Source organism: Oncorhynchus masou, chromosome 13 (genome assembly GCF_036934945.1).
Source record: "Oncorhynchus masou masou isolate Uvic2021 chromosome 13, UVic_Omas_1.1, whole genome shotgun sequence".
In the NCBI taxonomy this organism is placed as follows: Eukaryota; Metazoa; Chordata; class Actinopteri; order Salmoniformes; family Salmonidae; genus Oncorhynchus; species Oncorhynchus masou.
The window spans coordinates 25,297,410-25,441,588 of record NC_088224.1 but is presented as its reverse complement, the minus strand read 5'-3'; the positions used below and the strand labels follow the sequence as shown (position 1 = coordinate 25,441,588).

The following is a 144,179-nucleotide window of genomic DNA, read 5'->3' as shown; positions in this document are numbered from 1 at the left end:
TCTATTAAGACTGAAATGCAGTGTGACGTCTGTATGGATTCAACTCTGTGTGCATCCCAATGGTCTACACAAGCTTCCTCCCCTCATGTCCTTTGTCTGATCTAAAAGAAATTGGAACAGGTAAAAGCCAATCCTTTGGTAGATCGGAGAGATGTGGAGGAGAGGAAGCCTCTTTTTAGACCATTGAGAACAAGAAACACATGTACACGTAGATGCCATGTAATGCACTCCATTGCATCACAATGAGGGATTTTAAACTTTACGGCCGCCATTTTGTGAAAGGTGGCGGCTCTTCTGTCATGGCCAACTAATCTGAAGAGGAACTCCTAAAATGGTCGCCAAACTAGCGGCGGTCACGGAGTGACAGCCTGGCTTTTGTTTTGAACTTCTTTTTTTATGTACCAGTATATTTTTTTCTATTTTATTTTTTATTAAACATCATAAAACTGCCAGTTATCGTAGTGGTCTTGTTTTTGATTGTGCTTAAGTCCCTTCTCATTAAGATACAGAAAAGCGTGATTATAAAATGAGGTCAAATGTGATCCTGTACTAATGCTCATCTACACTAGGTGGCACACTAGGTGCACACCCATAGCAAAGATTTTTATAACTAACCCAAGATAGTCCAGAGCCTGTCATTTCATAGTAGGCAGAACAAGCAAGGAGGTGGGCAGAGCCAAGCATGAGCTGGTGAGATCCTAGTGGCGACTTCTAGTATTTATTTGCATATTTCCATTAGGCACTGCCTACTCTGAACTGCGCGTGTGCAATAACTAAACGTTTTGAAACTTTGGCAAAGGGTAAACTCTACAAAATGCAGTCCACTCTTTGTTCCCGTTTTTAGTTTTAGAACCATAACTGTATGGAGATCAAATGTTTCATCGATGAGAAAATTAGCAGAATGGCGGCAAAAATCTATCCTGCTCCACCTTCTTCCACTGCTGCCCACTGGGCTTCTTCTCAACACCATATTTGGTAGTGCGTGGAAACGACAAACGAATGCTTCACATTTATACATCCGGGGAAATATATGTCCCATTGTTCTATCTGTGCCCATAGCCTTGAATCCAGTTTGCAACATGGCAAATTGCTGTTCCTCCAAACTATTCTTCAGAGTTTCCTAGGCTCTATTCGATGTTGTGGTATATGATCAGGAGTCCCGACACTCACCAACAGGCCAAGAAAATAGTCGCTAGTGTAAGTCTACCCACCCCTTGCAGTCTTCACATTTTTCTGCCTTTTTCAAATTGAATCTCAAAAGGGAATAAATAATATGTATTTTTTTTGTACTGATCTACACAACCTACTGAGGTGGGTTTTCTGGTAATATAGTCAGGTGCTGTAAAGAAAGACCAGGCAAAGCTGCAGCCGACTCAAAACAAAGCAGCACGTCTTTAACCGCACAGACACTACTAACATTAACAACATGCATCATAGTCTTTCATGGTTGAGGACAAATTGTCTACTTCTCTTCTAAAGAAACATTTGTGTGTTGAAAATGCCTAACCACTTGTATAATCTATTTGCATATACTTCAAACAGACAAACACACCCCACCAGACACCATACCCAAACCAAAAACAGATTTAATGCTTCGCTCAGTTATGTACAGAACCATGTCATCATACTCCAGCAAAAAGCAAGTTTAATTTTTTTTTTTAAACCGATAAATATCTTTATCACAGTGCCTCTCTCTAAAAATATATTTTAACTACTGTATACACAACCATTCAAAAGTTTGGGGTCACTTAGAAATGTCATTGTTTTTGAAAGAAAAGCACATTTTTTGTCCATTAAAATAACATCAAATTGATCCGAAATACTGTGTAGACATTGATAATGTTGTAAATGACTATTGTAGCTGGAAACGGCAGATTTTTTTAATGGTATATCTACATAGGCATCCAGAGGCCCACTATCAGCAACCATCACTCCTGTGTTCCAGTGGCACGTTGTGTTAGCTAATCCAAGTTTATCATTTTAAAGGCTAATTGATCATTAGGAAACCCGTTTGCATTTATGTTAGCACAACTGAAAACTGTTGTGTTGATTAAAGAAGCAATAAAACTGGCCTTCTTTAGATTAGTTGAGTATCTGGAGCATCAGCGTTTGTGGGTTCAATTATAGGCTCAAAATGGCCAGAAACAAAACACTTTCTTCTGAAACTCGTCAGAGAGTAGTGGGAGGCCCCGGTGTACAACTGAGCAAGAGGACAAGTACATTAGAGTGTCTAGTTTGAGAAACAGACGCCTCACAAGTCTGCAACTGGCAGCTTCATTAAATAGTACCTGCATTACACCAGTCTCAACGTCAACAGTGAAGAGGCGACTCCTGGATGCTGGCCTTCTAGGCAGAGTTGCAAAGAAAAAGCCATTTCTCAGACTGGCCAATAAAAAGAGAAGATTAAGATGGGCAAAAGAACACAGACACTGTACAGAGGAATCTGCCTAGAAGGCAGGCATCCCAGAGTCGCCTCTTCACTGTTGACGTTGAGACTGGTGTTTTGCAGGTACTATTTAATGAAGCTGCCAGTTGAGGACTTGAGGCGTCTGTTTCTCAAATGTGCTTGTCGGTGACAAGCATATACATAACATGATGCTGCCACCAAATGCTTTTAAAAAAACAGAGGGGTTCATTCTGTTTTGTGTTGTATTGGACGTGACCGAAGCATGTAGTTTTTAATTTCGGCCAATTTCAGCCTGGTGGGGAGGAGTTTTAGCCTCGCTCTACCTCAACAGGTGGTAAATTAGACCAATAAGAAAGACACTTCCAAACCTCTCAGACCACTCCCAGACAGCTGGCAAAATTCTTGCTTGAGAAATTGCTCTTTGAAAAGAAGCATTTTTTTGTTGTTGTTGACCATTTTAATTGAAAAATGTCATTAAACAATGTGTAGACACTCTTGTCCAAAACAGCTAGGGTTAACTGTCTTGCTCAAGGGCACATCAACAGATTTTTCACCGAGTTGGCTCCTCAATATGAACCAGCGACCTATTGGTTATTGGCCCAACGCTCTTAACCACTAGGCTCCCTGCTACCCAGGTTCATCAATCACACAATAAGCTACTTAATTTGATATTGAGATAAAAATGGCTACATTGGACCTTTTTAAAGTAATTGTCCATAGAAAGTCTTAATAGGTCATATTCTGTTAACCCATAACCAATGTTATTGACTCATCCTATACTCTTATTTGTGGCCAAAGCATAAATTGAAGAAAATAAAACACTTAATCTCCACTTCAAACTTGTACCTTTAAACAGAAGTTTAAAAAATGCTTCCTCATAGAGGATGATGTCATTATCCCGTGCACGATGAGCTGGCCAATCAGCGGCCTACTTACCACTATGTTTCATGACTGTATGCGCCCACCATTTTGTTATTGGGGGTATGCCCACACCATTTCAACACAGAAAAGCAGATTTTTAACATACTTAATCATTTTGTATTAACCTCATATTGTAATTAATTATAGGTCATAATTCATAGAAATCTGGAAACACCGGACAATTACTTTAACAGCCTTGTTGCAAACGGAGTGGATTTAAAAAACAAACAAAAAACAGGCTTCATTCTTTTACATATTTTATACAGGCCAGTAGTGGAGTGAATGCATAGTTGTTGGTCCTCTGTATTTTCAAGTATTGTGGAGGCAACATCAGCAAGGACAGGGGAGTTTGTCAGGGTCAAAAGAAATATGAAAGCAGCAAAGTCCAGATAAAAATGTTGAGGAAACCCTGCCTCAAGCTTCTTAATACTTAACCTTGGCATACAGTTTTATCTTTCAGTAGGACAGTTTCCAATAGGTGGATGTACCTGGATGGTTCTGTCTCAGTCCTGACATCAATGACTCCCAACCAAAAATACTAAGCTTGAGCAATGTTTTTGTGTGTTGCCCTAAGAGTTGTCCAAAGTTGGTCGATTCTTATTCAAAATGTTTCACAGCTGTAATGGCTGCCAAAGGTGCTTCCACCAAGTATTAACTCTGGGGTGTGATGACATACGCAATCAAGACATCTTCATTTTTGTTTTAAATGAATTTGGAAAATTGGACATTCTTTCATTTTTGAAAGGTTGTACATCGATAGGAAGAAAATCCAATGTAATACTTTTTAAAAATATATTTTTAAGGCAGCAAAATGTGAAGACTCTGCCACCCCACTGGGCACACACTAGTTGAACGAACGTTGTTTCCACATCATTTCAATGAAATGACGTTGAACCAAAGTGGAATAGACGTTGAATTGACATCTTTGCCCAGTGGGAGGGGTGTGTAGAATTTCACTCTGCATTGACTGTAGGTGTGTGTTGAGCCTCAACTGAAAGCCATGCTCTGTGTTTAATGTTTGACTGATGGCCCATTCATGTTTATATTAGTACTGTAAGTGTTTTATGTTTTTCTCCTCTGTTTCCACAGGAATGTTGAGATACCTGCCTGACAATAGGTAAGTGTCCATGTTGCTTGTGTCTGTCTGTTTCTGTATTATATTGATCTCTCTCTCTCTCTCTCCCTCTCTGATGCTCTCTTACCCTCCTTACCCCATTACAAAGGCTTTTAAATAAAAAGAAATAGTGTGTTCTCTTATTACGTTTCTGAGCTAAATACTTTTCCAGAGGGAGAGCAAAGGAAGTAGAGGCTGAGCGGGAGAGAGAGAGAGATGGAGAATGAGAGATGCCTCTGTGTTGTAAAGCAGCCAGCCTAATAGGGTTTCTCATCTGGATTAGTGTTCAGAGAGAGGGATGAGGGAGGGAGGGATGGGGAGAGAGATGAGAAGAGAATCAAAGGTTCTCAGATAAGACTGAGCACCTCTAGGTAATGACATCGGAGAGAGAGAGAGAGGGAGAGAAAGACAGATAAATAATAACAATAAGAGGGAGGTAGACACATGCAATTTGTCGTGTTTCTCCTTTCCCCAACAAGTGTTGTCATATTTCCATCACAAATACAAACACAGTATCTGTCAACTATCCATGCCAAATACACACAGTTAATAGATCCTTGGGAAAGCTACGTTTTGTCACCGATCCAAGACGGGGATAAATATTGGAAATGGTATGACAGTGCTGTGCCAGCCTGCCTTCTGTTCACATACAGAGCCTTCAGAAAGTATTCCTACCCCTTGACTTATTCCACATTTTGTGGTGTTACAGCATGAATTCAAAATGGATTAATAGATGTTTCTACCATGATGACAGTGAAAACATGTTTTTAGACATTTTAGCAAATTTATTGAGAATGAAATACAGTATTCACACACCGGAGTCGATACATGTTACAATCACCTGGCAGCTATTACAGCTGTGAGTTCTGTTGCATTGTTTATTATTTTAAAGATTCTTCACGCTCTGTCAAATTGGTTGTTGATCATTGCTAGACAACCATTTTTCAGGTTTTGCCATAGATTTTCAAGCAGATTTAAGTCAAACCTAACTCTGTCATGGTCTTCTTGGTAAGTAACTCCAGTATATGTTTGGCCTTGTGTTTTAGGTTATTGTCCTGCTGAAATGTGAATTCATCTCCCAGTGTCTGGTGGAAAGCACACTGAACCAGGTTTTTGTCTAAGATTTGCTTAACTCCATTACGTTTATTTTCTATCCTGAACAACTTAGTCCTTAACAATTACAAGCATACCCATAACATGATGCAGCCATCACTATGCTTGAAAATAGAGAGGGTGGTACTCAGTAATCTGTTGCATTGTGTTCAGGACACAAAGGGAATTGCTTTGCCACATTTTCTGCAGTATTATTTCAGTGCCTTGTTGCAAACAAGACACGTGTTTTGGAATATTTTTTTATTCTGTAGAGGCTTCCTTCATTTCACTCTGTCAGTTAGGTTAGTATTGTGGAGTAACCTCTGTCAGTTAGGTTAGTATTGTGGAGTAACCTCTGTCAATTAGGTTAGTATTGTGGAGTAACTACAATGTTGATCCATCCTCAGCTTTCTCCTATCACAGCCATTAAACTCTGTAACTGTTTTAAAGTCACCATTGGCCTCATGGTGAAATCCCTGAGCGGTTTCCTTCCTACCTGGCAACTGCGTTAGGAAGGACGCCTGTTTATTTCTAGTGACTGGGTGTATTGATACACCATCCAAAGTGTAATAACTTCATCATGCTCAAAGGGATATTCAATGTCTGCTTTTTTAAAAATTAAAAGCATACCCATAACATGATGCAGCCACCACAATGCTTGAAAATATGTAGAGTGGTACTCAGTAATGTGTTGTATTGGATTTTCCTCCAATATAACACTTTGTATTTAGAACAAAAAGTTAATTGCTTTGCCACATTCTTTGCAATATTACTTTAGGGCCTTGTTGCAAACAGGATGCATGTTTTGGAATGTTATTAATGTTTTTATAATAAATTCAGCCAATTTTCCCCATATTCCCAGGTATTCCAGAAATGCTGTTTGGAGGATTCCAGATTTCCTGCTTATTCCTTACTGAATCCAGAAATATTCTAACCAGGATTTCTGGGATTTTTGAGAAAGTTAACAGCATTTTGAAACCCTAAGCAGCACTGTGTCCAAGACAATAATGTTGATCTTATACTGCACTCACAAAGACAGCCCCAGATGGACAGCAGATGGGATAAGGAAGCATGGCCGGCTGCCCAAAGAAACCTGGCAAAGGACTAGGGAGAAGGATATGAAAACTGGGCCTGTCATGGAAAGCAATCCCAAAAGATTGGCAGCAGTGGCACTCACTCGTGAAAAGCCTTATGTTTCACATAGGAACGAAGCAGGTTCAGTGTGTAAGAACGAATTAACTAACAAATGAACAAACAAATGAATGAACAGACTTCATTGATGTGAATTGAAGTGTCTGTGAGTATCTGAGAGCCCAGCAACATGTTCTTACTGAGCTGCTTCAGACAAAGACGGAAAGCTCTCTGTATGACATCACATCATTAAAAGCCTGATTAGTCGACTGGCTTAACAATCCCTGATTAACACTGCAGCACTCATCTCGAGCCTGTCGTTACACACACACACACACACACACACACACACACACACACACACACACATACACACACACGCGTATTGTATAGTCTCTCTGGCTCTCTCTCTCTGTCACTGTCTCCATTCTTTAATTTTTATAACAATAAAACCATGTTAAAACTAGACTTTTGTCCCTTCACCCTCTGTTTCTCTCCTCCTCCCTCTTTCTCAACTCCTCGCTCCCAATCCTCTCCTCTGTCCAGAATAACCCAGTTTCAACCTCACCTCCATATTCTCTTCTTTCACTCCTCCTCATCCCTCCATATCCCCTCCCCCCTTTCCTCTATCAAACACTTTAAATTACACTTGAAAGATTAGTTCCACCAGACCCACCGGCGTGTGTGTGTGTGTGTGTGTGTGTGTGTGTGTGTGTGTGTGTGTGTGTGTGTGTGTGTGTGTGTGACAGGTTGGGGGAGTAGATCTGTCAGAGAAGGGCACTAGCCTGTCCAGCGCTTCGCTGCATTTACAATTAAATCAGAGTGAGCGAGAGGGATACGGAGGGGCGGGAGGAGTGAGGTTTGGAAGAAAGGACAGTGATGAGAGAGTAGAACCCCAGGTTTGCTCTTTCAAGAATTGAAACCCAGGTTTTTGCTGATTTTTGCAAAGAGCAATGTAATAGAATTTCATTACTTAATTCCTTCTTTTGAAAGAGAGAAAGTGTGGGCGAGGGAGATAGAGAGAGAGAGAGAAAAGAAGGAAAGAGAGAGAGACAAAATAAGTAAACATTAGTAAGTATGCCACCTACTTTTGGAGCAGCTATGTGACAGTGGGTAAGCACATTCATATTTTACCATGTTCATTTTAATTGACTATTCTCTTTACTTATATCACTCTCTATGCAAAACACCTGCTCCCCTGTTGTACACACTGCTGCTGTGGTGACAGAATGAGAGCGCCGTGAAAAACACTGACCTTACTTCCTAAACAGAACACACGTTGTTACGGGGTGCTAATTTTGTCACAGCACCCTCCAGCATGGACATGTTGATGCATGATGGTTGGAGTGTGTGTAACTAGTGTAACTAGCAGTAGACAGAAAGGGATATTCGTACAACGCACACACTCGTGTGTGTGTGTGTGTGTGTAGGTGCGCGCGCAGAGGAGATGAGGATAGATCAACAAAGTTTAAACACATCCTCCTGTATAATGACACCTTTCAAATGTGGGGGGATGAATCATCTCTCTCTCTCTCTCTCTCTCTCAATTCAGTTTAAGTGGCTGTATTGGCATGGGAAACATATGTTTACATTGCCAAAGCAAGTAAAATAAATAATAAACAAAAGTGAAATAAACTATAAAAAGTGAACAGTAAACATTACATTCACAAAATTTCCAAACTAATAAAGACATTTCAAATGTCATATTTTGTTGAAATATACAGTATTGTAACAATGTCCAAATGTCCAAATGGTACAAAAGGGAAAACAAATAAGCATAAATATAGGTTGTATTTACAATGGTGTTTGTTCTTCACTGGTTGCCCTTTTCTTGTGGCAACAGGTTACAAATCTTGCTGCTGTAATGGCACACCGTGGTATTTCACCCAATATATATGGGAGTTTATCAAAATTGAATTTGTTTTCAAATTCTTTGCGGATCTGTGTAATCTGAGGGATATATAAGTGTCTCTATGGCTCTCCAGTGTGCACACAAAATGAGGGCATTTTTCAATAGCAATGCTATGCTCACTGAGTTTGTACATAGTCAACGATTTCCTTAATTTTGGGTCAGTCACAGGGGTCAGATATTCTGCCACTGTGTACTCTCTTTTTAGGACCACATAGCATTCTAGTTTGCACAGTTTTTTTGTAAATTATTTCCAATGTGTCAGGTAATCATGATTTGGTTGGGTCAAGTTGTATTGCTGTCCTGGGGCTCTGTGGGGTCTGTTTGTGTTTGTTAACAGAGAGCCAGGACCAGCTTGCTTATGGGGCTCTTCCCCAAGTTAATTTCTTTGTAGGTGATGACTTTGTTATGGAAGGTTTGGGAATCACTTCCTTTTAGGTAGTTGTAGAATTTAACAGCTCTATTCTGGATTTTGATCATTAGCGGGAATATGAAAATTCTGCTCTGCATGCATCATTTGATGTTTTACGTTGTACACGGAGGAGTTTTTGGCAGAATTCTGCATGCAGAGTCTCGAATTGGATGTTGGTCCCATTTTGTGAATTCTTGGTTGGTGAGCGGACCCCAGACCTCACAACCATGAAGGGCAATGGGTTCTATAACTGATTCAAGTATTTTTAGCCAGATCCTGATTGGTATGTCAAATGTTATGTTCCTTTTGATGGCATAGAAAGCCCTTATTGCCTTGTCTTTCAGATCGTTCACAGCTTTGTGGAAGTTACCTGTTGCACTGATTTTTATGCCGAGGTGTGTATAGTTTTTTGTGTGCTCTAGGACAACAGTGTCTAGATGGGCTTTGTATTTGTGGTCCTGGCAACTGGACCTTTATTGGAACACCATTATTTTGGTCTTACTGAGATTTACTGTCAGGGCCCTGGTCTGACAGAATCTGTGCTGAAGATCTAGGTGCTGCTGTAGACTTTCCTTGGTTGGGGACAGAAGCACCAGATCATCAGCAAACAGTAGACAATTGACTTCAGATTTTAGTAAAGTGAGGTTGGGTGCTGCAGACTGTTCTAGTTCCTTCGCCAATTTGTTGATATATACACTACCGTTCAAATGTTTGAGGTCACTAAGAAATGTCCTTGTTTTTGAATGAAAGAATATGCTTTTGTCCGTTAAAATCACATCAAATTTACGAGAAATACAGTGTAGACATTGTTAATGTTGTAAATGGCTATTGTAGCTGGAAACGGCAGATTTGTATGGAATATCTAGGCGTCCAGAGGCCATTATCAGCAACCATCACTCCTGTGTTCCAATGGCACGTTGTGTTAGCTAATCCAAGTTTATCAATTTAAAATACTAATTGATCATTAGAAAACCATTTTTCAATGATGTTAGCACAGCTAAAAACGGTTGTTCTGATTAAAGAAGCAATAAAACTGGCCATCGTTAGACTAGTTGAGAATCTGGAGCATCAGCATTTGTGAGTTCAACTACAGGCTCAAAGTGGGCAGAAACAAAGACCTTTCTTCTGAAACTCATCAGTCTATTCTTGTTCTGAGAAATGAAGGCTATTCCATGCAAGAAATTGCCAAGAAACTGAAGATCTCGTACAACGCTGTGTACTACTCCCTTCACAGAACAGCGCAAACTGTCTCTAACCAGAATAGAAAGAGGAGTGGGAGGCCACAATGCACAACTGAGCAAGAGGACAAGTAAATTAGAGTGTCTAGTTTGAGAAACAGACGCCTCAGAAGTCCGCAACTGGCAGCTTCATTCAACGGTGAAGAGGTAACTCCGGGATGCTGTTGAAGAGGGTGGGGCTTAAGCTGCATCCCTGTCTCACTCCCTGGCCTTGTGGAGAGAAATGTACGTGTTTTTGCCAATATTAACCGCACACTTGTTTTTTCGTGTACATGGATTTTATAATGTTCTATGTTTCCCCACACAAATCAAATCAAATACAACAGGTGTAGACAATACATGGGGTGGCAGGTAGCCTAGTGGTTAGAGCGTTGGACTAATAACCGAAAGGTTGCAAGTTCAAATCCCAGAGCTGACAAGGTACAAATCTGTCATTCTACCCCTGAACAGGCAGTTAACCCACTGTTCCTAGACCGTCATTGAAAATAAGAATTTGTTCATAACTGACTTGCCTAGTTAAATAAAAGGTTTAAAAAAATTTACAGTGAAATGTTTACTTACAAGCCCTTAACCAACAATGCACTTTTAAGAAAATCCCTAAAAGAGAGAAAGAGATAAGAAAAACAAATAATTAAAGAGCAGCAGTAAATAACAATAGCAGGGCTATATACAGGGTGTACCGGTACAGATTCAATGTGTTGGGGCACTTGTGTCGAGGTAATTATGTGCATATAGGTAGAGTTATTAAAGTGGCTATGCATCGATAATAACAGAGAGCAGCAGCAGTGTGTGGGGGGGGCAATGCAAATAGTCTGGGTAGCCATTTAAGGTTTTGTTGTGCCTGCTTCACGACTCTCTTGGTGTGCTTGGACCATGTTAATTTGTTGGTGATGTGAACGCCAAGGAACTTGAAGCTCTCAGCCTGCTCCACTACAGCCCCGTCAATGAGAATGGGGGTGTGCTCGGTCCTCCTATTCCTGTAGTCCACAATTATCTCCTTTGTCTTGATCCCGTTATGGGAGAGGTTGTTGTCCTTGCACCACAGGGTCACGTCTCTGGCCTCCTCCCTATAGGCTGTCTCATCGTTGTCAGTGATCAGGCCTACCGCTGGTGTGTCATCAGTCAACTTAATGATGGTGTTGGAGTCATGCCTGGCCATGCAGTCATGAGTGAACAGAGAGTACAGGAGGGGACTGAGCATGCACCCCTGAGGGGCCCCCGTTTTGAGGATCAGCGTGGCAGATGTGTTGTTACCTACCCTTACCACCTGGGGGCGGCCCGTAGGGAAGTCCAGGATCCAGTTGCAGAGGGAGGTGTTTAGCTTAGTGATGAGCTTTGAGGGCACTATGGTGTTGAACGCTGTGCTGGTGTTCCTTTTGTCAAAGTGTGAAAGGGCAGTGTGGCGTGCAATAGAGATTACATCATCTGTGGATCTGTTGGTGCGGCATGCAAATAGGAGTGGGTCTAGGATTTCTGGGATAATGGTATTGATGTGAGCCAAGGCCAGCCTTTCAAGGCATTTCATGGCTACAGACGTGAGTGCTACAGGTTTGTAGTTATTTAGGCTCTTCGCCACAGGGACTATGATGGTCTGCTTGAAACATTTTGGTATTACAGACTCAGACAGGGAGAGTTTGAAAATGTCAGTGAAGACACTTGCCAGTTGGTCAGTGCATGCTCGGAGGACACATCCTGTTAGTCCGTCTGGCCCAGTGGCTGCGGAGAGCGTGATCACACAGTTGTCCGGAACAGCAGATGCTCTCATGCATGTTTCAGTGTTAGCCCTGTATTGATGGTTTGCCTGTTTGATGGTTCGTCGGAGGGCATAGTGGGATTTCTTATAAGCTTCCGGGTTAGAGTCCTGCTCCTTGAAAGCGAAAGTTCTACCCTTTAGCTCAGTGTGAATGTTGCCAGTAATCCATGGCTTCTGGTTGGGGTGTGTGCGTACAGTCACTGTGGGGACGACATCCTCAATGCACTTATTGATAAAGCCAGTGACTGATGTGGTGTACTTCTCAGTGCCATCGGAAGAATCCTGGAACATATTCCATTCTGTGCTAGCAAAACAGTCCTGTAGTTTAGCACCTGCTTCATCTGACTATTTTTTTATAGTCCGAGTCACTGGTGCTTCCTGATTTAATTTTTGCTTGTAAGCAGGAATCAGGAGGATAGAGTTATGGTCAGATTTACCAAATGGAGGGCAATGGAGAGCTTTGTAAGTGTCTCGGTGTAATGGTTTTCTTGTGGGGAAAGAGAGGCGGACCAAAATGCAGCGTGGTTAGTTTTGTGCATCTTTAATAAAGATGAAAGTACGACAATCTACAAAACAAGAAACGTGCAAAAACCAAAACAGTCCTATCTGGTGCCACAAAACACAAAGACAGGAACAATCACCCACAAAACCCAACACAAAACAGGCTACCTAAATATGATTCCCAATCAGAGACAATGACTAACACCTGCCTCTGATTGAGAACCATATCAGGCCTAACATAGAAATGGACACACTAGACACACACCATAGAATGCCCACCCAGCTCACGTCCTGACCAACACTAAAACAAGGAAAACACACACGAACGATGGTCAGAATGTGACACTCGGTGTGTGGAGTAAAGGTGGTCTAGAATTTTTCCCCCCTCTGGTTGCACATTTAACATGCTGATAGAAATTCGGTAAAACTGATTTAAGTTTCACTGCATTAAAGTCCCCGGCCACTAGGAGCGCCGCCTCTGGATGCTATTTTTCCTGTTTGCTTAATGGGGAATATAGCTCATTAAGTGCAGTTTTAATGCCAGCCTCGGTCTGTGGTGGTATGTAGACAGCTATGAAAAATACAGATGAAAACTCTCTAGGTAGATAGTGTGGTCCTCAGCTTATCATGAGATACTCTACCTCAGGCGAGTAAAAACCTTTAGACTTCCTTAGATATCGTACATCAGCTATTGTTTACAAATATGCGTAGGCCCCCACCATGTCTTACCAGAGGCTGCTGCTCTGTCCTGCCGATACAGTGTATAACCCGCCAACTGTATGTTCTTAATGTCATTGTTCAGCCACAACTCGGTGAAACATAAGACATTACAGTTTTTAATGTCCCGTTGATAGGAAAAGCATGCTTTCAGTTTGTCCCATTTATTTTCCAGCGATTGAACGCTAGCTAGCAGAATGGAAGGATTAGCCACTCGTCGCCTTTCCTCACAAGACATCCTGATCTCTTTCTGCGAAACCTACATTTTCTTTTGCAGCAATTGACGGGGATCTGGGCCTGGTCGGGTGTCTGTATATCCCTCGCGTCCGACTCATTGAAGAACTCCTCATCAAATTTGAAATGAGTAATCCCAGTTCTGATGTCCAGAAGCTCTTTTCGGTCTTAAGAGACGGTAGCAGCAACATTATGTTGAAAACAAGTTACGAACAACGTGAAAAAACAAACAAAATAGCATGGTTGTTAAGAGCCTATAAGACGGCAGCCCTCCCCTCCAACACCACTTTCCATCAATTTGTACAGCAGGCCCTCATGCCAGATTCAAAAGCAGAGTCAAAAGCTTTTTTGAAATCATCAAAACTTGAGAAGACTTTGCTTTTGTTTTGCTTTGTTTGTTTGTCAATTCGGGTGTTCAGGGCGAATACGTGATCTGTCATACAGTATTTTGGGGGGATTTTTTGTTGTTGTTGGCATTTGCTGTCAATGATAATGCAGAGGATTTTCACAAGGGTGCTGTTGACGCATATCCCATTGTAGTTATTGGGGTTAAATTTGTCTCCACTTTTGTGGATTGGGTTGATCAGTCCTTGGTTCCAAATATTTGGGAATATGCCAGAGCTGAGGATGATGTTAGAGTTTAAGTATTGCCAATTGGAATTTGTGGTCTGTATATTTTGTCATTTCATGTAAGATTCCATCAACACCACAGGCCTTTTTGGGTTGGAGGGTTTGTATTTTGTCCTGTAGTTCATTTAATGTATTTGGAGAATCCAGTGGGATATTGTAGTCTTTAATAGTTGATTCTGAGATGTGTATCTGATCATGTATATGTTTTTGCTGTTTGTTCTTTGTTATAGAGCAAAACATATTGGATAAGTGGTTTATCCATAAACCTCCGTTTTGGATAGATACCTCTTTGTGTTGTTGTTTGTTTAGAATTTACCAATTTTCCCAGAAGTGGTTAGAATCTATGGATTTTTCAATGACATTGAGCTGATTTCTGACGTGCTGATCCTTCTTTTTCCGTTGTTTATTTCTTTATTGTTTTAGTGATTCACCATGGTGAAGGCGTAGGCTCAGGTTTTCTGGGTCTTTATGTTTTTTGGTTGGATAGGTTTCTCAATTTCTTTCTTAAGTTATTGCATTCTTCATCAAACCATTTGTCATTGTTGTTAATTTTCTTAAGTTGTCTGCTTGAAATGTTTAGATTTGAAAGGGAAGCTGAGAGGTCAAACTGTTATCCTGTTTAGGTTTTCTACTGCCAATTTTACACTTTCACTATTAAAGTGAAGCATTTTGTCCAGTAACTTGTCTAGAAGGGGTTGAATTTGTGGTTGCCCAATTGTTTCTTTCCCACACTACTTTCCTTCCATCTATAGCTTCTTAATAGTATTCAGTTCCGTTGGCTTTGATGCCTCATGATTGAGCATAGCACTGTTCAAGTAGAGTGTGATTTTGCTGTGATCTGATGAGGTGCAGTACTACTGCCAAGAAATGAGGTATAGGTGTACCTACCAAAGGAGTCACACCTGGTAGTTTGGTGGATGGGTCTACCAGCTCTCTGTAACCTAGAGGGCAACCAGTGGGTCCATCTCCTTTATACCATGTTTCTTGTAGGGTGACAATATCTGTATTTCCAATGTCTTTGATGAAGTCTTGGTTCCTGCTCTTTAGACCAAAGGCAGATGACCTCAGACCTTGAATATTCCAGGATAAGATAGTAAAACCTTTATGTTCCATAGTGTCTAGTGTTGTTTTTGTGTGGTTTAGGCCTGGACCATTACAGTAGGTGTGAGCAGAGCATGTTGAGCATCTGATACATACCTCTTAGGTCGCATGATGGGGCTTGGGCGGGTGTAATAGTGGGGGTTGGGCCTGTTGCTCCTCTCACAGCCTGGGCATATGTCCTGCTGTCATGTTTAGGTCCTTGCTGCGGGGGGGCATAGGGTGGGCAGAAGGGGCATAGGTCTGATATGAGGGGGCCTATATAGGGTGTGGCCAGTGTTAGCTTGGGATGGTCTTAGCTGGTTGGGGTGTGGGTGGTGATGCTGTGGTCTGGGTGTAGGTCCTCTTGGCGTGGCTTCTCTGGGGGCAGGTCCTTCAGGAGGGCTCTTGCAGGTCTGGGAGAGTGTCTCGCTGGTCTGGGCGAGCTGTCCGTTTTTCTGTTGCTCCTGTGTGAGGTGCTGGGGCTACGGTTGAAGGTGACGCCTGTCCTCTGAAATTAGCTCCAGGGCATGCCTAGTGTTTGGGCACCAGAGTTTAGACACTGTGTTTGGGAATAAGTTCATCCTCTGGCTTTTGTGTGTCCTCAGTGGATGTGTAGGGGTTGTCAAGAGAGCTGACAGTGGGCTGTTCTGCTGGTTCTTTGGGGGAGTGTCCTGCTCTCTGTCACACCTCAGCTTTGTCACCTCCTCCTTCAGTGCCATGTGTGCCACTTTAAGTTATCTCACCTCAGACTGTAGAGCAGCCAGCTCTCTAAGACAGCCGTCCATCTCCACCTTCTGCCCCCGGAGTCTTGTTGTGGGGGTTGTTGTTGTGCTGGTCTGTTTTATTTGTCTGTTCTGTCTGGATTGTGTGGACTAGCTCTCTGAGCTCCACCATGTCTCTCTCCAGCTCTGTGAATATATCCCTCTCAGTGATGGAGGAGCAGTTGTGGACCTGGGTGTGATCAGTGCTGGAGGGGGGACTATCCTCGTCTGCAGGACAGTTTGAAGAGGTGTGATCAGACTGACTCAGGATGGGGGACTCGTCGCAGAGAGAGAGATTTTCCTGCTGTGCTCTCTCTTTGATCCCATAAAAGTCCTTCTTGAGGATGCCCTGCACCATTACTGTCCCAGACATGTACAAGTTGACGTGTACAAGTTGTTTCAATTTCCTCAATGTCTAGTATTCTGAGTGTCTAGCCTGGGCCAATACCCTCTCTCTTGACATAGGGGTAGAGTGCGCTTATAGCACTGTGCCATGCCAGGGGATGTCTGTGTTAATATAGCACCATGCCAGGGGATGGTCTGGATAATATAGCACCACGCCAGGGGATGTCTGTGTTAATATAGCACCATGCAAGGGGATGGTCTGGATAATATAGCACCATGCCAGGGGATGTCTGTGTTAATATAGCACCATACCAGGGGATGGTCTGGATAATATAGCACCATGCCAGGGGATGGTCTGGTTAATATAGCACCATGCCAGGGGATGCTCTGGTTAATATAGCACCATGCCAGGGGATGTCTGTGTTACACTGTACCAGGGGACGGTCTGGTTAATATAACACTGTACCAGGGGACGGTACCAGGGGACGGTCTGGTTAATATAACACTGTACCAGGTGACGGTCTGGTTAATATAACACTGTACCAGGGGACGGTCTGGTTAATATAACACTGTACCAGGGGACGGTCTGGTTAATATAACACTGTACCAGGTGACGGTCTGGTTAATATAACACTGTACCAGGGGACGGTCTGGTTAATATAACACTGTACCAGGGGATGGTCTGGTTAATATAACACTGTACCAGGGGACGGTCTGGTTAATATAACACTGTACCAGGGGACGGTCTGGTTAATATAACACTGTACCAGGGGACGGTCTGGTTAATATAACACTGTACCAGGGGACGGTCTGGTTAATATAACACTGTACCAGGTGACGGTCTGGTTAATATAACACTGTACCAGGTGACGGTCTGGTTAATATAACACTGTACCAGGGGACGGTCTGGTTAATATAACACTGTACCAGGGGACGGTCTGGTTAATATAACACTGTACCAGGGGACGGTCTGGTTAATATAACACTGTACCAGGGGACGGTCTGGTTAATATAACACTGTACCAGGGGACGGTCTGGTTAATATAACACTACCAGGGGACGGTCTGGTTAATATAACACTGTACCAGGGGACGGTCTGGTTAATATAACACTGTACCAGGGGACGGTCTGGTTAATATAACACTGTACCAGGGGACGGTCTGGTTAATATAACACTGTACCAGGGGATTGTCTGGTTAATATAACACTGTACCAGGGGATGGTCTGGTTAATATAACACTGTACCAGGGGATGGTCTGGTTAATATAACACTGTACCAGGGGATGGTCTGGTTAATATAACACTGTACCAGGGGATGGTCTGGTTAATATAACACTGTACCAGGGGATGGTCTGGTTAATATAACACTGTACCAGGGGATGTTCTGGTTAATATAACACTGTACCAGGGGACGGTCTGGTTAATATAACACTGTACCAGGGGACGGTCTGGTTAATATAACACTGTACCAGGGGACAGTCTGGTTAATATAACACTGTACCAGGGGACGGTCTGGTTAATATAACACTGTACCAGGGGATGGTCTGGTTAATATAACACTGTACCAGGGGATGGTCTGGTTAATATAGCACTGTACCAGGGGATGGTCTGGTTAATATAGCACTGTACCAGGGGATGGTCTGGTTAATATAACACCGTACCAGGGGATGGTCTGGTTAATATAACACTGTACCAGGGGACGGTCTGGTTAATATAACACTGTACCAGGGGATGGTCTGGTTAATATAACACCGTACCAGGGGATGGTCTGGTTAATATAACACCGTACTAGGGGATGGTCTGGTTAATATAACACTGTACCAGGGGATGGTCTGGTTAATATAACACTGTACCAGGAGATGGTCTGGTTAATATAACACTGTACCAGGGGATGGTCTGGTTAATATAACACTGTACCAGGAGATGGTCTGGTTAATATAACACTGTACCAGGGGATGGTCTGGTTAATATAACACTGTACCAGGAGATGGTCTGGTTAATATAACACTGTGGAAAATGAAGTTGCTTACGTTACCCTCTTTGTAGCAGTCAGCAAATAGTTTCTCTGGATCGTCCTTGAGGAGCTTTTTTTGTATTTATTCCATGCATTGTTATTTTTTTATATCCATGGGGTACTGTATTGTCATGACCTCTCCACAGGGATAAGCCATTGGGGCTCTGTATTTTCAAGAGTTCTCACACCTCACTTCAAACTTCAGTGCTAATTGAAGTTGCAGCCAGGTCAGTTCTGTCCCAGCAGCTTGGTAGCTTAGTAGCCTTATTTATTCATCTTTATATAACAAAATGACCTAGAGATTATTGTCTTTTACTTTTTGACTTCAAAAGTAGGTTCAGACTGAATATTACTCACTTAGTTTTGTGTTGGTTGTTAGATGTTTTTTCTTGAAAGTCCTTGATAGTAATAGTTCATTCATGTAATTTTGACCAAAATCAAGGTTTTAGGTGAGTCATTTTGATTTGGATTGAAGGTTTTGAAGTACTTTGCGAAAAAAAATCCATCCAACTTTAAATCTATATTTTAGAACTAAGAACTCAGGAGCCCATGAGCTCACTTACCTCTCTCTTTCAATTCAATTCAAGGGCTTTCTCTCTCTCCCACCTCTCTTTCTCTAGGTATCTCTCTCTTTAGGTATATCTCCACAACAGTGTAATTGATTCCCAACCCATCAATTTACCACACTGTCCAAAGGATGGTTTAATCACAGGTGAGCTGACACCAATGGTCTAGGGAAGACACACACACACACACACACACACACACACACACACACACACACACACACACACACACACACACACACACACACACACACACACACACACACACACACACACACACACACACACACACACACACACACACCAGTAGTTTTCTAGGTCACTCTCCACACCATGATATATAATATTTATAAATGATGGGGACACATACAGCCTGGGTTAGATACTACCTTACATGATGTTTATTATACTGTATATACTTACATTTAGGTTGTATCCCAATTGGTACCCTGTTTCCTTCAAGTGTGTCTTTTATAAATTGACTCTAGCTCAAATTATATCAAATGCATATGCTTGAAGGTGGATTTGAGCTTATCATATAATGTAAAGGATTATGGATTAAACCAACAGATTTACATCAATTAAATGCAATGGATGCAACTAACATAGCCTACAGTTACATCCGCTGATAGATAGAGATGTGTTGCTAATTAAATTCACTTAACAGAGAACCCTGTCACTCATACTCCCATATGTGACACATCATGAAATTACAGTATAGAGAGAACCAGTGTGAACTGAGTGAGTCCAATTAGACACACACACACACACACACACACACACACACACACACACACACACACACACACACACACACACACACACACACACACACACACACACACACACACACACACACACACACACACACATTCTCTCTCTCGAACACACACTCTCTCCCTTTCTCTCTAACTCACTCTCTCTCTAACTCACACACCACACACACACACACACACACACACACACACACACACACACACACACACACACACACACACATTCTCTCTCTCGAACACACACTCTCTCACTTTCTCTCTAACTCACTCTCTCTCTAACTCACACACACCACACACACACACACACACACACACACACACACACACGTCATGTTCTTCTATCCTCGTATGGACCTAAAATTAATTTCCATTCAAAATCCTATTTTTCCTAACCCCTAACCCTAAACCTAACCCCTATGTTTAAAATAGCCTTTGTTCTCGTGGGGACATTTCCCACATACCCATAAGGCATAATTTCCCTTATTTTATTATCCTTGTGGGAACCTTTGGGGATTTAAGATCCCCTCAAGGATAGAATAACCAACCCACACACACTCTGTACCTATCAGACAGTGAACCCATTGAAGAAATGAACTACAGAACTGTATGAGTCAACAGGAGAGAACTGGTGTCTTGGACAGAAAAATTACTTTTTATTTTATTTAACCAGGTAAGTCAGTTATTTACAATGACGGCCAAACCCGGACGATGCTGGGCCAATTGAGCGACGCCCTATGAGACTCCCAATTACGGACGGATGTGATGCAGCCTCGAACGAACCAGGTACTGCAGTGACACCTCTTGCACTGAGATGCAGTGTCTTAGGCCACTGCGCCACTCGGGAGCCCTTCCACACATTTACCAGCACCACTGGGACAGGTCCACTGTTTTAGAACATTGCCAATTTCACCAAAATAGCCTCTCAATCACAATGTGTACTACAGTGTACTACCATTGGAATTACCTTAGTTCAAATACGTTTCAAACACACTTAGAGCCACAGTCTGTAACATTCCCAGTAAACTCAGCTCATGAAATATCGCCATTGATTTGGAAGAATTTGACTTCTTAAATCTAGCTTCAAATCATGTATAAAAAAGGAATATTGCTAAAATGGAATGCCATTCCTTGAGCACAATGCATGACATCGTAGAAATCAGGTGTATCTGTGAAAATGGAATGGAATGCATACTTCAGCTGGTTCACATTTGGTGCAGTGTGGGTTTGAAATAAAGTGTGAGCAATGACATCATACAGGTTAGCTCATCAATTGTGAAAACGTCAGACGCGAGAGAGAGCGAATTAGAGAATAGATGAATGAATAATCTTACTTGAGAAAAATTATTGGGAAGGGAGAAGAGTTTAGACTGCGAAGAGTGAGTTCTCGGCGATCAATTCGGATGACAGTTTTCACACCTCAGATATTGTCATGTGGTGTAGACATGAAAGGAAAATGAGTGAGGAAGAGAGAAAGAGATACAGAAAAAATGGAGGGAGCGTAAAAGAAGCAAAGAGTGGAGAGGGAGGGAGGGAGGGTAAAAGAAGCAAAGAGTGGGGAGGGAGGGAGGGAGGGAGGGTAAAAGAAGCAAAGAGTGGAGAGTGAGGGAGGGAGGGAGCGTAAAAGAAGCAAAGAGTGGAGAGGGAGGGAGGGAGGGAGCGTAAAAGAAGCAAAGAGTGGAGAGGGAGGGAGGGAGGGAGCGTAAAAGAAGCAAAGAGTGGAGAGGGAGGGAGGGAGGGAGCGTAAAAGAAGCGAAGAGTGGGGAGGGAGGGAGGGAGCGTAAAAGAAGCAAAGAGTGGAGAGGGAGGGAGGGAGGGAGCGTAAAAGAAGCGAAGAGTGGAGAGGGAGGGAGGGAGGGAGCGTAAAAGAAGCAAAGAGTGGAGAGGGAGGGAGCGTAAAAGAAGCAAAGAGTGGAGAGGGAGGGAGGGAGGGAAGGAGCGTAAAAGAAGCAAAGAGTGGAGAGGGAGGGAGGGAGCGTAAAAGAAACAAAGAGTGGAGAGCGAGGGAGGGAGGGAGGGAGGGAGCGTAAAAGAAGCAAAGAGTGGAGAGGGAGGGAGGGAGCGTAAAAGAAACAAAGAGTGGAGAGGGAGGGAGGGAGGGAGGGAGGGAGGGAGGGAGGGAGGGAAGGAGCGTAAAAGAAGCAAAGAGTGGAGAGGGAGGGAGGGAGCGTAAAAGAAACAAAGAGTGGAGAGCGAGGGAGGGAGGGAGGGAGGGAGCGTAAAAGAAGCAAAGAGTGGAGAGGGAGGGAGGGAGCGTAAAAGAAACAAAGAGTGGAGAGGGAGGGAGGGAGGGTAAAAGAAGCAAAGAGTGGAGAGGGAGGGGGGGAGGGTGCGTAAAAGAAGCAAAGAGTAGGGAGGGAGGGAGGGAGGGAGCGTAAAAGAAGCAAAGTGTGGAGATGGAGGGAGGGAGGGAGGGAGCGTAAAAGAAGCAAAGAGTGTAGAGGGAGGGACGGAGCGTAAAAGATGCGAAGAGTGGAGAGGGAGGGAGGGAGGGTAAAAGAAGCGAAGAGTGGAGAGGGAGGGAGGGAGGGTAAAAGAAGCAAAGAGTGGGGAGGGAGGGAGGGTAAAAGAAGCGAAGAGTGGGGAGGGAGGGAGGGAGGGAGGGAGCGTAAAAGAAGCGAAGAGTGGAGAGGGAGGGAGGGAGGGAGCGTAAAAAGAAGCGAAGAGTGGAGAGGGAGGGAGGGGGAGGGAGAGAGCATAAAAGAAGCAAAGAGTTGAGAGGGAGGGAGGGAGCGTAAAAGAAGCAAAGAGTGGAGAGGGAGGGAGGGAGGGGGGGAGGGAGGGAGAGAGCATAAAAGAAGCAAAGAGTGGAGAGGGAGGGAGCGTAAAAGAAGCGAAGAGTGGAGAGGGAGGGAGGGAGGGAGGGTAAAAGAAGCGAAGAGTGGGTAGGGAGGGAGGGAGGGAGGGAGGGAGCGTAAAAGAAGCGAAGAGTGGAGAGGGAGGGAGGGAGCGTAAAAGAAGCGAAGAGTGGAGAAGGAGGGAGGGAGGGAGCGTAAAGGTTGGAGAGGGAGGGAGGGAGCGTAAAAGAAGCGAAGAGTGGAGAGGGAGGGAGGGAGCGTAAAAGAAGCAAAGAGTGGAGAGGGAGGGAGGGAGGGAGCGTAAAAGAAGCAAAGAGTGGAGAGGGAGGGAGGGAGCGTAAAAGAAGCAAAGAGTGGAGAGGGAGGGAGGGAGGGAGGGAGCGTAAAAGAAGCGAAGAGTGGAGAGGAAGGGAGGGAGGGAGGGAGCGTAAAAGAAGCAAAGGGTGGAGAGGGAGGGAGGGAGGGGGAGCGTAAAAGAAGCAAAGAGTGGAGAGGGAGGGAGGGAGGGTAAAAGAAGCAGAGTGGAGAGGGAGGGAGGGAGGGAGCGTAAAAGAAGCAAAGAGTGGGGAGGGAGGGAGGGAGCGTAAAAGAAGCAAAGAGTGGAGAGGGAGGGAGGGAGGGGGAGGGAGGGAGGGAGCGTAAAAGAATCAAAGAGTGGAGAGGGAGGGAGGGAGGGGGAGGGAGGGAGGGAGCGTAAAAGAAGCAAAGAGTGGAGAGGGAGGGAGGGAGGGAGGGGGAGGGAGGGAGCGTAAAAGAAGCAAAGAGTGGAGAGAGAGGGAGGGAGGGAGGGTAAAAGAAGCAGAGTGGAGAGGGAGGGAGGGAGGGAGCGTAAAAGAAGCAAAGAGTGGAGAGGGAGGGAGGGAGGGAGCGTAAAAGAAGCGAAGAGTGGAGAGGGAGGGAGGGAGGGAGCGTAAAAGAAGCGAAGAGTGGAGAGGGAGGGAGGGAGGGAGCGTAAAAGAAGCGAAGAGTGGGGAGGGAGGGAGGGAGGGAGCGTAAAAGAAGTGAAGAGTGGAGAGGGAGGGAGGGAGGGAGGGTAAAAGAAGCGAAGAGTGGAGAGGGAGGGAGGGAGGGAGCGTAAAAGAAGCGAAGAGTGGGGAGGGAGGGAGGGAGGGAGGGAGGGAGAAAGGGAGGGAGCGTAAAAGAAGCGAAGAGTGGAGAGAGAGGGAGGGAGGGAGGGTAAAAGAAGCAGAGTGGAGAGGGAGGGAGGGAGGGAGGGAGCGTAAAAGAAGCAAAGAGTGGAGAGGGAGGGAGGGAGGGAGCGTAAAAGAAGCAAAGAGTGGAGAGGGAGGGGGGGAGGGAGGGAGCGTAAAAGAAGCGAAGAGTGGGGAGGGAGGGAGGGAGGGAGAAAGGGAGGGAGCGTAAAAGAAGCGAAGAGTGGAGAGGGAGGGAGGGAGGGAGGGTAAAAGAAGCGAAGAGTGGAGAGGGAGGGAGGGAGCGTAAAAGAAGCAAAGAGTGGAGAGAGAGGGAGGGAGGGAGGGTGCGTAAAAGAAGCAAAGAGTGGAGAGGGAGGGAGGGAGGGAGGGTAAAAGAAGCGAAGAGTGGAGAGGGAGGGAGGGAGGGAGGGAGCGTAAAAGAAGCAAAGAGTGGAGAGGGAGGGAGGGAGGGAGGGAGGGAGCGTAAAAGAAGCAAAGAGTGGAGTGGAGTGGAGAGGGAGGGACGGAGGGACGGAGGGATGGGACATATTGTAAAATGAGTCACGACAACCTGGGATCCCTGTCTCTTTCATTCTACACTCAATCTATTATTCTATCGGGCTGAATTCATCCATAATGTCGAAGTTCAGCACTATAGCACAATTTCAATTTAAAGGCAATGTTCCCGCGTTCACAGAAACTGCATTCACGGTAAACTATGCATATGTCATCTCAATTGAAAATTACCTTTAAATTTCAACTTCTCTCTCAATTCAATTCAATTCAAGGGCTTTATTGGCATGGGAAACGTGTTAACATTGCCACAGCAAGTAAGTAGATAATATATAAAGTGAAATTAACAGTAGACATCACACATACAGAAGTTTCAAAACAATAAAGACATTACAAAGGTCATATTATATATATATATACAGTGTTTTTACAATGTACAAATGGTAAAGGACACGAGATAAAATAAATAAGCATAGATATGGGTTGTATTTACAATGGTGCGTGTTCTTCACTGGTTGCCCTTTTCTCATGGCAACAGGTCACAAATCTTGCTGCTCTGATGGCACACTGTGGAATTTCACCCAGTAGATATGGGAGTTTTTCAAAATTGGATTTGTTTTCGAATTCTTTGTGGATCTGTGTAATCTGAGGGAAATATGTCTCTCTAATATGGTCATACATTGGGCAGGAGGTTAGGAAGTGCAGCTCAGTTTCCACCTCATTTTGTGGGCAGTGAGCACATAGCCTGTCTTCTCTTGAGAGCCATGTCTGCCTACGGCGGCCTTTCTCAATAGCAAGGCTATGCTCGCTGAGTCTGTACATAGTCAAAGCTTTCCTTAATTTTGGGTCAGTCACAGTGGTCAGGTATTCCGCCGCTGTGTACTCCCTGTGTAGGGCCAAGTAGCATTCTAGTTAGCTCTGTTTTTTTGTTAATTCTTTCCAATGTGTCAAGTAATTATCTTTTTGTTTTCTCATGATTTGGTTGGGTCTAATTGTGCTGCTGTCCTGGGGCTCTGTAGGGTGTGTTTGTGAACAGAGCCCCAGGACCAGCTTGCTTAGGGGACTCTTCTCCACGTTCATCTCTCTGTAGGTGATGGCTTTGTTGTGGAAGGTTTGGGAATCGCTTCCTTTTAGGTGGTTATAGAATTTAACAGCTCTTTTCTGAATTTTGATAATTAGTGGGTATCGGCCTAATTCTGCTCTGCATGCATTATTTGGTGTTCTACGTTGTACACGGAGGATATTTTTGCAGAATTCTGCATGCAGAGTCTCAATTTGGTGTTTGTCCCATTTTGTGAAGTCTTGGTTGGTGAGCGGACCCCAGACCTCACAACCATAAAGGGCAATAGGCTCTATGACTGATTCAAGTATTTTTAGCCAAATCCTAATTGGTATGTTGAAATTTATGTTCCTTTTGATGGCATAGAATGCCCTTCTTGCCTTGTCTCTCAGATCGTTCACAGCTTTGTGGAAGTTACCTGTGGCGCTGATGTTTAGGCCAAGGTATGTATAGTTTTTTGTGTGCTCTAGGGCAACAGTGTCTAGATGGAATTTGTATTTGTGGTCTTGGTGACTGGACCTTTTTTGGAACACCATTATTTTGGTCTTCCTGAGATTTACTGTCAGGGCCCAGGTCTGACAGAATCTGTGCATAAGATCTAGGTGCTGCTGTCGGCCCTCCTTGGTTGGTGACAGAAGCACCAGATCATCAGCAAACAGCAGACATTTGACTTCGGATTCTAGTAGGGTGAGGCCGGGTGCTGCAGACTTTTCTAGTGCCCGCGCCAGTTTGTTGATATATATGTTGAAGAGGGTGGGGCTTAAGCTGCATCCCTGTCTAACCCCACGACCCTGTGTGAAGAGATTTGTGTGTTTTTTGCCAATTTTAACAGCACACTTGTTGTTTGTGTACATGGATTTTATGATGTCGTATGTTTTACCCCCAACACCACTTTCCATCAGTTTGTATAGCAGACCCTCATGCCAAATTGAGTCGAAGGCTTTTTTGAAATCAACAAAGCATGAGAAGACTTTGCCTTTGTTTTGGTTTTTTTGGTTGTCAATTAGGGTGTGCAGGGTGAATACATGGTCTGTTGTATGGTAATTTGGTAAAAAGCCAATTTGACATTTGCTCAGTACATTGTTTTCATTGAGGAAGTGTACGAGTCTGCTGTTAATGATAATGCAGAGGATTACTGTTGACGCATATTCCACGGTAGTTATTGGGGTCAAATTTGTCTCCATTTTTGTGGATTGGGGTGATCAGTCCTTGGTTCCAAATATTGGGGAAGATGCCAGAGCTAAGGATGATGTTAAAGAGTTTTAGTATAGCCAATTGGAATTTGTTGTCTGTATATTTGATCATTTCATTGAGGATACCATCAACACCACATGCCTTTTTGGGTTGGAGGGTTTTTTTTTGTCCTGTAACTCATTCAATGTAATTGGAGAATCCAGTGGGTTCTGGTAGTCTTTAATAGTTGATTGATTCTAAGATCAGTATTTGATCATGTATATGTTTTTGCTCTTTATTCTTTGTTATAGAGCCAAAAAGATTGGAGAAGTGGTTTACCCATACATCTCCATTTTGGATAGATAATTCTTCGTGTTGTTGTTTGTTTAGTGTTTTCCAATTTTCTCAGAAGTGGTTAGAGTCTATGGATTCTTCAATTACATTGATCTTATTTCTGACATGCTGTTCCTTCTTTTTCCGTATTGTATTTCTGTATTGTTTTAGTGATTCACCATAGTGAAGGCGTAGACTCAGGTTTTCCGGGTCTCTATGTTTTTGGTTGGACAGGTTTCTCAATTTCTTTCTTAGATTTTTGCATTCTTCATCAAACCATTTGTCATTGTTGTTAATTTTCTTCGGTTTTCTATTTGAGATTTTTAGATTTGATAGGGAAGCTGAGAGGTCAAATATACTGTTGAGATTTTCTACTGCCAAGTTCACACCTTCACTATTACAGTGGAACGTTTTACCCAGGAAATTGTCTAAAGGGGATTGAAATTGTTTTTTGGTAGGTTTCCAAACTGCATTTCTTCCATCTATAGCATTTCTTAATGTTACTCAGTTCCTTTGGCTTTGATGCCTCATGATTGAGTATTGCTCTGTTTAAGTAGACTGTGATTTTGCTGTGGTCTGATAGGGGTGTCCGTGGGCTGACTGTGAACGCTCTGAGAGACTCTGGGTTGAGGTCAGTGATAAAGTAGTCTACAGTACTACTGCCAAGAGATGAGCTATAGGTGTACCTACCATTGGAGTCCCCTCGAAGCCTACCATTGACTATGTACATACCCAGCGTGCGACAGAGCTGCAGGAGTTGTGACCCGTTTTTGTTGGTTATGTTGTCATAGTTGTGCCTAGGGGGGCATATGTGGGAGGGAATGCTGTCACCTCTCTCTCTCTCTCTCTCTCTCTCTCTCTCTCTCTCTCTCTCTCTCTCTCTCTCTCTCTCTCTCTCTCTCTCTCTCTCTCTTTCACTCCCGCTTTTCCCTTTCAGATCTTGCACATCTTCCCCTTTTCCTTCGTCTCTCTGTCTCTCTCTGTCTCTCTCTGTCTCTCTCTGTCTCTCTCTGTCTCTCTCTGTCTCTCTCTCTCTCTCTCTCTCTCTCTCTCCCTCTCTCTCCCTCTCTCTGTCTCTGTCTCTTCCATTCATTCTCCAGCTGTTACATACTGTATGTAGCATCTCATCCTCTGTTCAGTCTTTCTTTTCCAAATCTCCCTTACTCCCTCACTCCTCTCACGTTAGCACAGCTTACATCCCTCCCTACCCCTCTCTCTTTCTCCCACCCCCCTCTATACCAACCCCTACTCCTCTCTCTTTCTCCCACCCCCCTCTATACCAACCCCTACCCCTCTCTCTTTCTCTCACCCCCCTCTATACCAACCCCTACCCCTCTCTCTTTCTCCCACCCCCCTCTATACCAACCCCTACTCCTCTCTCTTTCTCCCACCCCCCTCTATGCCAACCCCTACTCCTCTTTCTTTCTCCCAACCCCCTCTATACCAACCCCTACTCCTCTCTCTTTCTCCCACCCCCCTCTATACCAACCCCTACTCCTCTTTCTTTCTCCCAACCCCCTCTATACCAACCCCTACTCCTCTCTCTTTCTCCCACCCCCCTCTATGCCAACCCCTACCCCTCTCTCTTTCTCTCACCCCCTTCTATACCAACCCCTACTCCTCTCTCTTTCTCCCAACCCCCTCTATACCAACCCCTACCCCTCTCTCTTTCTCTCACCCCCTCTATACCAACCCCTACCCCCTCTCTCTTCTCCCACCCCCTCTATACCAACCCCTACCCCTCTCTCTTTCTCCCAACCTCCTCTATACAAACCCCTCTCTCTCTCTCTACCTCCCTGTTTGACTCTCTAGTGCTACATTCTCCTTCTGTCTGGCTCTTAGTCTCTTTCACACTTTTGTTCTCTCTTGCCCCCTTTTTCTGACTCTCACTCTCTCTCCTTTCGCTCCATCTCTCTGAGCCACTTTGACACTTTTCCTCCTTCTCTTTCTCTCTCTCTCTTCCGCAATCACACACACACACACACACACACACACACACACACACACACACACACACACACACACACACACACACACACACACACACACACACACACACACACACACACACACACACACACACACACTAGACACAGACACACACATACTCTCTCTCTCTTTCTCTCTCTCTCTCTCTCTCTCCCTCCCACAAATACACACACGCACACGCTTTCTCTCTCTCTCTCAGTCTCTCTCTCCTCTCTGACGAGGGAACATGTTGCCTAGGAGCAGCAGCAGCAGCAGTGTGCTACACGTGGAGACAACCTCCCTCTGTAATAAACCAGGGACAGGAGGAAGAAAGAAGGAACTGTCTTTTTTTTCCTTGTCTGACCAGACTCTTTGAGGAAGAGGAAGAGAAGGAAGAGGAAGGAAGAGGAAAAGGCTCAGTACACACTGAGGGATTCAGGATTTGATTGTGACTAGGTGGACTAGCGAGAGGAGGAAAGAAGAGAAGAGGAGGAGGAAAAGGAGGAGGAAAGGAGTCTTGATTTGTTTGTTTATCTAACAAAACTCCACAAAGAGGAAGAGGAGGAGGAAAAAGAGAAAGAGCTAGTGGGTTTGGACTGGGATAGTGGGTTTTGCACACCCCAAAGTCGCTACCATGTGGCAGGAGGCCTTACGGACGCGGGGGCGCTACCTTTTGGAGCGTGGGGGAGAGGGGGGAGATGGGGGAGAGGGAGGAGATGCCCTGGGGGATGTGTTTGTAGGTTTTGGGGAGACCCCGACACAGGGACAGGTGTGTGTGGGTGTGCCGGGACAGAAGACCCAGGACTGGCTGTATGAGTCCTACTACCGTATGAGCCAACAACACCCTCTCATCGTGTTCCTACTGCTCATAGTGATGGGAGCATGCCTCGCTCTACTGGCTGTGTTCTTTGCCTCCGGACTGGTGAGTGAGTGTGTGTGTGTGTGTGTGTGTGTGTGTGTGTGTGTGTGTGTGTGTGTGTGTGTGTGTGTGTGTGTGTGTGTGTGTGTGGAAGCGGGTTGCGGAGGGACTGTGTGTGTGTGTGTTGGGATGGAGGGACTGTGTGTGTGTTGGGATGGAGGGGCTGTGTGTGTGTTGGGATGGAAGGACTGTGTGTGTTGGGATGGAGGGACTGTGTGTGTGTTGGGATGGAGGGACTGTGTGTGTGTTGGGATGGAGGGACTGTGTGTGTGTCATGTTGATATAAAATGCAGAGCTGTATTGACTGATTGGAGTGGTGCAGAATATGACAACAGGGCTTATTTCAAGTGTTGTTTCTGCTGTGGGACACACACACACACACACACACACACACTTGAAGAGCACTACCTATTACTGAAGTGTGTTCACTATTGTTTGTGTCTCAGCATGTATGTGACAATGAGAGATGAACAGGGCGAGAGAGGGCGGAGAGAGAGAGAAAGGAAGAGTGATGAAAAGAGAGAGAGAGACACGGTCAGACTGTGTGATTTATCATTCAGTCCATTGATGTGTTTTTCCTCTGCAGAGTGTTATAACACGTCTCGCCTCCCACAGTTAACACACACACACACACACACACACACACACACACACACACACACACACACACACACACACACACACACACACACACACACACACACACACACACACACACACACACACACCTCGCCACCGCAGCAGAAAAGTTAGAGTAGTGCAGCATCAGCAACAGAGCCAGGAGGGTCCTAAGCTGTTTTCAATGTAACAGCAGAATATGAATTCATAACTCATGATAGTTCTGGATGGATGTGAAAAAATAACATATAGTGGGATTCAATGTGGGATTCAACCGTAGGTCTCTCTGCCACTAGAGGGTTGACTATGGGAGATTTATCAAGGACTGAGACAATATAGCATGTATAAGTGGGTCAAAGTGGAGCATGTACTGTATGTAACTGTTCAACAACAATTCCTTCTTTACAGCCTCTGAAGGAAATAAAGTTGTAATATAGGCTTAGTAATCATATAAACCTAAATCAATAAATCAGATGCTTTTATCGAAAGTGGCTTACAGTATAATGAATGCATACATCTTATGTATGATTCCAGTGGGAACAGAAATCCAAAACCTTGGCATGGCTAGGTGCCATGCTCTTACCAAATGAGCAACACAGGATGGAATACATTACACTGAGTTGAACTCTGCCATGCACCTGTGTTAAATAAAAACTCCAGCCATCTCATATTATCAGGTTGCCAGAATGCTATTATATAATCAAAGCTAGCTGTTAGTTTCTAGATGTATCTTCATGCCATTTCTTCAGTCTTCTCTCTCTGATCTATTCCAGGAACACTCCAGCAACAGAACCACAGTGGGTTGTCCTTAGAATGTTTCCTTTCACCTAGTCAAAAACATTACTGGAATAACACTCTTGGCTAAACCCTGAATGATTGATTATGATGTCACCTCACAGGTTGTTATCAATGACGTCGTATCCCGTTCCAATTCAAACATTCCATTCTCAGCTGGGAGGGCAAAAGCCCGTAACCTGCTCGCGTGCATTACAGCGCAAAACACCGATTGAGCACACCTCTATCTCTCAATATAAGCCACCATTTCATTTGATTGAAAACATTTGATATAAATACAAGTATACTGGCTATACCTGACAAGTATGTATAGTTTATATACATTTTCCATCCATTGTGGGCTCTGCCTATCAAGCAGCAGAAGGGTGCATTTTCCCATATAATGTAGCTAGGTACCTAGAGAAATGTTTGCAAGCTAGCTAGAAACTTTTCTCCTACCAATGTACCTAGTATAGCTAACATATTTATCCCCATCCCCTTATTTACATTGTTTTAAGATCTTTTAAAATCACTGTTGCTGCTGTGCAATGAGACAGACATGACATTGATTGATGGACCAAGTCAAATTGAATAACTAGCTAATGACAGATCATGTCAATTTGGCCAGCTAGGTAATAAGCTAACTTTCAGTGTATACAACTAGGTTAGCTAGCTAGCTAGTTATCTAAATATTGTTTGATTTGCTTCCCAGCTGACAGTAATCAGACAGACCACTAGGACAGGCTTGGACTTACTTACTACATGTCCATCTCTTTACAAAAGCCTTAGCTATCTCTGACGAACCAAGCTGAATGACAGAAGTTGCTTGCTTAGCTAGCTAGCTAGCTAGACCTACATGTCAAAAAGATGGGCTACCCTCCGAAATGACATAAATACTAATTACGAAAGGCATGCAGCTATATGCTGTAGAGCTAAATAGAGCTAAATGTGCACAATTGCATCGTATGTAAAATAAATATTAAATTAGTAGTTCTGCTTTTAAATAGGTGATCATATTACAACCAAATAATTGTAACATTTCTTTAACAATCCCTTGAATACCGCAAGCAGTTGTCAATAGTTTTAGTGGAACTGGGGTTCTCCCTGCACCCCAGCAGGCAAAACAAATGTAATGCACCTTATTGGGACGTTTATTGATAACAACCTGTGTATTATTGTCATTACTGCGTAAATATTTCTATGGTTCATGTATTGTTCCGGTAGGAATGTTATAGTAACGTTACCCATCAGCCAACAAGAATGGCACAATCAATTACTGTCCATCTCTCCTTGCTGGCTCTAGTCTTTTGGGGGCCCCAAGAGAGATTTGGGTGGGGGGCAGTTCCACATTATATCTGAGTAGGAATGATGAGCCAAATCAATGGGGACCCCTGGGCACGTGCCCTGAATGCCCGGTCGGTTTTCGGCCATGATTACCACAAGTTTAGATAGCTGGCTAGGCTAACTACCAATCTAAACATTTTAGAAATTGCACCTTGTGTATTCTACTATTCTTACTCTCAACAGTAAGTTGAGACACTGACCGAGTTCCTAAAAAAAAATGGGGTTCAGGGGCCCCCTAGCAGCCGGGGGCCCTAAGCAACCACTTTTATTGCTTATGCCTGGAACTGGCCCTGAGTCTCTATCTCTGCTCTCTCTCTACCTCACCTCTGTCTCCCTGATTCCCTCTTTCCTTTCTCGCTCTTTTCCTCTGTTTCTGTCACATATCTTACATACTAGCAAACAAACAATAGACAGAAAGCACTCCAGTAAGAGTTGTGTTTAATGCAGTCTGTGTACCTGTGGAAACATGAAGAGGATGTTGATGTTTATGTGGTCAGTACAAACACAGAAGCCTAACCAAAGCACCACTAGTACTGCTGAAATGTCAGACACAAAAACAACTGATCTGAGATTTTCTGTGTGTGTGTGTGTGGGTGTGTGCATGCTCGCATGTTCATACGTTTGTGTGTGTGTACGTTTGTGCCTTTGCGCGTGTGTGTGTCGTGAAGTTTTACCCTGAAACCCTGCCTGTGCTGTATCTCAGGAAGTCTCTCATTTCCTATCCAAGCCTATCTTGTGTTTTCAGAGAAAATATCCCTGAAGATTGCTCTCTCATATAGTCCTGAGGTTGCATTACTTTAGAAGTGTGTGTGTGTGTGTGTGTGTGTGTGTGTGTGTGTGTGTGTGTGTGTGTGTGTGTGTGTGTGTGTGTGTGTGTGTGTGTGTGTGTGTGTGTGTGTGTGTGTGTGTGTGTGTGTGTGTGTGTGTGTGTGTAACCAAGTGATAACATGGAAAGAAGGGATCATGCCGTAATTGTACCAGACTGTGTGTGTGCATTATACATTTCAGGGGGTAACGCATTGTGACAGAATACTAGCCACCCATTGTAGGTTGCTATTTATTTCCCGGTTTAGTCCATTTGTTTATGTTTCCACACACTGGCAATCTCTGATTGTGAAAAGGACTGCTATTGGAACAGATAGTTAGAATGTTGAACTACTGTATGCCTTCCTGTATATTGAACTACTTATTAATGTCAGTGTGGGTTACTACTGTAATGGTGAAACCCTTGTCTGGACTCGTGTTGTGAGGGTTGAGTCATAACCCACAGTCCCTGCAGTTACACTACATGACCAAAAGTATGTGGACAAAAACATTGTTTATATACTATACACAAAAGTATGTGGACACCCCATCAAATTAGTGGATTCTGCTATTTTAGCCACACTCATTGTATAAAATCGAGCACACAGCCATGCAATCTCCATAGACAAACATTGGCAGTAGAACGGCCTGACTGAAGAGCTCAGTAATTTTCAACGTCGCAGCGTCATAGGATGTCACCTCAGTTTGTCAAATGTCTAATGGGCACTAACTCCATGTTAATGCCCATGATTTTGGAATGAGATGTTTGACGAGCAGGTGTCCACGTACTTTTGGTCTTGTAATGTATATTAGCGGGTTAGGGTCAGTTGCGGGCCTCAGATTTTCACTTTGTCACATATAGTCGCTGATTGTCTGGTGCTTGCGGATGGGTTATTAGCAATTGCGGGTGGATGCGGGTGAACAAACAGCTGACCCCCGCAACATTAGTCTGGACACTTCTGTTGTTGTTGATGTTGCTGCACCCTCTGTCTCTATTCCAAGATATCCCAGGAAGAGACAGTGATCTGTGATAGTCTTCTTCACACACTTGTCTTCACACTTCACACACCGTCAAACACATGCGCACGCACGCACGCACACACACACACACACACAGACACACACACACACAGACACGCACGCACGCACGCACGCACGCACGCACACACACACACACACACACACAGACACACACACACACACACACACACACACACACACACACACACACACACACACACACACACACACACACACACACACACACACACACACACACACACACACACACACACACACACACACACACACACACACACACACACACACACACACACAGACTGTGGCACTCTTAACACTCTGACACTTTCACACTTCACACTGTCATGTTGTAACACTTCTAGAATAGAAAGCTCTAGGCTCTACAATGGTGGCTGTCCATTAAACATGACAAGGAGGGAGAGGCGATATAAGCCTAATAATCTGCATCATGTGTCGGATACATTTTCAAGACATTCAGAAAACATGGAAGTTGCATATTTTTTTTAATAAATCATGCTACCTATGCTATTCATATACACACGCACACACACATATGGCGGTACGCAAACACACATGCACGAACCCTTCCCTCTTGCTGATAATGTTCCCTCCCTCTTCCCCCTTTTATAAAGGTGGATTCAGTCGGTCTGAGGTAAAAGGGGGGTAATTGTTCTTGTAGAGAACGGCAGCTGGTAACCTCCCCCCTCTCTCTTTATCCTGCCTGCGTAATAGGCTTAAATAGCTGTAAATGGTTTTAAATAGTTAACAGTATGGAATGTGCAAATGGCAGGAGTTTTCACCACAGATAGACTTAATGAGAGCAGTAAAGTGGGGAAAGAGCAGGACTATTCAGTTATTTAGTTACAGACCGGGAAGAGATGAGCTGTTCGGTTTGTGTGTTCGTGTGCGTGTGTGTTTGTGCGTGTGTGTGTGTGTGTGTGTGTGTGTGTGTGTGTGTGTGTGTGTGTGTGTCAATAGCAGTGCGTGGGTAAAATGACTGGGAAAGCCAGAAAAAAGCCATTTTACAACCTATGTGTTGTGATAATTGGGTTGTTTGCTCTATAACCTGTTAGTTCATATGCCTTGACACCGTGATATATAGGCCTCAGACTGAGACAATAAGAAGAGACAGTGGCAGAATAAACTCAAGCACACCTTTGTTTTTTTACAAAACTGGATAGCAACCTCTATCCAGTGAAGTCCACAAAGCGTATTGAATGCAACAGACAGTTACATGACCTACAGCATGGTAAACAAGTTAATGTTTTCTGACATTTTCGGACCACTAAACAACTATTGATTTAGAACCATGGAGAGTTACCGCAAGTCAAAACAGGAGCTGCCTCCACTATTCCGGCACCATGTCAACTTCAACATCATCAAATCACCTCTGCTTAGTCTAATACAGTAACAACTAAAAGATACCAAAAATAATTTAGTCCAATCAACGTAAACAAAATATAATGTCCATGGTTCTGATTTCTGTGTGCATGCGTGTGCGTGCTCGTGCAAGAAGAAAAATAAGTTGACTATCCCTACTAGAGAAACACCAATGTCATCATCCTCTCTTTCATGTTGTCGAAGTGGTCTGTGACTCTGTCATACAGTACACGCTATTATTTTGTGTTGTCCTAGGCTACCTGGCTATTTTCTGTTGTCCTAGGCTACCTGGCTATTTTCTGTTGTCCTAGGCTACCTGGCTATTTTCTGTTGTCCTAGGCTACCTGGCAATATTTTTGTTGTCCGAGGCTACCTAGCTATTTTTTTGTTGTCCTAGGCTACCTGGCTATTTTGTTGTTGTCCTAGGCTACCTGGCTATTTTGTTGTTGTCCTAGGCTACCTGGCTATTTTTTTGTTGTCCTAGGCTACCTGACTATTTTTTTGTTGTCCTAAACTACCTGGCTATGTTTTGTTATCCTAGGCTACCTGGCTATTTTGTTGTTGTCCTAGGCTACCTGGCTATTTTGTTGTTGTCCTAGGCTACCTGGCTATTTTTTTGTTGTCCTAGGCTACCTGACTATTTTTTTGTTGTCCTAAACTACCTGGCTATGTTTTGTTATCCTAGGCTACCTGGCTATTTTGTTGTTGTCCTAGGCTACCTGGCTATTTTGTTGTTGTCCTAGGCTACCTGGCTATTTTGTTGTTGTCCTAGGCTACCTGGCTATTTTTTTGTTGTCCTAGGCTACCTGACTATTTTTTTGTTGTCCTAAACTACCTGGCTATGTTTTGTTATCCTGGGCTACCTGGCTAAAATGCTTCCAAACTTACATTCATGGGTAACGTTAGCTAGTTAACATTAGCCTTCTACATCTAACTACAGTGCCTTGCGAAAGTATTCGGCCCCCTTGAACTTTGCGAACTTTTGCCACATTTCAGGTTTCAAACATAAAGATATAAAACTGTATTTTTTGTGAAGAATCAACAACAAGTGGGACACAATCATGAAGTGGAATGACATTTATTGGATATTTCAAACTTTTTTAACAAATCAAAAACTGAAAAATTGGGCGTGCAAGATTATTCAGCCCCCTTAAGTTAATACTTTGTAGCGCCACCTTTTGCTGCGATTACAGCTGTAAGTCGCTTAGGGTATGTCTCTATCAGTTTTGCACATCGAGAGACTGAAATTTTTTCCCATTCCTCCTTGCAAAACAGCTCGAGCTCAGTGAGGTTGGATGGAGAGCATTTGTGAACAGCAGTTTTCAGTTCTTTCCACAGATTCTCGATTGGATTCAGGTCTGGACTTTGACTTGGCCATTCTAACACCTGGATATGTTTATTTTTTAACCATTCCATTGTAGATTTTGCTTTATGTTTTGGATCATTGTCTTGTTGGAAGACAAATCTCTGTCCCAGTCTCAGGTCTTTTGCAGACTCCATCAGAATGGTCCTGTATTTGGCTCCATCCATCTTCCCATCAATTTTAACCATCTTCCCTGTCCCTGCTGAAGAAAAGCAGGCCCAAACCATGATGCTGCCACCACCATGTTTGACAGTGGGGATGGTGTGGTCAGGGTGATGAGCTGTGTTGCTTTTACGCAAAACATAACATTTTGCATTGTTGCCAAAAAGTTCAATTTTGGTTTCATCTGACCAGAGCACCTTCTTCCACATGTTTGGTGTGTCTCCCAGGTGGCTTGTGGCAAACTTTAAACAACACTTTTTATGGATATCTTTAAGAAATGGCTTTCTTCTTGCCACTCTTCCATAAAGGCCAGATTTGTGCAATATACGACTGATTGTTGTCCTATGGACAGAGTCTCTCACCTCAGCTGTAGATCTCTGCAGTTCATCCAGAGTGATCATGGTATGAGCTGAAAGTTTAGAGGGACGGCCAGGTCTTGGTAGATTTGCAGTGGTCTGATACTCCTTCCATTTCAATATTATCGCTTGCACAGTGCTCCTTGGGATGTTTAAAGCTTGGGAAATCTTTTTGTATCCAAATCTGGCTTTAAACTTCTTCACAACAGTATCTCAGACCTGCCTGGTGTGTTCCTTGTTCTTCATGATGCTCTCTGCGCTTTTAACGGACCTCTGAGACTATCACAATGCAGATGCATTTATACGGAGACTTGATTACACACAGGTGGATTGTATTTATCATCATTAGTCATTTAGGTCAACATTGGATCATTCAGAGATCCTCACTGAACTTCTGGAGAGAGTTTGCTGCACTGAAAGTAAAGGGGCTGAATAATTTGCACGCCCAATTTTTCAGTTTTTGATTTGTTAAAAAAGTTGAAATATCCAATAAATGTCGTTCCACTTCATGATTGTGTCCCACTTGTTGTTGATTCTTCACAAAAAAATACAGTTTTATATCTTTATGTTTGAAGCCTGAAATGTGGCAAAAGGTCGCAAAGTTCAAGGGGGCCGAATACTTTCGCAAGGCACTGTACATATTGAACTTTCATCCTCTCAGGCCAGGGGCACAATGTATGAATTAATGGTTGGATCAGAATCGCCTTTATAATCATCGGCCAGTACGGAGCAATTAAGTCAAACCAAAAGTCCAAATCCCTATATCTATCCATGGCAAATTTAGGAACACAACTCGATGCAACAATCCAAGCTGGCTTCCATTGACACTTTTTTTTGGTGTGCCAGGATTGTTCACAGTTAAGCTCGCTAATTATGTATACTTTTTTATCAAGGGAGGCCAAATGCTCGCTGGCTTCCCTTGCATTTCATTCAAAGCTACGAGCGGCAACAATGTCATACTCTTTATGACCAGACAGCATCAGAAAGATGGCCTGCACATACAGAAGGGCACTGTTTCGCTTGCTCGGATGCTTTCTCCGGTGCGATACATTCAGCCTCTTGTGAATTGAAGGAGAATTATGAAACACAGAGAGACGAAAGATAAGATAAGTATTTTTTTTTGGGGGGGGCTGACTTCCCTTGACATCCTTGAATACACACCACTGGTGTGTGCATATGTATGTGTGTGTGTCTGCAAGTGTGTTCCTGCGAGCATGTGTGTGTGTGACAAAGGTAAACTAAGGCATTGTGTTGCTAATCACACAGTTAGTGAGTCACTGCATTAATTGGTCTTTTATACACAGGATCAAATATTCATGAGCGTGGTTTAGGGATGAAATGAGCATTGGTATTAATGGCTGTGACCGTAGTGGTGTGTTTGTTGTGTGTGTTGTGCATGCGTACGTAGATACGTATGTACATGTGTGTCTGCGCTCTGTGTATGCATTGTGAGTGTATATATATTTAAAGCTCATTATAATTCTCTCTGGGTGCTTGTTCTCTGTGATGCTTTGGACGTCAGTAGCTAGCTAGTAGTCCCCTGAGTAAATTTACTGCAGTTAATGCATTTCTCTACCCCCCTAACAATATGTCCCCTTCACCTCAGCCTGGCTCCAAATACCCCAACTCATACTTATACTAGCATTGAAACGTAGAGCGCCATCCTATGCTAGCATATAAATATAAAGCACCCATGTGTTCTAGCATAGAAATATAAAGCACCCATGTGTTCTAGCATAGAAATATAGAGCACCGATGTGTTCTAGCATAGAAATATAGAGCACCCATGTGTTCTAGCATAGAAATATAGAGCACCCATGTGTTCTGGCATAGAAATATAGAGCACCCATGTGTTCTAGTATAGAAATATAGAGCACCCATGTGTTCTACCATAGAAATATAAAGCACCTATGTGTTCTACCATAGAAATATAGAGCACACATGTGTTCTAGCATAGAAATATAAAGCACCCATGTGTTCTAGCATAGCAATATAAAGCACCCATGTGTTCTACCATAGAAATATAGAGCACCCATGTGTTCTAGCATATAAATATAAAGCACCCATGTGTTCTAGCATAGAAATATAAAGCACCCATGTGTTCTAGTATAGAAATATAAAGCACCCATGTGTTCTACCATAGAAATATAGCACACCCATGTGTTCTACCATAGAAATATAAAGCACCCATGTGTTCTACCATAGAAATATAGAGCACACGTGTTCTAGCATAGAAATATAAAGCACCCATGTGTTCTAGCATAGCAATATAAAGCACCCATGTGTTCTACCATAGAAATATAGAGCACCCATGTGTTCTAGCATAGAAATATAAAGCACCCATGTGTTCTAGCATAGAAATATAGAGCACCGATGTGTTCTAGCATAGAAATATAGAGCACCCATGTGTTCTAGCATAGAAATATAAAGCACCCATGTGTTCTAGCATAGAAATATAGAGCACCCATGTGTTCTAGCATAGAAATATAGAGCACCCATGTGTTCTAGCATAGACATATAAAGCACCCATGTGTTCTAGCATAGAAATATAAAATACCCATGTGTTCTAGCATAGAACTATAGAGCACCATGTGTTCTAGCATAGAAATATAAAGCACCCATGTGTTCTAGCATAGAAATATAAAATACCCATGTGTTCTAGCATAGAAATATAAAGCACCCATGTGTTCTAGCATAGAAGCGTAGAGCAACAATCTATTCAACCATAGAGGGGCGGTAGGTAGGCTAGCATTAGAAGATAAGAGCATTGGGCCTGTAACCAAAAGGTTGCTGGTTCGAATCCCAGAGCCAACGAGGTGAAAAATCTGTCTGTGCCCTTGAACAAGGCACTTAACCCTAATTGCTCCTGTAAGTTGCTCTGGATAAGAGTGTCTACTAAATGACCAAATAAATAAATAAAATAGAACTCTATTGAAGCATATTAGAACATTACTGCATTCTACCAAATAATCATCACAGAACAGCACTTGTCTACCATAGAACCAGAGAGCACCAGTGTATTCTACCATAGAACCAGGGAGCACCAGTGTATTCTACCATAGAATCATCACAGAACAGCACGTGTCTACCATAGAACCAGAGAGCACCAGTGTATTCTACCATAGAACCAGGGAGCACCAGTGTATTCTACCATAGAATCATCACAGAGTAGCACTATTCTACCATAGAACCAGCGAGCACCAGTGTATTCTACCTTAGAATCATCACAGAACAACACTATTCTACCATAGAACCTTATAACAACAGTGTTTTCTACCATAGAATCATCACAGAACAACACTATTCTACCATAGAATTATAAAATACATATCATAAAGCTGCAGAATGATAGACTGTATTCTACTGTTCACAGGATCACCATATGCAGGGACTTCTGATAATATTCTAGGCTCTCAATGTGCTTATGCAAAATGTTCCTCACTTGGAAAATGATGGACTTTTCTGTATTGTTCTATAATTGATAAACTCTTAGAGGGTCAGAAGGGAAGGATAAATATTTGATTCAGACCCTGTACTCTGGATGTCAGAGAATTAGGCCTTGACCTCCATCCGGCCTCTACCTCTCAGGCAACAGGCTCTCACAGTCTCACTGCAAAATTAGACATTTGTGCACATTTCTCCAAATTTCAAATAGTTTATTTACACCTCAGTGCCAGTAACTGTGATTGAACATAAGACCCTCAAATAACACCGCCATCCATGTCCACAATGCCCTCGCAAAACCCAAGCCTACTAGATTGTACTGATGCACACTGTTGCCCCTAGTGGCCAGTTTTGACTTGCCTTGATTTTGGCATTAATTACGACTTGGTTAAGTAAAACAGAAAATCATTCATTCCGATTCGTTTAGGGTTGGGATAGGGTTAAATTTAGGCATTAATTCTGATTGGTTAGGGTTTGCAATTGGCTTAATTAAATTCATGCATTAATTCTAATTGGTTGAGTTTAGAAAAACAACTCCAGGGTTTAGTTTAGCAATTGATTGGCTTTGTTAATTCATTGTGGAGGGTGCAGTGGTCTAAATTACAGTCTCTCATTATATAGATCTGGGTTAAATCCAAGCTCTTTTTTTGCTCCAGTGGACATCCTGGAGACCTACAAAAACATAAAATGTCACCTTGATTCTAGAGGGATCTTCTTGCTAATGGACCTCTGACTACAATACCACACCATCAGGCTACCTGTCACTTTAACCTGGGGAGACACACACAGTAGCCAGGTGGGGTCATGTCAATGTAGCCTGATAGTGTTTTATTTAACTAGGCAAGTCAGTTAAGAACACATTCTTACTGCCTTGTTCAGGGGTAGAACAACAGATTTTTACCTTGTCAGCTTGGGGATTTGATCTTGCAACCTTCCGGTTATGTGCATGCGTGCGTGTGTGTGTGTGAGAGAGTGTGTTGGCATACTATTGTAAAGTGGCTGTTCCACTGGATGTCAGAAGGTGAATTCACCAATTTGTAAGTCGCTCTGGATAAGAGCGTCTGCTAAATGACTTAAATGTAATGTAATGTGTGTTGACAGGTTTTAAATGATGACAGTGACAGTGGGAGGATAGAAGTGACATAGTAGCACATTCTCTGTCTCTGTCTGTCTGTCTGTCTGTCTGTCTGTCTGTCTGTCTGTCTGTCTGTCTGTCTGTCTGTCTGTCTGTCTGTCTGTCTGTCTGTCTGTCTGTCTGTCTGTCTGTCTGTCTGTCTAATGAGTGTAAACATTTTTAATTGGCTAGGTGTATGTGATTTCTGCAGGAATTGAACACAAAACCAAAACCAATTTTTACACACACACACACACACACACACACACACACACACACACACACACACACACACACACACACACACACACACACACACACACACATTTGGTTCTATAGGCTTGAAGGAGCTATTTACAGTTCTGAGGGGGGAGCAGAGAGAGAGGCGGTGTGAAGCTGTCTCCTTCAGGAATTGAGGACACAAAAAGTCTCGTTTTTCTCTCCTAATCTTCCCTCCACTCCCCCCACCCTCCCTTCTCTCCCCCCCACCCTCCCTCCACTCCCCCACCCTCCCTTCTCTCCCCCCATCCGCTCCCTCTGTCTCTCTCTCCCTCCCTCTCTCCTTCTCTTTACTTCCCTTCCTCTCTCCTTCCCTCTCTCTCTCCAGAACATGGAGGACCACCTAGCGTTCCTGATCACCGTGCCCACCACCCTCTTCCTCTTCCTCTCCATCTTCATCCTGGTCTGCATAGAGTCCGTCTTCAACCGCATGCTCCGCCTCTTCTCCCTCCTTATATGGGCCTGCCTGGTTGCCATGGGTTACCTCTTCATGTTCTCCGGGGGGATCCTCTGTCCTTGGGACCAGGTGAGATGGTGGGGTGGGGTGTGTGTGTGTGTGTGTGTGTGCGCGCATGCGTCAGGCGTGCGTGTTGGTCAGAGTTGTGTGTACATGTTTGTGTAGAAGAAGAAAACTGTCCATTAATACTTTATTGTCCATTTGTCCATTAAAGAGAACGTAGCTTTTTTGCTTTTCAACACAATCCCTGGAGATACACATTCAAGTGTTTGGAGCCACAGGGCCAGCCACGGTGCAGCACTCCTAGAACCATTCTTTTAGTGGTTGAGTGCCTTGCTCAAGACCACTGTGGCTGGAGATGGTATTTAGAATCATTTACCACTAGATTTTCCTGTCAGATCTGGGATTTAACCCGGCGATCCCCCTCCTTAACCTCTACGCTACCAGCTTGTTGTGTGTGCGTATGTGCTTGTGTGTGTCTTGAATGTATTTGAGAGATAATAAGGTGTGTGCTAATTGTTCCTCATGTGTGATTTAAGTGTTAGGTCACAGGAGGGGAACGATCAGGAGACTGATACATGACCTTTCTAAATATAGGCCTATTCATGTTACTCTCCTTACCCTCCCTCCTTCCCTTTCTCATTCCAATTTCCTTTCCATTTTATCTCGCTCTCTCCCAGTCCCTCCCACGTCTCTCTGTCTCAACTTATTTAGCAAATTCTATTTATATCCCTCTGCCCCTCTACCTCACCTTACCAGGTCTCCTTCCATTTCACCCTCTCTCCCCCTCACTCCCCCTCTCCTTCTCCTACCTTCTCTCCATCCCTCTCTCCCCCGCTGTTCCTCTCTTCCTTCCCTCTCTCTCTCCCCCTCACTCCCCCTCTCCTTCTCCTACCTTCTATCATCCCTCTCTCCCCCTCTGTTCCTCTCCTCCTTCCCTCTCTCTCAACCTTGCTCCCCTTTCCTTCTACCTTCTCTCCATCCTTCTCTCCCCCTCTGTTCCTCTCCTCCTTCCCTCTCTCTCTCAACCTTGCTCCCCTTTCCTTCTCCTACCTTCTCTCCATCTCTCTCTCCCCCTTTGTTCCTCTCCTTCACTCCCCCTCTCCGTCTCTACCTCTCACCCCTTCGCTCCCCCTTGTACCTGTCCTCTTCCTCACCTCCCTCTCCTTCTCCTACCATCTCTCCTTCCCTCCCTCCCCCTCTGTTTCTCTTCTTCCATCCCCCTCTCCCTCTCTGCATCCCACTCTCCAGAGCCGCCTTTTCCTATACGCAGATCATGCGCTGAGTGCAGGGCCCTGCGGGTCGCTTGGTGGCACCCGACCAAAAAGGAACTCAGTCGGGTAGTGCACCAGCAGTTTCCACTTGCTATGTCAGTCACTCAATTAGCCCATCTCAGCAAAAACAAATGTAGGTTGCTAGGTGAGGTCGTCTAGCCAGCTATCTAAACCTTGTAATAGGCATAATCATCACCAAATTACCGACCGGGCACGCAGGTCATGTGTTCTGGGCCCTGACCTCCAGGGGGCCCCTGTTGATTTTGTTAGTCACTCACACAGACATCATATGACCATGGCATAAGTCATGGCAAAATGTGTAGAATTGCAGGAAATGTACTTTAATCCTGCAAAAAACATATCCACTGTCAAAACTGTTTTGCCCACGAGGTGGGAGGGACCCCCAACTAAATCTCGCTTAGGGCCCTCAAAAGGCTAGAGGCGGCACTGACTCTCTCTCTCCCTCCCTCCCTCATACCTCCTCTCCCTTCCTCCCTCATCCCCTCTCTCCTCCTAGCTTCTCTCATCGTGGTGGAGCTATTTTTATCCATCTCTCCATCTGTGAGAGCATAATCATACTGCATTATTAAACAACCTTTCTCTCTCTCTCTCTCTCGCTCTCTCTCTCTCCCTCACTCTCTCTCTCTCCCTCGCTCTCTCTCTCTCCCTCGCTCTCTCTCTCTCCCTCGCTCTCTCTCTCTCCCTCGCTCTCTCTCTCTCTCGCTCTCTCGCTCTCTCTCTCTTTCTCTCTCCCTCTCTCTCTCTCTCTCCCGCTCGCTCTCTCTCTCCCTCGCTCTCTCTCGCTCTCTCTCTCGCTCTCTCTTTCTCTCTCACTCTTTCTCTCTCCCTCTTTCACTTTCTCTCTATCTCTCTCAACCCCTCTCTATCTCTCTCTCTCTTCCTGTTTCTTCCTTAAACAGACAGTAATCTCGTATCATTACTCCAGTGGTTATTCCACATTCTTAGCAGGCAGCTTGAGGAGGTAACTATACATTGCCTTCAGAAAGCATTCATACCACATTTTGTTGTGCTACAGCCTGAATTTAAAATGGATTCAATTTATCTTTTTTCTTCTCACCCATCTACACACAATACCCCATAATGACAAAGTGAAAACATGTTTTTATACATTTTAGCAAATTTATTGAAAATGAAATACAGAAATATCAAATTTACATAAGTATACATAAGTGTATTTATATCAGCTTTGGCAGAAATTAGAGCTGTGAGTCTTTCTGGATAAGTCTCTAAGAGCGTGACACACCTGGATTGTACAATATTTGCAAGGTATTATTTTCTAAATTCTCCAAGCTCTGTCAAACTGGTTGTTGATCATTGCCAGACAATCATGTTTAAGTCTTGCCATAGATTTTGAAGCAGATTTAAGTCAAAAATTTAACTCAGCCATTCAGGAATATTCACTGTCATTTGGGAAGCAACTCCAGTGTATATTTGACCTTGTGTTTTAGGTTATTGTCCTGTCGAAAGGTGAATTCATCTCCCAGTGGCTGGTGGAAAGCAGACTGAACCAGGTTTTCCTCTAGGATTTTGCCTGTGTTTAGCTCCATTCTGTTTCTTGTTCATACTGAAAAACTTCCCAGTCCTTAATGATGACAAGCATACCCATAACACGATGCAACCACCACTATGCTTGAAAATATGGAGAGCGGTACTCAGTAATGTGTTGTATTGGATTTGCCCCAAACATAACACAAAAAGTGAATTCCTTGCCACATCTTTTGAAGTATTACTTTAGTGCCTTGTTGCAAACAAGATGCATGTTTTGGAATATTTTTTATTCTGTAAAGGCTTCCTTCTTTTCACTCTGTCACAATGTTGTTGATCCATCCTCAGTTTTCTTCTAACATTGCCATTAAACTCTGTAACTGTTTTAAAGTCACCATTGGCCTCATGGTGAAATCCCTGAGCGGTTTCCTTTCTACCTGGCAACTGATTTAGGAAGGACGCCAGTTTCTTTGTAGTGACTGGGTGTATTGATACACCATCCAAAGTGTAATTAATAACTTCACCATGTTCAAAGGAATATTCAATGTCTGTAACACAACAAAATGTGGAAATACTATCTGAAGGCACTGTATGACAGGTAGGTCAGTTATAGAACACCACTCAGGTGTCCTGTGATGATGGTAAATGGCTCAGACTATAAGAAGGAGATAAATGGCTCTTTGCTGTGAGTCAACCAGCCTGTAGCCAGGAGGAAGAACACTCTCAACCATATTGATGGAACCCAATGAGCTAAATAACACTGTCTGTAACTACTGCTGAGACTACAGTCTGTCCTCATACAGAGAGAGAGAGTGTGGGTAGGGATAAACAGAAAAATAGGGGTGGGGACTCCCTATAGACAGAGAGAGACCACACGCCAGAGAGAAATAAATAATCTGAAAGTTTATAACAGGTTATGTTATGCTTAGTAACAGAGGCTCTCACAATCTATCACACACACACACCCATACATGCACACACCCATACATGCACACACACACACACACACACACACCACACCACACCACACCACACCACACCACACCACACCACACCACACCACACCACACCACACCACACCACACCACACCACACCACAAACACACACAGAGCAGCCCTTTTAGCTGAGGAGTTGGTTGTGTCTGGGCCTGATTGAATCTCTCATGAGAGAGCAGGTATTAGTGGAAGGCAGATTGTACTAGAGCTCCACACACCTGGTACCATCAAAACAATACAACCCTCCCTCACACTAACCTGGCTGGATGGCTGGCTCTGGAGCCTACCACACAGAGGAGAAGAGATGGAGAAGGGGAAGGAGAGAGAAGGGGTGGGGAGAGAGGAGATGGAGAAAGAATGGGTGGGAGGAGAGGAGATAGAAGGGGTGGGGAGAGAGGAGATGGAGAGAGAGAAGGGATGGGGAGAGAGAGGAGATGGAGAGAGGGAGAAGGGATGGAGAAGGAGAGAGAAGGAAGGGAAAGTAGGAGAAAGCCAGAGATATGAAGAGAGAGAGAGAGATGAGATGGGCGAAAAGACAGAGTGCTACAGAAAGAAAGAAAACGAAAGAGAAAGTCAGAGGCATTGAGTGTGAGAGTGAGAGGGAGAGAGAAAGAATGAGAAAAAAGGAGAACGGTATGATTCAGTGAATGGGACAGGGGTCATTAGAATGCAGGGTTGAGAAGAAACAGGGAGACGGGATGCAAGGCTGGGAGGGTTGTTGAGAGGAGACGGGGAGATAATGAAGGTAGAAGGACTAGAGAAATGATAGGGTATTAGAATGCAGGGTTGAGAAGAAACAGGGAGAAAGCGAGATAAGGAAGGTAGAAGGAGTAAAGAAATGATAGGGTATATCAATTCCCCCTGTTCCAACTTAACTCTTTCCAGACCTCACGCACACAAATTGGCTCCTGGAAAACTCAGGAGAGAAGTGTCTCTATTTTAAAGGTCAACAGTCATAATCATGTTTTTCATGAAATTGGATGATATTTGGATGAAACCAAATCAATGTATGATGACCAACGTATGAAAAATGACTGTTGCTTCTACATTGATAAAGTTCCTGGTCCCCTCTCTAATGTCAAACACTTGGAAGGCAGGAGGTGGGATTATTAAGGGATAGGGTGACATCACCCTAACTCTCATTTTATTAATATACCAATGGTAACATGATATTATCTTAGCTAATTTAAATAAGTGCTGCCTTGTAACCAACATTGGGGAAGGCATGTTTCCGGAGGGGCGTGGTTTATATAGCTAGATAGCTACTCTACTGGTGCCAACATTTGAATGTAGGGTGTCAGCAATTAGTTTATACTCATTTATGGCAAAGATACTGTACTTATGTCTCCACTTTTATCTGTTTCTGGTGTTAACAAGTTACTGGCTAGCTAGGTCTTCAGGCAGCATGGAACAAAAGGCTGGGAAGGGTCAGTCAAAACTCTGATGCAGTTGTCATGTCAACACATCCATCAGTGCTGCTCAGAACCGCATCACAAGAGACACGAAAAACGTGAGATGGATTTAAAAAAAATGCAATTTCAACGTTGTTTGAGTTGCTTTGTGTTTCACCAAATTTGCTTGAGATGATTTTACTGGAACACTGCTCATTGCATTCAGGTTTCTTGGCCATAAGATCTCCACACCGCTGTCTGTCAATGTGAGCTCATGAATATATGCACCCAGCCCAGTCAGCATGTCTCTTCAAACCTTTTGGAAGTCAGCAATGAGAAAACATTTTTTATTTTATTAGCATTTCTACCCCCCAAGTCTCACACTATATACGCTGTTGGAAAAGTAGTGGATATAACATTTGACTATAGAAAATAAAGTGTATGAAAAAAATAGCAGAAATGATGTGCTAGCAGCAACTAAGCTTTTTGTTTTTCTATTATGATTGGGTTGGAGGTCAGAGTTGGTGGGTTGGTGGTAGGAATTGCATCTGTGTTGGAAAATAGCTGGGCAAGATAGTGTCACTGTCACTGTCAACCCCTCTCTCTACTCAATATCTCTCTATATCTCTCTTTCAACAACCTCTCTCTCCCTCTAGTAGTCAGTCTCTGTCATCTCTCTGTCTTTCCTTTTGTCCTCCTGAACCCTAATCCTGACCTTTTGTTGACTTCCTGTTCCACTTCCTACTTCCGGTCCCTGTCAGACACCACAGTTGGTTGTTGTCCATGGTGCTGCGGGGAGTCAGGGTCACAGGTTGTGATGGGATACGCTCTGAGCCATGAGCCCCCTATCTGTTTTGTTTACTTCCTGCGTCCAGCTCCTCCTTTCCTGTTCTGATCCTGGTATATCAGTATTGCTATAACTATAACATGTGATATGATTTGTGCTGTATTTAACAGATCTGTACTGCTAAAGGTTCACAATACCACTGTTGTATGATGAGTAGACTTGCTATCGCACGCATGTTAATTTTGTCCATCCACACCAGATACGATCATCACACACAGGTAAAAATATAAAAACCAACTGTGAAACAACTATATTCATTTGGGGGCATGTCAAACACACATGAAACATTCATGGACATTTAGCTAGCTTGCTATTGCTAGCTAATTTGTCCTGGGAGATGAACATTGGGTTGTTATTTTAGAAGTGGCGTGTATTCATGGATGCCAAGGGAAGTCAGGCTTCCCCAAATATAAAAAAATATATATAAACTACCGGTCAAAACTTTTAGAACACCTACTCATTCAACGGTTTTTCTTTATTTTTTACTATTTTCTACATTGCAGATGAATTAGTGAAGACATCAAAACTATGAAATAACACATATGGAATCATGTAGTAACCAAAAAAGTGTTAAAGAAATAAAGAAAAACCTTTGAATGAGTAGGTGTTCTAAAACCTTTGACCTTTGACCGGTGTATATATATAATAATAATTTGTCTATGGTCTCTGTGTTTTCATAATTTTCCATCAATTTGCAAGTGGCTGAATCTCACCAGAAAAATCATCTGAGCGAGGGAAACAGCACCCCTCTGTCTCAGTATGTGTAGCCCATGTATCTGATGCTACCTGGACCAAAATAGTATGACATGTTGCTACCGTAGCATTTGATTGATTGATGCCAACAAACATTTGAGCAGTTAAATTCCCCTCAAGGGGGGCCAATTTGGATTTGGCTCCACACCAATCAAATGACATCCTAAGCGAAATGTCATTTTCAGAAAAACGTGTGTTTCTGGTCTGCTTGTGTTGATGTCCTGCAGTAGCTAGCTTGCTACATCGGCCCTTTCCAAAGCCATGGAAGGAGATGGGGATTTGGACCTGTGGTTTTGACTTAATTCTCTGTACAGGCCAATGATTATGATGGCGATTCTGATCTAACAGTAAAATGTACTGAAACATCTCCTCCATCAAATCAAAATCAAATCAAATTTATTTATATAGCCCTTCGTACATCAGCTGATATCTCAATGTGCTGTACAGAAACCCAGCCTAAAACCCCAAACAGCAAGCAATGCAGGTGTAGAAGCACGGTGGTTAGGAAAAACTCCCTAGAAAGGCCAAAACCTCGGAAGAAACCTCGAGAGGAACCAGGCTATGTGGGGTGGCCAGTCCTCTTCTGGCTGTGCCGGGTAGAGATTATAACAGAACATGGCCAAGATGTTCAAATGTTCATAAATGAACAGCATGGTCGAATAATAATAAGGCAGAACAGTTGAAACTGGAGCAGCAGCACGGCCAGGTGGACTGGGGACAGCAAGGAGTCATCATGTCAGGTAGTCCTGGGGCATGGTCCTAGGGCTCAGGTCCTCTGAGAGAAAGAAAGAAAGAAAGAGAATTAGAGAGAGCATATGTGGGGTGGCCAGTCCTCTTCCGGCTGTGCCGGGTGGAGATTATAACAGAACATGGCCAAGATGTTCAAATGTTCATAAATGAACAGCATGGTCGAATAATAATAAGGCAGAACAGTTGAAACTGGAGCAGCAGCACGGCCAGGTGGACTGGGGACAGCAAGGAGTCATCATGTCAGGTAGTCCTGGGGCATGGTCTTAGGGCTCAGGTCCTCCGAGAGAGTGAAGGAGAGAATTAGAGAACGCACACTTAGATTCACACAGGACACCGAATTGGACAGGAGAAGTACTCCAGATATAACAAACTGACCCCAGCCCCCCGACACATAAACTACTGCAGCATAAATACTGGAGGCTGAGACAGGAGGGGTCAGGAGACACTATGGCCCCATCCGAGGACACCCCCGGACAGGGCCAAATAGGAAGGATATAACCCCACCCACTTTGCCAAAGCACAGCCCCACACCACTAGAGGGATATCTTCAACCACCAACTTACCATCCATCTATTGAAAAGTACAGAGGGATAATGTAAAACAATATCACAACCAGCCAATGGCCTTTTTGCTGAATCAGATGCACTTCTAAGCACACTGGCAAATGTTGACCGATGGCAACAAAGTAAAATGCCTGAAAAAAAGTTGCCACCGTCGTTCTCAACCGGTGTGTGACACTATCCCCAAAACATGAACAATTAGTCTGAGGTAGGCTGAAAGGAGAAGGGCCCTTTTCCATTGGCAGTCCTGTTATTGTAGAGCCCGCAACGTACCATGGAGAACAGAGGAGTTTGTTAGTGGGTCGTACTGTATGCCCACTCTGGGGTGACAAATGGATCCCCATTAATCTCCAAGATTGCCCAGTTACACTGAAGTACAATGCAAAACTGTCAGATGTACAGTCTACTCCTGTATAGCTTTAGAAGACCTGGAGTTAAACAGCAGCTGCTGTGGACAATGTTATGATAAACAAGATGCCTCACAGAAAATCATTGGAACCACAACTGAACAGAACGCACATATGCTGATGGGTTGAAAGAAATGTGTCTGACTGATGTTGACATTGCCTCCTGTGAAGTATCAGATGAATGGAAAAACAAGATGGCAGACCTGGTTATGAAATATCACAGCATATTTTCCGGAGGGAAACTAGAATGTAGCGAAGCAAGAGACTTTGTGCATAGAATAAGACTGAACGATGAGAGGCATTTCAGACTTCCTTACCACAGAGTGGCACCATGTGACTTCCAAAAACTGAAACAAACCTTGAAGGAAATGGAAGAATGTGACTTCCTCGGGAAATCGAATAGTGAGTGGGCATACCCTCTTGTTCTTGTCTGGAAACCAAATGGTGAAGTCAGAATCTGTACAGATTTCTGATGGCTCAATGCGAGACCTGAGAAGGATGCTTATCCTCTAACAAATCAAGACGATCCACTGCCGTCATTGGGGTAAACTGCCTTTTCAGCACAATGGATCTGACATCTGGATTTTACAATATTCCCATACAGGAAGAGGATCGTAAATACACAGTCATTACCACACCAGTTGGCCTTTTAGAATATAACAGAATGGCGCAGGGCCAACAGCCCAGTTAGGTTTGCAGGATGATGATGTCAATCTTTGGAGACCAGAACTATCTCTCCCTCTTGTGCTATCTAGATGATGGAACAGTTGGAGCTGGTTTTCAGTACACTCTCAAACAACTATTTGAAGCTTGCCCCAAATAAGTGGCACTTCCTTCTGCGTTTTATGAAATTCTTGGGCCATGTGACATCTCAAAAAGGGATTCAGACTGACGAGGGGAAAGGGATGGCCATCAGTGAGATGACATCCTCATGGAGATGGATGGGAAAACCTCTGGACTGAAGAGGGTCCAGTCAACTATTACTCCCACTTTATCAAAGGGTTTTCAGAAATCGCTAAGCCACTGTACTGTTTAACAGCGGGACAGAAAACCATCCCACAGGCTGACACCTGAAGTTAAAAGCAGCTGTGATAAACACCGTAGTTTAAAGTGCCCGCCTTAGTAATGTGTCTTTAAGGTCTGTATGGGTTGATGGAATTCTACAGGGGTGAGTGTGACAAAGTGAAAATGTAGAGTTTCCATCAACCTCGCTCGCGCTGCGTGCAATGTAGATAACAAAGAACGCTGCAGTTCCCGGGTAGAGTAGTGGGTGAAACCATTCACTTCATGAAAAGGGGTGATGGTAATAAAGTTGAGAGATATTCTGAGAGCTGTGAAAGTGTGGCTGTGACGTCCTGTCAATGCCTGTCATCACTGTTTGATGTCTTTTACTGCAAATAAAAACCAAGCCAACCTGAAGTGAAGGTGTCCGTGTGCCTTTCTTCTGCGTGGCTATATGAAGTTGGTTACATGTACTGTATATATATTATATATACTGTGTAGATTTTTTTACTGGACTGATGGCCTGCATCTGATAGTCAGCCTTCCCTCTTCTGAGAAAAGACTGTTCCAGCTAATGGCGAAACTTAAGTCGCACTGAATTATTTCTTCCTCATGCAACAAATTAATAATGACCAGAGAAAGTGGAATATTCCTCGATATTTAAAAAAATACACAAGCCGCTAACAATAACAACGCAAGTTTATCGGAACACTTTGCAATACTCATTCATTGCAGCTGCAGTGCTGGTGGCTTATAAAGTTTATATGATCTATAAAGGTGCTGAATAACAACTTAAACATGAACTTACACATAAAAACAGAAGCCTTTTATTGTATTCGTAATCGCACAGTATCAATTTTTCTGAGCATTTGAGGCTTCTTTTTACAATCTATGGATTGAGGAAACTGCAGACACGGTGATCTGAGCTATCTGATTGGCCAGAGGTAGGCTTATAGGTGCACTTGATTTGCTCTCTGGGCCTGCCAGGTAGCCGGTGTTCTACCTTCAGACACATAAAATTATTCAAAATGAGAACAATATGCCTTCCCGGTGCTATGGCTGCTGAATCAAGTGCACCTACTTCAAACAGAATGAAACAAATAAAAAAATAGGAATGCAAGGCTTTATCATAGTTTTTTTCCAGAAATGTTTGGTGATCGACTAGGAATACCTTGGAGATCGACTAGGAATACCTTGGAGATCGACTAGGAATACCTTGGAGATCGACTAGGAATACCTTGGAGATCGACTAGGAATACCTTGGAGATCGACTAGGAATACCTTGGAGATCGACTAGGAATACCTCGGTGATTGACTAGGAATACCTCGGTGATCGACTAGGAATACCTCGGTGATCGACTAGGAATACCTTGGAGATCGACTAGGAATACCTTGGAGATCGACTAGGAATACCTTGGAGATCGACTAGGAATACCTTGGAGATCGACTAGGAATACCTCGGTGATCGACTAGGAATACCTCGGTGATCGACTAGGAATACCTCGGTGATCGACTAGGAATACCTTGGTGATCGACTAGGAATACCTTGGTGATCGACTAGGAATACCTTGGAGATCGACTAGGAATACCTTGGTCATCGACTAGGAATACCTTGGTCATCGACTAGGAATACCTTGAAGATCGACTAGGAATACCTTGGAGATCGACTAGGAATACCTTGAAGATCGACCAGCCGATCGCGATCGAAAGGTTGGTGACCACTGCTGGAGGCGAATACCCTCATAATATTTTAGGACTACATTTAGGCTGCATACACAAAATAGTGATGTGACTGACAGAACGTTCAGTGTATTAAGGCCAGGCACTACATCCTAATACAGTCCAGTGACTGACAGAACGTTCAGTGTATTAAGGCCAGGCATTACATCCTAATACAGTCCAGTGACTGACAGAACGTTCAGTGTATTAAGGCCAGGCACTACATTCTAATACAGTCCAGTGACTGACAGAACGTTCAGTGTATTAAGGCCAGGCACTACATTCTAATACAGTCCAGTGACTGACAGAACGTTCAGTGTATTAAGGCCAGGCACTACATCCTAATACGGTCCAGTGGTGGCCTGCACAGCAACCGGGAGCCAGGGAGACATGCAGTTAACCAAATCCCCTACTTTCATCTTGAAATAGAACTGTGACTTTATTCGTAAAATGTTTACTTTATTCTCTCAATTGAATTTGGAGTTTATTGCTGCTTTATTCTTAAAATGTTTCCACTTTATTCTCAAATTATTTTTTATTTTTTAAAGTACCATTGTGCAAAAATATCAAATAAATCCAAGTACCACCACCCTTTGCAATTGATTTCCCTCTTGACTTGGCCCTAATACTACCCCATCGGTTTGTGTAGATTGTTGACAAAAAAAAGACAATTACTGATTGAAACAATGATTGAGTAACAGTTTTGGACGAGATGGGTCCCGTTATGTCTGATGGTTTTGATTGAAGATCTGATAACATTCCATGTCAAAAATATTTAAAAAATCAGAAAATCAGAAAGGGGGAATATACTTTTTCACTGCACTGTGTGTGTACATTTATTTTGGAATGCTTTCGCACACAAAGTGGTCGGTGTAGTTTCTATGTAAGGCTTTAGCTCGGTAGGCTAATGCACACACTTGATCCATTAGTCATGATTAGGTTTGCACAATTCTGGACACTTTTCCAAAAAAATCCAGTTGGAAGATTCCCGAAATCAAAAAGAAATACACAGGAAATATAGAATCGTACAACCAGGATTTTTTGAGAACCTGGTTATTTTGGGAAAATTACTGGAATTTTGCAACCTTAGTCATGATTCATGCAGTAGACCAAACTTATATGAGTCACAAAAAAGTTTATGCTCATGCCTGGTGGAACAGAGAGCAGTGACAGAAGTGACTCCTTGTAACATTCTGTGACTTCCTCTCTCCCAGGTTGTCATCATGTAACATGTTGTTAGGTTCTAATTTTTCAGAGTAAATAACTCACGGACACAAGAGAAGCTTAAACGTGTTAATGGTACAGGTTCCCCTGCGGGAACCACACCCCCCCCCGCTCAACTCAAACGGTGGCGCACAGAATGCAAAAATATTCTTAGAAATATTTAACCTCCACACATGAACAAGTCCAATAGCTCAAATGAAAGATAAACACCTTGTTCATCTACCCAGCGTGTCAGATTTCTAAAATGTTTTACGGCGAAAACATAGCACATATTTATGTCAAACCACCACAAAGACACAGACGATATGCAGCCATTTTTGTCGAACAAAAGATGCAATCACAAACGCAGGATTAAAAGAAAAATAATTCACTAACCTTTTGAAAATCTTCATCAGATGACAGTAATATGACATGTTACACAGTACATTTATGTTTTTTTCAATAATATGCTATTTATATCCATAAATCTCCGTTTACATTGACGCCATGTTCAAAAAAAGCTCAAAAATGTCCGGAGAAATTATAGAAAGCTCCGCCAGATAACAGAAATACACATCATAATCTTTGACTAAATATACATGTTTTACATATAGTTAGAAGATACACTGCTTCTTAATGCAACCGCTGTGTCACATTTATTTTTAACGTTACGGAATTAGTTCACTATGCAATAATCTGAGACGGTGCTCAGACGTAAGCAATATTTCTCCGCTATGTTGGAGTCAACAGAAATACAAAATTACAACATAAATATTCCCTTACCTTTTGATGGTCTTCGATCAGAAAGTAGTGGAAGGAGACATACTTACCCAATACATCGTTTTGTTTCAGTTCGGGTGTCCATGTAGTAGCATATGCTACCACTTTCAGCTCAAATGCACCAAAAATGACTTCTGGTCCAGAACAGTTGCGCATCAAAACTTCAAAATTACATATTATATGTCGACTAAACTGGTCAAACTAAGTGCAGAATCAAGCTTTAGGATGTTATAAACGTACAAAACGATTGGCATTACAACCGGACAATCCAAATTCATCTCAGGCAAGCTGGAACAGAGGAAGGTCTGTGTCCAATTCGCGCCCTAACGCACATGTATTTTCTCTCGACACCCACTGTTTTTTGTCTCAAAGGGTCAAAGTTCACGGGATTTGCACAATTAAACGCTCTACTGAATGAGGACATCTAGTGGAAGACATAGAAAGTGTTTCCAGATCCATAGCTGGTTGGGAAGGGTGGGGGCGATGACGTCAAAGTTGCCCCAACTTTCAGGATTCCAAAACTAGTTTGGGAGATTGCCTGCCCTGTGAGTTCTGCTATACTTACAGACATAATTCAAACGGTTTTAGAAGCTTTAGAGTGTTTTCTATCCAATAATAATTATTATATGCATATATTAGCAATTTTGGACAGATTTTTTTTCCAGTTTACTATGGGCACGCAATTCATCCAAAGGGGGCAGTATTATCCCTAGCCTTAACTGATTTTAACCAAGTTTAATTCTTCCCAAAGGGTCCTTACAGCTGTAATTCAGCCAAAAACATGTCCCCACCATCACAAGTATAAATACTCCACTTTAGACACCCCTCCTTCTCTCTAATCCTTACATCTTATGGTTCCACAGGAAGAGAGTAACAGGATAATAAACCATTATTTCTCCCATCAGGGCATCTGACCTGACCTCCTGACCTCCTGACCTCAACCCCTCCTTCGCCTAATCCACAGATGTCCTCTCGTATCACCTATCACACTCCCGTGACTCTCTCCCATCCACCCAGCACATTCCACAGCCACTCTGTCTTTCTACAGATCTCAATCCTTTATGTACTATGCGTCTGATCTATCATGTCTTTAATATCTCAATGTTCAAAGTTAACCCTGAATCAATGGGAGAATCTCAATTTGTTTTGCTCTCCTCCGTCCTCTCCTCTCCACTTTGAAACAGCTCAAAGGTAATCGAGGAGCAGAGGCGAGAAGAGAAAACGTGGCGCTTGTATGAAATGAGACCCTCCTTCTCCATCAGGCAAAGGATGTTTAAAGGGGTGGAATCCCACAGTAAATTTGTAAAGTGATAAAAAAAATGAATTTAGCAAGATATTTTAATGCTAAAAGGATAAGGTGAGTATCATTTTAAAATGTGTGCATGCTTTTCTCCTTCAAGAAAACAACAGCTGATTCAAAGAGGGTGTGGCGGATATAATGACCGTGGACACCGCGAGGATAACCTTGTGCATCCTCTGCCGAAGTAGATAATCGAGGAGGGGAGCAGACTCCTTTGTTTGCCTACTAACGAATTGACACTCTGCTTGACCACTCAACCACTTATCACTTTCTGGGTCACGGAGGAGAGGAGGACTGAGGAGTCAAGGAGAGGACAAACTTTTCCCCAATTGAGAATCTCCCCATGACTTCCTACTTTTTGTGAAGTAACATGTCAAAGTGTCCCCCCCTGTTATATCCTGTGTCTTCCTCTCTCTTAGGTCTCCTTCTTCCTGTTCATAGTGTTTGTGGTGTAACATGTTAAAGTGTCTCCCTGTAATATCCTACGTCATCCTCTCTCCCAGATCTCATTCTTCCTGTTCACACTGTTTGTGGTGTAACATGTTAAAGTGTCCCCCTGTAATATCCTACGTCATCCTCTCTCCCAGATCTCATTCTTCCTGTTCACACTGTTTGTGGTGTAACATGTTAAAGTGTCCCCCTGTAATATCCTGTGTCTTCCTTTCTCCCAGGTCTCCTTCTTCCTGTTCATAGTGTTTGTGGTCTACACCATGCTGCCGTTCTCCATGAGAGGAGCAGTCATAGCCAGCATCATCACATGTTTATCACACACAATCACACTCAGTGTGTGTCTGGCATCTACTGCAGAGGCCTTTGAACCATTGGTGTGGCAGGTAAGAGAACACACACACACACCTTTGTTAAACACATACACACATGCACGAATACAAAGTGATGGATGAGTACACACTCGCACGCACGCACACACGCACACACACACACACACACACACACACACACACACACACACACACACACACACACACACACACACACACACACACACACACACACACACACACACACACACACACATGTATCTGAAGCTGTCTGGCCAAAAATAGTATGACATGCCAGCATCAGAGACATGGGCTACACATACAGTACATGCCCACTGTCTCTGCCGTGACAACAATAGCAGTATTATCAGTAGCATTATTTTGTTACTACAGAAATGCTTATTATATCCCCCTCGAGTCTAAAGGCCCAGGGCTGGGTGTCTACTAAGCTATCATATGGAATTGTTTTAACATGGTCATACCAAAGATCATTTAGCTATTTGATTTAGAATTGTAGGACCCTTGTAGAAATCACCACAAAATATATCAAAAAATATTTGATGAAACACTGAATTTTTGCCACACATGGAAAACCAGATAGATAGTCAAACATTTTATCAAAAGGAAGTCATTTTTAAAGTGTTTGTTCTGTATCTGAGATATAAGAAAGCTGTGGAACTACCTGTATACCTTTTTTACATGGAAATGCCCTGTTCACTTCCATACATTTTTTGGCCGATGTACCGGTTTACCTTCAGACGAGTCCCGTGACACTTGTCGGGGTCGTAGAGCAAAACAGAAAAACACCATCGTGGCCGTGAGAGTCTCATCTTTCCATTCAAATTAGTATGTAGCCCAAACCGCTCGGACGCTATAGGCGTTTTCGTGAGAAGACCGATTTCCGGGATGTCTCCTGGTCTGACAAACACGCCAGAGCTCGACCACCTTTCACTTCAGATGGAATTGAGACGCAGACCATGCAAAAAAGATATCTCTAGCTTAAACAGACGGATTTTGATGGGGATTTTAAAATTATTATTATTATTTATTATGTCTCAAGGGGCACATGGGGGCCCTCAAATGGAGAAATTATTGTATTATTATTTATTTATTATATATGTATATTTGTGTATTTACTTTTTATGCACAGCTCATGAGGCCCCTTGATGATGTGAGGCCTGAGGCAATTGCCTCTTCTGCCTAATGGTAAGTCAGTTTGAGCTGCGGATGATGACTCATACCTTTACAGAGTGCCCTCGAACAGAGCTGGAATAGCTGAGTGTGTGTGTGACTCATTGAGACCCATTCTATCCAGCACATTGGCATTTATTGAGATGACTCATGTACTGGAGGCAGCTCTGCAGATTGGTCTCTAGCTGGAACAGCCGTAAAGTCATCAAATCTGATTTGAAACCTATCCCTAACCTTAACCACACTGCTAACCCTAACCTTTAATTAAGACCAAAAAGCTCCTTTTTATGAGCCTATCAGCTTTGCCTGGCCTACCTAGCAGAAACCACTCCGTTTTGACTCAGGGCAAGACTCTTGACAAGAAACGTAAAACTGCTTCTATCCAGGGTCTCCCTTTCTCTCTCTCTCTCTCTCTCTCTCTCTCCTCTCTCTCTCTCTCTCTCCCTCTCTCCCTGTCTCTCTCTCTTTCTCTCTCTCTCTCTCTCTCTCTCTCTCTCTCTCTCTCTCTCTCTGTCTCCCTCTACTCTGTGTGTCCTCAGTACACTCTTCATTACCAGTGCTCTCAGTCTAAATGAACTGTCCTATAAAGACTGACTGGGGCCGGGGCTAGAGGCTGAGCCTCTGTCCCAAATAGCATCATATTCTCTATGGGCCCTGGTAAAAAGTAATGCACAACATAGGGGATAGCCTGCCTTCTGGGATGCAGCCTTTGAATAAATTAACTGATCACAATAACCTGCTCTTCAGAAGCTAGCTAGGTCAGTGGAGCTACAGCAGGCCTTAGTGGTCATTATGTCTGTGCTGCTGGTCAATGCTAACAATATTAGTGCCTACGCAGAAATAAAAGGCTTGGATGTTGCTCACAAAGTCTGTCACATACCTGTGCGTGCAGGCAGGCAGGCAAGTGCACATGCAAACACAGGTACACACACACAGCCACAGCCAGTCTCAATCCCTCTCAGGTAAACAAACGTGTATGTGTTTGTCTGTGCGTGTGTGCGTGCGTGCATGTGAGCAGGTACATGCCTGCCAAGCGTGTGACAGACTTTGAAGGATGCATGTTTGTGTGCCTGCATACACACACACACACACACACACACACACACACACACACACACACACACACACACACACACACACACACACACACACACACACACACACACACACACACACACACACACACACACACACACACACACACACACACACACACACACACACACACACACACACACACACACGCGCGCACACACACACACCATGGTTTACTGGAAAAACCCTTTCGAAGTCTCTGTAAATAAACGTAAATGTAATAAACGTACTTATTGCCTGGTCTTCTAAAGACCTGTGTCTATTTATTTACAGGGCTTTGATGAGCCTGATGTTGACCCAGTGGGGAACTAAATGAACAAGATGTGTGTACTAGGGCAGGTTTATAGGGCAATAATGTGTTATTGAGTTGTATAGATGGACATTGAGTGATTAGAATATAGGAGACTGCATCTGCACTGGCGTCAGACGCTACCCTTATCTTTATGAGTCTCATCTTCATGTGTGTTAGAGAGAGGGAGGAGATGAGAGAGAGAGATTTGTATTTCTCTTGATTGAGTCATTCACAGGTGACTCTTTCAGGATTTGATTCAAGTCTCCAATAGCATCTGTGTTCTTCTATACCCCTGCTTTTCCACCAGCTGACCATTGTGACGTTTCATCCTGTCTGTATGAGGCCCAGTTAGGGTGTCTCTGATGTGTGATGCCACTGGGATTGCCAGAGGTGAGACCAAGTCACGAATAATATAATATAATAAGTCACAAGCTAGTTTCAAGTCTTAATGTCTGAGTATCATGTCGACTCAGAAGTAGAACGGGTCAAATCTCGAGTCAAGTCCAAGTCGTGCATTCTAAGAGAAAGTTGAGTCGAGTCTCGAGTTGAGTTTAAAAAAATCTATACATGCAATGTCTTGTTCAACTACAAATTGTGACCTTGGGACTATAAGGTTCTCTCTGACATTTTAGTCAGAAATGAGTTACTCACATAAAACAGATCTTTAGATGGTTCTTCATATGTCTGTGGAGATTTCTGAAAAAGTACATTTTATGTCAAAACTAGAAAGTTCTATCTGCATAAATCCATTTGAACTTGGCGCTTCAAGCTAAAATATGCAATCCAATCACAAGCCTGCACAAATACAGATGGACCAATCAGAACATGTCTTTGCCATGTCCCTCTAAGTATGGTCTAGCTAGCCAGCAATTTTATTTGTACCTTTATTTAACCAGGCAAGTCAGTTAAGAACAAATTCTTATTTTCAATGACGGCCTAGGAACAGCGGGTTAACTGCCTGTTCAGGGGCAGAACGACAGATTTGTACCTTGTCAGCTCGGGGGTTTGAACTTGCAACCTTCCGGTTACTAGTCCAACGCTCTAACCACTAGGCTACCCTGCCGCCCCAATAATGGCCCGCAAGCAAAAAAACAACAATGTCAGAAATCTTCAAGTAAATTATGTTGTCACATCGTTTTTCAGTGATGACAGTAATTTGTCTGACGATCATAATACATTTCTTAATGTATTTGATGATGTGTTCTGACTATCTTGGTAAAATAGCATGTAGATCTTAATGGGGCAAACACATTTTTCTGGGTGGATGCATGTCAGCAAAGCCACTATACATCTAAGCACTAAACATTACAAATGATGTGGGTGAGACACATGGGCTACTAACAGCTTACAACACAACATACACTTAGTATTACTTTCTTGGCTACATGCAGCAGCTTACAAGACATTTTTGGACTCACTTTGTTGTACTGTAATCACTTGAACAGGAAGGTGACGCGGTGGTCCTTCTTGTGGGCTCCAGAAAGAGGCCCGAAATCCCAACTTAGTATTCAGAGTTGGATGACCGTTAAAAATTATTTTCCGTATTTTCCCAGTCAGACCTAGTTTTATCCGAGTTCCCAGTTGTCTTGAACTCACTGAAGTCTGAGATTTTCCAGTTCTGAGTTTCCAGTTGTTTTGAAAGTGGCAGAAGTCATGCTAGATTGATAGCATGGCCAATGTATTCAAACTTTCCTAGCCCATGGCATTACCCCCTTTTTTGTGATATCCAATTAGTAGTTACGATCTTGTCTCATCGCTCCAACTCCCCTACGGACTTGCCAACATTTGAGAGCCAAGCTGCACTGCTTCGTGCTCACTTAACCAGGAAGCCAGCCGCACCAATGTCTCAGAGGTAACACTGTCAAACTGACAACCGGGGTCAGCTTGCAGATGTCCGGCCCAACACAAGGAGTCGCTAGAGCCCGATGAGACAAGGGCATCCCGGACGGCTGAACCCTCCCCGAACCCGGACGACGCTGTGTCAATTGTCTAGCTAAGTCAAACGACACCGCTGGTTCTGCTCACACTGCCCTACCCTGTGCTCTGACCTCTTTCTCCCCTCTCTCTCCAGATGAAATCTCGCTTCTTGTGACGGCCGGCCGCCCAACAACCTGCCCGCTTGACCCTATCCCCTCCTCTCTTCTCCAGACCATTTCCGGGGACCTTCTCCCTTACCTCACCTCGCTCATCAACTCATCCCTGACCGCTGGCTACGTCCCTTCCGTCTTCAAGAGAGCGAGAGTTGCACCCCTTCTGAAAAAACCTACACTCGATCCCTCCGATGTCAACAACTACAGACCAGTATCCCTTCTTTCTTTTCTCTCCAAAACTCTTGAACGTGCCGTCCTTGGCCAGCTCTCCCGCTATCTCTCTCAGAATGACCTTCTTGATCCAAATCAGTCAGGTTACAAGACTAGTCATTCAACTGAGACTGCTCTTCTCTGCATCACGGAGGCGCTCCGCACTGCTAAAGCTAACTCTCTCTCCTCTGCTCTCATCCTTCTAGACCTATCGGCTGCCTTCGATACTGTGAACCATCAGATCCTCCTCTCCACCCTCTCCGAGTTGGGCATCTCCGGCGCGGCCCACGCTTGGATTGCGTCCTACCTGACAGGTCGCTCCTACCAGGTGGCGTGGCGAGAATCTGTCTCCTCGCCACGCGCTCTCACCACTGGTGTCCCCCAGGGCTCTGTTCTAGGCCCTCTCCTATTCTCGCTATACACCAAGTCACTTGGCTCTGTCATAACCTCACATGGTCTCTCCTATCATTGCTATGCAGACGACACACAATTAATCTTCTCCTTTCCCCCTTCTGATGACCAGGTGGCGAATCGCATCTCTGCATGTCTGGCAGACATATCAGTGTGGATGACGGATCACCACCTCAAGCTGAACCTCGGCAAGACGGAGCTGCTCTTCCTCCCGGGGAAGGACTGCCCGTTCCATGATCTCGCCATCATGGTTGACAACTCCATTGTGTCCTCCTCCCAGAGCGCTAAGAACCTTGGCGTGATCCTGGACAACACCCTGTCGTTCTCAACCAACATCATGGCGGTGGCCCGTTCCTGTAGGTTCATGCTCTACAACATCCGCAGAGTACGACCCTGCCTCACACAGGAAGCGGCGCAGGTCCTAATCCAGGCACTTGTCATCTCCCGTCTGGATTACTGCAACTCGCTGTTGGCTGGGCTCCCTGCCTGTGCCATTAAACCCCTACAACTCATCCAGAACGCCGCAGCCCGTCTGGTGTTCAACCTTCCCAAGTTCTCTCACGTCACCCCGCTCCTCCGCTCTCTCCACTGGCTTCCAGTTGAAGCTCGCATCCGCTACAAGACCATGGTGCTTGCCTACGGAGCTGTGAGGGGAACGGCACCCCAGTACCTCCAGGCTCTGATCAGGCCCTACACCCAAGCAAGGGCACTGCGTTCATCCACCTCTGGCCTGCTCGCCTCCCTACCATTGAGGAAGTACAGTTCCCGCTCAGCCCAGTCAAAACTGTTCGCTGCTCTGGCCCCCCAATGGTGGAACAAACTCCCTCACGACGCCAGGACAGCGGAGTCAATCACCACCTTCCGGAGACACCTGAAACCCCACCTCTTCAAGGAATACCTAGGATAGGATAAGTAATCCTTCTCACCCCCCCCCTTAATGATTTAGATGCACTATTGTAAAGTGGCTGTTCCACTGGATGTCAGAAGGTGAATTCACCAATTTGTAAGTCGCTCTGGATAAGAGCGTCTGCTAAATGACTTAAATGTAAATGTAAATGTAGCTTGCTAGCGAAGATTTTGAAAGTATGATGTTGACATGATCAGTCCAATCAAAGCTACTGTAGATATAACGGGATTTGACATCATTTTATCTGTGGCCAATGACCTTGAGCCTTCTTGGATGGGCACTTCTAATGTAAATTCACGGCAGCACCCAAGGGGCTTGAATTGTCTAGCTCTACCCGTAGATTTTGCGGCGACGTAGTCTCCCCATGAGTGACAGAACACTGAGCCAATCACGGCGCAGCTAGGGAACATTACCAACCCCTACGCTCTGTGTTTTCCGCTGGCTGCCCCACCACCACAGAAAACACTGAACTAGGCTGAAACACCTGCATTCTGGAGCTGCTCTACTTAAGAAAGCAAAAAGTAGACCATGTTTGTATGCGGCTATTAACTCAATGATGATTTATTTTTGACATTGTTTGCAAATGGATATGTGAAGCATATTAATGCTAAAATAACATGCAAAACAGGAAACAAATAAAAAAAACAGCCCTGAATGACACGTCGCCACTGGTCTTCTTAAAAACGGAACATGTCTAACTCAGAAGAGTCAGCTGGAACCTTATAGCTGAACCCAGATTGACATGTCTGAGCCATAAGGTTCTATCTGAGATTGCACACCCCTACAAAAACTGATGTATAAATGTGGCAGGACTTTGACACTGTACTTTAGGTACCTTTAAGGTGAGGACCTTCATGGGTTATGAAAGAAGAATTCACTACCAAAAAGTTCTGAAATCTGGGATGTGAAAACTTTGATGCTAAATATCTCAGAACTATGCTTTGCGCAGATTGAAACTTATTGTCCCAAGGTCACGAAATGTCTATTTATTGAGGCTACCAGAGAGCACTTTTCATATTTTTTTCTACAGAACATTTTTATTCCAAGCAATTTTGTCATACCAAAAGACCACTAAGCCCATGCTAGTAATTGTTGATTGACGCCCCATTGCTGGTAAACTCTCAAAGTAAACAGATAATATTCTTAATCAAGTTTTGGAGCTGCATATTTATTTATGGCAATCTTCTCTCCCTACAATTCCACGGTGGCGCTGCACCCGATCTCATAGCTGTACCTCAAACCATCACTCTATTCGCTTAACGTTTTGACCCGCGACCCCCTAAAAGGAGTGGTTGAAAGCTTGAGACCACAGCGCCCGACATGCACGCAGGGCGAAAAAGTGCGCACAGGATGAAATGAAAAAGAACGCACAATCGCTGCGCAAAGGTGTCTGTCATTACAGCCATAAACGGTGATGCATTTTAAAAATGCAAGATACATAAATAAACTGCGTTTCACACCAGCGTTTTGAGCTTAAAGTCATTAATGTTAGTATTCAATGTCAGCTATGGATATCATGTCACATTGTCACTTCTCTGGAGTCCAGACCTAGTAGGATCATACGGCCTACCTCTGTGCAACGGGGGTTGCAGGATCGGAAGGAAAGCATGATCTGTCTGTAGCATTTTTCTTCCTCACAAATATCGTAATTAGTTCGCCAGAAAATGTTACATCTTCATCCTATAGCTACGTATTGAAGGCAGTGTGAAGTTACAGCTGTCACTGAAGTATATCATTATATATATATATATATATATATATATATATATATATATATATATATATATATATATATATATATCTATATATATATATATATATATATATCATTATAACCCACCCAAACTCGGCCTATCTGACATATGATCAATGAAATCACCAGGTTGCCGATTGTTCTGGCAAAGATGCGTCCATAGCAGGTTGCTAAACTGTATTTATATGGATAATATTAACGTCGGTAGGCAGGATACTGTGCTAAACCGGATATAATAAAACAAGCTCTTTCTTGTCACTAAACTGGATATGTGAGCCCGCCTTTTTATTGGTTCTGAAACAGATGTTTTTTTAAACAAAATGTGGTGCATTGTCGTAGGCCTATATGTAGGTAACCAGATCGAATAAGCAAAGCGACTGTTGATTGACAGTTTTCTGGTCCAATCAGGGGGCCGAGTGTGAGTTTCACTCGACGATCTTCTTTTTTTGAAAGGAGAGGGGAGGGGAGGGTAGGACTGGGAGAACGTGCTAAACTGTCTCTGGATGTGTGGAGAATAGCCTAATCCACTTAGACTATGTGCCATAAAATGAGTGCCAAAACGTTACAAAACCTGGCCACATAATTTTAAGTAATCAGTCTCAAGTCAAAGTCGAGTCCCGAGTCTTGAGGCTCCAAGTCGAACGCCAAGTCATAAGTTATTGAATTTTCAATCAAGTCCAGTTTCAAGTCATCAAATGTCAAGTCATGTGACTCAAGTCCATCTAAGGTGACGGATGTGATGGATGCGATGGAATGCTATTGGTTGACTGGTAAAATATACCAGTCTGTGAGTAATATTTATTTTCTAGGAGGACTAATTGTATTGTATTCTCTTTTCTTTAATTATTCATTCTCCTGTCCCGTCCCGTCCTCCCCTCCTCTACCCTATAACCTATACCCTTTCCTTTCCTTGATCAGATCCTGGCTAACATCATTATCTTTACGTGTGGTAACCTGGCGGGAGCGTACCATAAGCACCTGATGGACCTGGCCCTCAGACAGACCTACCAGGACACCTGCAACTGCATCAAGTCCCCCATCAAACTGGAGTTTGAGAAACACCAGCAGGTAGGCCTTCTAGACATAGACAGTATAGACAACATCCCTACACTCTTAGAAAAACTTCTATCTAGAACCTAAAAGGGTTCTTTGGCTGTCCCCATAGGAGAACCCTTTGAAGAACCCTGTTTGATTCCAGTTAGAAACCTTTTGGTTCCAAGTAGAACCGTTTTGGGTTCCATTTAGAACTCTTTCCGCAGAGGGTTCTAAATGTAACCAAAAATGGTTTAACCTGGAACCAAAAAGGATTTTCCTATGGGGACAGACAAAGAACCCTTTTGGAACCCTTTTTTCTAAGAATGTACACACACATGCATGCACACAGACAGCGTATAAAGCATATTAAGTATTGTGCGTGTGTGTGTGTGTGTGTGTGTGTTTGTGTGTGTGTGTGTGTGTGTGTGTGTGTGTGTGTGTGTGTGTATGGGCGCCTTGGGGGATGTGACTCATAAATGGGGCTCAGTAAAGAGTAGAAAGTGGAGAGGGCCATTATATCCTTCACAAACCACAGGCTATTTTTCCTAAAAACACAGAGGCAAATTAACACACGTACACTTGCATGCACACACACACACACACACACACACACACACACACACACACACACACACACACACACACACACACACACACACACACACACACACACACACACACACACACACACACACACACACACACACACACATACACAAACTCTGAACCCATTTCCTAAAACACAGCAGCAAATTAACTCCAGAATAGGTTTGGGGACTGAATGGGGAACTGGATGGGATTGGTGGCTAAAAATAGACTTCCCTCCCTCCCTCGCTCTCCTCTCCCTCCATACAACTCTGAATTGAAAAAAATGTTGATCTATTTTGTTTAGGAAATTATGTGTGTGTTTTTTACAAAAACAAAAATCATAATCTCCTCACATTGAAATCCAGTCATTACTACATAGATATTAATGTCACCTTAATGTCACTGCGTTAAGGCATTATAACGCATGGCTGACTCTTACCTACCACCACATCCTCTGTTACTCTTAGAAGCTGGAACTAGAGTAACTACATGATTTGTAGTTTATACATCACTTAAAATGACCCGTTGAACTAGTGTCCTAAAGGGCAGGCCAGGGTTGAGAAAACAATTATTGGCGTAAGTAAATGGAGACTTATAATCATGTTCATGACAGTAGAAACTGGAGGAAATGTATTGATTAAATGAGATAAAATGATATGCGTTCCTAGAGTTGAGCAGGTACCACATCTAAATGTTTGCTTCCCTTCCCAGACTGCTGCTGGAGAGATAATTGACCACGTTGTGATGAGTGCTAGTCAGTCTGATTTATACTCCCTGCAATCAAGGCCTACTGCAATCAATGCAACCACAAACACACAAGCATGCAAACACACACACACACACACACACACACATGCACACACACACACACACACACACACACACACACACACACACACACACACACACACACACACACACACACACACACACACACACACACACACACACACACACACACACACAGACAAGGTTAATTGCAGACTGTGAGTCAGGTACATTTCCTGCCACTTAAAAGAGACTAAACACAGTGAATCAGAGGAGGCTGGTGAGAGGAGCTATAGGAGGACGGGCTCATTATAATGGCTGGAAAGGAAAAAATGGAATGATATCAAACATATGGAAACCACATTTTTGACTCCGTTCCATTTATTTAATTCCAGACATTATAATGAGCCCATCCTCCTATAGCTCCTCTCACCAGCCTCCTCTGCAGGACATATATTTTAGTAACCTTCCATTAGTATTACTGTTATTACCCATCGAGAGGCCTGGTCCTGATGCTGAATTATGCATTCATAAATATCAGTCTGTGTGTATGTGTATGTTTTGTGTGTGTCTGCGTACCTAAAGCAGTTCATTTGGACTTCACAGGACTTATCCTCTCTCTCACAACAGGAAAGGTTACTGTTGTCCCTGCTCCCGGCCCATATTGCCCGTGTGATGAAGGCAGAGATCATTCAGAGGTTACAGGGACCAAGGGACAGGGACTTCGGCCGGGCAGAGGGAACCAACAACTTTCACAACCTCTATGTCCAACGACACACCAACGTTAGGTAAACATCTGTCTCTACTCTACTCTACTCTACTCTACTCTACTCTACTCTACTCTACTCTACTCTACTTTACTCTGCTCTGCTCTGCTCTGCTCTGCACTGCACTACACTACTCTCCTCTCCATCCTAGATAGGTCATCTATGCTGTGTCCTGTTTGTGTTATTTGTGTTCCTTAGTGTTCTGTAGTGATACTGATATGCTCAGTTAACCCAGGCTCGAGTCTACTGGATTCTATTGGTGATTACTGTAGAAATAGAGAGTCAAGTAGATCCTATATACATACAGTCAATGATCTCCTTCTGCAGATTGAAAGACAAGGAGCTCCACTGAACTCCAATCTGTAGTCAAAAGGCCAGTCAAATCATCGTCTATGTATTGAAACTCTATTGGGTTGTTGTTAGTAATGCCTTTTCCATCATGGTGGTAGAACTGAGAGGGATGTAGCAATGTCCTCAGTTTGGAGTGGGTCTCACAAGTTTGTCTGCATGCAAAATCATCTGTCTGTGTGCGTGGATATTTCTCAAGAGTGTAGAGCTCAGAAGTAGTTTACCATTGACCTCTATGATTATAGCTAATGGGTTTTCAAGGACTGAGATTCTCCCAGGCAGTTGGGAATGACTGCACCAAAGATGGTTGCTGTCCAACGTCATGTGGTGCTGAAAGGCAGCTCTTATTCAGATTCTGACTGCATAACTGTCGCTGTCCTTGGTGCTGAAATCTCAGATTAGAGGAGAAAAGAAAAGACTGCTGGGCCTTTTACTGAATGGGTATCCCTCTGTCACTTCTCTCTCTCTCTGTAGTATTCTGCAGAGCATAAGAAAAGAAAGAGAGGAGGAAAGTAGAAGACACTTGTTTTTTACTTTGTTTTAAGCCCTTTGAATCTCTTCCCTCTCTCTCTCTCACTATCTCTGTTTCTCTCTCTCTGTTTGTTTCAGCATTCTGTATGCAGACATAGTCGGGTTCACTAAGCTGGCTGGTGACTGCTCACCCGGAGAACTGGTGCACATGCTGAATGAATTGTTCGGCAAGTTTGACCAGATCGCCAAGGTAATGTTACACACACACAGAGGGATGACACACACACGGATGTACACATGCTAGCACACACACACATTCACACACACGGACACACTCACACAGACAAACTAGCATACTATACCACATTAAGGTAGTTGTGCGTAATATCCGTGGGAAGTTTTCTCTCTTGCTGATCTGTCTGCTGTGTTTTCTCGGATGGAGTGTTCGCTGTTGATTCATGTCAGTACAGCTACAGGCCAACACACGCACGCACGCACGCACGCACGCACGCACGCACGCACGCACACACGCACACACACACACACACACACACACACACACACACACACACACACACACACACACACACACACACACACACACACACACACACACACACACACACACACACACACACACACACACACACTGCCTAGTGCCCCAGCAATTTGTTTGTTATATAATAGACAGAGGAGTGTGGATGTGATGTTTGGGCATTGCTGTAAGCAGCCTCACATCTAGTGGGAGTGTGTTTTGGTCATCGTTGTGTGTGTGAGAGGGCATTAGCACATCTGTGTAGGTGTATGTGTTCACTAGGGATGCACAGTAATGTAGTTCCACAAGCTATGCAAAGTTGATGAAAAGTAGATTTTTGAAAATGGTGGTTTATGGCTATTTGCATAATCTGTAAACCCCGGGTCATATTTTGATTTTCTTTGGATTTCTTATATTTTATTTAGACAAAGTACGTTTTTTATTCTGATTCTGAAATTCACTTTTTCTCTCTCTCTCTTTCCCTCCCAAGCTCTGTGCATCTGTTGCCCCCTCTCCCTATTACTCTCCCTACTAACTCATGTCTCTCTCTCCCTCTCACCTACTCTCTCGCTCTCTTCTTTTCTCTCTCTCTCCTTTTCTCTCTCTCGCTCTCTCAATCTCTCTCTCTCGCTCTCTCTCTCTCTCGATCCCTCTCTCACTCTCTCTCTTGCTCTCTCTCTCTCTTTCCCTCTTTCTCTCTCTCTCACTCGCTCCCGCTCCTCTCTCCAGGAGAATGAGTGTATGCGTATAAAGATCCTGGGTGATTGTTATTACTGTGTATCAGGCCTACCAGAGTCTCTACCACACCATGCAGGCAACTGTGTCAAGATGGGACTGGACATGTGTGAGGCCATCAAGTAAAACACCAGCTCTCTGCTTTCACACATGCACATACAACACACACACACAAACGAACATACAGTTGAAGTCGGAAGTTTACATACACCTTAGCCAAATACATTTAAACTCAGTTTTTCACAATTCCTGACATTTAATCCAAGTAAAAATTCTCTGTCTTAGGTCAGTTAGGATCACCACTTTATTTTAAGAATGTGAAATCAGAATAACGTTTCGGGGAGCCTTCCACAAGCTTCCCACAATAAGTTGGGTGAATTTTGGCACATTTCTCCTGACAGATCTGGTGTAACTGAGTCAGGTTTGTAGGCCTCCTTGCTCACACATGCTTTTTCAGTTCTGCCCACAATCCCATATTCTATGGGATTGAGGTCAGGGCTTTGTGATGGCCACTCCAATACCTTGACTTTGTTGTCCTTCAGCCATTTTGCAGCAACTTTGGAAGTATGCTTGGGGTCACTGTCCATTTGGAAGATCCATTTGTGACCAAGTTTTAACTTCCTGACTGATGTCTTGAGATGTTGCTCCATTATATCCATCTAATTTTCCAGTCCCTCATGATGCCATCTATTTTGTGAAGTGCACCAGTCCCTCCTGCAGCAAAGCACCCCCACAACATGATGCTGCCACCCCCGTGCTTCACGGTTGGGATGGTGTTCTTCGGCTTGCAAGCCTACCCTATTTCCTCCAAACATAACGATGGTCATTATGGCTAAACAGTGCTATTTTTGTTTTATCAGACCAGAGAACATTTCTCCAAAAAGTACAATCTTTGTCCCCATGTGCCGTTGCAAACCGTAGTCTGGCTTGTTTTATGGCGGTTTTGGAGCAGTGGCTTCTTCCTTGCTGAGAGGCCTTTCAGGTTATGTCGATATAGTACACATTTTACTGTGGATATAGATACTTTTGTACCTGTTTCCTCCAGCATCTTCACAAGGTCCTTTGCTTTTGTTCTGGGATTGATTCACACTTTTCCCACCAAAGTACGTTCATCTCTAGGAGACAGAACACGTCTCCTTCCTGAGCGGTATGACGGCTGCGTGGTCCCATGGTGTTTATACTTGTGTACTATTGTTTGTACAGATGAACGTGGTACCTTCAAGCATTTGGAAATTGCTCCCAAGGATGAACCAGACTTGTGGAGGTCTACAATTATTTTTCTGAGGTCTTGGCTGATTTCTTTTGATTTTCCCATGATGTCAAGCAAAGAGGCATTGAGTTTGATGTTAGGCCTTGAAATACATCCACAAGTACACCTCCAATTGACTCAAATTATGTCAATTAGTCTACCATAAGCTTCTAAAGCCATAACATAATTTTCTGGAAGTTTCCAAGCTGTTTAAAGGCACAGTCAACTTAGTGTATGTAAACTTCTGACCCACTGGAATTGTAATACAGTGAATTGTAAGTGAAATTATCGGACTGTGAAAAATTGTTAGAAACATTACTTGTGTCATGCACAAAGTAGATCCTAACCGACTTGCCAAAACTATAGTTTGTTAACAAGAAATATGTGGAGTGGTTGAAAAACGAGTTTTAATGACTTCAACCGAAGTGTATGTAAACTTCCGACTTCAACTGTATGCACTAGCAGACACACGCACACACACACACACACACATGCACGAGCAGATGCACACACAAACACAGGCATGTAGTCATGTATAAACACACACACACACATGCACGAGCAGATGCACACACAAACACAGGCATGTAGTCATGTACAAACACATGCACGAGCACATGCACACACAAACACAGGCATGTAGTCATGTACAAACACACACACACACATGCACGAGCACATGCACACACAAACACAGGCATGTCGTCATGTACAAACACACACACACACTCATACACAGGCACATAGACACGTACAACACACACGCTCACACACAAGCCTCTATCCCAGCCAGACTGGGTCTCAGCTGTGTGTGAGCTGTAGTGCAAATACAATGTGAAATAGTGATGATAAACTAATCCTCTCCAGTGCGCCAGCGGGCTAAACACACACACACACACACACACACACACACACACACACATACACACACACACACACACACACACACACACACACACACACACACACACACACACACACACACACACACACACTACACATTCACTCAGACAACCTTTGTCCTGAGACACACACACACACAAAATCTGAATATTTTTCACCCCATAGAAAAAGCAGAGGTTCATTTGAGGTTATACATTTTTACCTTAGGAAGGTGCGGGATGCTACTGGGGTTGACATCAATATGCGAGTCGGGGTGCATTCTGGGAACGTGCTGTGTGGCGTCATCGGCCTCCAGAAGTGGCAATACGATGTCTGGTCGCATGATGTCACTCTAGCCAATCACATGGAGGCAGGGGGCGTGCCAGGGTAAGATCAACCAATAGGGGGTCTGCTGTTTCTTGAAATATTTCCCAAGAGATATTTGTATTCACAAACCCTCACCCTCCACCTCTTCCTCTCTCTTCCTTCCTCCCTCTCTCCACCTCTTCCCTCTCTCTTCTCTCCTCCCCCAGGCGTGTCCATATCTCCTCAGTAACATTGGAGCATCTGAAGGGCTCCTATAAGGTGGAACCAGGGGAGGGACAAAGTAGAGACTTTTACCTGAAGGAACACGAAGTCATCACCTACCTGGTCATCAACCCCAAGGTGAGACATGAGAATGTGGTCCAAAGGTGGTCCAAACACAACCACAGATATAACATACTCTAAAAACTCACGTTTATGAAATACCGATTTATTTGGTATATGCTACTGTTTATAATACATAAAAACTGCATGAAGCTGTTTGCTTGATTTGAGAAATAGATCTTAGAGAAGATAAAAAGGGGGTGGGAGTGATACTGCTCTCCATTTTGATTGGTTCACCAGGCTGAGAGGCGGAGCCCCCACCTGTGTACCCGTTCTCGTTCTGCATTGGACGGAGGGAAGATGAGGGCTTCGGTCAGAATGACTCGATACCTGGAGTCGTGGGGGGCGGCAAAACCCTTTGCTAACCTGCACCACAGAGACAGCATGACTACTGACAACGGCAAGATTAACACTACTGTGAGTAAACACACACACACACACACACACATTGATACACACTCGTGTCCAGGCTCACCTTCTGCGATTGTGTGTTTCAGGATGTTCCAATGGGCCAGTATCACTACCAGAGAAGAGAGAGGTGAGACTTTACCCCTACAGATCAGTCATCTTTACTCTACACCAGACTTTACCCCTGCAGATCAGTCATCTTTACTCTACACCAGATTTACCCCTACAGATCAGTCATCTTTACTCTACACCAGACCACCAGACTTTACCCCTACAGATCAGTCATCTTTACTCTACACCAGACCACCAGACGTTACCCCTACAGATCAGTCATCTTTACTCTACACCAGACTTTACCCCTACAGATCAGTCATCTTTACTCTACACCAGACTTTACCCCTACAGATCAGTCATCTTTACTCTACACCAGACCACCAGACGTTACCCCTACAGATCAGTCATCTTTACTCTACACCAGACCACCAGACGTTACCCCTACAGATCAGTCATCTTTACTCTACACCAGACTTTACCCCTACAGATCAGTCATCTTTACTTTACACCAAACCACAGACTTTACCCCTACCGATCAGTCATCTTTACTCTACACCAGACCACCAGACGTTACCCCTACAGATCAGTCATCTTTACTCTACACCAGACTTTACCCCTACAGATCAGTCATCTTTACTCTACACCAGACCACCAGACTTTACCCCTACAGATCAGTCATCTTTACTCTACACCAGACCACCAGACTTTACCCCTACAGATCAGTCATCTTTACTCTACACCAGACCACCAGACTTTACCCCTACAGATCAGTCATCTTTACTCTACACCAGACCACCAGACTTTACCCCTACAGATCAGTCATCTTTACTTTACACCAAACCACAGACTTTACCCCTACAGATCAGTCATCTTTACTCTACACCAGACCACCAGACTTTACCCCTACCGATCAGTCATCTTTACTCTACACCAGACCACCAGACGTTACCCCTACAGATCAGTCATCTTTACTCTACACCAGACCACCAGACGTTACCCCTACAGATCAGTCATCTTTACTCTACACCAGACCACCAGACTTTACCCCTACCGATCAGTCATCTTTACTCTACACCAGACCACCAGACGTTACCCCTACAGATCAGTCATCTTTACTCTACACCAGACTTTACCCCTACAGATCAGTCATCTTTACTTTACACCAGACCACAGACTTTACCCCTACAGATCAGTCATCTTTACTCTACACCAGACCACCAGACGTTACCCCTACAGATCAGTCATCTTTACTCTACACCAGACTTTACCCCTACAGATCAGTCATCTTTACTTTACACCAGACCACAGACGTTACCCCTACAGATCAGTCATCTTTACTCTACACCAGACGTTACCCCTACAGATCAGTCATCTTTACTCTACACCAGACTTTACCCCTACAGATCAGTCATCTTTACTCTACACCAGACCACCAGACTTTACCCCTACCGATCAGTCATCTTTACTCTACACCAGACCACAGACTTTACCCCTACAGATCAGTCATCTTTACTCTACACCAGACCACCAGACTTTACCCCTACAGATCAGTCATCTTTACTTTACACCAAACCACAGACTTTACCCCTACAGATCAGTCATCTTTACTCTACACCAGACCACCAGACTTTACCCCTACCGATCAGTCATCTTTACTCTACACCAGACCACCAGACGTTACCCCTACAGATCAGTCATCTTTACTCTACACCAGACCACCAGACGTTACCCCTACAGATCAGTCATCTTTACTCTACACCAGACCACCAGACTTTACCCCTACCGATCAGTCATCTTTACTCTACACCAGACTTTACCCCTACAGATCAGTCATCTTTACTCTACACCAGACCACCAGACGTTACCCCTACAGATCAGTCATCTTTACTCTACACCAGACCACCAGACGTTACCCCTACAGATCAGTCATCTTTACTCTACACCAGACCACCAGACTTTATCCCTACAGATCAGTCATCTTTACTCTACACCAGACCACCAGACGTTACCCCTACAGATCAGTCATCTTTACTCTACACCAGACTTTACCCCTACAGATCAGTCATCTTTACTTTACACCAGACCACCAGACGTTACCCCTACAGATCAGTCATCTTTACTTTACACCAGACTACAGACTTTACCCCTACAGATCAGTCATCTTTACTTTACACCAGACCACAGACTTTACCCCTACAGATCAGTCATCTTTACTTTACACCAGACCACAGACTTTACCCCTACAGATCAGTCATCTTTACTTTACACCAGACCACAGACTTTACCCCTACAGATCAGTCATCTTTACTCTACACCAAACCACCAGACTTTACCCCTACAGATCAGTCATCTTTACTTTACACCAGTCATGTCTTGAGAACATCCAAACAGGATATAATATTGATCAACGTACTCATATTGTTGGCATCGCTGTACTGTATGTTCTGAATACAGAAAATTGCCTGTCGTTATTGTTCGTATATCAAAAGGTATTATTGAAGGGTTTGATGGGTAAGATCATTCAGGCCTAACCTTGGTTTAATGATATGACTGTTATGTTATTGGTTGTGTAGAACAATACACGGTTGATGTCACTATTTCCTGTGTCAAGACTGTCTAGCCATCTGAGTAATGTTGTTCTCTCATCCTCCTCCAGGAATAGATCTATCTATAGACACTAACCTATGGTTCCTTTTCTACACCACTATAGATTCCATTACCGATGTAGGACCTTAGTTTCAGCCAGTTTGCTACAGCAGCAAAATAATCCTGCAGCAACAGGAAATATGAATTATTATGTGGATTTTCTTTTAAGAGTTGCTAAAAAAAATGTCTTAAGGGAAAATCAAGTCTGAAATTTCAATGTGGAAATTACAAACTTCTGAAGCTTTTTAAACCTCAAATACACTACAAGTTGTACATTTCCTTCGTTGCAGGAAAGTTCTCCTGGAACAGGGTGATCAAATGAAGATCCTAGATCGGTGCATGATTCCTATTCATTACAGGTCATCCCCTCTCTTTGTAGGGTTCCTATGTTTGTCCTTGAGTATGCTGTATCTTCTTCCCCCCCAGGACTAAATCTCAGAAGAGACGGTTTGAAGAGGAACTGGAAGAGAGGATGATCAGAACCATCGACGGCATCAACTCACAAAAGTTAGTACGACTACACACCTGCTTTATTACTAGAACAGTGACAGCCATGTTGTTGTTATGCATCATCAAGTGTGGTAGGTGCTTCACATTGGTGGTAGATGAGGTGAATTCCCCACCTTATTAACTCAAGCTCTTTGAGACCTAGTGAAAAGCCTGTTGTATAATCCATTCATTATCATTTGTATGAAGCACTTAGTTCAGTACCTTTTATGTGACAAGTGGATTTACGTTCAATTCAATTCAGGAGTGCAGATACTTAAAGAGCAACATAAAATAACAGACAAAACAATAGTTATTAAAAACATGACGTGTTATGGGGGAAAAAACGTCCCAAATGCATCGAAATGATGGTTGGAAGGGAGGAAATTGTGAGGTGTCTTGTTGAATATCACTGATGAATTGCTGGTGTCTGTGTGAACAGCTGTCTGAGTGTCTCTGTGTTCTCTTCTCTGTAGGCAGTGGCTGAAGTCTGAGGACATCCAGAGGATCTCACTCTTCTTTCACAACAAGACTCTGGAGAAGGAGGTGCTGTAGGACAACACAGCACCGCAGTTCAGTCAAATGCAATTGAAAAATGAAAATGTCATATTCTGCCAGTGGCCCACTGCTGCCCCCAGACAAAAATGCAGTGACTCCATAAAAAAAAGATGATTGCTGTGAAAGTTAGAATGTGTTAGAGAGTTAGAATGTGTTAGAGAGTTAGAATGTGTTAGAGAGTTAGAATGTGTTAGAGAGTTAGAATGTGTTAGAGAGTTAGAATGTGTTAGAGAGAGAATGTGTTAGAGAGAGAATGTGTTAGAGAGTTAGAATGTGTTAGAGAGTTAGAATGTGTTAGAGAGTTAGAATGTGTTAGAGAGAGAATGTGTTAGAGTTAGAATGTGTTAGAGAGAGAATGTGTTAGAGAGTTAGAATGTGTTAGAGAGTTAGAATGTGTTAGATAGTTAGAATGTGTTAGAGAGTTAGAATGTGTTAGAGAGTTTGAATGTGTTAGAGAGTTAGAATGTGTTAGAGAGTTTGAATGTGTTAGAGAGTTAGAATGTGTTAGAGAGTTAGAATGTGTTAGAGAGTTTGAATGTGTTAGAGAGTTTGAATGTGTTAGAGAGTTAGAATGTGTTAGAGAGTTTGAATGTGTTAGAGAGTTTGAATGTGTTAGAGAGTTTGAATGTGTTAGAGAGTTTGAATGTGTTAGAGAGTTTGAATGTGTTAGAGAGTTAGAATGTGTTAGAGAGTTAGAATGTGTTAGAGAGTTAGAATGTGTTAGAGAGTATGAATGTGTTAGAGAGTTAGAATGTGTTAGAGTTAGAATGTGTTAGAGTTAGAATGTGTTAGAGAGTTAGAATGTGTTAGAGAGTTAGAATGTGTTAGAGAGTTAGAATGTGTTAGAGAGTTAGAATGTGTTAGAGAGTTAGAATGTGTTAGAGAGTTAGAATGTGTTAGAGAGTTAGAATGTGTTAGAGAGTTAGAATGTGTTAGAGAGTTTGAATGTGTTAGAGAGTTTGAATGTGTTAGAGAGTTAGAATGTGTTAGAGAGTTAGAATGTGTTAGAGAGTTAGAATGTGTTAGAGAGAATGTGTTAGAGTTAGAATGTGTTAGAGTTAGAATGTGTTAGAGAGTTAGAATGGGAAGTTACAGTAAAGAATTGTTCATTTTGACCACCAGCTGTTGACCATGTTTGTGTTGATGTCCCCAGTATCGAGCCACCACTCTGCCAGCCTTTAAATACTACGTCACCTGTGCCTGTCTCATCTTCTGCTGCATCTTCATAGTGCAGATACTGGTCCTGCCCAAGTAAGTCTGGACCCTACATAGTACACTTCATAGTAGACTACATAGTACACTACATAGTATGGATACAGTACTTGTCCTGTGTACTCTTCACAGTGCCTTTCATAGTGCTCTTCATGGTACCCACCAGTTCAATGCTACTTAGCATACAATCTGAAAAGTATGGTCTCATAGTAGCCCTCATAGTGGGAATAGTAGATGTGCTAAAAACCATTAAAGTCAGTGTTCTTTTCTCTATAAAAACCCAGAACTTTGCAATTACAGTGTCAAGAGACGAAATACATCTTTGATCGATTGAGTCTCACATCAATAAGGTCCCCAACTGCAGCTGCAAATGATACGCCTTAAGATACAGCAATTAAGAGTGAGAAAGAAAGAAAGAACAAAAAAGAAAGAAAACAGATGAAAAGATATGAATAACGTCTGATGGTTAGAATGTTAATCAAACGGCCTGCGTCTGAGATGTCGATGATGATGATGAAGATCTCTTTGATGATGACAAAGATAATGATGATGATGAATTCTCGTTATGAAAGGAAAAAAGGTCCAATGCACTGCGTCATCATTTAGTTAATTGTGTGTGTTTACAGGAGCCAGGAGGGGAAGAGCCATAGCCAGAGATACTCTAGCATCTGAAAGCATCATTGATTTTCTCATTCAGACTAACGTCTCTTCCATTTAGACATGACATCATCATTTTATGACACGCCTAAATCATCCGTCTACTTGGATAACTTCTGTTAGAAAATATAAACTGTATTCAGGAAATATAGGCCTGCCCTACTGCGTAATAGGGGGTAGTATGTAGTACTTAGTGGAAGTGGGTCGCAGTTCACTGGTTCCAATTCAAATACATTATCGTTTTACTGCTCTCTATAGTACCCATCTGGAAGTAGTTAACACATTGTGTGTGTGTGTGTGTGCGTGTGTTATAGAACAGCAGTGCTGGGGATCTCCTTCGGCATGGCTTTCCTCCTTTTAGCTCTGATCTTGGTCATATGTTTCTCTAGCCACATCTTGGTAAGTTACACACACACACGCATGCAAACGCACACACACACACACACACACACACACACACACACACACACACACACACACACACACACACACACACTTTATCAGAGTACTGTCTATCTCTCTCTTTCTCTTGCTCTCTCTTCACTGTCTCTCTTTGTTCTCTCTCTCTCTCCCTATCTCTCTCTCTGAAATCAACAAAGCATGAGAAGACTTTGCCTTTGTTTTGGTTTGTTTGTTTGTCAATTAGGGTGTGCTGGGTGAATACGTGGTCTGTCGTATGATAATTTGTTAAAAAGACAATTTGACATTTGCTCAGTACATTGTTTTCACTGAGGAAATGTACGAGTCTGCTGTTAATGAGGATTTTCCCAAGGTTGCTGTTGACGCATATTAGTTAGTGGGGTCAAATTAGTCCTCACTATTGTCGATTGGGGTGATCAGTCCTTGTTTCCAAATATTGGGGAAGTTGCAAGAGCTAAGGATGATGTTAAAGCATTTTAGTATAGCCAATTGTCTGTATATTTTATAATTTCATTGAGGATACCATCAACACCACAGGCCTTTTTGGGTTGGAGGGTTTGTATTTTGTCCTGTAGTTCATTCAATGTAATTGGAGAATCCAGTGGGTTCTGGTAGTTTTTAAAAGTTGATTCTAAGATTTGTATTTGATCATGTATATCTTTTTGCTGTTTGTTTTTTGTTATAGAGCCAAAAGGATTGGAGAAGTGGTTAACCTATACATCTCAATTTTGGATAGATCATTATTTGTGTTGTTGTTTGTTTAGAGTTTTCCAATTTTCCCAGAAGTGGTTAGTCTATGGATTCTTCAATTACATTGAGTTGATTTCTGATGTGCTGTTCTTTCTTTTTCCATAGTGTATTTTTGTATTGTTTTAGAATCTCTATCTCTCTTGCACTCTCTCTCTCTCTTGCACTCTCTCTCTCTCTCTTGCACTCTCTCTCTCTCTCTCTCTCTCTCTCTCTCTCGCTCTCTCTCTCCCTCTCTCTCTCAATGGGTCAAGCTGAATGAACGAGGTTGTCAGTGATGACCTTGGGTTTACTGTTGAAACCGAAAATCCTGTCTATTGTATGCAAGTGTGGAACACACTGAGAGAGAGAGAGAAATGGGAGGGGGGAGAGAAGAGAGATGGATGAAGAGGAGGAGAGAGAGAGGAAGAACGAGCTGGGGAAGAGCGAGGGAAGAATAGAGAGGAATAGAGCGAGAGTCACTTTAGACTTTCTGTCTTCATTTAATGAGCCTTCTTCATTTGATTAAAAACACCATAGTAACCTCCTCGCAGCCAGAGAGAAAGAGACAGGAAGATAGAGAAGGGAGAGAGACAAACTATGGAGAAGGCTTACAGTGTATATTTGATTAAAGCTGCATGGTATTGCAGTCACACCGTATCATTAATTTATCAGCATATGGATTCTCAGATTGCAACAGCTTTGTCTGTCACACCCGCACTGGAGAACAGAGTGTGTGTGTGTGTGTGTGTGTGTGTGTGTGTGTGTGTGTGTGTGTGTGTGTGTGTGTGTGTGTGTGTGTGTGCGTGTGCGCGTGCGTGTGTGTGCGCGTGCGTGTGTGTGCACGTGCCTGCGTGTTTGCTTCAAAGACAGGCTGTATGCAGCCTGGAACATGGGGTTTTAAACGACAAGACACACACACACACTCCTGTATTAGCTGTCCTTACAGCAGCAGGGTGAGATGAAGATAAGAAATACTAGAAAGTAAACAAATAACAAAGAACCCATAAACACTTTTCTCATCCTCTCTGAAGGCTTTAACCTGAGACCAGACAGTGGAGGAGAGATGAAGCTTGAAAGACTGTAGTCTGGGACTCATTATTTGGTGAAACACATTATTATACAACAACAGTCTGTCTGGCCCTGGTCCCTGCATGTTGTTCTGCCTTGAGATGTGTCCTTAAACCATTTGTGATGTCTCAGAGTGTCTCTGTATACTCTAACTGAGCCAACCCAAATCCTGTGATTGGTAGTAAACACAGTATAGACAGAAAGACAGAGCAAAAGACAGATGGAAGGACATGGGATAGTATAGTGCTCAAGACTGCAAACAAAGCAAACTGTTTTCAATGGTTGAATTGCAAATTCTTATGATTAACAGTGACATGCTTACTTACACTCTCTTCCCAACAATACAGAGAGAAATAACATGGGTTACCAGTACAGAGTCCATGTGCAGGAGTATGAAGTAACTGAGGTAGACATATAACTAGAAATAAAGTGACAGATACTAAACAGCAGTATGTGATGAGTCAAAGTTAGTGCAAAAAGGGTCAATGCAGATAGTCACAGAGTTAATTATTCACGTTTGGAGGATTTGAGGCCCCATGACAAATCTTTTCAGCCTCCTGAGTGGGAAGAGGCGTTGTCGTGCCCTCTTTTTAAATGTTCTTATTTCACTTTTATTTAACCAGGTCGGCCAGTTGAGAACAAGTTCTCATATACAACTGCGACCTGGCCAAGATAAAGCAAATCAGTGCGACAAAAACAACAAAACATAGTTACACATGGAATAAACAAACATATGGTCAATAACACAATAGAAACATCTGTATACAGTGTGTGCAAATGAAGGAGGTAAGGCAATAAATAGGCCATAGTGGCGAAGTAATTACAATTTAGCAATTAACACTGGAGTGACAGATGTGTAGATGAGGATGTGCAATTAGAAATACTGGTGTGCAAAAGAGCAGAAAAACACAACAAATATGGGATGAGGTAGGTAGTTGGTAGGATGGGCTATTGACAGATGGGCTGTGTACAGCTGCAGCGATCGGTAAGCTGCGCTGACAGCTGATGCTTTAAGTTAGTGAGGGAGATATAAGTCTCCAACTTCAGTGATTTTTGCAATTCGTTCCCGTCAGTGGCAGCAGAGAACTGGAAGGAAAGGTGGTCAAAAGAAGTGTTGGCTTTGGGGATGACCAGTGAAATATACCTGCTGGAGCACGTGCTACAGGTGGGTGTTGCAATGGTGACCAGTAAGCTGAGATAAGGCGGGGCTTTACCTAGTAAAGACTTATAGATGATCTGGAGTCAGTGGGTTTGGTGACGAATATGTAGCGAGGACCAACCAACAGGTCACAGTGGTGGGTAGTATATGGGACTTTGGTGACAAAATGGATGGCACTGTGATAGACTGCATCCAATTTGCTGAGTAGAGTGTTGAAGGCTATTGTGTAATTGACATTGCCGAAGTCAAGGATCGGTAGGATAGTCAGTTTTACGAGGGTATGTTTGGCAGCATGAGTGAAGGATGCTTTGTTGCGAATAGGAAGCCGATTCTAGATTTCATTTTTGATTGGAGGTGCTTAATATGTGTCTGGAAGGAGAGTTTACAGTCTAACCAGACACCTAGGTATTTATAGTTGTCCACATATTCTAAGTCAGAACCGTCCAGAGTAGTGATGCGAGTCGGGCGGGTGCAGGCAGCGATCGGTTGGAGAGGATCAAATCAAATTTATTTATATAGCCCTTTGTACATCAGCTGATATCTCAAAGTTCTGTACAGAAACCCAGCCTAAAACCCCAAACAGCAAGCAATGCAGGTGTAGAAGCACGGTGGTTAGGAAAAACTCCCTAGAAAGGCCAAAACCTAGGAAGAAACCTAAAGAGGAACCAGGCTATGTGGGGTGGCCAGTCCTCTTCTGGCTGTGCCGGGTAGAGATTATAACAGAACATGGCCAAGATGTTCAAATGTTCATAAATGACCAGCGTGGTCGAATAATAATAAGGCAGAACAGTTGAAACTGGAGCAGCAGCACGGTCAGGTGGACTGGGGACAGCAAGGAGTCATCATGTCAGGTAGTCCTCGGGCATGGTCCTAGGGCTCAGGTCCTCAGAGAGAGAGAAAGAAAGAGAATTAGAGAGAGCATATGTGGGGTGGCCAGTCCTCTTCCGGCTGTGCCGGGTGGAGATTATAACAGAACATGGCCAAGATGTTCAAATGTTCATAAATGACCAGCATGGTCGAATAATAATAAGGCAGAACAGTTGAAACTGGAGCAGTAGCACGGCCAGGTGGACTGGGGACAGCAAGGAGTCATCATGTCAGGTAGTCCTGGGGCATGGTCCTAGGGCTCAGGTCCTCCGAGAGAGAGAAGGAGAGAATTAGAGAACGCACACTTAGATTCACACAGGACACCGAATTGGACAGGAGAAGTACTCCAGACATAACAAACTGACCCCAGCCCCCCGACACATAAACTACTGCAGCATAAATACTGGAGGCTGAGACAGGAGGGGTCAGGAGAGACTGTGGCCCCATCCGAGGACACCCCCGGACAGGGCCAAACAGGAAGGATATAACCCCACCCACTTTACCAAAGCACAGCCCCCACACCACTACAGGGATATCTTCAACCACCAACTTACCATCCTGAGACAAAGCTGAGTATAGCCCGCAAAGATCTCCGCCATGGCACAACCCAAGGGGGGGCGCCAACCCAGACAGGATGACCACATCAGTGAATCAACCCACTCAGGTGACGCACCCCTTCCAGGGACGGCATGAGAGAGCCCCAGTAAGCCAGTGACTCAGCCCCTGTAATAGGGTTAGAGGCAGAGAATCCCAGTGGAAAGAGGGGAACCGGCCAGGCAGAGACAGCAAGGGTGGTTCGTTGCTCCAGAGCCTTTCCGTTCACCTTCCCACTCCTGGGCCAGACTACACTCAATCATATGACCCACTGAAGAGATGAGTCTTCAGTAAAGACTTAAAGGTTGAGACCGAGTTTGCGTCTCTGACATGGGTAGGCAGACCGTTCCATAAAAATGGAGCTCTATAGGAGAAAGCCCTGCCTCCAGCTGTTTGCTTAGAAATTCTAGGGACAATTAGGAGGCCTGCGTCTTGTGACCGTAGCGTACGTGTAGGTATGTACAGCAGGACCAAATCAGAGAGATAGGTAGGAGCAAGCCCATGTAATGCTTTGTAGGTTAGCAGTAAAACCTTGAAATCAGCCCTTACTTTGACAGGAAGCCAGTGTAGGGAGGCTAGCACTAGAGTAATATGATCAATTCTTTTGGTTCTAGTCAGGATTCTAGCAGCCGTATTTAGCACTAACTGAAGTTTATTTAGTGCTTTATCCGGGTAGCCGGAAAGTAGAGCATTGCAGTAGTCTAACCTAGAAGTGACAAAAGCATGGATTAATTTTTCTGCATCATTTTTGGACAGAAAGTTTCTGATTTTTGCAATGTTACGTAGATGGAAAAAAGCTGTCCTTGAAATGGTCTTGATATGTTCTTCAAAAGAGAGATCAGGGTCCAGAGTAACGCCGAGGTCCTTCACAGTTTTATTTGAGACGACTGTACAACCATTAAGATTAATTGTCAGATTCAACAGAAGATCTCTTTGTTTCTTGGGACCTAGAACAAGCATCTCTGTTTTGTCCGAGTTTAAAAGTACAAAGTTTGCAGCCATCCACTTTCTTATGTCTGAAACACATGCTTCTGGCAAGGGCAATTTTGGGGCTTCACCATGTTTCATTGAAATGTACAGCTGTGTGTCATCCGCATAGCAGTGAAAGTTAATATTATGTTTTCGAATAACATCCCCAAGAGGTAAAATATATAGTGAAAACAATAGTGGTCCTAAAACGGAACCTTGAGGAACACCGAAATTTACAGAGCATGGATTTAGTTTTTCTAGCATTTAAGAGCATTTGGAGGCAACGGAAGGAGTGTTGTATGGCATTGAAGCTGTTCTGAAAGTTTGTTAACACAGTCTCCAAAGAAGGGGCCAGATGTATACAGAAAGGTGTCGTCTGCGTAGAGGTGGATCAAGGAATCACCCGCAGCAAGAGTGACATCATTGATATATACAGAGAAAAGAGTTGACTCTTCACGACTGTGTTGATGTGTTTGGACCATGATAGATCCTTAGAGATGTGGACACAGATGAACTTGAAGCTTTCGACCCGCTCCACTACAGCCCTGTTGATGTGAAGGGGGGTGTGCTCAGCCCTCTGTTTCCTGTAGTCCACGATCAGCTCCTTTGTCTTGCTGACGTTAAGGGAGAGGTAGTTGTCCTGGCACCACACTGCCAGGTCTCTCTGACCTCCTCCCTATAGGCTGTCTCGTCGTCATTGGTGATCAGGCCTACCACCTTTGTCATCAGCAGCATATCACCCTGCATCCCAATCCTGGCTTTCCTCTGAAGCTAAGCTGGGTTGGTCCTTGTCGGTCCCTGGATGGGATACCAGATGCTGCTGGAAGTGGTGTTGGAGGGCCAGTAGGAGGACCTTCTTCCTCTCTTCAAAAAAAATAAATGTCCCAGACCAGTGATTGGGACATTTCCCTGCATAAGGTGCTGTCTTTCGGATGGGACGTTAAACGGGTGGCCTGACTCTTTGTGGACACTAAAGATCCCATGGCACTTATCGTAAGAGTAGAGGTGTTAACCGTGGTGTCCTGGCTACATTCCCAATCTGGCCCTCATACCATCATGGCAACCTAGTCATCCCCAGCTTCCAATTGGCTCATTCATCCCCTCCCTCTCCCCTGTTACTATTCCCCAGGTTGTTGCTGAAAATGAGAATGTGTCCTCAGTCAACTTACCTGGTAAAATAAGGGGGTAAAAATGTATGATGGTGTTGGAGTCGTGGGTGAATAGGGAGTACAGGAGGGTACTAAGCACTCACCCCTGAGGGGCCCCCGTGTTGAAGGTCAGCATGGCAGGTGTGCTGTTGCCTACCCTTACCACCTGGGGGGGGGGCAGTCAGGAAGTCCAGGATCCAGTTGCAGAGGGAGGTGTTCAGTTACAGGGTCCTTAGCTTAGTGATGAGCTTGGAGGGCACTATGGTGATTAACGCTGAGATTTAGTCAATGAACAGCATTCTCACATAGGTGTTCCTCTTGTCCAGGTAGGAGAGGGCAGTGTGGAGTGCAATAGAGATTGTATCATCTGTGGATCTGTAGGGGCGGTATTCAAATTGGAGTGGATCCAGGGTGTCTGAGATGATGGTGTTGATGTGAGCCATGACCAGCATTTCAGGCACTTCTTGGCTACAGATGTGAGTGCTATGAGGCGATAGTCATTTATACAGGTTATTGTAGCGTTTTTGGGCACAGGGACTATGGTGGTCTGCTTGAGCATGTAGGTACTACAGACTTGGCCAGGGCGAGGTTGAAAATGTCAGTGAAAACACTTGCCAGCTGTAATTTGTCTGGCCCTGTGGTCTTGTGAATGGTAACCCGTGTAACCTTTTACTGCATAGGCTAAATCAGGGTCACACAGAGTGATTATTAGTAGTCTTAAACAAATCTACATTGAAACAAAAGTACTTTATTTCCCTACCTCAAAAAGGAGGACACCTGTACCATGTCTGATATACAGTTGAAATGCATAACATTTTGAGGTTGCATTCCAATATTACACTTTATATTAATCACATAAGACTGAAATATAACAAAATTGTTTGACATAGAAACACAGGATTTTCATAATTTTTTAAATATGAACATTCCACTCATGAGGCCAAAGAGGGCACTTTTGGTAATTGACTGCAGGAAAGGGCTACAGGTCGTACAACGGGCTACAGAGAACGTAATCAGCTTCAATGATAGTTTGTAAGCCCTGCCACATTCTCAGAGCCGGCGTAGTAGTAGTTTCATTGGAGGGTGTAGCGGGATTTCTTAGAAGCATTCAGATAAGTGTCCTGCTCCTTGAAAGGGGCAGCTCTAGCCTTTAGCTCAGGCCAAGATGTTGCCTGTAATCCATGGCTTCTGGTTGGGACACTTATTAACGAAGCTGGTGACTGATGTGGTAAACTTCTCAATGTCATGGGATGAATCCCGGAACACATTCCAGTCTGTAGGAGCGAAACAGTCCTGTAGCTCAGCATCCACTTCATCGTACCACCTCCGTATTCAGCGCATCACTGGTACTGTTTGAGTTTTTGCTTGTAAGCAGGAATCATGAGGATAGAGTTAAAGGCAATTTATGCTTGATTCGAAAATGTGGTCGGAGGCTCCGTATTGAGTGTGTGACACAGCGCCCGCCGTGTGTCTGAAAAATGTTGTAACAATGCGGAATGCTCCGTATAGCTCTGCATTTACATGTTTAGTTGATGGTTGGTGGTGTTCGAACTCACTTCCTTGACAACTTCCTTCACAACAGGTCTGCTCTGCTACGCGAAGCACAAGAAGTATGAATGCCCTGACTTCTGCAGAAGTCATATTGTAGTAAAGGCTGTGTGGCCACTGTAGACATCGGATTGACCATGTCGAGCATTTTATGGTCATATTTACCAAATGGAGCGCCAGGGAGAGCTTTGTATGTGGAATAAAGATGATCTAGAGTTTTTTGCCTTTAGTTGCACAGGTGACATGCTGGTAGAAATGAGGTAAAACAGATTTCTGTTTTCCTGCATTAATATCACCGACCACTAGGAGCGCTGCCTCTGGATAAGTAATTTCTTGTTTGCTTATTCCCTATACAGCTCATTGGGTGTGGTCTTATTGACAGCATCAGTTTGTGGTGGTAAATAGAGAGCTACGAAAAATATAGATGAAAACTATTTTGGTCAATTGCATGGTTTACAGCTTATCATAAGCTATTCTAACTCCGGCGAACAGAACATCCCACCTTGAGCTTACCCGACGCTGCCGTCCTGTCTTGCCGATGCATATTATCCATGTCCTTATTCAGCCACAACTCCGAGAAACATAGGATATTACAGTTCTTCACGTCCCGTTGATAGGATTTATGTAATTGTGAAGTAGAAATCTTCATCCAAATCGAGATTAGTGGTCACTGTTCTGATGTCCAGAAGCTCTTTTCGGTCATAGGAAACGATGGCAGAAACATTATGTACAATTAAGATCAGCCAACAAAAAAGCCCCATAAAATTACAGAGTTGGTCAGGAGCCCGTAAAACGGTAGCTATGGTCTCTCTTTATCTGGTCTCTCTTTCTCTGGTATCTCTGTCTCTGGTCTCTCTCTCTTTCTCTGTCTCTGGTCTCTCTCTTTCTCTGTCTCTGGTCTCTTTTCTCTTTCTCTCTACTTTTTACTTTTACTCACTATTCTGATCTCTTTTCCCTGTCCCATTGTCATTTTAACTGTCCCCCTGCTTGTCTCACTGTCCCCTCTTTCTCTCTCTCCCTCCCTTTCTTCCTTCCTTCCTTCCTTCCTTCCTCTCTCTCTCTCTCTGTCTCTCTCAGCAGGGAGGTAAAGGATCGTGGTGCTCTCTCCCCTGGCTCCCTACTTCCTCACGCATCATCATCGCCAACAAACCCTGGCTCCGATTGGTCCTCACCATGACAACCACCGCTCTTATACTGGTCATGGCTGTGTTCAACATGGTGTGTGTGTGTGTGCGTGTGAGTGTAGAGGATGTGCCAGGCAAAACTGGCAGGCGAGTCTTCCGTTATAGCCATCAAAATGGTACTTGCAATGTAATGAATGTCATTCCACTGGTAGAGCACACTGGAATACAGCCTAGTAGGGCTAAAATCTAACTTCTCTTCTTTCTCTCTTCAAAAACCTCTTTCCAGTTCTTCCTGGAAGATGAGGTTTTGACCACACACCCTACCATGAACCTGACCAATGACAGCATTCTCAGCTCCCACAGCCACACCCACCTCACGGATGGAAATAAGTTCTACTTACCTGTGAGTACATCTACCAGCCGTGTAGGCACAGGTAGGCCACCCACAGGGAAGCCAAGCCCAAGTCCAATCAAACTGGAAAATCTGTTTAAAAAAATGTATGCTCTCTACTTGTCAGTCAAATCATTAAAATGTCATTTGTCACATGCTTCGTAAACAACAAGTGTAGACTAACAGTGAAACGCTTACTTTCGACTCCTTTTCAAAAAATGCATATTTATAGAAATATACAAATAACATGGCTATATACAAGGAGTACCAGTACTGTTGTGTCGTCAGCAAATTTGATGATGGTGTTGGAGTCATGCGCTCTGTAACTATTCCCTTGGTTGTTGCTGAAAATGAGAATGTGTCCTCAATCAACTTACCTGGTAAAATAAGGGGGGGAAAATGTATGATGGTGTTGGAGTCGTGGGTGAACAGGGAGTACAGGAGGGGATTAAGCACACACCCCTGAGGGGCCCCCGTGTTGATGCTCAGTGTGGCGGATGTGTTGTTGTCTACCCTCACCGCTTGGGGGAGGCCCGTCAGGAAGTCCAGGATCCGGTTGCAAAGGGAGGTGTTCAGTCCCAAGGTCCTGAGTTTGATGATGAGTTTGGAGGAGACTATGGTGTTGAATGCTGCGCTGTAGTCAATGAACAGCATTCTTACATGGGTATTCCTTTTGTCCAGGTGGGTGAGGGGAGTATGGAGTGCAATAGAGGTTGCATCATCTTGATGTTGATCTGTTGGGGTGGTATGTGAATTGGAATGTGTCCAGAGTGTCTGGGATGATGGTGTTGATGTGAGCCATGATCAGCCTTTCAAAACCTTTCATGGCTATAGATGTGAGTTCTAAGGGGTGAAAGTAATTTAGGCAGGTTAGCTTGGTGTTCTTGGGCACAGGGACTATGGGGGTCTGCTTGAAACATGTTGGTATTACAGACTTGGCATGGGTCCCCAGATCCCCAAAAGTTGCACCATCAGGAGCATCCTGTTGGAATCGGCTAAACTTTGAACATTGAGATATTAAATAAATGATAGAGAAGAAGCTTTGAATAGAAAGAGTCTGTAGAAAGCCAGAAGGCTTTGGAATGTGTTTGATGGAGGAGAGGAGAGCGACGTGTTGATATCGGGAAGACAGATAGATATGTGTGGATTTGTTGAAGGAGGGGTTGAGGTCAGGAGGTGAGGGGTGAGTAATCAGGGTTTAGTATCTGGTTACCTTGTTCCTGTTGGGCATAAACTAAGGAGAGAGAGAGGGAGTGTCTTAAGTAGGATGTATATAACTGTGATGGAGAAAAATGTTGTGCGGTCTGATTACAGCTGTACAGAACCTTTGGTTGTCCGTGGGTTATTAACCTCTCTCGTGTCCGTGGGTTATTAACCTCTCTCGTGTCCGTGGGTTATTAACCTCTCTCGTGTCCGTGGGTTATTAACCTCTCTCGTGTCCGTGGGTTATTAACCTCTCTCGTGTCCGTGGGTTATTAACCTCTCTCGTGTCCGTGGGTTATTAACCTCTCTCGTGTCCGTGGGTTATTAACCTCTCTCGTGTCCGTGGGTTATTAACCTCTCTCGTGTCCGTGGGTTATTAACCTCTCTCGTGTCCGTGGGTTATTAACCTCTCTCGTGTCCGTGGGTTATTAACCTCTCTCGTGTCCGTGGGTTATTAACCTCTCTCGTGTCCGTGGGTTATTTACTCTGAAAAATAAGAACCTAAGAATCCTGACCGGTTGCATCAGCGCCTGGTATGGCAACTGCTCGGCCTCCGACCTTTAGTCACTACAGAGGGTAGTGTGTACGGCCCAGTACATCAGTGGGGCCAAGCTTCTTGCCATCCAGGACCTACAGTTGAAGTCGGAAGTTTACATACACAGCCAAATACATTTAAACTCCGTTTTTCACAATTCCTGACATTTATTCCAAGTAAGAATTCCCTGTTTTAGGTCAGTTAGGATCACCACTTTATTTTAAGAATGTGAAATGTCAGAATAATAGTAGAGAGAATGATTCATTTAAACTTTTATTTCTTTCATCACATTCCCATGGGTCACATGGGTTTACATACACTAAATTAGTATCTGGTAGCATTGTCTTTACATTGTTTAACTTGGGTCAGACGTTTCGGTAGCCTTCCACAAGCTTCCACAATAAGTTGGGTGAATTTTGGCCCATTCCCATTCCTACATACACACAGGTGCTACCAATAAACATACAAGGAGGGGGAGGAAAGACAATCAGTGGCAGCTAATAGGCCGGTGACGACAACCGGCCGAGCGCCATCCGACCGGGAAGGGAAACCACCCTCAGTCGGACTCGTGACAGAGCTGGTGTAACAGAGTCAGGTTTGTAGGCTGGCACATGCTTTTTCAGGTCTGCCTACATATTTTCTATAGGATTGAGGTCAGGGCTTTGTGATGGCCACTCCAATACCTTGACTTTGTTGTTCTTAAGCCATTTTGCAACAACCTTGGAAGTATGCTTGGGGTCATTGTCCAGTTGGACCCATTTGTGAGCAACATTTATCTTCCTGACTGATGTCTTGAGATGTTGCTTCAATATATCCACATAATTTTCTTTCCTCATGATGCCATCTATTTTGTGAAGTGCACCAGTCCCTCCTGCAGCAAAGCACCCCGACAACATGATGCTGCCACCCCCGTGCTTCGCGGTTGGGATGTTGTTCTTCGGCTTGCAAGCCTCCCCCTTTTTCCTCCAAACATAATGATGGTAATTAACGGTTCTATTTTTGTTTCATCAGACCAAAGGTCTTTCTCCAAAAAGTACAATCTTTGTCCCCATGTGCAGTTGCAAACCGTAGTCTGGCATTTTTATGGGGGTTTTGGAGCAGTGGCTTCTTCCTTGCTGAGTGGCCTTTCAGGTTATGTCGATATAGGACTCGTTTTACTGTGGGTATAGATACGTTTGTAACTGTTTCCTCCAGCATCTTCACAAGGTCCTTTGCTGTTGTTCTGGGATTGATTTGAGCTTTTTGCACCAAAGTACGTTCATCTCTAGGAGACAGAATGCGTCTAATAAAATAATATGTCTGTAAACAATTGTTTGAGAAATGACTTGTGTCATGCACAAGTTGTCCTAACCAACTTGCCAAAACTATAGTTTGTTAACAAGATATTTTTGGAGTGGTTGAAAAATGAGTTTTAATGACTCCAACCTAAGTGTATGTAAACTTCCGACTTCAACTGAATATACTAGGCGTCAGTGGAAGGCCCCAAAAAATGTCAAAGACTCCAGTCCACTCCCCCTTTGTTTATACACTGCTGCTATTCGCTTATTATTCATGCATAGTCACTTTACCCCCACCTACATTTACAAATGACCTTGACTAACCTGTACCCCCGCACATTGACTTGGTACCGGTACCCCCTGTATATAGCCTCCACATTGACTTGGTACCGGTACCCCCTGTATATAGCCTCCACATTGACTTGGTACCGGTACCCCCTGTATATAGCCTCCACATTGACTTGGTACCGGTACCCCCTGTATATAGTCTCCACATTGACTTGGTACCGGTACCCCCTGTATATAGCCTCCACATTGACTTGGTACCGGTACCCCCTGTATATAGCCTCCACATTGACTTGGTACTGGTACCCCCTGTATATAGCCTCCACATTGATTCGGTACCGGTACCCCCTGAATATAGCCTCCACATTGATTCGGTACCGGTACCCCCTGTATATAGCCTCCACATTGATTTGGTACCGGTACCCCCTGTATATAGCCTCCACATTGATTCGGTACCGGTACCCCCTGTATATAGCCTCCACATTGATTCAGTACCGGTACCCCCTGAATATAGCCTCGCTATTGTTATTTTATTGTGTTATTTTTTATTCTCTTTTTTACTTTAGTTTATTTAGTAAATATTTTCTTAACTTTATTTCTTGAACCTGATTGTTGGTTCAGTGATTGTAAGTAAGCATTTCATGGTAAGGTTTACACCTGTCGTATTCGGCCCATGTAACACATACAATTTGATTTGATTTGAATTTATGTTTGTGCCCAGTGGGATATGTCACTGTGCTTCTATGGCTATATGCACCATGCCACTGTGCTTCTATGGCTATATGCACCATGTCACTGTGCTTCTATAGCTATATGCACCATGCCACTGTGCTTCTATGGCTATATGCACCATGCCACTGTGCTTCTATGGCTATATGCACCATGTCACTGTGCTTCTATGGCTATATGCACCATGCCACTGTGCTTCTATGGCTATATGCACCATGCCACTGTGCTTCTATGGCTATATGCACCATGCCACTGTGCTTCTATGGCTATATGCACCATGTCACTGTGCTTCTATGGCTATATGCACCATGCCACTGTGCTTCTATGGCTATATGCACCATGCCACTGTGCTTCTATGGCTATATGCACCATGTCACTGTGCTTCTATGGCTATATGCACCATGCCACTGTGCTTCTATGGCTATATGCACCATGCCACTGTGCTTCTATGGCTATATGCACCATGTCACTGTGCTTCTATGGCTATATGCACCATGTCCCTGTGCTTCTATGGCTATATGCACCATGCCACTGTGCTTCTATGGCTATATGCACCATGCCACTTTGATTCTATGGCTATATGTACCATGTCACTGTGCTTCTATGTCTATATGTACCATGCCACTGTGATTCTATGGCTATATGTACCATGTCACTGTGCTTCTATGTCTATATGCACCATGCCACTGTGATTCTATGGCTATATGTACCATGTCACTGTGCTTCTATGGCTATATGCACCATGTCGCTGTGCTTCTATGGCTATATGCACCATGCCACTGTGCTTCTATGGCTATATGCACCATGCCACTGTGATTCTATGGCTATATGTACCATGCCACTGCCTACTTCATTTGTTCATTTAGCAAACAAGACAGCTCATAATCCAGTGCCTTTATCACAGTAAACACACCTACAGTATATTTGAACTTTAATTAGCTTAAAAATGCAATATGTTCGCTCTGCCTCATGGCAAAATGTGTAGAATAGCATGAGATTAGCTGTTTCCTCTCCTAAAAAATACAGTACCAGTCAAAGGTTTGTACACACCTATTCATTCCAGTGTTTTTCTTGAAATAACACATATGGAATCATCTAGTAACCAAAAAAAGTGTTAAACAATCAAAATATATTTTAGATTTTAGATTCTTCAAAGTAGCCACCCTTTGCCTTGATGACAGCTTTATCCGTTTGAGCCAATCAATTGTGTTGTGACAAAGTAGGGGTGGTATACAGAAGATAGCCTTAGTTGGTAAAAGACCAAGTCCATATTGTGGCAAGAAGAGCTCAAATAAGCAAAGAGAAACATACATTACTTTAAGACATGAAGGTCAGTTAATACTGAACATTTCAAGAACTTGGAAAAACCATCAAGCGCTATGATTAAACTGGCTCTCATGAGGACCGCCACAGGAAAGGAAGACCCAGAGTTACTTCTGCTGCAGAGGATAAGTTCATTAGAGTTAACTGCACCTCAGATTGCAGACCAAATACATGCTTCAAAGAGTTCAAGTAACAGACACATTTCAACATCAATTGTTCAGAGGAGACTGCGTGAATCAGGCCATGGTCAGATTGCTGCAAAGAAACCACTACTAAAGGACACCAATAATAAGAAGAGACTTGCTTGGGCCAAGAAATACGAGCAATGGACATAAGACCGGTGGAAATCTGTCCTTTGGTCTGATGAGTCCAAATTAGAGATTTTTGGTTCCAACCGCCGTGTCTTTGGGAGACGCAGAGGAGGTGAACGGATGATCTCTGCATGTGTGGTTCCCACCGTGAAGCATGGAGGAGGTGTGATGGTGTGGGGGTGCTTTGCTGGTGACACTGTTGGTGATTTATTTAGAATTCATGGCCCACTTAACCAGCATGGCTACCACAGCATTCTGCAGCGATACGCCATCCCATCTGGGTTGCGCTTCGTGGGACTATCATTTGTTTTTCAACAGGACAATGACCCAAAACACACTGTGTAGGGGCTACGTGACCAAGAAGGAGAGTGATGAGTGCTGCATCAGATGACCTGGCCTCCACAATCAACCGACCTCAACCAAATTGAGATGGTTTGGGATGAGTTGGTCTGCGGAGTGAAGACAAAACAGACAGTAAGTGCTCAGCATATGTGGGACCTCCTTCAAGGCTATTGGAAAAGCATTCCTCATGAAGCTGGTTGAGAGAATGCCAAGAGTGTGCAAAGTTGTCATCAAAGGCAAGGGGTGGCTACTTTGAATAATCTAATTTGTTTAACACTTTTTGGTTACTATATGATTCAATTTGTGTTATTTCATGGTTTTGATGTCTTCACTATTATTTTTTAATGCAGAAAATAGTACAAATAAAGAAAAACCCTTGAATGAGAAGGTGTGTCCTAACTTTTGACTGGTACTGTATATATTGTTACTTTTTTTCACACAACTAATGTCTAACATCTACTCTGGGTCATACCTGGGTTTCAAATATTTATAATACTTCAGGTGAAAAATAGCTTTTGCTTTCCTTTCAGGAAGAGTCTGAATTTTGGGGATTATTCCATGGTTCCAATATTGGATTTCATTAAGTTAGTGTTTGTCACTAGCGTTCTGTTTTTATTAGTTCATAGTAGAAAAGTCCCTCCTTTGTAAACCATTTTAAGTCAACACTCATATTTCTTTAACCAGGGCCACAAAAGTAATGTTTGTTTACATTGTCTATCATAAACGCTGCGTTACATCAATCACAATCAATCCGTTTGTGTTTGTGTGTGACTGTGTAGACTGTAGACTGTTGATCTACTCGGTGTGTTTTCACAGCAGGCCTACAACAGCTGACAGAGAACTGAGAGACACTGTGCTGCTATCAATGTGTCGTGGTGACACTGAGAGGGGTCAAGAAGTGGCCTTGTTTTTTTGACTTGGATAGTATCTCAATAGTATAAAGTGGCTTCCTCTCCGTGTCTCCTCTCCTTCATCTTAATAGTCAAAAGTAGTTCAAGTTCATGGGAAACTGGCTCGCATCTGGTGTGGTGTCGCAACTGTTTTTCCCTCACTTGCATTTGAATGACTTGTGCGACAGCCCTAGTCTTCCCACCTTGCTTCACACACTTCACACACAGCCTACATAATCACTCACTCCTAGCTACGTCTGTGGCAAGATCATCTCTGTCTGTAGGAAACAAAAACTCTGTCCTCCTGAGATTTAGTATTGATTTAGTGTTTATCAGCACTAGAGAAGAGCCTTGCTGAATAGGGCTTGACAAGCTCATTACTGATGTTTTACACCTCAAGGAACTCATGTGAACTGGAAAAATGAATGAACAGACCCAGTCCATTTTCATACACAGTTTTCATTTTTATTTTTTACCTTCTGTGTACAACTTTATCTAATAGTTAACAATACTATCTTACACATCATGACCCTCCTCCATAGTGTACAACACCTCAATCTCATTCCCCTATTTTATAAATAGTTTTTCTTTATACACTGGACCCATTTCTTTTGAATAATTGTGGTTATCCACTTTTCACGACTGATGCATGTGCCCCTGTGGCCATTCACAGCCCGCAATCTGATTTAATGTGGCCCCTACTTCAGGTTCAGGCTTTCATTCACACATCTCCCTTCACCATTAGTCTTGACTGGGAGCCAATTCCCTCTATTTTCTGCATCAGTATTATTCCTTTATTTTCTTCTCTCTTTTTTTCACTTCTCTTTGCTAATAGAGACACCTCTCTTTGCTAATAGCCCGGACCCATTTCTCATATCTTCTAAATGAATGGTGTTTACCCTCTTCAGCCAGTAATAGCTAGTCCTGATTCACTGCTCTAAACATATTCAGTTATACTATATACTTCACTCTTTATTGCTGACTCTTCCTTCCTTTCTTTCTTTCTTTCTTTCTTTCTTTCTTTCTTTCTTTCTTTCCTTCCTTCCTTCCTTCCTTCCTTCCTTCCTTCCTTCCTTCCTTCCTTCCTTCCTTCCTTCCTTCCTTCCTTCCTTCCTTCCTTCCTTCCTTCCTTCCCTCCTTCCTTCCTTCCTTCCTTCCCTCCTTCCTTCCTTTCCTTCCTCCCTTCCTTCCTCCCTCCTTTCCTTCCTTCCTTCCTTCCTTCCTTCCTTCCTTCTTTCCTTCCTTCCTTCCTTCCTTTCTTCCTTCACTCCTTCCTTCACTCCCTACCCTCCTTCCTCTAGTTCAGTAACTTGTTCTGATTTATTGCCCTGTGTTGGCCCAGCTCTCCATTAATGGACCATAATAATAAGTGATACTCAGCCCATAAAGAGCCATATTCCATTTTTTATATGCCAGGATATATGATGTCCATTATAGTTTTGGGGGGGAAATGTTGACTGGACATTTTTGGGAGGAACTGTTGTTATGGCTTGCTAATGTAGACTCATAAAGAGTCTAGTCTATTGTTTGACTCTCTCCATCTGTCTACAAAGATTTCATATCCCTTGATTTATTTCACATTTTGTTGTGTTACAGCCTGAATTCAAAATGGATGAGATATACATGTTTTTCTCACCTATCTCCAACAAATAACCTATAGTGACAAAGTGCACATTTATTTAAAATGAAATACAGAAATATCTCATTTACATAAGTATCCACACCCCTGAGTCAATACATGTTTGAATTATCTTTGGCAACGATTACAGCTGTGCGTCTTTCTGAGTAAGTCTCTAAGAGCTTTGCACACCTGGATTGTACAATAATTACACGTTATTATTTTTGAAAGTTCTTCAAGCTCTGTCAAGTTGGTTGTTGATAATTGCGAGACAGCCATTTTCAAGTCTTGTCATAGATTTTCAAGCGGATTTAAGTCAAAACTGTAACTAGGCCACTCATGAATATTCAATGTTGGCTTGGTAATATACTCCAGTGTATATTTGGCCTTGTTTTAGGTTATTATCCTGCTGAAAGGTGAATTTGTCTCTCAGTGTCTGTTGGAAAGCAGACTGAACAAGGTTTTCCTCTAGGATTTTGCCTGTGTTTAGCTCCATTCCATTTATTTTAACTCCCTGGTCCTTGCCGTTGACAAGCATACCCATAACATGATGCAGCCACCACCATGCTTGAAAATATGAAGAGTGGTACTCAGTGATGTGTTCTGTTGGATTTGCCCCAAATCTGATTCTTTGTATTCAGGGCATGAAGTACATTTCTTAGTCACATGTTTTGCAATTTTACATTAGTGCCTTGTGCATGTTTTGGAATATTTGTATTTTGTACAGGCTTCCTTCTTTTCACTCTGTCATTTAGGTTAGTATTGTGGAGTAACTACAATGTTGATCCACCCTCAGTTTTCTCCTATCACAGCCATTAAACTCTGTAACTGTTTTAAAGTCACCATTGGCCTCATGGTGAAATCCCTGAGCGGTTTCTTTCCTCTCCGGCAACTGATTTAGGAAGGACACCTGTATCTTTGTAGTGACTGGGTGTATTGATACACCATTCAAAGTGTAATTAATAACTTCACTATGCTATAAGGGATATTTAATGCCTGCTTTTTATTTTACACATCTACCAGTAGGTGCCCTTCTTGGCAAAGCATTGGAAAACCTCCCTGGTCTTTGTAGTTGAATCTGTGTTTGAAATTCACTACTCGACTGAGGGAACTTACAGATTATTGTGTGGGGAGATGATGTAGTCATTCAAAAATCATGTTAAACACTAGTATTGCACACGGAGTGAATGAATGCAACTTATTATGTGATTTATTGAACACATTTTTACTCCTGAACTTATTTAGGCTTGCCATAACAAAGAGGTTGAATATTTATTACTCAAGACATTTCAGCTTTTCATTATTAATTCATTTGTAAGAATTTCTAAAATCATAATTCCACATTGACATTATGGGGTATAGTGTGTAGGGCCAGTGACAAAGTCTAAATGTAAACAATTTTAAATTCAGGTTATAACACAACAAAATGTGGAAAAAGTCAAGGGGTGTGAATACTTTCTGAAGGCACTGTATATCATCTCAAAAGATTAGATATAAAATATTTTATTGACTTCTCATCCCTTCTTTCCTGTCCTCTTTCTCCCTCTCTTCTCTCTCCCATCCACCCTCTCCCGCCTCCTCTCTCTCTCTCTCTCTCTCTCGCTCTCTCTCTCTTTCTTTCTCCCCTCTCCCCCTTTTCTCTCTCTCTCTCACTCCCACCCTCCTTGTCCACCCTCCTTCTCTAATTTTCTCTCTCTCTCTCTTGCTCTCTCTCTCTTGCTCTTTCTCTCTCGCTCTCTCTCTCTCTACCCCTCTGTATCTCTCACTGTAGTATTTTATCTACTGTTGTATCCTGGGTCTGGTGTCATGTTCTGTGTTCCTGAGGATCAACTACGAGCTGAAGATGGTTGTCATGCTAGTTGCCGTGGTGACCTACAACATCATCATCCTCCAGACACACGCACACCTGCTGGACGGATACAGTACTGCACTCTATAGCACACAGACACTGGACAGGTACACACACAAACACATGCACACACACTGAACAGGCCAGAGAGACAGCTTTCCTTTTATGAAAACCCTGTTATTAACACAATGCTCCTTTCCTTCGGGCCTGATGCAATATATAGGGTAGAAGCCATAGACATACAGCCTTCAGGGAATGACTGTGCATGTGTGTGTAGGGTTGGGGCACACACACATGCACACACAAGCACATAGAAACCAACCAACCCACCCACACACACACTGTTAACACTGTTTCTTCCCTTACTGTGATTTGTGCAATAATAGGCCAGGATTCAGAGCCACAGACAAAGTCATTAGGGAATGTCTGTCAAAGTGATATTCCTTTCAACTGTCAATCAAAAGTTGTCGCTATGGAATAGAACTCGGTTGCCGGGGTAATTGTTGTTCGGATCATGACTGACAGGTTCTATGATATTGAGTTTTTGTCTTCATAGAGTGGAATTTATTTTGCTGATATGAGAGAGAGAGAGAGAGAGAGAGAGAGAGAGAGAGAGAGAGAGAGAGAGAGAGAGAGAGAGAGAGAGAGAGAGAGAGAGAGAGAGAGAGAGAGAGAGAGAGAGAGAGAGAGAGAGAGAGAGAGAGAGAGAGAGAGAGAGAGAGAGAGAGAGAGAGAGAGAGAGAGAGAGAGAGAGAGAGAGAGAGAGAGAGAGAGAGAGAGAGAGAGAGAGAGAGAGAGAGAGAGAGAGAGAGAGAGAGAGAGAGAGAGAGAGAGAGAGAGAACAGAGAACAGAGCAGGGGATTCACTCCTTAGATCGATCAAGTTATTACATTGATTGTAAGTTGCACTTTATGGTGGTGAAAGACTTGAATTGTTTTGTTTTTATTCTTTCCTCACTCTTTTTCTCTCTCATCCCTCTCTCCTCAGGCCAGGCATTCTAAAGGATCTGAAGACGATGGGTTCTGTTTCTCTCTTCATCTTCTTCATCACTCTACTGGTGTTAGCACGACAGGTACAGTACCTGTTAAACCTGTTATAGCTATTTTTTAAACATTTGATTTCACCTTTATTTAACCAGGTAGGCCAGTTGAGAACAAGTTCTCATTTACAACTGCGACCTGGCCAAGATAAAGCAAAGCAGTGCGACACAAACAACAACACAGAGTTACACATGGGATAAACAAACCTACAGTCAATAACACAATAGAAAAGTCTATACACAGTGTATGTATATGAGGTAAGATAAGGTAGGTAAGGCAATAAATAGGCCATAGTGAAATAATTACAATTTAGCAATTAAACACTGGAGTGATAGATGTGCAGAAGATGAATGTGCAAGTAGAGATATTGGGATGCAAAGGAGCAAAAAAAACAGTATGGGGATGAGGTAGTTGGATGGGCTATTTACAGATGGGCTATTTACAGATGGGCTACGTACAGGTGCAGTGATCTGTGAGCTGCTCTGACAGCTGGTGCTTAAAGTCTCCAGCTTCAGTGATTTTTGCAATTCGTTGCAGTCATTGGCAGCAGAGAACTGGAAGGAAAGGCGGCCAAATGAAGAATTGGCTTTGGGGATGACCAGTGAGATATACCTTCTGGAGTGCGCGCTACGAGTGGATGCTGCTATGCTGCTCAGTGAGCTGAGATAAGGAGGGGCGTTACCTAGCAAAGACTTACAGATGATCTGGAGCCAGTGGGTTTGGCTACGAATATAAAGCGAGGGCCAGCCAACGAGAGCATACAGGTCACAGTGGTGGGTAGTATATGGTACTTTGGTGACAAAACAGATGGCACTCTGATAGACTGTGTCCAATTTGCTGAGTACAGTGTTGGAGGCTATTTTGTAAATGACATCGCCGAAGTCAAGCATCGGTAGGATAGTCAGTTTTACGAGGGTATGTTTGGCAGCATGAGTGAAGGATGCTTTGTTGCGAAATAGGAAGCCGATTCTAGATTTAGTTTTGGATTGGAGGTGCTTAATATGTGTCTGGAAGGAGAGTTTACAGTCTAACCAGACACCTATGTATTTGTAGTTGTCCACAAAGTCAGAACCGTCCAGAGTAGTGATACTAGGTGGGCGGGCTGGTGCGGGCAGCGATCGGTTGAAGAGCATGCATTTAGTTTTACTTGTATTTAAGAGCAGTTGGAGGCCACGGAAGGAGTGTTGTATGGCATTGAAACTCGTCTGGAGGTTAGTTAACACAGTGTCCAAAGAAGGGCCAGAAGTATATAGAATGGGGACGTCTGCATAGAGGTGGATCAGAGAATCACCAGTAGCTATGGACCATGTACTAAATATGTGTTAACTATGTAGTATCTATGTGATAGCTATGTACTGACTATATAACTTCTGACTTCTGCCTGCTTCAATGGTAGCAGGTGAAAATAGAACTCAGTAATTCACACAGATGGAGGAAAGAGAGAGACAGCAAGATGGAGGGTGTTGTACTGTCTCTTCACTGAGGCAGGGGCTCAGGCATGGGTGGGTCTGGGTGGGCATGGGTGGGTACAATCCCACCAACTGGCGAGCCAGGCCCAACCAATCTGATTGATGGCTCTATGTGTCAGTGTTCCAAACGGGACATTATTTGTCTTTTTACCTACGTTAGAGAGGCACGAATATCATACCCCCAAAATATGCTAACCTCTCACCATTACAATAACAGGGGAGGTTAGCATTCTTGGGGGATATGATATTTATGCCTCAGTCATAATCATAATCATCATGATCACTGATCATTATTCACGCTTCATTCAGGATTATCCGTAATCATCCATGTTGAAGTGTTTAGAAACTTATTATACTCTTATTTATGGTAAAAGTGACTCCAATATGACACAGTACATTATTTACCATTAGTTTATATTGAGCACAAAATAATCTAAAACACAAACTAAACAAACAGTAAATTCATCCAACAAGTTTGTAGAGTCACAAGCTTGATGTAGTCATGGCGTAATTGGAACATGGGACCAAATGCTAAGCGTATGACTGCAGTGGCTTGCAAAGGTTCTCACACCCCATTGGCATTTTTCCTATTTTGTTGCTTTACAACTTGGAATTAAAATAGATTTTTTTGGGGGGGGTTGTATCATTTGATTTACACAACAGGCCTACCACTTTGAAGGTGCAAAATATTTATTGTGAAACAAACAAGAAATACGTTTTTTTTTAAACTATTCACCCCCCCAAAGTCAACACTTTGTAGAGCCACCTTTTGCAGCAATTACAGCTGCAAGTCTCTTGGGGTATGTCTCTATAAGCTTGGCACATCTAGCCACTGGGATTTTTGCCCATTCTTCAAGGCAAAACTGCTCCAGCTCCTTCAAGTTGAGAGGTATTTGGTTTGCGCGAGACATAGTGTTTTCTTTGATGGCCAAAAAGCTCAATTTTAGTCTCATCTTACCAGAGTACCTTCTTCCATATGTTTGGGGAGTCTCCCTCATGCCTTTTGGTGAACAGCAAATGTGTTTGTTTATTTTTTCTGGCTTTTTTCTGGCCACTCTTCCATAAAGCCCAGCTCTGTGGAGTGTACGGCTTAAAGTGGTCCTATGGACAGATACTCCAATATCCGCTGTGGAGTTTTGCAGCTCCTTCAGGGTTATCTTTGATCTCTTTCTTGCCTCTCTGATTTAATGCCCTCCTTGCCTGGTTTGTGAGTTTTGATGGGCGGCCCTCTCTTGGCAGGTTTGTTATGGTGCCATATTCTTTCCATTTTTTAATAATGGATTTAATGGTGCTCCGTGGAATGTTCAAAGTTTCTGATATTTTTTTATAACCCAATCCTGATCTGTACTTCTCCACAACTTTGTCCCTGACCTGTTTGGAGAGCTCCTTGGTCTTCATGGTGCCACTTGCTTAGTGGTGTTTCAGACTCTGGGACCTTTCAGAACAGGTGTATATATACTGGGATCATGTGACAGATCATGTGACAGATTGCATACAGGTGGACTTTATTTAACTGACTTCTGAAGGTAATTGGTTGCACCAGATCTTATTTAGGGGCTTCATAGCAAAGGGGGTGAATACATATGCACACACCACTTTTCAGTTTTTTATTGGTTTGAATTTTTAAAATTTCATTTCACCAATTTTTACTATTTTGTGTATGTCCATTACATGAAATCCAAATAAAAATCTATTTAAATGACAGGTCGCAATGCAACAAAATAGGAAAAACACCAAGGGGGATGAATACTTTTGCAAGACACTGTACTGGTTAAGTGAATTTGTGCCAATACTTTTTGTCCCTTAAAATGGGGGACTATGTACAAAAAGAGTTGTAATTTCTAAACGGTTCACCCGATATGGAGTAAAATACCCTCAAATGACAACTGACAGTCTCCACTAACCTCATAGTCTTTGTATCATTCCACATTTCTGGAGCACACAGCCAAAACAAACAAAGAAATGTCACTGTCCCAATACTTTTGGAGCTCACTGTATATTGATAATAATAATACATTGGATTTAGCAGATGCTTTTCAGGATACTCAAGGACATGTTTAAATAAAATCTATTTCATTTAGGCCTATGTAAGGCATTTTTATTATGCTTGTGATTGTTTACCGGGGGGGGGGGGGGTGTGCGAAACAATCAGCGTATCAATTTCAGAAGAATGGGCGGGTTCTGGCACGTGTCACTTTGCAGTGATACCATGTGCAGTAAACAGTAGCGACCCCTGTGTAGTCTAGGGTACATTGTGTGGGCTACACACCGTTAGCTAGCTAGCTAAGACTCACTAGCCAACTTAGCTGGCAAAAACAAGTAAAATGGCCAAACAAATCTCACAGTAAAGATATTTCTAGAGACTGTGTATAGAGAGGATGTTCTCGCCTCTGCCAAGTTATTTGATATCAGTGATTGATTGCTTTGATCTAATCGGGGGCCTTAAAGAGAGTTTCAGGACATTCAGAGACAACGGTCAGCACTACAACACTGTTTTAATTCCACACTGTTAGAAACCACGGAACACGCCTCCCCACTTCAACTCGCACTCTGTCCCATCCCCCACTCCAGTGAAATGAAAAAAAAGTTACTTCAACAACATTTTTTATTTATTTAACTAGGCAAGTCAGTTCAGAACAAATTCTTATTTACAATAACGGCCTACCCCGGCCAAACCTGGACGACGTTGGCCCAATTGTGCGCCGCCCTATGGGACTCCCAATCACGGCCAGATGTGATACAGCCTGGATTTGAACCAGGGACTGTAGTGACGCTTCTTGCACTGAGATGCAGCTCCTTAGACCGCTGCGCCACTCGGGAGCTCCGATGTGCCTTGCAAGTAGTAGGCTACAACAACTGACCTCTGACCAGTGTCATCATATAGCCCAGCTTGAGACTCAAGTTTTGAAATATAAGGGACTCTATGTTATTTATAATAAGAGGTAGACCTACATGGAGAAAATGGACAAATGCATGAAATAATATTTATTTACAGTCAATGTAAATAGCCTATGATTTTGGGGAATTTAATTTAATTGGAAATAGATCATTGCCCTGTGCTTCTCTGCCCATGCATTATAGTTAGGCCCTATAGGCTCTTGGTCATTTAAAATACATTGTAGGCACACTTGATCTCCAGCGCCCAGCAGAGAATTGCACTCGGCTTGCATTTTGGCTCAGTGATCTCAACTTTTTTTGCATTTTGTTGTCTTTTACAGCCGGAATTTAAAATGGATTAAAATGCGATTTTGTGTCATTGTCCTACACACAATACCCAATAATGTCAAAGTGTAATTATGTTTTTCAAAATTTTTACTAATTAATTAAGAATTAAAAGTTGAAATGTCTTGAGTCAATAAGCATTAAACCCCTTTGTAATGGCAAGCATAAATATGTTCAGGAGTAAAAATGTGCTTAACAAGTCACATAATAAGTTGCATGGACAACACTCTGAGTGCAATAATAGTGTTTAACATGATTTCTGAATGACTACCTCATCTCTGTACCCCACACATACATTCATAATCTATGGCAAGGCTTGAAAATGTCTGTCTATCCATGATCAACAACCAACTTGACAGAGCTTGAAGGTCTTTTTAAAGAAACATTTTCAAATATTGTACAATCCAGGTGTGCAAAGCTCTTTGAGACTTACCCAGAAAGACTCAGCTGTAAACGCTGCCAAAAGTAATTCTAACATAAATTGCAAACATTTCTAAAAACATATTTTCACTTTGTCATTACGAGGTATTGTGTGTAAATGGGTGAGGAAAAAAAGCAATTTAATCCATTTTGAATTTAGGCTGTAACACAACAAAATGTGGAAAAAGTCAAGGGGTATGAATACTTTCTGAAGGCACAGCCGGCTATGGCTGCCTATTGTGATTATTACTGTTATATCAGGACATTATGTTCTCGTCTCAGTCTATTAATTATAGACCTATGGTTTAGTATGTGTAGGTCTATGTGAGTCGCATTTTAAGAGCAAGACTCGTGGATTAACGTAGGCCTACAAGACCTTTTATCTGTAATGTGAAATCACTTATTAGATGGTTTGTTGTGTGCGATCGATTAAAGTACACAGAAAATTGCCCAGTGTTACCTTGTATTGATTTTTCAGTGTAACATGTCTCGTGTTGATTCAGGAGTTAAATTAACAGTCAGGTCTAAAAGAAACCTAGTGTTGGTGTTAATAACCAATGTTGAGTGGAGAGTAAAATGTTCCCATCAAAACTTCGCCCATCATGATCTAATTTCACAGTGTGCTCTACTGCAGCTAGAATTTTGTTTTGAATTAGTATCTGTGTTTTTACATGTACATTGATTGATTTATTAACCTTATGCTACACAAAGACAAATAACAGAGTTTTCTCAACTAATTCAATCAGTTAGTTAGATTTATTGCATCCGTTACTGAAGTGGCTGTTACAGTTGAAATGGTTTAGGTCGTCTCCTTTCTTAATATTGACAGTTATTTCGGAAGCAGGTTGCAGATGAATAAAGACTCCACCTGTTGGATGTGCTAACTCTGTCTGTATTTCAAAGGGATAACATATCACTTTACAAGCCAACATAATGTAACTTTAAGGCCTGATGTCAGTGATGATTTAACATTGGAGAATTTGCTGTCTAGGTTATAGGATAGGCTATGCTTTTATGATAATTAAATTATGATTTGAGTGCCTAAATTTGGCCCTGCCATCATCATATATGTTTGCCAAAGCCACTGCTATGGAGTACCATCCATCAGAGCTTTTCAGAGACAGTTTTGTGTACCCAGATATACCATTCCCAGTGGACAAGAGCCAGCCCATACAGTTCCCCCTGTTGTCAAACTGGGTTATAGTCACCAGTAGGGTAGGGGCTGGGTTATAGTCACCAGTAGGGTAGGGGCTGGGTTATAGTCACCAGTAGGGTAGGGGCTGGGTTATAGTCACCAGTAGGGTAGGGGCTGGGTTATAGTCACCAGTAGGGTAGGGGCTGGGTTATAGTCACCAGTAGGGTAGGGGCTGGGTTATAGTCACCAGTAGGGTAGGGGCTGGGTTATAGTCACCAGTAGGGTAGGGGCTGGGTTATAGTCACCAGTAGGGTAGGGGCTGGGTTATAGTCACCAGTAGGGTAGGGGCTGGGTTATAGTCACCAGTAGGGTAGGGGCTGGGTTATAGTCACCAGTAGGGTAGGGGCTGGGTTATAGTCACCAGTAGGGTAGGGGCTGGGTTATAGTCACCAGTAGGGTAGGGGCTGGGTTATAGTCACCAGTAGGGTAGGGGCTGTGTTTTGGGGATGAAGTACATGTTTAATTTAATTGCAATATTTGGTTAGCTGTATTTTAAACGATTTTACAATTGTAAACCTTTGTTTATTTCAAATGTTTTCCGGGGGTGTTAAATAGTCTCTCCCTTGCAGCATCTGGCTCTAAGCCTGAGGTAATGATGAATTAAACAGATTAATGATTCATTAATTAAGCATCATCAGTAGTTGCCTTCTAAACAGCCTCTCATAATACCACTGTTCCTGCCTGACCTAGTTACTAGGCTTTCTCAACTCTTCACAAGGATGACCTAACTAGTACACACACACACATATATAAACGCCGGCCCACAGGTAACCATAAGCTCTAATTCAGGGCACAGACACAACCATACACACATACACCCACACACACACACCGGGGTGTTTTGACCACCATCTCACAAATAACCAATGAGAAACCAACACATATACTTTATGCTAATCAGGCTTGGTGCTCAGCGTTTCCTGGAGTGAAGCTGCTATCCTCTGCTTCGTTGTCTTTTCACCGGAGCGCTCATTTTCCACCAATACAAATCATGCTCAAGGGCCAGTTGGTGAGAGAGTTCTATGTCCCAAACGGCACTCTAATCCCTATAAAAGTGCAGTAGTTTTGACCAGGGCCCTTGTCAAAAGTAGTGCGCTATATAGAGAAAAGGGTCCCATTTGGGACAGAGTCTCTTATTCTGCAATCAGATTATCTCAATTTTGGATGGAAGGGGGATGATTAGTTGACAGTAGGAGTATTGTAGGTCTAAATGCCCCTAATTTTTTCCATGTCGTTAAAGTTAGGAGAATGTGTGAGAGGAACAGTTATAGATTACAGGTGCAGCTTGAAGCAGTGACTCTCCAAGTGGACAATAAACGTCTTAAAAAACACTTTGAGAACGATGTGTTTGACCTAGCAGCACATTGACCCATGTGTTCCGTTTTCAATTCTTTGATTGTTTCAGAAGTCTAGTCAGCACTGAGTCAAGTCCAGTCTCATTTTAATTAACTTTATCTGTTCAGCAAATGAAAGCGTAGTCATTTCAGAGAGTAAAGTAAAATGATTTATAAATACTTTATGACCACCGTATCTTTACCGTCTCTGTGTCCTCCTGTTAACAGAATGAATATTACTGTAGGTTGGACTTCCTGTGGAGGGACAAGTTCAAGAGAGAGTGTGAGGAGATTGAGACCATGGAGAACCTGAACAGGGTTCTACTAGAGAACGTTCTACCGGCCCATGTTGCAGAACACTTCCTGGGACGTAACTGGAAGAACGAGGTGAGGCAGCAACCATTCACAGGACATCAGAACCTTGAGAACTCAGAATCATAGATCGAAGCACATTCCCATTCTAAAATTCTTCAAAGAAGTCACAAAGTAAATGCAGTAACTTTAGAACCACACATTCTAACCCTATATGGGACCAGTAGCATAGATCCATTCCACTGACCTCTGTCTGTGTGCTTGTTTCTCCAGGATCTGTACCACCAGTCGTATGAGTCGGTGTGTGTGATGTTCGCCTCCATCCCAGACTTTAAGGAGTTCTACACAGAGTCAGACGTCAACAAGGAGGGCCTGGAATGTCTCAGACTCCTCAACGAGATCATCGCTGACTTTGACGAGGTGAGTTACTCTGTCCTTATTGGCTACAAATGACATCTGTGTGTTGGGCTGTTGTAGAATGTGTCACAGTAATATTACATCCGTTACTACTGATCATAACCGGATGTTAGACAATACAGAGCATCTTCACTGATAACAGGAACAAATCTGTAACTGAACTGTCTGTAACATCCTCGTTACAGTATTCTTGCTAATTGTCTACCCTCTCCCTCTCTCTGTGTGTGTGACAGCTGCTGTCCAAGGCTAAATTCTCCTCTCTCTCTCTCTCTCTCTCTCTCTCTCTCTCTCTCTCTCTCTCTGTGACAGCTGCTGTCCAAGCCGAAGTTCAGCGGGGTGGAGAAGATAAAGACTATTGGCAGCACTTATATGGCTGCTACTGGTCTCAACGCAACACCTGGACCTGAATACACACAGGTACATCTTTTACAAACACACACACACTGCAGAGAACACCAGTTAATTATTGTAATGTTTGTTTATGTGTCAATTAATCCAATTAGGGATGGGTTGCCAACTGTAGATTTGACACGGAAAAAAATATGTAATTAATTAATTCACAAACACACATATACACACACGGTGGGAACTGGATGACATATACTGTATTTTAAACCCACAGAAATGATCAAACTCAGCTACAGCATCAGCTCACCTCCAATTACAGGTTTAAAGAATGATTCTCCCTCTCTTTCCATTCCTCTACCCCCCTCCTCTCTCTTGCCCTTTTCTGTCTTCTTTGTCTCTCTTTCCTCTCTCTGTTCCTTTCCATTTCTTCTTTCTCCCTCACTCAATCTTCTACTCTCTCTCTCTCAGGAACATGACCGTCAGTACATGCACATCGGCACAATGATGGAGTTTGCCTTCGCTCTGGTCGGGAAACTAGACGTTATCAACAAACACTCTTTCAATGACTTCAGGCTACGAGTCGGTAAGAGAGAGAGAGAGGGAGAGAGAGAGAGAGTGCGTGTGTGTATGAGAGAGAGAGAGAGAGAGAGAGAGAGAGAGAGAGAGGGAGAGAGGGAGAGAGGGAGAGAGGGAGAGAGGGAGAGAGGGAGAGAGAGAGAGAGAGAGAGAGAGAGAGAGTGAGAGAGAGAGAGAGTAATTGGTACAGTCCGACTCTGTCTTACATGTGACCTCTAACCCTTCTTCCTGGTTGTGTCAGGGATAAACCATGGTCCGGTGATTGCGGGGGTGATCGGAGCTCAAAAGCCTCAGTATGATATCTGGGGTAACAGTGTTAATGTAGCCAGCAGGATGGAGAGTACTGGGGTACTGGGAAAAATACAGGTACTCAATTAATACAGTTATACGAATAGTAATGCTACAGCAGTTTCCCAAACTCTATCTTGTTTTTTTTCTCCCCAGCACTACACACCTGACTCGAATAATCAACTCATCATTAAGCTTTGATTATTTGAATCAGCAGTGTAGTTCTAGGACAAAACCCAAAATGTGCACCCTTGGGGAAACACTGCTCCAGTAATAATAGCTCTGTGCAGTTTTATGTTATACCACTAGGGGTCGCTGCAGAAATAGATCAAGGTGAACGAGAACGGTATACAGGTACAGAGCAGATGTTATGCAAATGTAGATATATAATAATGCAGAACTATACAATATACTCGAAGCCACTATGAACTTATCTCTTTGACTATTCTCCTTTCCTGATTAAGTCTCCAGTTATTAATATGAATTTACCACAGAGATCCATTAAATTCATTTGAGTTAGATATGTACGTCTATAGAATATTCTGCCTACATGTGATGTTTTGGACATGCTGCTTTGTGGTCCCTTTCAGTCACTTGATATACCACACTATGGGGAGCCAACGACCAATCATAATCACCTGAAGAAATTACGCCCAATGGGCTAATGAATGTCGAGACCACCCTCAGAAGCCCCACCTTCCTGGCTATAATACCAGGGCGCGCATTAATTTCCTCTATTCTTCGCTCTTCATCTCGCCTGAAGTAAGAACGTGTCACGCAATTTACAAACTTGTCAAGCACACGAGGCTACGAGATTTGGGGAGAGAGTACTTGTCCCTCTAGATATTATACGTTTTTGGTCTTGGTTTTGTTTTTTGTGTTTGTTAAAAACCCACTACTTTCCGCTCCACTTGTGTAGTCTGTGCTTCCTTGCTTGAGTAAGATGGCCAGTGGTAAGAGTAAGTTAAAAATGGCTAACCAGCCGAGTTTGAACCTCCGACCGTGCCCAAGGGCATGTGGTTTCACAATCAAAATGAAAGATACTCATGAGTGCTGTAATGTTTGCCTGGGGTGGAAACACGCTCATGTGACCATTGTACCCGGCTGGGTTCAACTTCCATTTTGCGTCGGGTTGACTTTGTGAGAAAGATTGGGGCTGCTGGCGAAGGGTCTTCCGGTGAAGTGACCTCTGGGACGGGGTCGTCTGAGGCTGGGAGAGAGCTGCAGCAGTGGTGGGCTGACAGGCGTGTCATCACAGCCCATGTAAGGGATCATTCTGGTTTCTGTGGCAGTGGAAGTGTTCAGGGGATGATGTACCCCTGGTTGGCTCTGCAGGGTTTTCAGAGTGTGAAGCAGATGACATCAGTTCGGGGCAGCCTAAGCCCCAGCTTTGGATTCGGCAGGGGAGAGGGAACCATTGGTGGTTAATGAACCTTTGATGGAGCTGTGTCGTAGGGCGGCAGATCACCTGGGTGTCCTCCCCCGTAGAGCAGCTCCTCCAGGTTTGGGGGAAGGGAAGCCTTGGTGGTTAATGAACCTTTGATGGAGCTGTGTCGTAGGGCGGCAGATCACCTGGGTGTCTTCTCCCCCGTAGAGCAGCTCCTCCAGGTTTGGGGGAAGGGAAGCCTTGGTGGTTAATGAACCTTTGATGGAGCTGTGTCGTAGGGCGGCAGATCACCTGGGTGTCTTCTCCCCCGTAGAGCAGCTCCTCCAGGTTTGGGGGAAGGAAAGCCTTGGTGGTTAATGAACCTTTGATGGAGCTGTGTCGTAGGGCGGCAGATCACCTGGGTGTCTTCTCCCCCGTAGAGCAGCTCCTCCAGGTTTGGGGGAAGGGAAGCCTTGGTGGTTAATGAACCTTTGATGGAGCTGTGTCGTAGGGCGGCAGATCACCTGGGTGTCCTCCCCCGCAGAGCAGCTCCTCCAGGTTTGGGGGAAGGGAAGCCTTGGTGGTTAATGAACCTTTGATGGAGCTGTGTCGTAGGGCGGCAGATCACCTGGGTGTCTTCTCCCCCGTAGAGCAGCTCCTCCAGGTTTGGGGGAAGGGAAGCCTTGGTGGTTAATGAACCTTTGATGGAGCTGTGTCGTAGGGCGGCAGATCACCTGGGTGTCTTCTCCCCCGTAGAGCAGCTCCTCCAGGTTTGGGTGGAGGGAAGCCTTGGTGGTTAATGAGCCTTTGATGGAGCTGTGTCGTAGGGCGGCAGATCACCTGGGTGTCTTCTCCCCCAAAGAGCAGCTCCTCCAGGTTTGGGGGAAGGGAAGCCTTGCTTACTCCTGTTTAAAGATTTTGCAGATGAGATAAAGGTGATCTGGGTTTCCACTCATTCAGCCAGGCTGGTGCTACCAGGTTATAGTGATTTCTTGAATGCAGAGAAGGGTTTCCTAACTGGCAACCCACGGGTTGTCTTATTCGGCCCCCTAAGTTTTCTGAATAAAGTATACATACACAATATACATATATACAGTTGAAGTTAGAAGTTTACATACACCTTAGCCAAATACATTTAAACTCAGTTTTTCACAATTCCTTAAAGTAAAAATTCCCTGTCTTAGGTCAGTTAGTATCGCCACTTTTTTTAAAGTTTATTTTAAGAATAATAGTAGAGAGAATGATTTATTTCAGCTTTTTTTCTTTCATCACATTCCCAGTGGGTCAGAAGTTTACATACACTCAACTAGTATTTGGTAGCATTGCCCTTACATTGTTTAACTTGGGTCAAACAATTCAGGTAGCCTTCCACAAGCTTCCCACAATAAGTTGGGTGAATTTTGTCCCATTCCTCCTGACAGACCTGGTGTAACTGAGTCAGGTTTCTGCTCACAAATTTTCTATAGGATTGAGGTCAGGGCTTTGTGATGGCCACTCCAATACATTGACTTTGTTGTCCTTCAGCCATTTTGCAACAACTTTGGAAGTATGCTTGGGGTCATTGTCCATTTGGAAAACCCATTTGCGACCTAGCTTTAACTTCCTGACTGATGTCATGAGATGTTGCTTCAATATATCCACATCATTTTCCTGCCTCATGATGCCATCTATTTTGTGAAGTGCACCAGTCCCTCCTGCAGCAAAGCACCCCCACAACATGATGCTGCCACCCCCGTGCTTCACGGTTGGAATGGTGTTCTCCCCCTTTATCCTCCAAACATAACGATGGTCATTATAGGCAAACAGTTCTATTTTTGTTTCATCAGACCAGTGAACATTTCTCCAAAAAGTATGTTCTTTGACCCCATGTGCAGTTGCAAATCGTAGTCTGGCTTTTTTATGCCGGTTTTGGAGCAGTGGCTTCTTCCTTGCTGAGCGGCCTTTCAGGTTATGTCGATGTAGGACTTGTTTTACTGTGGATATAGATACTTTTGGACCTGTTTCCTCCAGCATCTTCACAAGGTCCTTTGCTGTTGTTCTGGGATTGATTTGCACTTTTCGCACCAAAGTACGTTCATCTCTAGGAGATAGAGAGGTATGACAGCTGCATGCTGCATGGTCCCATGGTGTTTATACTTGCGTACTATTGTTTGTTCAGATGAACGTGGTACCTTCAGGTGTTTGGAAATTGCTCCCAAGGATGAACCAGACTTGTGGAGGTCTTGGCTGATTTCTTTTGACTTTCCCAAGCAAAGAGGCACTGAGTTTGAAGGTAGGCCTTGAAATACATCCACAGGTACACCTCCAATTGACTCAAATGATGTCAATTAGCATATCAGAAGCTTCTAAAGCCATGACATCTTTTTCTGTAATTTTCCAAGCTGTTTAAAGGTGCAGTCAACTTAGTTTATGTAAACTTCTGACCCACTGGAATTGTGATACAGTGAATTATAAGTTAAATAATCTGTCTGTCAACAATTGTTGGAAAAATTACATGTCATGCACAAAGTAGATGTCCTAACCGACTTGCCAAGACTATAGTTTGTTAACAAGAAATTTGTGGAGTGGTTGAAAAACGAGTTTTAATGACTCCAATCTAAGTGTATGTAAACTTCCGACTTCAACTGTATATTTATTTTTAATTGTTGGACATAAAAGACTGTAAAAGCACCAGGAAACCTGTTCCAAGTGATTTTCATTTTGTAAATCTGTTCCAAAGTGTTCCTGCGCATAATAGAGAGCCACGTGATGGTAAAACAATGTTAATATTGTTTGAAAATGTTATGTTTTAGTCAAATATTATATATGTTTGGGCATCTTGTGGTCAATTTGCAGTGTACAAATTCGTCATTATTATGTTCCGGCGTCCCGACTAGCAGCTCAAGAAGAAAATCGGACCGCGGCTGAATCTCGTTGATGATCCCTGAAGTAGAGGGTGGATCGGTCGTTAAATGTGGTAACAATGCTGCAGCGGTATCATCATATCGGTATGCTGTATGAGCTGAATAAGACCGTGGAGGCGTAGAGTCGGATTCAGAGCTTCTCTACAAAATCTGTGCTGTGGCTGTTTTTGTGCTGCATCTGTCCCGCGGTACTATCCTGGCTGTCGGGGAAAGTTACTGGTTGCCGAAGTCCCCAAACCCGGTGTGGGCCTGGTATGCGAAATGCGGTACCATGAAAGCACATTGTTTCAACCCAAGGTTCCTTGGTGTTCAGGGGTATTGAGAGAGCGGTATCGTCCAGGTGTGGGCATAATAAACACAGTTCCTTCCGCACGTTCAGACACACGGTTGTCAAGAGTGGTGGATTTGAAAACAAGCATGACAACAACAACAAAAATGATCCCAGTCCTCATGGTGGTGCTCGGTCCCTTCAGGACATAATGTAGAGAGACTGGCAGAGTGCTCCGTCCAGTGGCCGGTTCTGGCATTACTGCTCTGTCTGGCACGGTTTCAGCTGGGGCACTCGGTGCCTTTTCGCAAGTGCCTGAGCGGTACTAAATTGAAGGAATGAATGTGAGCCCCGTTATTATAACCAGGAAAGCGGAGCTTCCGTGATTTCAGTTTTCCTCTGGTGAAAAGGACTGGTCGTTGACTCCCCATAATATGTTATACCTCGTTCCCTCCTTCAGGGAATAGTAGTTATATTCATAACTGTATGTTTTCCTTGCTTCCAGGTAACTGAGGAGACAAGTCGTATCCTAGCGACGCTGGGCTACATGTGTTCGTGTCGAGGCATCATCAACGTGAAGGGGAAGGGAGAGCTCAAAACCTTCTTCGTACACACGGAGATGACCAGATCGCTGTCTCAAGGGACTGTAATGCCTTGAACATCATACACTGAACATTACACATACACACACATGAACACACACACATGCAAACACACTTAAACTATACAAACAAATGTATCTACATACACACGGATAGACTTGCACGCACATACACACACATACGTGCATGCACAAATAAAGCACATACAAACATACAAGGACTTACACACACATGTAACACACGCACACAATACTGCCTGCTGTGGTAGAACGTATCAAACAACAGACTTTGTTTACCACAGTAACTCTAGACCACTTCATCTAAACCAGACAGAATGGCAGACAGACAACATTTAGAACAACAAACAGAACAACAGACAGACGCTGTACATACAGTATTACCTGCATCGTCCCTCCTTAGCTGGACACAGTAGTAACTGAACTTCACAGGGTAACGTTGTCCCTAGATACTGATCTTAGGTCAGTTTTGCATTCCCCTCTCCCCTAATGGTTAAGGTTAGGATGTGTTTAGGGTAAGCTGATCTTAGATCTGTGCGCAAGGGACATTTCAACCTGGAGTGGATTTCATTGACTACCTGAGCGGTCGAGTGGTGCAGTGCAGACACAGATAGTCAAAGCCATCTTGGCACCGATAGTCCTTTCACTATTACAGTACTTTTAGCCAGAATTCTATTTAAAATGTGATGCCAACATGAAGGGTTGTTTTTTCCAAACTGTCTATGGCTAGCCTCTCTCTATGGCTCTGGAGTAGAAAGCGACGTGGACCTCAAGAGCAGTTGGGGAATCAAGAGCTACTGGACTTTTGTAAGAAAACGAGAAAACAATATCAACAACAGGAGAATGTTTCCATGTTTTGACGCCAACATTTTCTTACTCATTAAAACATTTGTATATAAGTGAACCAATGTGCCTCATGTCATTGAAAGTCAACTATTTATGATTGCACTGAAAAAGTCCACTAAGTAGTTCAATAAAGAGGTAGTTTGATCAAGTATTTTACTTTATTATGTACAGTTGTAGTCGGAAGTTTACAAATACATTTAAACTCAGTTTTTCACAATTCCTGACATTTAATCCTAGTAAAGATTCCCTGTCTTTGGTCAGTTAGGATCACCCCTTTATTTTAAGAATGTGAAATGTCAGAATAATAGTGCAGAGAATGATTTATTTCAGCTTTTATTTCTTTCATCACAGTCCCAGTGGGTCAGACATTTATATACACTCAATTAGTATTAGGTAGCATTGCCTGTGCATCCGCACAGTTTGGGCTACACACTAATATGACCCCTCTTTGGAAAGTGCGTCTCTCAACAACACATACAGTACCTGTCAAAAGTTTGGACACACCTACTCATTCAAGGGTTTTGCTATATTTTTTACTATTTTCTACATTGTAGAATAATAGTGACAACATCAAAACACTGAAATAACACATATGGAATCATGTGGTAACTAAAAAAGTTTAACAAATAAAAATATATTTTAGATTTTAGATTATTCAAAGTAGCCACCCTTTGCCTCGATGACAGCTTTGCACACTCTCGGCATTCTCTCAACCTGGAATGCATTTCAATTAACAGGTGTGCCTTGTTAAAAGTTCATTTGTGGGATTTATTTTATCATTAATCATTAATGCGTTGCGACAAGTTAGGGTTGGTATACAGAAGATAGCCCTATTTGGTAAAAGACCAAGTCCATATTATGGCATGAACAGCTCAAATAAGCAAAGAGAAACAACAGTCCGTCATTACCTAGACATGAAGGTCCGTCAATCTGGAAAAGTTCAAGAACTTTGAAAGTTTCTTCAAGTGCAGTCATGTCCAAACTTTTGGCTGGTACTGAACATGTTGGTTGTTTTGCTGTAGGATGCCCACAAGACTCATCTGATGGTCCCTTGGTACCAGTTGAAATATGAATGGAAGTATACTGTATGTGGAGGTTGTCCCCTGTTTTAGCACTAAACTACCTGTTGTTTCATGTAGTGAATCTATTATTCATTGCGTTTGTATAGGCTAATAGCAGTAAGACCAAATAACATTTTTCATCACATAATTATTTTCTTTTTTTGATGTTTCAAGGGGTCTTAAAATTCAAACTCAAATAGATAAGTGATCCTTTGTATGACCTTCTTAAAACAATTATGTATAGCTTAGTAGGAATCCCTGTTCCCAGTGTCAACAAAACTCTATAACCTTTATATTGTTAAGTGTGTTCAGATGTGTTGGCTACGCCCACTAATTGGCCACGTTTGATCTTAATGAGTGCTTGTTTCCTTTAAAATGTGGTCAATTTGAATGGACTAAAATGAACTGATTTTTATGCCAGCATGGCATCCTGTTGGCACAGTGGACTAGTTCCACAGATAGAATACAGAAGATCACAGCTTTGAATCTCACTGTTGCCATGTCACAATAAAAAATAAATGTGTTTGCATGATTAATGCCTAAACAAACACATTTCCATGGCTGTGTTTAGACAGGCAGCCCAATTCTGATATTCTTCTCACTAATTGGTATTTTGATCAATCAGATCAGCTCTGAAAAGTTCTGATGTGATTGGTCAAAAGACCAATTAGTGGGGAAAATATCAGAATTGGGCTGCCTGTCTAAACACAGTCACAGTGTTCTATCTGTGCTTGGAGTTCAAGATGGTTAATCCAAACTAAACTAGCAGTGTTATTAAAAGTCTTATTGAAACATGTTCTCAGAATGTTATCTAATTAACTTGAAATAACCTACAATGTTAATAAAACATCCCAGGATAACTTTCAGGAAGACATAGTAAAAGGTTCTCAGAACCTCCATGCAACCTAAAAATGTATGTTCCGTTTTACCGGTCGAGAAACGTGTGGCTTTGTTCACAGAATCAATGGGAAACCAAAAACGTACGTTCCCAAAACGTCAAAGGAAACAAATCTGCTAGCTGGGCTGGTTCTACTATTTTTGGACATTTTCTGGTGTTTTGTCATGGAAAACTGAGCAGGTCGAACATAACATGTCAACCCTGCTATAAATAGACAGGCTAGAAAACAATTAAAAAAACATTTGTGAAGCTTGTGTAACAAATATATGCCAGGAGTCATCAAAGAGAGGAGGGGAGAGTGTAACGGGTTGAAAACAAAGTCACTAAAAACAGACAGCCCTTTATTATATGTCGGATCATATCCAGCAAGGGAGTACAAATCAACCCAAAAGACTTTTGGAGGCTGTGTTCGGCTAAAGGAGAGGGAGCCACAGACAGTTGGAGAAGTCAGAACACTGCTGGGATTTTTTGGCTACCCAAACCCTATTTTAGGTGCTACAAAGTCCATCAGAAGAAAATGGGGAAACTGCCAAGCCCAAATCAACCAGAGGAAAAACCCAGGCCAAAAAGGTTAGCAATGGACAACGGCATCCCAAGAATCCAGTCCAGTGGACAGCTGTACACAGAGCCATTGTAGCTAAGTTGGTGGACATGCTAACCAATCCACCCCATACTAGCATACCCAGACTGTGACTTACCAGTTGTGCTACACACTGACGCTTCCAATGAGGGTCTAGGAGCTGTCCTTTACCAACAGGAGACTACGTGTAATCAGGTATGGGTCCAGAACGCTAACTCCAACAGAGAAAAACTACCACCTCCACTCTGGCAAACTTGAGTTTTTAGCACTTAAATGGGCAATCAGTGACAAATTTAGAGACTACCTATAGTACTATGCACCCACCTTTACCATATATACAGACAACAACCCTTTAACCTTTGTTCTGAGCACAGCTAGACTCAATGCAGTAGGTCACCGCTGGCTCGTAGAGTTGGCCGACTTCCACTTCGACCTGAAATCCAGGCCTGGGAAAATGAAAGCAGACGCTGATGCACTGTCTCGTTGTCCTGTCGTTCTCCACAACCACTTGGGTGAATACACAGAATCTATGCCACCAGAAGTCATCTCAGCGGTATGGCAAGGAAGCAGAGCAGTGGAAAATGAGGATATTCCATGGGGGGCTGCCCTGCTAGTCAACTGTAGAGAGGGTTGTGTGTCACCTGAAGGCATGCCTGCCATCACACAATAAAACCTATATACAGATGGTGCTTACCTATAGCTAGTACCCTACAATTTCAACAACTTATTTTCGAGTTCTCTTGATACCTTCCACATTGTACTGTTTTTATTATTATTTTTTATATTTTTATACGTAATACTGTATTACCAGAGCACAGCACAAGTTATGCTGCAATCAGAGAATCATCTTGCTGAAAAACAAAAGATGGAATCCAAATGAGAAAGAGAAAAAGCTCATGGGATCAGAAATGAGGAGACTATGAGGGGAACAAACTGGTCTTGGGAAAAAACAGATTTTTCTGGCCATTCATGCAGCGTGAAGTAGAAGACTATGTGATCAGACAGTGTGAATGTATCAAGCAGAAACGTCCCTGTGTTCCAGAGAAAGTAGCTATGGTTTCAATCACCACCAGTTCAATCACCACCAGGGCACCCTTTGAGCTTCTTTCCATTGACTACATGTACCTTGAGCCAAGCAAAGGAGGCTATGAATATATTATTGTACTGGTCAATCATTTCACACGCTTACCACAGGCCTTCCCAACGAAGAACAAGTCAGGAAAAACTGCAGCCGAGAAGATATTCCAAGACTTCATTCCTCGGTTTGGCTATCCTAGTAAGCTTCACCACCACCAAGGGAAAGAGGTTGAGAACAACTTGTTCCAGAGACTCCAGCAGCTTGCATGGATCTCACACTCTCGAACTACCCCATACCATCCACAAGGTAACCCTGTTGAAAGGATGAATAGAACACTCCTACAGATGTTCCGTACTCTGCAAGAAGAGAAGACGACAGAGTGGAAAGACCATCTACTAAACATCGTCCATGCCTATAACAGTACAAGGCACGAGGCAATGGGATGGATACTCACAATTTTTCCTCCTGTATGGCAGAGCCCAACACCTTCCTATCAACCTACTGTTCAACCTCGAACCAAAAACAGCGACAAGAACCCAACAAATATTAGCAGAGAAGTGGGCAACAAAGATGCCAGACGTATACTAAATCGCTCTGAGAACAGTCAAAAGTCCTCCCCAAAAGGGAAGAAGTACTACGATAAAGGTGTAAAAGGTGCAGCTCTACAGCCAGGTGATCGAGTCCTTGTGAGGAACCTGCCGGAAAGAGGTAGTCCCGGGAAACTCCGTGCTTACTGGGAGAAGACAGTACACAGAGTTGTGGAAAGAATTGGAGAGGGTCCAGTGTATAAGATCCAGTCAGAGTCTGGAGACAAAGCTCCTCGTGTGCTGCACCGGAACCTCCTGTTACCTGTAAATGACTTGCCAGTGCATCAAGCCACTCTAACCAAACCTGTGTAAACACCAAGACAAAAACAACAACAAACAGTAACCTAATTGACCAAGAATCCTACAGTTCAGATGAAGAGGAAAGCTATTATACTAACAAGCACAGTCCTCGGGTCTATCAGGGCAATGTCAAACCACAACCAAGTCAACCAGAGTGGCGTACCAGACTGCAAGCTACAGGAGCTCAGACCTTCAGCGGCACAGGAAATAGAACAGATCTAGCAACAGTCTGAAGGACCTGAACAGCATGGAGTGAAGGATGAACTGCAGGAGGAACTCCAGGATGTTGTTATAGTACAGCAGCAAGAGGTCAATGGAAAGGAAGACTTACCTGTGAGAAGATCCATGCGCACTGGAAGGCCCAGATACATTTTGAGCTCTGAGAGTCTGGGACAACCGTCATACCAGTCATGGAGACAAGGAGCAAACACAGTTGTGCTCAATTCTTACATGGTGCATGGAAACATGATGACTTATCCAGTGTTACAAGGAGGTGGCGCGAGGTGGAGGTGGCGCGAAGGAAAAACACTTGTCTGGACATGCTAGACACTCACTAAAATTGTCTTGACTATAGACAGACAAACAAATTGGTTCCAGGAGTCATCAAAGAGAGGAGGGGAGAGTGTAATGGGTTGAAAACAAAGTCACTAAAAACAGACAGCCCTTTATTATTTTTATTTTTAACTAATTTGTTTATGTATTTGTCTTAATTAATCTAAATTGTATATTCTACATGCTTTAGCATTAGTAGTCCATCAGGCCAATAGATGGCGATGTTGCAACGTGGTAGTAGGAGAAACAGCAAGTTCTGGCCAAGCGCGCGCATCATTCTTCAGAATAAGAAAGTGCCAGAACTTTGTAGAAGTACAATTGTGTCCGTTCTTTTTTACTATGACAGGCCACTTCAGCTACAGACTGAGTCCGGTAACACTTGCCTTCATTTGCCACTCCCTGTTGCACACAACATCCATTCTACCTGTCACAAGGGGATTCATGGCTGATTTAAGAAGATATCAACCCTGTTACGGTTAGGAGAATATTCCATCAATGTCCCACCAAACATGCACAGAACATGATTGCCTTGTTATCATAACAAAATATATGAATGTTCTAGACACGTGTCAAATCAAATCAAATCACATTTTATTAGTCACATACAAATGCTTAGCAGATGTTATTGTGAGTGGAGCGAAATGCTTGTGCTTCAAGTTCCAACATTGTGGCAATATCTAACAAGTAATATCTAACAATTCCACAACAAATACCTAATACACACAAATCTAAGTAAAGGAATGGAATATGAGCATATAAATATATGGATGAGCAATGTCAGAGCTGCATAGACTAAGATGCAATAGATGGTGTAGAATAAAGCACTGTATATACAGTCGTGGCCAAAAGTTTGAGAATGAAACAAATATTAACTTCCATGAAGTTTGCTGCTTCGGTGTCTTTAGATATTTTTGTCAGATGTGACTATGGAATACTGAAGTATAATTACAAGCATTTCATACGTGTCAAAGGCTTTTATTGACAATTACATGAAGTTGATGCAAAGAGTCAATATTTGCAGTGTTGACCCTTCTTTTTCAAGACCTCTGCAATCTGCCCTGGCATGCTGTCAATTAACTTCTGGGCCACATCCTGACTGATGGCAGCCCATCCTTGCATAATCAATGCTTGGAGTTTGTCAGAATTTGTGGGGTTTTGTTTGTCCACCTGTCTCTTGAGGATTGACCACAAGCTCTCAATGGGATTAAGGTCTGGGAAGTTTCCTGGCCATGGACCCAAAATATTGATGTTCTGTTCCCGAGCCACTTAGTTACCACTTTTGCCTTATGGCAAGGTGCTCCATCATGCTGGAAAAGGCATTGTTCATCACCAAACTGTTCCTGGATGGGTTGGGAGAAGTTGCTCTCGGATGATGTGTTGGTACCATTCTTTATTCATGGCAGTGTTCTTGGGCAAAATTGTGAGTGAGCTCACTCCCTTGGCTGAGAAGCAACCCCACACATGAATGGTCTCAGGATGCTTTACTGTTGGCATGACACAGGACTGATAGTAGCACTCACCTTGTCTTCTCAGGACAAGATTTTTTCCGGATGCCCCAAACAATCAGAAAGTGGATTCATCAGAGAAAATTACTTTACCCCCAGTCCTCAGCAGTCCAATCCCTGTACCTTTTGCAGAATATCAGTCTGTCCCTGATGTTTTTCCTGGAGAGAAGTGGCTTCTTTGCTGCCCTTCTTGACACCAGGCCATCCTCCAAAAGACTTTGCCTCACTGTGCGTGCAGATGCACTCACACATGCCTGCTGGGCAAGCTCTGTACTGGTGGTGCCTTGATCCCGCAGCTGAATCAACTTTAGGAGACGCCCTGGCGCTTGCTGGACTTTCTTGGGCGCCCTGAAGCCTTCTTCACAATTGAACCGCTCTCCTTGAAGTTCTTGATGATCCGATAAATGGTTGATTTAGGTGCAATCTTACTGGCAGCAATATCCTTGGCAGGTGTTTCCTTGCAACCATGCTTGACAGAGGAAGAACAATGATTCCAAGCACCATCCTCCGTTTGAAGCTTACAGTCTGTCATTCGAACTCAATCAGCATGACAGAGTGATCTCCAGCCTTGTCCTCGTCAACACTCACACCTGTGATATCAGCTGGTCCTTTTGTGACAGGGCTGAAATGCAGTGGAAATGTTTTCTTGGGATTCAGTTAATTTGCATGGTAAAGAGGGACTTTGCAATTCATCTGATCAGTCTTTATAACATTCTGGAGTATATGCAAATTGCCATCATACAAACTGAGGCAGCAGTTTATTAAAATATTAATATTAAAATATTAATATTAATTTGTGAAAATTAATATTTGCGTCATTGTCAGAACTTTTGGCCACGACTGTACACTGAACAATTGTTTTTACATAACATGTAAAGTGTTGGTCCCATGTTTCATGAGCTGAAATCAAATGTCCCAAAAATATTCCATAGGCACACAAATATGATTTATCTTAAATGTTGTGCACACATTTGTTTACATCCCTGTTAGTGAGCATTTATCATTTGCCAAGATAATCCATCCACCTGACAGGTGTGGCATATCAAGAAACTGATTAAACAGCATGATCATTACACAGGTGCCCCTTGTGCTGGGGACAAAAAAAGGCCACTCTAAAATGTGCAGTTTTGTCACACAACACAATGCCACAGATGTCTCAAGTTTTGAGGGAGTGTGCAATTGGCATGCAGACTGCAGGAATGTTCAACATAGCTGTTGCCAGAGAACCGACTGTTAATTTCTCTACCATAAGCCACCTCCAACGTCAGTACATTGAAACGGCAACACAACAGGCCACGTGTATATGGTCGTGTGGGCGAGCAGTTTGCTGATGTTGAGAACAGAGTGCCCCGTGGTGGTGGTGGAGTTGTGGTATGGGCTGGCATAACCTACAGACAATGAACACAATTGTATTTCATTGATGACAATTTCAATGCACAGAGATACTGTGACAAGATTCTGATGCCCATTGTCGTGCCATTCATCCGCCGCCATCACCTCATGTTTCAGCATGATAATGCACGGCCCCATGTTGCAAGTACAGTGCCTTGCGAAAGTATTCGGCACCCTTAACTTTGCGACCTTTTGCCACATTTCAGGCTTCAAACATAAAGATGTAAAACTGTATTTTTTGTGAAGAATCAACAACAAGTGGGACACAATCATGAAGTGGTACGACATTTATTGGATATTTCAAACTCTTTTATTTTTTATTTACTTTTTTATTATTCAGCCCCTTTACTTTCAGTGCAGAAAACTCTCTCCAGAAGTTCAGTGAGGATCTCTGAATGATCCAATGTTGACCTAAATGACTAATGATGATAAATACAATCCACCTGTGTGTAATCAAGTCTCAGTATAAATGCTCCTGCACTGTGATAGTCTCAGAGGTCCGTTAAAAGCGCAGAGAGCATCATGAAGAACAAGGAACACACCAGGCAGGTCCGAGATACTGTTGTGAAGAAGTTTAAAGCCGGATTTGGATACAAAAAGATTTCCCAAGCTTTAAACATCCAAAGGAGCACTGTGCAAGCGATAATATTGAAATGGAAGGAGTATCAGACCACTGCAAATCTACCAAGACCTGGCCGTCCCTCTAAACTTTCAGCTCATACAAGGAGAAGACTGATCAGATATGCAGCCAAGAGGCCCATGATCACTCTGGATGAACTGCAGAGATCTACAGCTGAGGTGGGAGACTCTGTCCATAGGACAACAATCAGTCGTATATTGCACAAATCTGGCCTTTATGGAAGAGTGGCAAGAAGAAAGCCTATTTCTTAAAGATATCCATAAAAAGTGTTGTTTAAAGTTTGCCACAAGCCACCTGGGAGACACACCAAACATGTGGAAGAAGGTGCTCTGGTCAGATGAAACCAAAATTGAACTTTTTGGCAACAATGCAAAACGTTGTGTGTGGCGTAAAAGCAACACAGCTCATCACCCTGACCATACCATCCCCACTGTCAAACATGGTGATGGCAGCATCATGGTTTGGGCCTGCTTTTCTTCAGCAGGGACAGGGAAGATGGTTAAAAATTGATGGGAAGATGGATGGAGCCAAATACAGGACCATTCTGGAAGAAAACCTGATGGAGTCTGCAAAATACCTGAGACTGGGACGGAGATTTGTCTTCCAACAAGACAATGATCCAAAACATAAAGCAAAATCTACAATGGAATGGTTCAAAAATAAACATATCCAGGTGTTAGAATGGCCAAGTCAAAGTCCAGACCTGAATCCAATCGAGAATCTGTGGAAAGAACTGAAAACTGCTGTTTACAAATGCTCTCCATCCAACCTCACTGAGCTCGAGCTGTTTTGCAAGGAGGAATAGGAACAAAAATTTAGTCTCTCGATGTGCAAAACTGATAGAGACATACCCCAAGCGACTTACAGCTGTAATCGCAGCAAAAGGTGGCGCTACAAAGTATTAACTTAAGGGGGCTGAATAATTTTGCACGCCCAATTTTTCAGTTTTTGATTTGTTGAAAAAGTTTGAAATATCCAATAAATGTTGTTCCACTTCATGATTGTGTCCCACTTGTTGTTGATTTTTCACAAAAAAATACAGTTTTATATCTTTATGTTTGAAGCCTGAAATGTGGCAAAAGGTCGCAAAGTTCAAGGGGGCCAAATACTTTCGCAAGGCACTGTATTTGTACACAATTCCTGGAAGCCGAAAATGTCCCAGTTCTTCCATGGCTTGCATATTCACCATACATGTCACCCATTGAGCATGTTTGGGATGCTCTGGATCGATGTGTACGACAGCGTGTTCCAGTTCCCGCCAATATCCAGCAACTTTGCACAGCCATTGAAGAGGAGTGGGACAACATTCCTTTGTTCAAAATCAACAGCCTGATCAACTCTATGTGAAGGAGATGTCGTACTGCAGGAGGCAAATTGTGGTCACAGGAGATACTGACTGGTTTTCTGATCCACGTCCCTACCTTTTATTTAAAGGCACACTACATGACCAAAAGTATGTTGACACCTGCTCGTCAAACATCTCATTCCAAAAATAATGGGCATTAATATGGAGTTTCTCCCCCCTTTGCTGCTATAACTGCCTCCACTCTTCTGGGAAGGCTTTCCACTGGAACATTGCTGCAGGGACTTGCTTCCATTCAGTCACAAGAGCATTAGTGAGGTCGGGCTTTGATGTCTGGCGATTAGGCCTGGATCGCAGTCGGCATTCCAATTCATCCCAAAAGTGTTTCAATGGGGTTTAGGTCAGGGCTCTGTGCAGGCCAGTCAAGTTCTTACACACTGATCTCAACAAATCATTTCTGTATGGACCTCGCTTTGTGCACTGTGGTATTGCCATGCTGAAACAGGAAAGGGTCTTCCCCAAACTGTTGCCACAAAGTTGGAAGCACATAATCATCTAGAATGTCATTGCTGTAGCGTTAAGATTTCCCTTTACTGGAACTAAGGGGCCTCGCCCAAACCATGAAAAACAGCCCCAGATCATTATTCCTCCCCCACCAAACTTCACAGTTGGCTCTATGCATTCGGGCAGGTAGCGTTCTCCTGGCATCCGCCAAACCCATATTCTTCCGTCAACTGCCAAATGGTGAAGCGTGATTCATCACTCTGGAGAACGCGTTTCCAGAGTACAATGAGCTTTACACCACTCCAGCCGACGCTTGGCATGTCCATGGTGATCTTAGGCTTGTGTGTGGTTGCCCGGCCATGGAAACCCATTTCATGAAAAGTTACTGTGCTGACATTGCTTCCACAGGCAGTTTGGAACGTGGTAGAGAGTTTCAACCGAGGACAGACTATTTTTTACGCGAGCTGTGCTTCAGTGCTAGACGGTCTCGGTCTGTGAGCTTGTGTGGCCTACCTCTTCACGGCTGAAACGCTGTTGCTCCTAGACATTTCCACTTCACAATAACAGCACTTATAGTGGACCGGGGCAGCTCTAATAGGGCAGAAATTTGACAATCTGACTTTTTGGGAAGGTGGCATCCTATGGCAGTGCCACTTTGAAAGTCACTGAGCTCTTCAGTAAGGCAATTACATTGCCAATGTTTGTCTATGGAGATTACATGGCTGTGTGCTCGATTTTATACACCTGTCAGCAACAGGTGTGGCTGAAATAGCTGAATTTACTCATATGAAGGGATGTCCACATACTTTTGTATATATAGTGTATCTGTGACCAACAGATTTATATCTGTATTCCCAGTCAACAGCCTAGCCAGGCGATTTATAAACTTAATCTCCACTATAAAAAGCATCCAGACAGTATCTCACATTTCTTTTAGACTAACATTTAGTTTCAACAGCGGAGATTTGTATAAACCTTGCTGTTTGTCTCTCTGACATTTGCAACATTGTTTCAATATTCAAATTTGATCTCCAACTGTCCCATAGTAATTAACATGTCGTGAGTCGCGACGAGACAGCGTTTCTCAACCAGTCGAAATCATAAATCAGCTGGCATCGTTTTTATGGATATATACACAGAAATGTCAATTGAAAAAAGGTAAAACGAAAACAAAGTGCAGCTAGTTTCAGTCTTTCAGCTTCAGTTGGAAGTGATTGTGTTAGCTGTGTTGTTGGCTAGCTCCTCTGAACAACATGTTCCTGGCGAGAGAGCACATTTTCTATGCCAGGCAAAATCGTGTCTCATTAACTCATTGTTATGGATGTATCCAAATTAATTTCACTATAAAACAGCTTAAACAAATGCAAATGCAGGTACTGTTGTTATTCTGGCTGCACTGTTTGATGTGACTAAGTTAGCCGTAGTTGGCTAGCAAGCAAGGGATAAGAAAGTTGCCAGCTAGTATGACCATGGAACATTTCAAATGAATGACTGCGTCGCATTCATACAGTAGATACAGAACAAAAAGAGAAAACGACTGGGTCGCATCTCTGGCAACCGAACTGATAGAACTAACCACCAGCCAGCTTGGGTAGCAATGCTAGATTAGTGTTGGGACTATATCTTGAGGAGGATGAAATAGTATTAATAAATTAAACAAAATAATGTTTTTAATGAAAATATGTCAATCGTTATTTGAATATATTCGTAACCTGTTGAATTAAAGTGATAATGCCCTCAAAGCCGGTGTTTGGAGGATATATTGACTTTGTCTCGGGCCTAACAACACCCATGCAAATATATCCTCCAAAACACTGGCTTCTCGAGCATTATCACTTAATTTGTTTCTCATTGAAAGACGGAGTTGATAGAATTCTAGATAGCTGAGCATCTCAAAGAGAATTCTCTATCATCTTTCACACCCAATATAACATGTAGAACAAACAAGTGTCTCTGATACGGAATCACATCAGCTCTCGTCATTGCATTTCTATCTGGAACATTCCAAATTTGTTTCTGAAACATGGCTCAGGTTGTAGTGTTGCTTCTGATAGAAACATACCCAGAACATGGTTGCCATATTCTCAGAATATCAGAAATTGGTATATTTACAGTAGCATGTCTGTATTTTCTCACATTGGACATTTAAGCAATGATGAAGCCAGTTATACCAAAACAAAATCACATAGTTACATCTCTAAGTTTTAATGTGAAAAAACACAACATGTGAACAAATGTAATGTGGGCAAATTACAACAGAATCAATTAGGACCAATGTTTGGGGTAATATATTACTTACAGATATATATTCATTTTATGATTAACGGAGTAATAAAAAAAATTACTGTCTTCAAATGACCTGTTTATTACGTTCAGAAGCATTTTTCTACCAACATATATTATTATCATTATATCATTATCATTATATACAGTGGGGAGAACAAGTATTTGATACACTGACGATTTTGCAGGTTTTCCTACTTACAAAGCATCTAGAGGTCTGTATTTTCAACTGTGAGAGACAGAATCTAAAACAAACATCCAGAAAATCACATTGTATGATTTTTAAGTATTTCATTTGCATTTTATTGCATGACATAAATATTTGATACATCAGAAAAGCAGAACTTAATATTTGGTTCAGAAACCTTTGTTTGCAATTACAGAGATCATACGTTTCCTGTAGTTCTTGACCAGGTTTGCACACACTGCAGCAGGAATTTTGGCCCACTCCTCCATATAGACCTTCTCCAGATCCTTCAGGTTTTGGGGTAGTCGCTGGGCAATACGGACTTTCAGCTCCCTCCAAAGATTTTCTATTGGGTTCAGGTCTGGAGACTGGCTGGGCCACTCCAGGACTGTGAGATGCTTCTTACGGAGCCACTCCTTAGTTGCCCTGGCTGTGTGTTTCGGGTCGTTGTCATGCTGGAAATCCCAGCCACGACCCATCTTCAATGCTCTTGCTGAGGGAAGGAGGTTGTTGGCCAAGATCTCGCGATACTTGGCCCCATCCATCCTCCCCTCAATACGGTGCAGTCGTCCTGTCCCCTTTGCAGAAAAGCATCTCCAAAGAATGATGTTTCCACCTCCATGCTTCACGGTTGGGATAGTGTCTTGGGGTTGTACTCATCCTTCTTCTTCCTCCAAACACGGCGAGTGGAGTTTAGACCAGAAAGCTATATTTTTGTCTCATCAGACCACATGACCTTCTCCCATTCCTCCTCTGGATCATCCAGATGATCATTGGCAAATTTCAGATGGGCCTGGACATGCGCTGGCTTGAGCAGGGGGACCTTGCGTGCGCTGCAGGATTTTAATCTATGATGGCGTAGTGTGTTACTAATGGTTTTCTTTGAGACTGTGGTCCCAGCTCTCTTCAGGTCGTTGACCAGGTCCTGCCGTGTAGTTCTGGCCTGATCCCTCACCTTCCTCATAATCATTGATGCCCCACGAGGTGAGATCTTGCATGGAGCCCCAGACCGAGGTGATTAACCGTCATCTTGAACTTCTTCCATTTTCTAATAATTGCGCCAACAGTTGTTGCCTTCTCACCAAGCTGCTTGCCTATTGTCCTGTAGCCCATCCCAACCTTGTGCAGGTCTACAAATTTATCCCTGATGTCCTTACACAGCTCCCTGGTCTTGGCCATTGTGGAGAGGTTGGAGTCTGTTTGATTGAGTGTGTGGACAAGTGTCTTTTATACAGGTAACGAGTTCAAACAGGTGCAGTTAATATAGGTAATGAGTGGAGAACAGGTGGGCTTCTTAAAGAAAAACAGGTCTGTGACAGCCGGACTTCTTACTGGTTGGTAGGTGATCAAATACTTATGTCATGCAATAAAATGCAAATGAATTACTTAAAAATCACACAATGTGATTTTCTGGATTTTTGTTTTAGATTCCGTCTATCACAGTTGAAGTGTACCTATGATAAAAATGACAGACCTCTACATGCTTTGTAAGTAGGAAAACCTGCAAAATCGGCAGTGTATCAAATACTTATCCTCCCCACTGTATATATTTTTAAACCTTTGTCTAATGCTGACGGTATTCATGCTGTAGGCTAACTTTTTCAATAGGCTATTGTAAAGCCAAAAATCAAAGAAAGGATATCAGTGGTGTTATAACTTTTTCCTTGTGGAAATGCTCCCATTATTTTGAGTTAATAGAGGAGAAAGGGAACAGCATTTTAGTCAAATACAAACTCAATTACAAATTTTACCATATAATGTTAGAATTCAATGGCTATAGTTCATTTTATATGTTTTGTTTGAGCAGCATTTTAAAACAAAAGTCGAAGTAAAAACACTATGGGTTTTGTTTAATTTGATTTTCATAATACCGAGCAAGGACTGATGGTTTGGTTAGCTACACTAACAGGTCTGTTTTTCTGGTTACCAAGGCAACTACTGTTGCTAAACTTGCCAGCTACTTCAGTGGATGTTGAACACATTTCTTTTGGTAAATGTGTTAAATTATAGTAATGGTATAAAAGAGATAATCAACTTGGGGCTCTAAGCGTTCTCTGGAAAATAATGCAACTCTGCGGAAGTTCATTATTTTCTATTGAACACATAGCCCCTCATTTAAATACCATGTCATGTGCGTGTTTGGTGGGATGTTGATGGAATATTTTCCTCAGAAAACTGGACACATGAATGTGAATGAATGAATGTTATTGCAATGTCCTATGAAACGTGTCTAGAACATTAATATCATATATTCTGAGAACCTGGCAACCATTTCCTTTGTATGTTTGGTGCAGTGGCGATATTAGCATGTAAATATTGGTGGGTCAAAAAAATAATAATTGTTTATGCATGCCAGCGACGCCACTACACAACACTAAACAATACATGAATTACACTGACAAACAGTGCCCACAAAGTGTTAGGGCCAACATAAAGCTGTCCCAACAGCAGTCTCAACAGCAGTACCAACACCTTACCACTGCTACACCTGGCTATCAGCGGAGCCTTGTCTGTCAGCAGTTCATTCAGCCTCATTTACTGCCTTTTAAAAGAACATAGCTGATATGGCTGATTTGCTTAAGCAAATGTGGTTTCTACTGACAATTGAGATGTACAAACTATAGCATAAAGGGAAGATGAGCGGATAAGAGGTAATCCGTAATTTCGATTAAGACAATAATGAGTGAGCAAGGATGGACGTAGTCAATATAACTATTTGAAAAGAGACCAAATTATTAGGATGAGGCACATGGGCTATTAACAACCTACCACACAACGTACACTTAATATTACTTTGTTAGCTACAGTACACATATCTCCCTGGAATATAACATCATTTATGCAGCAACACACAATACATTTTTGGACTCACATTGTTGTGCTGTGCTCACTTGAACAGGAAGGTGGTGCGGCATTCCTTCGTCGGCAACTTTTGTCATCAAAGTCTGGCATTCTTTGGATTTATGGTGCTTTCAAGACAACTGGGAACTCAGAAATAAACAAGGTTGAATCATGACGTCAGTGATCTTCAGGTCAGAGCTCTAGAAAGAGGCCAGAGTTCCCAACTTGCAATTCCAAGTTGGATGACCGTTCAAAATGTATTTTCCCATTCGGAGCTTGTTTTTTCAGAGTTCCCAGTTGTCTTGAACTCACTGAAGTCTGAGATTTCCCAGTTCCGAGTTTCCAGTTGTTTTGATTGAGGTAGAAGTCTGATGGCTTGACAGCATGGCCAATGTTGAATGTTTATCCTTTTAAGCTTGGAAAAGAGACCCTTAAAAGCAGACTTGGACCACACACCCATTCCACTGAATAGCTGGATATTAATTGCTTTACAATGCTTGCAGTTAGTAACCAATTCATTCCAAACCACTAATTTGTGAATTTGCAATTTCCAACATGTTGTGTAAAGTTTATGTCCAATGGCCGATGAGTACCAATACGTTTTATCTATAATTTCTCTTCATTATTTATTTTCATATGACAAGGATTAAAAAGGATTTGTCAGTAGATTGTCGACTTGATTCATGATGATGACTGCTACCTACGTTTTTGAATGTATGATGTTTACATGATCAATCCAATCAAAGCTGCTGTACATATAACTTGATTTGACGTAATTTTATCTGTGGCCAATGACCTTGAGCCTTCTTGTATGGGCATTTCTAATGTAACTCTATGGCAGCACCCAGGGGGCTAGAAAATGCTGAGATCTAACCTTAGACTTGGCGGTGACGTAGTGTCCCCATGAGTGACAGAATACTGAGCCAATCACGGCGCAACGCTCTGTATTTTCTGCTGGCTTGCCCCACCACCACAGAAAGCACTGAGCTAGGCTGAAACACCTGCATGTTGAAGCTGCCTTACTGAAGAAAACAAAAAAGGGACCATGTTTGTATGTGGCTTGTGTTAACTCAAGGATAAATATATTTTTTACATTGTTTGCAAACTGATATGTGACACATATTCATGCCAAAATATCCCGTAAGTTGGAGTAGCAGTGGTCGCATGTTTTAGCAGCTTGAGTACTACAGTCATTGTGTTGCTGGTGATGGTGCTGTATCAGATGACCTAGCCTCCACAATCACCGACCTCAACCCAATTGAGATGGTTTGGTATGAGTTGGACCACAGAGTGAAGGAAAAGCAGCCAACAAGTGCTCAGCATATGTGGGAACTCCTTCAAGACTATTGGAAAAGCATTCCAGGTGAAGCTGGTTGAGGGAATGCCAAGCGTGTGCAAAGCTGTCATCAGGGCAAGGGGTGGTTACTTTGAAGAATCTAAAATCTAAAATATATTTTGATTTGTTTAACACTTTTTTGGTTACTACATGATTCCATATGTGTTATTTAATAGTTTTGATGTCTTCACTATTATTCTACAATGTAGAAAATAGTAAAAATAAAGAAAAACCCTTGAATGAGTAGATGTGTCCTTGACTGTTACTGTATATTTTTTTGCTAAACAGTTGGGGCTCAAAACCTGAATCCCGGGTCGACACTGTTTTGGTGGAACGTTGATGGAATATTCTCCTAACCCTCAGAAAACTGGAACATTAATGTCCCATAAAACATGTCTAGAACATTGTTGTATGTTCTGAGAACATTGTAATCATGTACTAAATCATTTCTGCTTGACATTAAGTTAATGTTCTCCTAACTTTAACACTCAAACATGTTAAAAAGGTTCTCAGTAGATTTTTGCTAACAAACAGTAGATAGAATGTTCCCCTAACTAACAGAAAACTGAACACTCAAACACTTGGGGAATATTACAGGTAACATTACAAAAATGTCCTCTCTCCCTAGAATTGTTAGCTGGGCTGTAATTATTTTTTTTGCCACTTAATAGGCACTTACTATAGTATTTTTTATTTATTTAACCTCTTGAGATGGGAAAATGTGCTCTTTTTTACAGAATGTTAAAATTGGGTGAGATCTAAAGTTTTTTTTGACCAAGTTACACTTTCAAACGGTACCAAATTGGTGGAACGACCCAGAATCTCTGTCTTACAACTGTAATTGGAGGTTGGTTGATGCTGTAACTGAGTTTGATCATAACTGTGTATCTATCTCCCCCAGTTCACACCACTCTCAGAAAGATAACACTTAACTTTCCTGTAACTCTACAAGGATGTGTACGTACTGTATGTCTGTGTGTGTGCATCCACTCGTTTAGCTTGCCAGCTTCTCCACTCTCCCAGAAAATAGACCAACCACTTGTGCTTCTTCCTACCTGACAAGCATAATCACTCTGACATAGTTGCAGCACAGCAGGCGTTGGGAAACATCCACCTCGCTAACAACCATCAGTGGCATACAGTGACAGCCAGCTGTTAGCTGTAGCTATTTACTCCATTCGACCTAACTACGCACTTGCCGGCTAGAGCAGATGCTGCCACACCTGCCTCCAGTCAAACACACTGTCATCAGGGGAATTGTAGGACTAGTTTCATGAAACTACAGCTAGATTTGGACTGGTCTAATAACAGGCTGGAGAAAGGCAGCTGCAGACAGACAGACAGACAGACAGACAGACAGACAGACAGACAGACAGACAGACAGACAGACAGACAGACACAGAGGGAGGACATGGAAGACAGTGGGATACAACTTTAGTGATTATATACTGTAGCTAGCCAGATAAATGTGTTACAGCAAGAGGTGTGATAGATAAGAGGGGGTGAGGGAGCAACATTAGTCTTGAAAACACCACCCTAGTGTGGCCTTGGGTCGGGTTTTCAAAACTACCGTACTGAGAGGGAGAGAGGAAAGGTGAAGGGAGAGAGAGAAAAGAGAGAGGGGGAGACAAAGGGGTTTAGGGAGAGAAAGAGAAAAGAGAGAGGGGGAGACAAAAGGGTTTATGGAGAGAAAGAGAAAAGAGAGAGGGGGAGACAAAGGGGTTTAGGGAGAGAAAGAGAAAAGAGAGAGGGGGAGACAAAGGGGTTTAGGGAGAGAGAGAGAGAAAAGAGAGAGGGGGAGACAAAGGGGTTTAGGGAGAGAAAGAGAAAAGAGAGAGGGGGAGACAAAGGGGTTTAGGGAGAGAAAGAGAAAAGAGAGAGGGGAAGACAAAGGGGTTTAGGGAGAGAAAGAGAAAAGAGAGAGGGGGGGACAACGGGTTTCGGGAGAGAGAGAGAAAAGAGAGAGGGGGAGACAAAGGGGCTTAGGGAGAGAGAGAAAAGAGAGAGGGGGAGACAAAGGGGTTTAGGGAGAGAAAGAGAAAAGAGAGAGGGGGAGACAAAAGGGTTTATGGAGAGAAAGAGAAAAGAGAGAGGGGAGACAAAGGGGTTTAGGGAGAGAAAGAGAAAAGAGAGAGGGGGAGACAAAGGGGTTTAGGGAGAGAGAGAGAGAAAAGAGAGAGGGGGAGACAAAGGGGTTTAGGGAGAGAGAAAGAGAAAAGAGAGAGGGGGAGACAAAGGGGTTTAGGGAGAGAAAGAGAAAAGAGAGAGGGGAAGACAAAGGGGTTTAGGGAGAGAAAGAGAAAAGAGAGGGGGGGACAACGGGTTTCGGGAGAGAGAGAGAAAAGAGAGAGGGGGAGACAAAGGGGCTTAGGGAGAGAGAGAAAAGAGAGAGGGGGAGACAAAGGGGTTTAGGGAGAGAAAGAGAAAAGAGAGAGGGGGAGACAAAAGGGTTTATGGAGAGAAAGAGAAAAGAGAGAGGGGGAGACAAAGGGGTTTAGGGAGAGAAAGAGAAAAGAGAGAGGGGGAGACAAAGGGGTTTAGGGAGAGAAAGAGAAAAGAGAGAGGGGGAGACAAAGGGGTTTAGGGAGAGAGAGAGAAAAGAGAGGGGGGACAAAGGGGTTTAGGGAGAGAGAGAGAAAAGAGAGAGGGGGAGACAAAGGGGTTTAGGGAGAGAAAGAGAAAAGAGAGAGGGGGAGACAAAGGGGTTTATGGAGAGAAAAAGAAAAGAGAGAGGGGGAGACAAAGGGGTTTAGGGAGAGAAAGAGAAAAGAGAGAGGGGGAGACAAAGGGGTTTAGGGAGGAAAGAGAAAAGGGTGAGGGTAAGATGGACAAAAAAATAGATAAATATATTTTATAACTAGCTAGCTAAGGAAGTTAGCTAAACCATTAGCTAGCAAGTAACTTAGCAACCATCCATACCTTGGAGTCACCGTTATGATATGTTCTCTCTTTTGGTTCAGTTCGTCGTGGTGGAATGTAACTATACACAGATGGGATAACAAATCAAGTTTAGACAATAGCTATCTAGGTCCAAACAAAGAACTTTCCACAGCTAAAACTATCTTAACTAATTAGCTAACCTAAAACAAAATAGCTACAAGGGGCGTGTATGGTTAATAAGATTTGAATCCAGTGCAGACTCCACAGGTACACCACAGATATTTCACCAGATGTATAAATGTGAAGCATCCGCTTGCCGTTTTCACTCACTACCAAATATGGTGGTGAGAGGAAGCCCAGTGCCCGGCAGTGGGAGAAGATGGTGTGAGATGGATTTGGGTCAACATTCTGCAAATTTTCTCAATTAAACATTTGATCTATAGTAGAATATGTTACGAACAGAATGGACTAAGTTTTGTAGACTACGTTGGCCAAGTTTAAAAAAAAATGGCATTGTTTAGAAAGAGCGCAAGGTCGAATTGAGTTATTGCACATGGGCACTTCACATAGCAAGCGTTCCCTAGCGAAAAAATGCATGCTAGAACATGCCTATACTGTAGGTTTCCACTATCTCATGTTTGGCTGTCCACCACCTTGCTTGTTCTGCCCATTCATTTGCTCCCATTGGAAATGACAGACTGTGGTCTATGTTGGGTTAGTTATACAGATCTTTGGGTGCAATATCACCTGATAGATCACTGCAGCTCAATGATCTAAACGTGGCTTTCTCTTTTCATCCCATCTCCTTCATCTGCACTTGATCAATCTAAAAATAGTTACTTGAAAGCAAAATGGTTATATGCACCTTTACAAAATCACATGAAAATGCATTACAAAAATGACTAACAGTAACTGATATTATGCCAAATCTCCTAAAAGGTGTTGATCAAAAGGAAAAATAGACAGTATTTAGTTGTGAGGCATTGACAGCTCTCCAGCTCTACAAAGAACATAATGCCCCCAAAGAGTGCTAAATGGGTGTGATTATGAGCTAACATAATGACCAGTCCTGTCCTCTGCCTGGTCCACTGATTGCTTTGAGCTAGCAGTCTGTCTGTCTAATGTGTGGTCAGCTCACCCCAGCTCTGATTGCTTGTGGAACAGGCGGCGTGCGTGTGTGTCACGGGTGGCTGGTGGCACCTTAATTGGGGAGGACAGGATCATAGAAATGGCTGGAATGGAATGAATGAAATGGTATCAAACACATGATACCACTCCATTCACTCCATTGCAGCCATTATTGTGAGCCGCTCTCCCTTCACCAGCCTCCTCTGTTGTGTTGTGTTGTGTGTGTGCGTGTGTGTGTGTGTGTGTGTGTGTGTGTGTGTGTGTGTGTGTGTGTGTGTGTGTGTGTGTGTGTGTGTGTGTGTGTGTGTGTGTGTGGTCCAGTGTTTTCCAGCCCTGAGAGAAAGTACAGATCAGAGTCAGTCACATCATTATCATCACTCTCTGTCACCACTCCTTTAGAGATCTTCTGTTACAGGTCTCTGTCAACTCTCCTTTAGAGAACTGCTGGTAAAGGTCTCTGTCACCTCTCCTTTAGAGATCTTCTGGTACAGGTCTCTGTCACCTCTCCTTTAGAGAGCTGCTGGTACAGGTCTCTGTCACCACTCCTTTAGAGAGCTGCTGGTACAGGTCTCTGTCACCACTCCTTTAGAGAGCTGCTGGTACAGGTCTCTGTCACCTCTCCTTTAGAGAACTTCTGGTACAGGTCTCTGTCACCACTCCTTTAGAGAGCTACTGGTACAGGTCTCTGTCACCTCTCCTTTAGAGAACTTCTGGTACAGGTCTCTGTCACCACTCCTTTAGAGAGCTCTGCTGGTAAAGGTCTCTGTCACCTCTCCTTTGGAGATCTTCTGGTACAGGTCTCTGTCACCTCTCCTTTAGAGAGCTGCTGGTAAAGGTCTCTGTCACCTCTCCTTTGGAGATCTTCTGGTACAGGTCTCTGTCACCTCTCCTTTAGAGAACTTCTGGTACAGGTCTCTGTCACCACTCCTTTAGAGAGCTGCTGGTAAAGGTCTCTGTCACCTCTCCTTTAGAGAACTGCTGGTAAAGGTCTCTGTCACCTCTCCTTTAGAGATCTTCTGGTACAGGTCTCTGTCACCTCTCCTTTAGAGAACTTCTGGTACAGGTCTCTGTCACCACTCCTTTAGAGAACTTCTGGTACAGGTCTCTGTCACCTGTGTGTGTGTGTGTGTGTGTGTGTGTGTGTGTGTGTGTGTGTGTGTGTGTGTGTGTGTGTGTGTGTGTGTGTGTGTGTGTGTGTGTGTGTGTGTGTGTGTGTGTGTGTGTGTGTGTAACCACTTGACACGGAGTGTCAGGAGCACAATTGGAAATCCTAGTTAATCCTAACAACTCAAAGTGATGGCTCTACACACACACACACACACACACACATACACACACACACAAAAAGCACATATGATAACGCACTATAAGAAGGTGTAAAAAATATGGGCACATACAAATGGGCATATACACATACACAGATACATCAATCTCTCCATCAATCTCCACACACTCATACACAGATGCATCAATCTCTCCATCAATCTCCACACACACATACACAGATGCCCTATGTGTGTCCATCTCACCCCCTGTCGATCTCTCTCTCTCTCTCTCTCTCTCTCTCTCTCTCTCTCTCTCTCTCCACCTGCTGTTGTTTTTCTCTCTGTCTACCATAATTACAGAGGAACAACAGGAGATAGGCCAATAAAAGACACACTGTGCAGCAAGCTGGGATGGGGTATCACACACTCGCGAGGGAGATGGGGAGCCCACACACACACACACACACACACACACACACACACACACACACACACACACACACACACACACACACACACACACACACACACACACACACACACACATTTACTCTAGAGGAGAAAGCCAAAGAGAGAGAAAGAGAGATAAAAAAAGAAGAAAGAGAAATGTTCTATCTCATCATTCAACAAAGCTCTAAGATGTTAATGTCCCAGGCTCCCACAGAAAGACACCACAGATGGTGATGCAACTACTGGCCATTCAATCTGATAGACTGGCTGTTTCAGGAGCCCATGAAAGGCAGCATAGACCTGTTTGAATAGATCCCATCTTATGAGAGCGGGAAAGAAAGAGATAAAGGAGAGTGAAGATACAATGCAAAAAATCCTCTGTGTACAGCGTAAATCACCAAATAATGCATGCAGACCAGAATTAGGCCGATACCTGCTAATTATCAAAATCCAGAAAAGAGACGTTAAATTCTACAACCACCTAAAAGGAAGCGATTCCCAAACCTCCCATAACAAGAGAGATTAACCTAGAGAAGCAAGCTATTCCTGGAGTTCTGTTCACAAACAGACCCCACAGAGCCCCAGGGCAGCAACACAATTAGACCCAACCAAATATTGAGAAAACAAAAACATAATTACTTGACATATTGGAAAAGATTTACCCAAAAACAGCTAACTGAAATGTTATTTGGCCCTAAACAGAGAGTACACAGTGGATGAATACCTGACCACTGTGACTGACCCAAAATTACAGAAAGCTTTGCCTATGTACAGACTCAGTGAGCATAGCTAAGCAGACCTGGCTCTCAAGAGAAGACCAGCTACGTGCACACTACCCACAAAATTAGGTGAAAACTGAGCTGCTGCCAAATGTATGACCTTATTAGAGACACGTATTTCCCTCAGATTGCACAGACCCACAAAGAATTTGAAAACGTATCCAATTTTAATAAACTCCCATGTCTATTTGGTGAAATACCAGTGTGCCATCACAGCAGCAAGACTTGCGACCTGTTTCTACAAGAAAAGGGCAAAGAGTGAAGAACAAACACTCATATTTTCCCTTTTGTACTATGCACATCGTTACAACACTGTATACAGCTATAATATGCCATTTTAAATGTCTCTATTCCTCTGAAAGGTTTGTGAGTTTGAGGTTTACTGTTCATTTTGTATTGTTTATTATCTATCTGTATTTGTGTTATCTACTTCATTTGCTTCGGCAATGTAAACATGTTTCCCATGCCAATAAATCCCTTTGAATTGAATTGAGAGAGACTTTCTTTCTTTCATTAGTTTCAGTGTGTTCTCTGCCCAGTAGAAACCCAGGAGTAATCCAATTATGGGTCTGACATTTGAGAGGGAGATGGTGATATTTGGTTAGTTTCTCTCTTTCGCTCTCTCTCCCTGTGGGAGGGGAACACCTGGGGGTTCAGGTCATTCAGTTGTCACACACACACACACACACACACACACACACACACACACACACACACACACACACACACACACACACACACACACACACACACGCTGTGTCATGTACACTCACTCACACTCGGACGGACGGACACACGCACACAGACACATGTCGAACCCACAATGACATGTCATTCATACACATGCATCTGTTTCAAGAGCAGTGATTCAGTATGGTTAGTGTGCCCTCTTCTGTCTGCTTTTGGCAGTGCATGCATCAGGTCCATTCACTAATCTACTGTACTGATAAGGCAGGTTTATTGGTTGATAATAAATCCAATAACTGCTAACAAAGGCTTGTCAGATTATTTATTGTTATTGATCACTGATATGTTTATTACTCTGGTTCAGTTGTTACAATGTTCTCACACAGCTCAGTTTACGACATAAATCATGATGACCTATGACCATCACAATCTGAAGACATTGCTGGGAGGTAAATTGAGGCATGACCCATGGAGGGGGTTGATCAAATGGTGTGAAGTTCTATGTTCCATTAATAACCAATGTCCTACAGATGTGGGATCTTAATTTGATCACCCTGTTGCAGGAGAGCATTAAAAGTGTAGTGTGTTGGAGGTTTAAAAGGCTTCTGAATTTTAGTATTTCCACAATTCAGAATTGATTTTCAATTACAAAAAATGTATCAACCTCTATAAAAAATGTAATTAATCATGATCCACATAATAATTCACATATCCTGTTGCTGCATAACTATTTTCCTGCTGTAGCAAACTGGCTCAAATTAAGATCCTACATCTGTACTGATTAATACATCAGTAGCATGTCATTTCAGCCATTATCCTTCCTCGACAATTACTCATTAAAAATCCATATACTGTACCAGTCAAAGGTTTGGACACACCTACTCATTCAAGGGTTTTTCTTTATTTGTACTAGTTTCTACATTGTAGAATAATAGTGACAACATCAAAACTGTGAAATAACACATATGGAATCATGTAGTAACAAAAAAAGTGTTAAACAAATCATAGTATATGTCACGACTTCTGCCAAAGTCGATGCCTCTCCTTGTTCGGTGTGCGCCCAGTGTAAGACTACTAGGCACCTACCCAGAGGTAAGTTACACCCCTTACCCGTTCCACAGCAGCCATGGTCACACCTGTCGATCGATTCCCTGACCGATCTTCCCCCATCACAGGGAAACACCACGATCCTGGTCATGTGGATCGTTTCCCTGCCGTCTCCTCCCTCTGCCCGGTCTCCCTACGGCCCTACTGACTGCGGAGGCCTTATTTACACGTGTCTTCCGGCACTACGGGGTGCCTGGGGATATAGTGTCTGATCGAGGTCCCCAGTTCACATCAAGGGTCTGAAAGGCGTTCATGGAACGTCTGGGGGTCTCGGTCAGCCTTACCTCAGGTTTTCACCCCGAGAGTAACGGGCAGGTGGAGAGAGTTAACCAGGATGTGGGTAGGTTTCTGAGGTCTTATTGCCAGGACCACCGGGGGAGTGGGCAGCGTTCGTGCCCTGGGCAGAGATGGCCCAGAACCCGCTCCGCCACTCAGCCACTCCTCCACTGTTTCCTCCTCCTCCTCTCCCCCTTTCAGTGTGTATTGGAGTATCAGTTCCTTGGCATCATAGTGAGACTGAAGCTCCTGTGGTGGACGACTGGTTCCGGCGTGCGGAGGAAACATGGGACACCGCCCCTGTTCACCTTCAGCGCGCCGTGCTGCGCCAGAAAGTTGGTGCAGACAGTCACCGTAGTGAGGCGGACTGGGTCTGGCTCTCGACCCGAAACCTGCCCCTCTGCCTGCCCTGCCGGAAGTTGGGTCCACGGTTTGTGGGGCCATTTAAAATCCTGAGGAGAGTGAATGAGGTTTGTTACAGGTTACAACTTCCCCCCATTACCGCATTAACCCCTCGTTCCATGTATCTCTCCTCAGGCTGGTGGTGGTTGGCCCGCTCCAGGAGTCTGAGGTGCGGAAGGTTCCTCCGCCCCCCTCTGGACATCGAGGGGGCCACGGCGTACTCCGTTCATTCCATACTGGATTCGAGATGTTGGGCGAGGGGCCTCCAGTACCTCGTGGACTGGGAGGGGTATGGTCCGGAGGAGAGATGCTGGTTTCCGATGGAGGACGTGTAGTATCCTTCCCTGCTGTGAGAGTTCCACTGTCTCCATCCGGATCGCCCTGCACCACATCCTCCGGGTCTTCCCCGAGGCCGGTGTTGACGCACTGCTGGAGTCACGCGTCTAGGGGGGAGTACTGCCACGACTTCTTCCGAAGTCGATGCCTCTCCTTGTTCGGGCGGTGCTCGGCGGTAGACGTCGCCGGTCTTCTAGCCATCACCGATCCATTTTTCATTTTCCATTTGTCTTGTCTTGTTTTTCCACACACCTGGTTCTCACTTCCCTCATTGTGGGTTGCATTTTTAACCCTCTGTTTCCCCCATGTCTTTGTGTGGTATTGTTTTATTCTGTTTCATGTTATGCGAACGTTAGTCTGTTGCGCTGGGTTATGTTAACCCGTATTGCTATTTCGTGTTCACTTTGCCGTGTGCCTTTGGTTTGTCTAAATAAAAGGCTACGTTGGCTACCCAATATCTGCTCTCCTGCACCTGACTCCCTTACAGCCATTTACGCATACCTGACAATGTATTTGAGATTCTTCAAAGTAGCCATCCTTCACCTCGATGACAGCTTTGCACACTCTTGGCATTCTCTCAACCAGCTTCATGAGGTAGTCACCTGGAATGCATTTCAATTAACATGTGTGCCTTGATAAAATTTAATTTGGGGAATTTCTTTCCTTCATAATGTGTTTGAGCCAATCAGTTGTATTGTGACAAGGTAGGGGTGGTATACAGAAGATAGCCCTATTTGGTAAAAGACCAAGTCCATATTATGGCAAGAACAGCTCAAATAAGCAAAGAGAAACAAAAGTCCATCATTACTTTAAGACATGAAGGTCAGTTAATACTGAACATTTCAAGAACTTTGAAAATGTCTTCAAGTGCAGTCGCAAAAACCATCAAGCTCTGTGATGAAACTGGCTCTCATGTGGACCGCCCA

At 43.3% G+C, this 144,179-nt stretch overlaps 2 protein-coding genes across 4 annotated transcripts in view; both read left to right on the top strand.

The window, feature by feature from the left end:
- Positions 1–7,125, top strand: part of LOC135551994 (terminal nucleotidyltransferase 4A-like) — a 31,845-nt gene extending 24,720 nt beyond the window's left edge. The window contains exons 12-14 of one of the 2 annotated variants that reach the window (XR_010457398.1): positions 4,418–4,445; positions 5,489–5,551; positions 6,397–7,125. Coding sequence is in view for 1 of the 2 variants with exons in the window: in XM_064983330.1 (XP_064839402.1) it covers positions 4,418–4,426 (9 nt within the window). In the remaining variant the exon portion in view is untranslated. Of the gene's footprint in view, positions 1–4,417; positions 4,446–5,488 lie in introns of both variants that reach the window. The other variant, XM_064983330.1, reaches the window with a different exon arrangement.
- A 21,675-nt stretch (positions 7,126–28,800) lies between these two features.
- Positions 28,801–116,954, top strand: LOC135551993 (adenylate cyclase type 2-like). Of its 2 annotated transcripts, none has more exons than XM_064983327.1 (25): positions 28,801–29,498; positions 42,503–42,700; positions 57,791–57,952; positions 66,766–66,915; positions 68,869–69,026; positions 69,963–70,074; positions 71,089–71,216; positions 73,454–73,612; positions 73,759–73,891; positions 74,114–74,290; positions 74,371–74,411; positions 77,408–77,488; positions 77,944–78,013; positions 79,179–79,276; positions 80,209–80,293; positions 89,477–89,614; positions 89,807–89,923; positions 100,196–100,380; positions 101,261–101,345; positions 109,182–109,340; positions 109,539–109,685; positions 109,992–110,099; positions 110,499–110,613; positions 110,848–110,972; positions 115,937–116,954. In XM_064983327.1, the coding sequence occupies exons 1-25, from the start codon at positions 29,211–29,213 to the stop codon at positions 116,087–116,089; spliced, it is 3,372 nt and encodes a 1,123-aa protein (XP_064839399.1). In that variant the 5' UTR covers positions 28,801–29,210; the 3' UTR covers positions 116,090–116,954. The 2 variants fall into 2 exon arrangements, with proteins under 2 accessions (XP_064839399.1, XP_064839398.1); XM_064983326.1 differs by having other exon boundaries at positions 89,474–89,614.
- The last annotated feature ends 27,225 nt before the right edge of the window (positions 116,955–144,179 follow it).

Bases quoted from the DNA above. Each gene is read 5' to 3' on its own strand.
- LOC135551993 (XM_064983326.1), top strand. From the start codon at position 29,211: ATGTGGCAGGAGGCCTTACGGACGCGGGGGCGCTACCTTTTGGAGCGT. The intron at 57,953-66,765 runs GTAAGAGAACAC...TTCCTTGATCAG, and splicing joins TTGAACCATTGGTGTGGCAG to ATCCTGGCTAACATCATTAT. The intron at 80,294-89,473 runs GTAAGTTACACA...TGTCTCTCTCAG, and splicing joins GTTTCTCTAGCCACATCTTG to CAGGGAGGTAAAGGATCGTG.